Source organism: Brassica napus, chromosome A2 (genome assembly GCF_020379485.1).
Source record: "Brassica napus cultivar Da-Ae chromosome A2, Da-Ae, whole genome shotgun sequence".
Taxonomy (NCBI): Eukaryota; Viridiplantae; Streptophyta; class Magnoliopsida; order Brassicales; family Brassicaceae; genus Brassica; species Brassica napus.
Genome location: NC_063435.1, coordinates 14,749,191 through 14,893,369, shown reverse-complemented (window position 1 = coordinate 14,893,369; position 144,179 = coordinate 14,749,191). Strand labels below are relative to the sequence as shown.

The following is a 144,179-nucleotide window of genomic DNA, read 5'->3' as shown; positions in this document are numbered from 1 at the left end:
ATGCGTGAAAACAACAACAAAATTTTTTTTCCAACAAATGAAGTATATGATCGTTAACATCTACGTGGTGATTTCAAATCTAAGCAAGAATAGAGAAAGCCATGACATCTCTCAGCTCGCTAATTTACTAAACAGAGTAAACATTACTCTCTCTCTTTCGCAAAAAATGTTATCACGACATGTTTCATGCAGATTAAAAAAATTGTAAAATATATACTACTATGTTTTTATTTAATGTAAGATTAAATAAATGAAACTGATTTAAATAAAAGTCTAATGGTTATTCAAAAAGGTAAAAAGTGCATTTAATGCGTAAAATTGCATTGGAAACATAGAGTAACACTATCTTTGAAAAAAAAAAAAGTTATCCATACTTTATCTTCTTGGAACTGCTAAAACCACCAAAAGGCACTCAAACCTTAATTCCACTTACCGGATCAAGTCGATCCTTTAGGCTTTTCGATGTGAACATCTTCAATTTTTCTTTAAAATAAATTTCTTTATGATTTAGTTCTTTGACATCAGTTTCTTCCTATTCCAATCTTATTTGTTCCAGCAACTGCATTTGCTCCATTCACTTACATGTCCTCCAGTTTTGGTCATAATTTATGTTCACAAAACATCTTGTGGAACTACTGCCGCAAAACACCTTTTCTCTCAGCCGTTCTAGTCTATAAGTTTATTGGTTTATTTTGTTTATCTAAAAAGATTAAGAATGAAGCATTCGTTTAGCCATTTAGGCCCATATTAAATACTGTTTATTTTATAAACAAATTGGAATATCATATGTAAGCCAAAACATAGCAACACAAGTGATCAAATACTCCAACAAACAATGGAATGCGAAAATTATTCTCTTCTTCGCAGTTGATTCGTAGGACATGTCAGTCTTATTGAATGAAAAAGAGACTTTAGGGAAGTAGATCAAGGTGTCATGGGGATAACCAAAACACGGCCTAATTTGTTAACATTTGTATGATCTTCCTCTTCCTTTTCTTTTTCCACCGTATTTGTAGGTAACGTCACGATCTTACACTCATCTATATGTTTGCTCTTGCTCCATAAAAATATGTATAAACCGATCACAACTACTACAGATCCAATAACGCTGCAACAATAAAAACATAAATTTGAATAGGTGACATGTACGTACATGATATATAGAGATTTATAGATTCTGTATTAAAATCAGCTGAAAAAAAATATAGTGATCAATATAATCACATTAACTCTACTCTTTTTTAAATGTGAAATTGGTAATACTAATATTTAATTTGCTTATTTTATTTCACCTTCCAACATAAATCATACGATGAAGTATCACGAAATCGAACACGGTTGCGGACATAAGTGTGACAGGACTGAACGCTGCTGTAAAGACAGGTCCACGTTGTTTGATGCACCACGATATTCCCACCGTACACATTCCTTGTCCAATCACTCCCTATACACATATATACACAATAGATTAATGTTTGACTATCGTGAGTTCCATGGATTTATATTTGTATAATGAATGTATATATACCGCTATAATGACGGTGAAGATGGTGAGTTTGTCTCCGAGGATCCAATCTTCCACATGTCTAGTCTTGATAAAGCTAAGAAGAGCGCATTGAAGCGTCCCAAAGACCGATAAAATAACTGTACTCGAATATGGACACGGGTAACTCACGTTGATCTTGGCTTGTATAAGCATCCAAGAACTGAAAAGTATAACTCCTGTGAATAAAAGAAAACAGCCTTTGATCCAATTCTCATTTCCTTTATGGATGTTTGAAATCGTTGCTTGTTCATGAGAGTTCGATAATGGAATGCCTTGGTACATCGTAAGGGTTAAAGCTCCTGCTAAGCTTATCATAGCTCCAAGAATGACACCGTATCCTATTTTTGTCTTCATGTTTAATTTTTCGAATCTGAAAAAAAAAGTGTAAGATTACACATGAAATGATGATGACATGATGGAAATATTTAATGAGTGTACCCAAATATTAAGGCCATAATGAAAGTGAGGGCAGGCAATGTGCCCCAGAAGGCAGTTGCCAACGTGGCAGAAGTGTAACTGAGCCCAAGCAAGAAAAAAAATTGCATCAAACTCGCCCTGTCAAAGAATTTTTTTTGTTTAATAGGTTTACAAAATAAAAGAGATGCTGAATTGTAAATAATGAGTTAAGGGGTTAAAAGTTAAAACTGAAACTTACCCAAAAAGGGCACTGAAGAAATGCTGACACGAGATGCTTGTAGTTAGCTTTGGCCTTGTTTTCCTGACCAAATAATGAAAATCGAACACTTTTATTTGGACCGGTACAATTGGACATAAAATCGAATTTGTTTAGTTTAAAAAACAATACGAAATATAAAATCGGATAACTGAATAAATAATTAAGCATTTAAATAATTCTACAGTATTACAATTTGGATGTTAAAACATAATTAACGAGGCCAAACAGTAGACTTACCGTTCCCAAAAATAAGCGATGGGAAGAAGAAATAAGGTGGAAATACCCAAACGATAGGTAGCAATAACCATGTGATTAATGCCTCCATCAAGAACTTTCTTAATCAAAGCGTTAACCATCCCATTAATCGTGTTAATCACGGTAATCATGATCAACGGTGCCCATTTCCCGTCGAGATAGCCCATGATTATAGTAAGTTAAATAACTTAATAACTAAACGTTTCTTCTCTCAGTTATAATCTGCTCCCTCGCTTCTTTTTTACCTCTTACTTAATAGCTTGTCTGAGTGGTGATGAGGCATGGAGAAGAGGAGGATGTATTTATATACATCATATATGATATATCCTGAGTGGGAGGCAGTTTTTTTTTCTATTTGTATAAAATGACAATATTTAACGAATAAATCGTATTTGAATATTATGGTTTTTAATGTTTACAACCGACCTGCCCCGTACCACAGTTAACAGTAACAAAAATCTTTACATATACCATATATCTATACGTTTTTATAACTGTTAAAATCGTAGCGAAGTTAAGCCGCTTGTCTCGCACCGCTCAAACCGCAGTCATGAGCCTATATTATTTTGTGGTGAAAATAATATATTTTTGGGCGCAGGAGAGTACTTGATTCTTTTAGGACTTTGGGACAATACAAACTTAGCTAATTATGATCATAAAGCAGTTCTACCAACTTTAGCTTAATTAAAAATAGCTAAATCAAACGGGGCATTTCAAAATATTTCAAAGCAGGTGTTTACATTTTTTTTTTGATAAAGGGCTTAAAGCAGGTGTTTACATATTGTTATATATATATAAAACTTATTATACATAATTTATAATCACGCATAGAAAAGGAAAAGGAACTTTGTGAAATACAATTTAAAATAAACGTGGTTCAGAGTTTCATTTTTCCTTAGCGCGCTGTCATAGATGATATAGACTCTGCTTTTATTTGATGAAAGTTATTGAGATTTGTCTTCCAAAAAAAAAAGAGTTATTGAGATGGGTCAATTTGCTCAATATTCATATGAAGCCTGACAATAAAGAATATAGTCATGCCTCGAAAAATATGTTTTTTGAGATATAATCAGACGTTATAGTCCTTCACGGCGCGTGAACGTGTGTATTACCATACATTAGAAACATATACTATTCTATGTATAACACATTTATAGAATAGATTATTCCAAACATAAAATGTAATGTTAGACAATAATTTGAGTTCTATAGTACTATTTATTTACAGGATTTAATGCAGTTTAAACAGTGGACAATATTAAAGAACATATTTATTAGTAAGCCAAATATTTAGTGCAAAATACATTACGTAAAGAATCAATATAGCTATATATTATAAAGAATAAAAATAGATAATTCTATGTTTGATGACAATATAGTATAGTATATGAATGGATATATAAACAGCAAGAAAAAATGAAGAGTAAAAAGAAAAAAAACGCAAAGATGGAGATTATAGAGAAAAATTCGAGGAAGAGTTTATGGAAAACAATGAAAAGAGAGAGAGAAAGAGGGATGGAGGGGAAGGAGAGGGAGGATGTCAAATAGATAGTTGAGGTCACGCTCAATATTCATATGAAGCCTGACAATAAAAAATATAGTCATGCCTCGAAAAATATGTTTTTTTGAGATATAATCAGACGTTATAGTCCTTCACGGTGCGTGAACGTGTGTATTACCATAAATTAGAAACATATACTATTCTATGTATAACACATTTATAGAATAGATTATTCCAAACATAAAATGTAATGTTAGACAATAATTTGAGTTCTATAGTACTATTTATTTACAGGATTTAATGCAGTTTAAGCAGTGGACAATATTAAAGAACATATTTATTAGTAAGCCAAATATTTAGTGCAAAATACATTACGTAAAGAATCAATATAGCTATATATTATAAAGAATAAAAATATATAATTCTATGTTTGATGACTCTATAGTATAGTATATGAATGGATATATAAACAACAAGAAAAAAATGAAGAGAAAAAAGAAGAAAAAAAATGCAAAGATGGAGATTATAGAGAAAAATTCGAAGATGAGTTTATGGAAGACAATGAAAAGAGAGAGAGAAAGAGGGATGGAGGGGAAGGAAAGGGAGGATGTCAAACAGATAGATGAGGATGCCGAATAGATTGATGAGGATGGGGATGTGTGTGTGTGTGTGTGTGTGTGAGAGAGAGAGAGAGAGAGAGAGAGAGAGAGAGAGAGAGAGAGAGAGAGAGAGAGAGAGAGAGAGAGAGAGAGATGTATAAATTCTAATTCTATTTTACGCTTCGTAAATAGAATAGAATACAACAATATATTATCTGAACATTACATATTAGAGAGATAGAGAGAGTAGAGAGAGAGCGAGTAAAATAAGGAGGGCGAAATGGCGATTGAGGAAAAATACAGAGGGAGAGATGAAAGAAAGATAAATTTTATCACTAGTATTCCGTTTTGCCTTTCATAAATAGAATAGTACAAAGTCTTATTATAGCTGTATATATTCAATTTCTAAATATATGTCAGTTTTACAAAATTCAAAACATGTCATAAACAAAAAAAATCTATGTTTTTAATAAGTATATAAAAATTTCAAAATACAATTTTTAAAACTTAGAAAGTAGATTAAAAAAGAGAGGTGACAATAAAAAAGGGTTACATGAAAATTAATATATAAATATCATAGCTTAGTTGTTGTTATGGTTAGAGACTCCATTTAAATCCTACTATGTATATGCATCCAAATTTCTCTATTGAGATTTATACAACTTTGTTTTTATCGAATACACTGGACCCTATTTAAAAACAACATGACCATCAAGCATGGATCCATATGGCGGCTCAGGTGATGCAGTCTGTAATATTTCTCATAGTTGTAATAGCATAATTATCTGGCGTTAAAAAAAATCATTTTACTCAACCACTAATTTCGTTCTCTACAAAGACGTTAAATAACATTATCAAACAGATTATATTCAAAAAAAACAATCATGAGAACATATTTCAGATGTAGTATGCTCTTATTAACTACAAGCATAAAAACAATAATATTGTTAATTTTATCATTATAAAACAATAAGTTATAAAGTTTATTTACAAGCAATACGATAAATAAATACAAATGAATAAAGAAAAAACTTGAAATTTCATTATAAATTTGAAGAAAATACAAGTTTAGGGCATCTCCAACCTTCTTCTATTTTTTACTTCAAACTTCATTTTGGAGTAAAATCATCTCCAACCCTACTTTATATTCAATTCCAATCCTAGCCATTACTCCATTTTGGAGTTGAACTTTTTTTATTTATGAAATAGTCATTTTAATCTTGAATTTTTTATTATTTCATACTTAAATAATATTTAAAATAATACAATAACATGAAAATAAATATAATACTCCACAAAATACTATTTAATAGTTTTACATAAAAGATGCATAAACTAATAGAAATCAAAACTAAACATAAATAATTTATAATATATATAATATAATATAATACAAATAAATGATTTAATAATTATGTAAACTGTTTTTGGAATCGGTAAAGTATCGTTCAAACGGAATAGATGAGTTTGTTTATCTGGTGGGTTAACATTTCGATTGATAACATTTGTACTTGTTAAGGTTAATATATGCACAAACATTTGATCAAGTACATAATATAAATTACAAAACAAAACTTTTTTTACTTCTTTATGTTCTTTTAATGCATAATTATTTTTGAATTACGAAAATTGCATATGATGAAAATTACACCAATTGAAGTTGGAAGAAAAGCTCTAACTGTGTTTTTATTAATAAATATTCAATTTGAAAAAAACAATTTATGAAAGTTTTGTAAAAATAAAATAGTTGGGTTAATTGTTAAATTTTTATAAGTTGAATGTACCACTAACAATTATTAACTAAATAAAAAGGGAATCATTATTTTTTTGGATTAAAAAATAGAGTAGTACATTGGAGTAAAACCCAACTCCTTTTCTGAGTTACACTATTTTGGAGTAAAAATAGGAGTAATACATTGGAGATGTTCTTACTTGAACTAAAAAAAAAATGGTAAACCATTCCTTAGAGAAAGAATGTGAAAAGCGCCGGTGGCCACGTGTGTGAAACTCTGGTGTGGTGCGGATTTGAACTCTGATCCCTTGGGGATCTACGGAACACCATGACCACCCGACCGTAGACGCGTGGTTCTCTTACTTAAACTCACAAGAAAGACATCACCTAAAATCGTTTAAAATCTTATAGAGAATACTTCGCATGAATTTTGCTCGAGAACTCTTCACATAAATCTTGTATGAAGACTTCACATAAGTATTTTATGAAGTCTTCTTTTTAGATTATTTTGTGTAATTAAAAATTTACTGAAGAAGACTTCATAGGATTTAGATTTAGGGTTTATCCGAAATGTTCTCTAGTATGTATTTCGACGAAGTCTTCCTTCGTAAATTATTAAGTTATTTTTGTATTACCGAAGTCTACTATGTAGATACTTCACCTCAAATTTTTACATGTAACATGATGTCTTAGAAGTGTTACAAAAAGTCTATTTAAATTAGTTTTGCATCTGGCCCGTGAAGTTTGTTCCATTTTTAAATAATAGAAGACTTCAAATGAAGTCCTCTTTAACTAAAAACTAACGAGAGAGAGACTTTCGCTCCCTGTCCTATCTTCTCCTCTTGAGCATAGAAACCAAGTGAAGCTTTGGGTCCAATGTCCAAACGGTGCGTGAGCGCGTTCTGGAGTCGGAACCCCCTCCTTCTATTTGTCACTCTTTTTATCTTTCGTGGTTGTGTCGCCAGAAGCTCATCTTGGTTTCATCTTCGCTTGAGAGAAATTACGTCCTTGGTGCGGGTTAACCGGAAATGGAGTCACGCCACGGTGGGTGTAGGTTAGGTTTTGGTGGAATCGGTTTTAGGGGCTTCCCAATCGATCCCTTAAATCGAATGGAGATTCACCGGCACGGGAGGCGAAATATCTGTTTTGTTTCTTTTCCGATCAGTGGTTGAGGGCCAGTTGAAGCAGAGAGGCGTCGTCAGCAGTCTGTGCCTCTCGTTGGTGTCTTGGAGGGTTACTCTGTCTTGTTCACCGACAAGGGAGCTTTGGAGGTTCGTCTACTTGAAGATGGACTTTGCAATGGCGAGGGCATGTGTCATCTCTCGAGGTGGTGATCTACAGTTGCTCTATGTGTCGCGGTGTCGGAGGCGTCGTCGATGGCGTACTCCAAGGCGGTGTGGTGAAGTCCCTCCATTTGGCTATCCCTCTTCACGGAGTTTGTTATATTCTCTCCATTCAGTCTTTGTCGACATGAATTCATGGATTTTAACTCTCCATTGAGGTTGTGTTGGTGGTTATGTGGTCACCAGAATCATCGTTTGGCGTTCTAAGTAAACCGGCCTTTGGTTTTCAAAGGTGGCGATGAGCGTAGATTGTGTAGGTTTTGAGTTTGTCTTCTGGATCTCCGGGTCTCTGGTTTCTCGTATCGGCAATGTTGTGCTTCCCAGTGTCGTGGCTCTACTTTGTTTTTCATGGCAGTGCTATCTCGCTTTACTAATTGCTGATCCCAGAGCTATTTCTGGATCAAGTTCCTGCATTCGTTTCGGCTCCGTTTTTTGGGTTCCTCCGTTCGTGGTTGTGAGGTGTCTCTGGGCTCTCTATACTACATCAGCTATTAGCGGTGGAGGCTTGTGTGCAGTCAGGTTTTACAAGGCACTCTCTTAAGGTAAGTGTTTTGACCCTCTTACCTTCATTTTGCGCTTCAGTGTTGGTTACAAGTACAAGCATCAACGAGCTCATAGGGTACTAGCTACTACGGAGACGTCACGTGAGTTCCCATCATGCGAGGTAATAAGTTGTATCTCACATTCTCGTCGTTGCATTGAAGGTTGAGAACAGTAACTGATTTTCGGGGATAAGGACCCGAACTAGCGGAACGTGCCGGGGGTCTTGGGTTTAACGAAGCTAGTTAGGAAAATATGATATTGGGTTGTTTTGTGTAAATCGTGCTTGTAATCAGAAACTATTCCCGTTCCCGGGTCAATTTAATGATATATATATATATATATATATATATATAAATTCAACTTCCTGTAAACATTTGGTCAAATTCAAACTTAATTTCATTTTTATGGAGACTTCGTATGAAGTTTACTTGATTTTTTAAAAAAATATCAACTGAGGTCTCCTAAGAAAAACTTATAGAATAATCAATTGCAAAACAAATATATTCATTGACCAGAATACTTGTGAAGTCAGCTTGCTTGAAGTATATTTCGCAAACTAGATCTGAAAATTTTGTAAATCAAATATATAAATTATATAGATCCGCTGAGAGGTCATATCTACCTTTTCCATCACTCATAACTTATAACTTAAGTTGAATGCAAAATACCTATTATTTAACCAAAAATCAATAAACTCGAAGAAATCTAATGAAAAATGTGATTTTGAAGATAAAAATTGAGAGTTTTGGGATGAAAGTAGAGAGAAAATAGAAGATATTGGATCAGAGTTTTGTGTGCAGGGGCTTGAGACAAGATGTAGTAAAAATAAAAAATTTTAAACATTTCAAAATTCAATTTTTGGTTGTTCATAGTAGTTCATAAAATTGATTAAAATTAATTTTTGTAAATAAGATAAAATATTGTTGTTTGAGATTTGACTTGTGAATTTTATTTTTTAAATATTTTTTTACGGAATGACAGTTTCGTGGATAACTTGATTTGTTAGGATAAATATTATAAAATAAGAGAAAAGTAGGTATGTGCTTGACCAAAAGTTTATGTATTTTGAAAAAAAAAATTCTTTTATTTGGTTTAGAATTACAACATTTCCTTTAAGTGAATAAGCACAACATATATTAATTTTACTGGAAAAACCTTGACTTTCACTGTCTCCTCTAAGGCGTACTAATGTTTTGGATGATATATATATAAATTTTAAACAAAAACAATAAAATACTCAAACTTAGCTATGATGAAACAAACAGTGTATAAACTTTCATATAATCACGAAGATATGTAATATGAATAGATACATAGTCGATCTTTGGGTCAAGCCAATGAAATATAGGCTTCTGACTGATTATTTATGAAAACATTTGGCCACAAAATTCAATATTTTCCTCTGATCTAGTATTTTAAACTCAAAGCTATAAAATTTCCTTGTCTAACCTAGGTTCGAAAATTACCTAATGCATAATTTTTTCAGTAAGTGACCATTTTTTTTGCTTCTGGACTTAGAATTCCTAGAACCAGAACTCATAACTATGCCAAGGTTGACAAAAAAAAAGATAACTATGCGAAGTTTTCTTTTTGTATCAATTATGCTAAGTTTATTTTGTTCAATACCTGGTTTGTTCTTAAGAGACAGTGTATTTTTAACGATATGATATGTTTAATTAGTTGTTTACAAATATTACTATTTATGTTAGGAATTGATTTATAAACTTCATTGTTATTGATGATTTTATATCTCTAATTTTATATACTACTAGGTAAATATTCGCCTCTTGTGCGAGATGAAAGTATTGAACAAACTTATTGATGTAATATTATTTATATTACGTTGATATTTTTGTGGTAAAATTAAATATGCTGCAATATACAGCCAATTCTCAAGTTGAACCTATTTAAAATAAGATACAAATTGATAAGAGATTATTTTTTAGATTATCTCATGTAATATTATATATATATATATATAAAATCATAAATTAATAAAACAAATTTAATTATAAGTAAAAATAATTACATTAAATTGTTTATTTTAAATTCACAATGAAATTTATTTATATTCTTGAAAAATTTCTAATATTTGATGAAATTTTTTAAAATTAAATCTAAAACACATTTTCTGTATGATATATATCTTAAATACATCAAATAAAATGATAGAAAAGTTAAATTATAAAATGTAATCAATAAACTAATAAAATAGTATAGTTTCAACATTGCTAATTTATAGAATTTTAATAAAAATGGGATATATTGAAGATAACACTAAATTGTAGACTTCTTAAAAGAGTTTGTGAAAAATGTTTTTTAATGCACGTTTGTTAATAAGAAATACGCAAAAAAAAAAACATTTGAACTGTTGATTCAGCACCATAGATGACAGAAATAATTTCGAGTAATTGTGTTATGTGTTATGTAATATTTTATTTATATATAGAGAAATTTTTGAAAATATCATAAAAGGAAAAAGTGTTTTGAAAACTTCATCTCCTTCTTAAAAAATATTCAAATTTTAAATTAGTTAGATGAATTGTCCATATTGAGTATTCATAAGTATTTAATAATAAAATAATAAAACTTCTTTTAGAAAAGTTTGCCAAAAATTGGATTTAAGATAGTTTTATTTTAAATAATACTTAATTTCTTAATCACGTGGATGCGGTCGGATGTGAAGGTGGCTCAGAAAGTTCCTAAGGAATTCGGGTTCAAACCTCACACTTAGATTGTGGCTAGACGACAAAGATACTTAATTTACGTTCCGAGTAACCGGATCTTTCTAGCACCGGTGTACAGTTCCTCAAAGATTTACTTTTCTGTTGGGTTCGGCCCACATGATATCATTGATCAACAAAAAATATTTAGTTTTCTATGTGATATTATAGGGCAATTGTTAATAATAGCACCTTTTGAGTTTTTGTCTCAAAAATAGCACTAGAAGGATAAAGTCACAAAAATGTCTTGGTTTAAAATTAAACAAACAAACAAAAATAAATAAAAGCAAATAAAAATAAAAATAATGAAAAAAATAATTTTTTTTATAGTTTCAGATTATATGTTTTCAGATTCGAAGTTTTTTATAAATTTTTTTTTGAAATTATTTTTTGAAATTTTTTTAATTTTTTTCAAATTTCTTTTTATAATTCAAAAGTACTTTTTGAAACTGTTTTTTTAATTTTTAATTTATATTTTGTAAAATTTTAAACCCTAATTCCAAAACTCCACCCCTTAACTCTAAACGCAAGGTTTTGATTAATTCACGCAAGAGGTATAAGAGTATATTTATTTCCTTAATGAAACATATTTTTGTGACTTTGAGCCTTGAGTGCTAGTTTGAGAATAAAAACTTAGTTTGGTGATATCCTAGTCTTTTTCTCAATATTATATTAGAATATATTTAAAATAAGAACCGTTTGATATATAAACTATCTATAAAATAAGAACTGTTTGATTTATTTATTTAATGATAAACCATAAAACTTATAATAAATAGCTCAATTATCTCATTCTTACAATTATAATATCTAGATAGGGTATTATGAAGAAACAAATATTAGACAAATCATCAAATATCTCATTCTTCGAACAAACTCAAAATTAGGTGATTGAAATATTTTCATGATATTTTATTAAAAGATTTTTAGGAATAAAAATCAAAACAAAAATATTTTAATCTGAATGAAATAATATATATATATTTCTTTGATAAAATTACTTTGATTTGAAGAAGTGCATTTCTGAGATTGTGAGGATCAAATAACATATTAAAAACCGCATATTTAAAAAATAATTTGTATACATAAAAGTATATACATTAGAATAAGCACATAAATCAAAACAAATACCTTTTGTTTAGTTACAATCATGTTTTTGGTAAACAAATCATGCAATCATTTTATTTACTTTATATGGTATATAATTAAATTTTAGTGATATTGACGCAAATATATATATATATATATATATATAGTATACTTTAATATAAATAGTTATTGTTGACACTTGCTACTCATACGATTTTATTAACAATTGTATATTTATTGTAACAAAAATTTAAACCGTTAATTCCAAAACTTTTAATGTGAGATTTATCAAAAAAAAATTCAAAATTAAAATATTAAGATCTCAATAATATTTCAATGCAAATTTTGATATTAACATATTTATATATTTTATATAGTATATAATTTAATTTTTATGATATTCATATATACACACAATATGAATATCTATTAATGAAAATTTATATTCATACAATTTATGATCATTTGTATTTTGTTTGAACAAAAACAAGTTAAACCATTGATCAAAAATTTTCAGTGTAGGACTTTTACCTTTTTAGAAATTTATAGCCGCTTAAAAAAATATTAAATATAACATATGAAAAAACTAATTTTTTTATTATATGTTTAATGTGATTGTTTAATTTCTTTTAATAATATAAAATTAAACACAAAAAAAAGAAGATACAAAAATTGTTATTAAATATGTATTATTCATAGTTATTAATTGTCATATATATGTTAATCATATTTGGTAATTCTGTAGTTTTTTATTCAAGGAAATAATTGAGAATATTGTTTTGTATACAGCTAATCAATTTGATATTTGCTTAATAAAAATTATAATATATATTTATATGGACCAGTTTATTTTTCTAAAGATTTTAAGAATTATTCTAGTGATGATCATTGGCTACAAAAACATGTCGTAATACTCTAGAATTAACATATAAAGGATGTTGGGATTGTGAAATCACGTGTCCAACTCTATATTGTCCTATTAGTACGATATTGTCCACTTTGGACCTTAGAGGCTGGCCCGCATGGATTTACTTTTGGTTTCCTTTCAAAAAGGCCTCGTATTATTAGAGTTGGAGAGCTTTTTATATAATAGACTCCTTTGTCTAGTTTTCTAATGTGTGACTTAGTTTGTTATATCACATTCTTCCCTTCAAACTAAGGATCACATTCATCTCGTATCCCACAACTGACTTCTAGGATCTTTTGACTTGATCTCTACTACACACACCTCCCAATCCTAACTCGATGGGTCCCGATCCTACTCGAAGAGTATTTTGGTCTTCTTGCAGATTTTTCGTCAACCGCTCTGATACCAATTGTTGGGATTGTGAAATCCCGTATCCCACTCTATATTGTCCGATTAGTACGATATTGTTCACTTTGGACCTTAGAGACTAGCCCGCATGGATTTACTTTTGGTTTCTTTTTCAAATACCACGTATTATTAGAACTGGACAACTCTTTATATATTAGACTCTCTTTATCTAGTTTTCCAATGTGGTACTTAGTTTGTTAGAGGATATAAAGCCTGGAATACCGTAAACTTTAATGCCTAGAAGCGAAGACCATGCTTTATATAAAGCCTTTTGTCACTTGGTATAACAACCCCTTGAATAGTTTTATTTCATCGCATTAATCGATAATACTATTTGTGTTTTCTATATGAATATTTCACTTAGTTGGATCCAAAAATCTTTTCGGAGTGCTTCAGCTTTCGTTCGTGTGCTATCCCTCAGCAATATTATAAGAAAAAGCAATATCAACTTCTTTATTTGTTTTTTTTTTGTTAATCATCAACTTCTTTTCTTGGTTGTAGCAATTTATAAATAATCTGTTTTAATAAAGTGATAGCTAACTTACCCTCGCCTTTAAATAAAGAAATATTGCTAGATTTCTGTTTCAAAAAAAAAAGAAATTAGAAAAGCAATCAAGATGCAAATGATTGTTAATTAATGTTATAATGGATGTAAGCATTTCTTATATATTAAAAGAGAAACATTATAATAAATGTATTCAAATTATAATAAACACGTGGCAGTTTCACAATGATTTGATAATAAGTATGCTAACGCGTTAACACTATATTCATAAATGTGTTCGCAATATGTATTATGCGTTTTTTCTAATATAAAACTCACATACATGGTTCCAATAAAACTCTGAATTTTTCAGTTCGAATAAAAATAAATAAAGAATCGAAAGCCAAACTATATATATATTATTTTTATTGTTTACGGATAAAGTTGAGCAAAATATTCATAAATTTTGATTCGATTCGTTATCCGTTTTGATTTGAACCAAAAAATCTGGATATCCGTAATTCTACGAAACAAATCAAATACTAAAATACAATATCCAAAAAAGAAACAAATCACAAAAACAAATATTTTTAGGAACATATATCTAATCCGATCTATTATATGCATATATATACACATATATGTAAAGAATTATATATATACTTTATATATAGTATACTTTATATCACTTCTACAATATTTTTATGAATTAAATTTATTATATTAGGTACTAGAATTTAAAAAGTTAAATAATGTTTTATTTTTGTAATAAAATGTTATTATTAAAATTTTCAATTATTTTTAAAATTTTATTTTATTTACGGATCAAATCGGATATTCTTTAAAATTCTAAAACGTTTCGGATATCCGAGTCACCGAATATCTAGGTGGCTAAAGATCGAATCGACAAGAATGCTTCCAAATATCCAGATATTCGATATGTGTCCACTCATATTTACGGATACAATTTTAGTTTCTTTATATGAAAAAATGACTAATGTCAAGGCCTTTTTTATTTTAAATTAATTTTAACTAGGTATTTTGTCCGCGATGCGGACTTAAACATTTTCATAATTTTTTAAAAGTTTTTTATACACTATATTTATTATACTAAATTAAATCTTAAAATAAATTAATATTATATTTTTAATTATATAATTAAAAAATATTATTTGATTAGTATTTAATTATAAAATTTATGTTTTTAACTTTTTACTAAAATACATTTTTCAGATAACAATACAATATATATATATATATATAAATTATCTTTTTTTTTAATTATATTTTTAGATGTTGGGTAATTCAATATTCTATTTTTAATTATATAATTAAAATTTTTATTTGATTAGTATTTAGTTATATAATTCATGTTTTTAACTTTTTACTAAAAGACTTTTTCAGATAACAATACAATATATACATAAATTATCTCCTTTTAAAATTATATTTTGACATTTTGTATAATTCTTACTATTATTAATTTTAATCAATTATCTAATCAAATAAAGTAAATTAAATTTCATTTTTATTTTTGAATTTAGTTATACGTTATATTCATCAAGGGTATAAACGATATTAACCACTCTAACTTTTAACGTGAGAGTTCGATTCCAAAAAATTACTTCGCAAATAATAGTATAGATTTTATCTTTCATGCATTATTTTGAACAAAAATGTCATTTAATATTAATTAATAATATCTTTATATATTTTCAACTATTTTTATATATTTTTTACATACACATGCATGTGCACCTTGATGTAAGCACCTTGTAACTAAGTATTTACCACAATTGAAGTATCTAATTTTTTTTGAAAGTTGAATATTTTTGCTTAATGCTTCTTTCACTACCGACCAAATTGTAGTGAAATTATTTGTCTTAATAATTTATTTTTATTTTTCTTAAACTATTATCTATTTAGAAACTATAATATGAAACTATTGGTTCGACATGACGACTATCTAAAATTCATAACATGAAAATAAACAAATAATATTAATTTTGGTTTTTACTGAAAAACCAAAAAATCAAACATTTTAACCGAATAAACTAAAATGAATATTAATTTAAAATAATATTTATATTTTAGAAGGTTGAAAACCAAAAAAAAAAAAAATTTAAAACCGAATCAATATCCAGATTAAATAGATTTAATGTCTTTTTATTAAAAATAATAAAACTAATAATCTCATTCCGCGGAAGGCGCGGGTTATTACCTAGTACATAAAGATAAATGTAAAGAAAACGAGTGAATTTCCTTAGTTCATAAACGATGTAGTGCATAAAACAATAAAAATCTTATTCAATCGCAAATCTGACTAAGACCAAAACTTAAGGCCAGATATTTTCACGGTATACTAAAGAGCAAAACTAGGGTTATTCGACTGCTATACTCATTTTAAGAGATCCATCTAGGTGTTAAAAATATTATCCTTGGAAAACAACACAAATAGTATTAGATGTACCAGAATTTTCTTTCTGATGCTATTTAATACATCTACACTTTACGATATTCAATAAGCATAAGCAATGCTAGAATTACTACGATGAACCGGTTTAACGATGATATCAATAAGATGATAAGCATTCCTCCGGATACTGTCGCTATATCTTGTCAAGCTCTCAGATGAGAGTAAGAATTTATGCTTAATCCTGTCTGAAATATCTTGAGAAGGAAGGAAAACATATACATGCCCTAATCCAAACGACAGTATCCGGAGGAATGTGATAAGCATGGGACTCTCTATGTTTCCCCAAAAGGGAAGGTGGCTTAGGCTTATTGAGATTAGGATAAATATAAAGTTTCCTATATTCTTGGGATTTATACGATCTATGTATTTCCTTTTCCTAACTAGGTTATGCTAAGGATGTTGTATATAAACACCTCTTGGTGGATGAATAAGAGAGACACAATTCTACATTATATTCATTATATGGTATCAGAGCTAAGATCTTACCAAAATTTCTTTTAAAAATCAAACTCATCAACGTTTGATCTAATTCTTCTTTTACTTCTAAATTCATCGTTCTAGATGTCTATTACTACTACTCCTACTTCCGCAACTACAGGCGTTCCTCCGGAGCTATCACCTTATCACCTCCATCCGTCCTGTAACCCCGGGGTTCTTATCACATCCGTCCTTCTAACTCATGAAAATTACCAGGAGTGGTCGACGGAGCTTCGAAATTCTTTACAAGCTAAGAAGAAACTTGGCTTTATTGATGGAACAATATCAAAACCATTGAAGGATAGTCCTGATTTAGCACGGTGGCTGGCAGCAAGTTCAATGATCGTCGAATGGATTCGTGCGTCGATTGATTCAAAAGTTCGTTCGACGGTTGCACACGTACCGGATGCTCATAACCTATGGGAATATTTGAGATTGTGTTTCTCTGTCAAGAATGGGACTAGAGTTCATCAACTCCAGGATGCTATTACTAACTGCAAGCAGGATGGACAATCGGTTCTAGAATACTACGGCAGGCTCACGAAACTATGGGAGGAACTCCAGAATCTCAAAACTATACGTACGTGTACCTGTGCTGCGACTGCTGATATTGAAAAAGACGAAGAAGATGCTCAAGTTCACAAGTTCCTTTTTGGTCTTGATGACTCACGCTTTATGTCTATTAGGTCACGGATCACAGACGAGGATCCTTTACCTGATCTTAATCTAGTCTACTCCAGAGTAGTTCGTGAGGAGCAGAACATGATCACAACTCGATCTACAGAACAACGCACCGATGCTTTAGGTTTCTCTGCTAAAAACGAGACCTCAAAGGATCTGTCGTTTTCGGTCAACAACTCTACACCTTCACACTCCAGGGATCCAGCTCGTACGTGCACACATTGTGGCAGGACAGGGCATTGATACACCACAACAAAATGCCCGTTCGACACACCAGCATATACTAAATGTGGCTCGTGCTTGCCTCTTCCAAGCACATCTTCCTTCCACATTTTGGGGAGAAAGTTTTTTGGCCGCTGCTCATCTTATTAATCGTACTCCTACGAAGGTTTTAGATGGCAAAACGCCATATGAGGTGCTTCACGGTAAACCTCCAGTCTTTGATCAACTTCACGTTTTTGGATGTCTTGCATATGCACATAGGCGTGCGAGAGATAAAGATAAATTTGGTGCTAGGACTCGCAAGTGTTTGTTTGTCGGTTACCCCTTTGGCAAGAAAGCATGGCGACTATATGATCCAGAAACAAATGAATTCTTCATAAGCCGTGATGTTCTTTTCTTCGAAGACAAGTTTCCAGGGCTTCCTGATACAGAGTATGTTACACCACCAGTTATGCAAGAGGACGTAATGGACGATTGGCTACTCCCGACGTTGCCATCTAGGGGGAGCATGCCCGCATCGCAGCCTATTACTTCTGTTGAGCCCACAGACTCGTCCCTTCCACCGGTAACAACTCAAAATCCTACAAACTTTCTCCTACTACTGAGACTCTACCTCCATCGACGTTACCTACTACCTCTATAACTCCTGATTTACTGCCTCTGTCTCTAACTACATCTCCGACTCATGCCGTGTTATCTACGACATCAAATTCAGAATCAGAACAGACTGACCACACTAAATCTCCAGGTCTATTGGAAGTACTTGGTCGTGGTCATCGTGCTAAAAAGCCTTCCATTCTACTCAAAAATTTTGTTGCTCATACTACAGCGTCTACAAACCCCTCTCACGTTCTATCTTCGTCTGATCAGAGTTCTCTACCAACGGTCTCAGGTAAGACACTGTATCCTATCGCTGACTACTTGTCTTCCTCTGTTTTTTTCAGAGAAACATCAGGCCTTTCTTGCTCAGATCACCTCAGATTAAGTTCCTGCAACCTTTAATGAAGCAATACTCGATGAACGCTTCAAAGGCGCTATGAAAGCCGAGGTCAGTGCCTTAGAATACAACCATACTTGGGACGTCACTATCTTACCCCCGGGGAAGAAGGCCATTACCTGTCAATGGCTCTATTCCAACAAATATATAGCTGATGGTACAATAGAGCGACCAAAGCTCGACTGGTGGCGCATGGAAATAGACAAAAGGAAGGTCGAGACTACAAAGATACATTTGCTCCTGTAGCAAAGATGAATACTGTTCGGTTTCTACTTAAGCTAGCAGCAGCAAAGCATTGGGAGGTACATCAGATGGATGTTCACAATGCATTTTTACATGGGGACTTAGAGGAGGAAATCTACATGGAATTACCACCAGGCTTCCGATCTTCTGATCCATCCAAAATCTGCAGGCTTCGCAAATCACTCTATGGTTTGAAACAATCTCCTAGGTGTTGGTTCTCGAAGCTCAGTACTACACTTCTTGCCTTCGGTTTTACTCAGAGTTATGAAGACTATTCTCTTTTCTCACTTATCCAAGTAAATATATGTCCTCATATACTCGTATATGTCGATGACTTCATTATTGCAGGCAACGATATTTCTACGATTCAGCGGTTTAAAACCTACCTTAACAAGCACTTCAAAATGAAAGATTTGGAAAAAATCAAGTACTTCCTCGGTCTCGAAGTTGCTAGAGGACCTGAAGGTATCTTTGTGTCGCAGAGAAAATATGCTTTAGACATTGTGGCAGAAAATGGCCTCCTAGGTGCTAAACCATCTCCAGTCCCTACGGAGCTTAATCACAAGCTTCCACTGTCTAAAAGCCTGTGTTTTACTGATCCCGGCAAATACAGACGTCTAGTTGGTCGCCTCATCTATTTAACGTTTACTCGACCTGAACTAAGTTATATTGTTCATCTCCTTTCTCAGTTTATGCAAAGGCCTCGCGAAGATCATTGGCTGGCTGCCTTGAGGGTTGTATGTTACTTGAAAGGGACTCCGGACCAGGGTATTATGCTATCCTCTTCGTGTGATTTGCAACTTACTGCTTACTGCGATGCTGATTGGTCTGCCTGTCCTATTACACGCCGGTCATTGAGTACCTATGTTGTTCTCCTCGGTGATTCTATTGTCTCTTGGAAGACAAAGAAGCAGCGTACTGTTTCGCGTTCATCTGCTGAAGCAGAATACCGGTCTATGGCTGATACTACGTGTGAGCTAAAGTGGCTTAAACGCCTGCTGTCTCAATTCGGTTTCTCTCATCCTCAACCAATGCGTATGTTTTGTGACAGTCAATCGGCCATTTACATCGCCAAGAATCATGTCTTTCATGAGAGGACAAAACATGTTGAGAATGACTGTCATACAGTACGTGATGCTGTTCAATCCAAGCTTCTCACGACAGAACATATCTCTACTAAGCATCAACCTGCGGATCTCCTCACCAAGGCATTACCTACGCCTACATTTGATTACTTATTGTCCAAGTTAGGCATTCGGACACCATCATTGCCAACTTGAGGGGGGGTATTGGGATTAGGATAAATATAAAGTTTCCTATATTCTTGGGATTTATACGATCCATGTATTTCCTTTTCCTAACTAGGTTATGCTAAGGATGTTGTATATAACACCTCTTGGTGGATGAATAAGAGAGACACAATTCATTATATTCATTATAAGGCTTGAGAAGTTGTAATTCGTTGAACTTGGTCTTTGGCCTTAAGCTCATTTGGATCCTGTTTTTCCAGTTCTGGCTCTACTTGGGCGTTGGTACCGGCATAAATCGATGTCAAAGCTATCATTTTGGTCTCTAAATGCCAAAAATTATACCATCTCGTGGGTTTTCCGTAGGATTTTAAGCTAAGAGCCTAAGACCGTAGGCCGTTTCATTCCTTCGAATTGTTCTAGGAAGAGGACATGAGACATTTTTGTGATGGGATCCATGGACCTCTACAGGTCCTCTCATTCAGTTTTTGGGGCCTGCTGCTCCTGCTGAGCTAGGTATCCCTCTGTATACGTTGTTGGTGGAAACTGGTCTCTTCCTCCTGACCGTTCAGATCGTCGTCTATCTGTATTGATCAATATCTCTTCTATCATTCCTTCTTCACTTCCTGATTGTCATATCTGGCGTGTCAATGGTGTATCTCATAGATGGTTCAACTCCAAACCCGTATGGAACGCTCTCAGACCAGTCAAGCCCATCATTAACTGTTTTTCTTTAGTTTGGAACTCTATTTCTACATATCCAAAAACATTAAAATGACTTCAAAACAGAGCAAAATTTTAAAAATAATTTTTATGCTTAAATAATAAATAAAACATTCATATTAGGTTGAATCTATAAATTTTTCGAATCTAACATATAAAACGCACAAAAATACATATTGAAAAATTTATAAATCTACCTTTAGAGAAGTGGAATATAAGATTTATGAAATGAAAAACCTGAAAAATAAAATAAATTAATGAGAAAGACATGATAAAAAAACAATGAAAAATTGGCAAAAAGTTTCGTGTTTTCAAGTTCAAAGATATTAGAGAGAGGCTGAAGAGTTCTAGAGTAAAAAACATTACATTTTTGTTAGTTTAAATGTCTAAATATTCTTTATACAAGGACACAAAAATTTTAGTTAGGTTAAATGTTTTTGGTTCAGGAGTTTCTAACATAAAATGTATTAGAAAATTTCTTTAACCCTAAATTTACTGTTCAAATGTTAGTTATTTGATTTTAGTGTTTAGAAGATTAATAAGAAATCTTCTAAACACTAAAATCAAATAACAAATTAAATATTAACAAACACTTCATTAAACATAAGATCAAGTTAAGAACTGTTTAAACTAAACATATATATGTCAAATTAATTAATTTTCTTAAACAAAATTTAAGATTCTAAATTCTAACCCTAACATACTAACAATACTATAACATGTGTTACGAAACCCTACACCAATGACAATCATGACTTACAATATATAGGCCTAACTTACAACCTATATTCTCTCATATCTATATTGAAAATAATAGAATTTTAGTATATCTAAATTTAAATCATTTAGAATTGTTTATAATTTAACTATTTCAATTTATTTTCCATCAAGATTTTCTAAAATAAATTATTTTAAGATTAAATACATGAGAAGCCTTCTAAAAAAGTTTCTATGAGAAGATTTAACACACTTGAGAAGTCTTTGCAAAGTTAATGGTAAAAGTGATTACAGTTTTTTTTTGGACATAAAGAGATAGTTGTAATTTCACTATCTTTTTAGGTTTCTTTTGTATCTTATTAAATTTGAGAAGATTTCAAGAACCTTGGAAGATTTCGCAGATTAATTTTTTTCGTCATAAAGAGACGGTTTTAAATTCACTACCCTTTTATGTTACTTTTATATTTAATTGAATTTGAATATACTTTTGTATCTAAAATTAGGTTTTAGGTCATTTTTAGAAAATTTTCCTGAAACAATTGTGCCTATTTTATAAATAGTCACGAAAAAATTTGTGAATAGATTGTTGCAAAAAAAAAAAAATTTACCACGATTTTAGTTATGCTTTATTTTTTTGACTATTTTGTCATGACAATAAGAAAATACATTAAAATTTCACACATATTAAGAAAATACATTAAAACTTGATTGTAAATGCATTATTTTTTGTGAATAACATATTTCCATAACTTTAAGCCAATAGAAATCCAATAAACACCACTAATATTTTTGAAATTTACAATTTTTCATTAAATAATACATTGAAAAGGTCAAAAATGTATCCTTTTGAAACAATTTTTTTTCTAGAAAGTGGATCTTTCTGAAACGGAGGGAGTAATATATTACATACTTTAACATGAAACATAATTTGTTGTATAATAATACATTATAAATTAGATATTTTTAATTTAAAATATGTAAATCATACATATATGTCTAATAATGATTATTTTTAAGACTATGGTTTACTTAGACCTGGTACATATTAACTCTAGTCGTGTATTAATATAATCTTCTGGTTTTTCAATCTTATATTATAATCAACTTTTTAATTTATTATAATTATTTTAAACGACTTAACATATAATTTTGTTTAATTTTTTGTTTGGTAATATGTATGAGATTAGTTAATTCTTGGATCAGTTCTCTTTTCTAAAAATTTAATTAAATAAATAAAAATTCAAATATCAACAACTAATCAAATTAAGAAAATTAATTATAACTTCACCTATAAGTGACACATAAGCAAAATCCACTTAAGCGATTTCTTAATTAATAAAGTTAAGTGCTAAAGTTGCATAAAAATATATGTACTGGATATTTATAAAAGAGAAGTGAATTATGCGGTTCTCAAAACCAGAGCTCGCCCTTCAGTATCCCCTGCACCAACCAAAACTCCATAGAGATCTACACAATATATAAAAAACCTCAAAAAATAGTTAGATACACAATGATAATAGATCAAAAATCCTACTTAGAAATGTCTATCATGGATCTGGACCGCGGGCCTGGCTCGTAAAGGACTCTCGCAAAACGGTATTGGGACGAGGTTTTCTAGGCTTGTAAATTTGCGGGCCTCGCGGAACGGGTCTTTGCGGGACTGGGCCTTTTGCGGGATGGGCCGAAACGGGTCATGCAGGATTACATGGACCCGCTTTTTTTTCTTCATTTCTTATTTTACCTGAAAAAAATGAAAAAGAGAGTGAGAAGATAGCAATTCTTGTGAATTTTACCCCAGAAAACATAAGTAGTTCCGGCGATGATGATTCGAGCTCCGGTGATGATGATTTGAGCTCCGGTGACGACGACTCCAGCGATGACGATTCGAGCTCTGGTGGTGTTTTGATTTGGTTTTTTTTTCCTTTTTATTACACACAACTATGAATTGCTTTATTACAATGTGATATTTCTTGTTTAAGTTGATTGGTTTTGTTTTCAGTACTATGAAGTGTTTTTCTTAAATTAAATTTGGTTACAATGGTGTTGTTTAGGAAAAAAGTTAATTGTATATCACATCATTTGTATAATTCGGCAAAGTGATTCACGGATTTTTTTGCAATCCAAATAATTAAAAATAGAGATGGTTTGATGAAGACATACAACACTTGATCCAAATTATTACAAAGACAACTTAATCATATTCAAACTTAACAAAAGCTTATGCTGATAACAAAAAAAAAGGCTTTTAATTCAAGAACGCAAGCACAAACGGAGCTTTGAGGCATTGATTTTGATAAGGCTTTAGTGAAGCTTAATGAGCTCTCTTCAACTCTCTTACACAACTTTTTTACAAGAACATTAATGAAAGAAGCTGTAACAGGCAGTTTGATAAAGAGGTATTCCGCGGGACGGCCCGCGAAGGCCTATATATTCTGTGGTACGGGTTTGGGCCGGCATTTTGAAGACTGCAGCCTGCGTGAGACAGGCTTGCTGTGACCCGTTCGACGACTAACCCGCCGCGGTACGGGACAGAACGGGATGGGTAAACCTGTTTGACATCTCTAATACTACTGTTTATGTTTTTAGCATTACCATAATTAAAATGAGATAAAACTATACAACATATCAATAGAGAACATTGGATGAGATAGGCCAGGACATAGACTTGTTTATATAGTATAACCATAGACTTTTCGTAATTAATGAGTAACTAGGTGATTCTCCCGTGCTAATACACGGGTATAAATATGTATAAAGTTAATATATTATGATTGATTGATATTTACTTTTGGTTCTAACTTAATTTTTAATTTATATTTATAATTTATATTAATAATAATATATTATTTTAATTATACATATGATTTTGGATAAGTTATATTTCATCAGTTTGGTTGGTTTTTAGATCAACAATCGATTTGATTATCACTTGAGTATATTGGATTGAATATATTTCTGCGAATTCAACTATAATATTTTATTCTAGTATAGTTAATTATGATTAAATTCTTATTTTCATTTAGACTCGTTATTTTCTTAGATATGTAAATATATTACTCTAAGATTATGTATAAGGTAATATATACTGATATTATCAAATAATTGATTACAATTATTTGATCAAAATATGCTTATTAAAAAAAATAGGTTCCATTTTCAATATCTCTTAAAAATCAGAACTAAAATTGTATTACTTTTGTGAAATCATATTACATAAGTAAAATATAATTTATGGGTGTGTTTTTGCTGTAATTGTAAGATATTATAGTGAGCTAAATATTATGAAAAAAATATTTCAATAATAATAATTATAAACTATGTTTAGTCAATTAAACAAAAATTGGTTTATGTTATTAATTATTTTATGTAATCATATAAGAAAATATATATATAAAGAAAATATTTCTATTACTTTGAAAATATTTGTATTTTATATTTTATAAATATGTTTTAAAAAGTTATATTTATTTTTTACTATCAAGATTATCTTTGTGAACTTTGTTTTATGAAATCACATTATGTAAAAATATATTTTTGTTTTCATATAAAAAATATAGATATAAAGAAAGTATTTTTGTTACTTTGAAATATATTTTCTCTGTAGAAAATATGTTTTAAACACAATATTACTATTTTGTGAACTTTCTTTTTTAATGAAATCATATTATATATATATATATGTATATTTTCGTTTTTATATTAATTTTTTAAAATTTATAAATGTTTCATTTTTATTATATATGTTATTGGGAAAAATTAAAATGAAAACTTAAAAAAAGTTAATAATAATATTTAAATTTAATATTTTTAATTCATTATGGGCACCCCTGTAAATAACCATCGTACGAATTAATGTGAGTGAACTTCACAATAATATTATAGAGATATATCATAATTATTACTTGTATCTTTACTTTAAATGTATAAATAATTTCTTATATTTTGAATAGGGCTATCTTGATATATTTGCTAACTTTGAGTAAGTAAGATCTTGATATCATACTTATTGTTAATTGCCGTAAATTCAGTACTCTAGCGGGTTTTGATGTACTGATGGGGCGAGAAATGTTTAGGGCTAGTTTATCTCCTCTTCAAATGGAGATGAAAGCGCTACTATGAACAATGAAATGTATGAGAAATTTACAACAGTTTCAGGTTACGTTCAACGAATTATTCTTAACTGGAGATGATGGTTTTGAAACCAAAAGAATGGCCAGCTTTTGCAATTTATTTGGAAGATATCAAGACCTTGAAAAGAAGTTTCCTCAGATCAGAGATCATTTATGTACCAAGGATGCAAAATTCAAAGGCGGATGGCCTAGCACGCAGTGTCAAGAAGCAACTGTCTTTCGTCGTTCACATGGATGCAGATCTCCCGGTTTGGTTTACAGAGTCAGTATGAGTGTGTATAAGTTGATGATAAAAAAAAGAGTAAGTTAGTTTGTCAAATACAAAACAAAATTATGCTCTCTATTAATTTACTCAATTTTCTATTTCTAGACATATGCGTGCTTTACACAGCATTTCGAGATCACCAGAAGGTGAAAATATAGAAAGACACAGTAACTCTATGTTTGAATTTTGATATAATTTTGCGATCACCAGAAGGTGAATATATAGAAAGACACAATAACTCTATGTTTGAATTTTGATATAATTTTGGGATAACGGGAAGGTGAAAGTATAGAAAAAGTAAATAGTCGTTCTGGTTACCTAGACCACCTCAAGTTTGAATAATAGAATAGCCGTTCGTTGTAAAAAAAAATCACATTTATTCCTATATGAAAGCACTTTCTGATAAGCAAGTTACAATTTATTCTAAATCTTGGTTGTTTAAATTGATACATTGGAAATTCATCTTTCCCATGTTTCCAAATGAGGAAAATATCATCAAAATTAGATACTTTTATATGGAGTTGAAAAAAAAATTGGAATTCAGATACTATTAACTAAAAGCTAATTTAATAATTTTATGTGTAAACAAACTTTTTACATGGGGAGAGGAAATTTAAAATACATTACCAGACAATGCATTATCTATTTTCAGACAAAAACTATATTAATCCATTTTCGATTTTAATGTTGCTAGCTTGTGTAGGGGATAAACCATCGAAACGCTTGATAGGTTTGCTTTGTATTAAAAAAAAACTATTTTTATTCCATTTCGGATGTTTTTGTGAAATATAGGGACAACATGGCTTTACAAAAGGTCTCTAAAATGTTGTCTATTGATGATGGTTATGTTGGAGTAAGCTTGAAGAGCAAGCAATCTAACTATATCTAAATAAGGAAGTTATCCGTTTATGTGTTATACCTAATGAATTTAGTAAATTTAGTTTTATATATAAGAAGATGCAAGGATGTTGCATAACTTATGAGATTTGAGATTGTGAGGAACTTCAATTTTGAGTGATTTTCTCAAGTTAATAATAAGAGAGAGTCTTGTTATTTGAGTTTATATGCTCGACATTCTTCAGTTGGTATCAGAGCTTCTAGGAGATGATCGTGCTTGTGGAACCAAACGTAAGCTATGGGTGATATCACGACGACGACGACCTCGACAAGAGGAAAAGAGGGCGGACCTTTTTCTATTAGTTGCTCTATGCTCAACTCAACCAATTATACAGTTTGGGAAATAAGGATTAAAGTCTTGCTAAAGGTGAACAACGTATGAGAAGTTATTGAGCAAGAAACTACTGATGTAGAGGAGAATGATATGGCGACCACTTTGTTGTTTCAATCCATACCAGAGACATTGATATTGCAGGTTGGCGAACTGAAAACAGCAGAAGAAGTATGTGAGGCAATAAAATCGCGTAATATGGGAGCATACCAAGTTCGGGAAGCTCGACTCCAAACCCTAATGACTGAGTTCGAAAGATTGAAGATGAAGGATGCTGATAAGATTGATGACTTTGTGGGAAAACTATCCGAAATTTCATCCAAATCTGCTGCACTAGGAGAAACTAGTGAGGAATCTAAGCTGGTTAAGAAATTTCTATCCACCCTCCCTAGGAAGAAGTACATACACATTGTGGCTTCTCTAGAACAGGTTCTTGACTTAAGGACCACGAGCTTCGAAGATATCATTGGGCGCTTGAAAGCATATGAGGAACGTATTGTAGATGAAGAAGAAAAATCGCAAGACAACCAAAAACTAATGTATGCGAGCATGGAGAATCAATCTTCATCTTCGAACTCAAACCGGGATTATCATGGCTACTACAGAGGTCGGGGAAGAGGAGGAAGATATTACAACAGAGGCAGAGGGTGTGGACGCTACAATGATCGATATCAAGGTGATGTGGATCTCTCAAAGATTACTTGCTACCGCTGTGATAAAAACGGTCACTTCGCAGTTACATGTCCCGACCGGCTACTGAAGTTACAGGAAGTAACTGAGACTAAAGAGAATGACACGCAAGAGTTGATGGTCAATGAAGCATATACTTAAACGAAAGAAACGTCAATCCAAAAAAATTTGAGACGAGTCTAGACAACGTTTGGTACCTAGACAATGGCGCAAGTAACCACATGACAGGAAATCTAAACTACTTCAAAGCCATCGACGAGTCAATCACCGGGAAGGTGCGGTTTGGAGATGACTCTCGCATAGATATAAAATGGAAAGGCTCTGTTCTGTTTTGCACCAAGGACGGAGGGAACAAAATCTTGGCTAATGTGTATTACATACCAGATCATAAGAGTTATATAATTAGTCTTGGACAAGCTACAGAGGCTGGCTGTGATGTTAGAATGAAGGATGACTATCTTTATTCTTAAAGATAAAGATGGAAAGTTAATAACCAAAGCAAAGAGATCTAGGAATCGGTTGTACAAGGTGCTCATTGACATTGTGGAGACAAAGTGTCTGCACGCTACTGCCGTAATGAGTTATTCGGCTGTGGCACGCCCGGCTTGGACATGTAGGAAGAGATTCAATGAGCAGAATGATCAAAGAAAGCTTTGTTACCGGCATACCCAAAATTATGATCGAGAAAGATACATGTTCATCATGTTTTCTTGGTAAACAAGGTCGACATTCATTCCCACAAGCAACTACATATCGCGCCGATAAGATACTCGATCTAATCTATGGTGATCTTTGTGGACCAATCACGCCTGCTACACCATCAAAAAAGAGATATATTTTTGTGCTCATAGATGATCATTCGAGATACATGTGGTCGATTCTGCTTAAGGAGAAAGGGGAAGATTTTGGAAGTTTGGAAAATTCAGGTCTGTAGTTGAGCAAGAGACACAAACCAAGATCAAAACCTCCAGAACCGATCGAGGAGGCGAGTTCGTGTCAACGTAGTTTCAAAGTTTTTGTGAATCATCAGGCATAACAAGACATCTAACGGCACCATACTCTCCTCAACAAAACGGAGTGGTGGAGAGACGTAGTAGGACTCTGTTGGGAATGACAAGAAGCATCTTAAAGCATATTGAATGTCTAAACTATCTTTGGGAGAAGCTGTGAGACATGCCACATATCTTATCAACAGGATAGCAACACGCGTGCTCGTCTCGAGAACCCCATACGAAGCCTTCAAGAACAAGAAACCAAAACTCAAGGTAATAAACAGAGACATTATCTTCGACAAAACCAGGAAGTGGAAGTGGAACAGTACTGAAACTATTGAGACTATACGTGGAGGTTTTAGCATTACCTTCGGTGACTTAGGGAACAAAGGAGTCAATAGAGATGATAAGGCTATCGAACAAGAAGATAAAGTTAATAATACAGAGGAGCAAAGTCAAACGTACCTGATCTCAGTGAAGAAGAAGAAAACATGGAGGACAATGGTCACGACGATGAGACAATAAGAAGATCAACAAGGGAAAGAAAGAAACCAGCCTATTTGGACGATTACATTCTATTAGCCGAATTGGATGGTGAGCGACTTCTCTTGTCTATTAACGATGAGCCATGGGACAACAATGAAGCTAAAGACAATAAGGTTTGGAGAGATGCTTGTGAGGACGAGATTGAGTCTATAGTCAAGAACAAGACATGGGAGTTGGTCGAACTTCCTGCTGGTGCAAAGGCAATTGGTCTTAAGTGATTTTTTAAGGTTAAACGCAACGCTGATGGGAGTGTAAACAAATATAAGGCAAGGTTAGTAGCAAAGGGTTACATTCAACGTCACAGTGTCGATTTTGATGAGGTTCTTGTTGCACCTGTAGCTCGCATCGAGACGGTAAGGTTTCTGATTGCTTTGGCAGTTTCAAGAGGTTGGAAAATTCATCATTTGGATGTCAAAACAGCATTTCTCCATGGAGACTTGAAGGAAGAGGTATACGTCTCACAACCAGAAGGGTTCGTGATCAATGGAAATGTGGACAAGGTATATAAGTTAAGGAAAGCTCTTTATGGCTTAAGATAAGCTCCAAGAGCTTGGAATGAAAAATTAAACAAAGTTCTTGGAAGCTTGAACTTTGTAAAGTGCTCGAAAGAACCTGCCCTTTATTGTAAGCAAGAGCATGATGATCTCCTCTTAATAACAGGGACGAAGCATGATAGTATACTCGAGTTCAAGAAGAATATGGCGGCAAATTTTGAGATGAGTGACTTGGGAAAGTTAACTTATTATCTTGGCATTGAGGTGGTTCAACATGATAAAGGGATCACGCTGAGACATGAGAGATATGCTATGAGGATTTTATCTGAGACTGGGATGAAGGACTGCAATGCAACTCAGGTACCGATGGATCCAAGTACGCAGCTATCAAAGGCAGTCGGAGAAAAAAGGAGTGAATGAGAGAGAATATAGAAGAAACATTGGATGTCTTAGGTACCTGATTCATACACGGCCAGATCTTTCATTCACAGTTGGGGTTTTGAGTAGATATGTGCAGGCTCCAAAGCAGTCACATGATGCAGCGTTGAAACAGATCTTAAGATTTTTGCGGGGAACAATGACCTATGGTCTCGAGTTCAAGCGATCGATTGGAACAAATATTGATGGTTATAGTGATAGTAGTCATAATGTGGATGAAGATGATGGAAGAAGCACGACCAGACACATTTTTTATTTTGCGAGCAGCCCCATTACATGGTGTTCACAAAAACACGAAACAGTTGCACTTTCGTCTTGTGAAGCCGAATTTATGGCAGCACCTGAAGCGGCTAAGCAGGTCATTTTGTTGCATGAATTACTTGGTGAGGTAACTTGATTTGAGTGTGAAAGAGTTACGATTAAGATAGATAACAAATCTGCTATTGCCTTGACAAAGAATCATGTGTTTCACGGCCCCAACAAACACATTCATCGACGCTATCATTTTATACGTGAATGTGTTGACAATGAGTTAATTGAAGTGCAGCATATGCCAGGGATTGAACATAGAGCTGATATCTTGACTAAAACAATGAGTAGGATCAAGTTCAAAGAGATGTGAGATTTCATAGGAGTTCAAGATATGTTGAGAAATGACTTGAAGCTTAAAGAAGAGAACTTAGCCATGTTTCAAAACTGATTCCAGATGGTTATTTTTAGCATAATAATGTATATTACTAGATCTTGACCCATATATATTATTTTTAGCATAATAACGTAAGTTACAAAAACAATAATTTAATTTATATGTATGATATAGCTCTATAATGCCTTTATTTAAGTAGCTTATATTGTTATTACTATAATTTTTTGTAAAAAAAATTATGTTGAGAACATTATTATGTAACAATACTATTCTACATAATTTTTAATTTTATTTCTAAGTTTTAAATGTTTATGGAAGTTGAATTAAATTGGACCTACATAATAGAGAAGAAATATTTTGATATATTATTAAAAAAAACAAAAAAAATATTTTTAAAGAAAAACTATAATATATTGTACATGCAGAATTTTTTGTAGTTAAAAACTTATTTGATAAATTTCTTGAAATACACAAAGTTGGATAACATTTTTTATTTTATTTTATTTGAAATAGAAATGGATATTTCTTTCTAAAAAAATCATTTTAAGATATTTATAAAATGTATTTCTGAAAATTAATTAATTAAAATTTTTATTACCATTAAAATATAATAAAAATATTTTATATGATTAATTTTCGTTCATAAAACAAAATTTAATTTAATTTGAAATTCTAATTATGTTTTATGATAATTATGTCGTAAATTATTTAATTTTCCGAAATGAAATTTAAAATGATTCTAAAAATACTTTCTTAGATTTTTGTTAAACAATGTTTATTTTTATTTTAAATAAAATATATTAAAAGATATGATGATTAAATTATGTTAAATTTGATAAAAATTTTAGATGAAGGTCCATTTTAAATATCGCATATGAAAGAAGTCATGACTTATGTTTTAATAGTATAGATTTATATCAATAAACATTGTCGTAGTATGCTAATATTTTTTGCACTGAGTTATATACGTATATAAATTGTATATTACAACCAGTGCTTTATTATTTCTATAAGTTGCACCAAAAAACTAGTGCTTTATTATTTCTATAAAAGGTGGTGGCATAGTGGCACAGTAGAATGAAAATACAAGAATTTTGGAATATAATAGCATATAAAATTAGAATGATAATATCATACATATAGATATTCAAAAGTTAATCAGTGGGTATGAGAAAAACTAAACCAAAACATCAATGTATAAATACTTCAATACAAACTTAAACTAAAGTAGATACAGAAAAAAAGATACACTAAGCATCAACTTGTGAGCCCCAAAAGATAAAGAAGAAGCAACTGGTTGACTAGTCTATTGATGCACTGGCCATGTAATTCACCAATAGATGGGCTCAGTTTATATCTTTATGATGCAACTATTGAGATTAACATAGAATTCAAAAAGCTAATTTCTTGAACCAAATTGATAAGAGCCTTGGTTGGCTTTGATGTTTGAAATTGATACTTTCAAACATAAATGTACAAATTGAGGAACAAACGAGAAAATTCTGATTATATATATCAAGGAGTCATTGGAACAACCATAAGATGACCCTTTTTGTATTGTTCATCATCTTCCCTTTCTTCTTCGCCAAAATGAGAAGGTAACTTCTTTGCACCATCTCCCTTCATTTGCTTGACCTTTCCCAGCAAGAATATGTATAGTCCGAAGATCACAATCCCAGATCCAATAACACTACACATATAAAGAACTTTCACATTCAAATCCATGCGTAATATATAAGAGAAATTCTCTAGGATAATCTTTTTAATTATTTTTCGCCAAAAGAGCCCCCAAAGTGAAAAATGACAAAAGAGATTTCTTTAAATAGTAAATTTATACTTATATTAATAGGGTTAACTAATTTATATTTAGAGTTTAAAGTCTAGAGTTAAGAGGTGGAGTTTTGGGGATGGGGTTTAAATGTTTTAAAAATAAATAAATATTAAAATATTTTTTTAAATAGTTTCAAAAAGAATTTTTGAATTTTGAAACGAAAAATTTAAAAAAATACACTAAAAATAGTCGAAAGAATAAAATAAAAAGATTGAATTTGAAAACATATAACTCAAAAACTATAAAAAATATTATTTTTATTTTTGTTTTTTATTATTATTTAAATAATTATTTATATTTATATATCTATAAAACAATAGATTGAAGAGTTTTCTGTCTTTTTAATGAAACCTTTTCTCGTTATTTTTCTCTTTGTGGGTTCTTTTGCCGATGAAAATTTAAAAGACAATTTAACAGAATTTTTCAACATGAAAATATAAAATTAATAATGGCGGGACTCTGATATCTATTAATTTATAATATTTTTAACTTAGAAAAATTTTCCTTTCTGAAATTCATCTATTTTTTTAATATAAAATTATAATGTTTCATTAGTTTACAAAATAAACTTATATAGTTGTTTTTGTATATATATATATATATATACACACGTGTGTGTGCAAGTCGACGTACCTTCCCAAACAAATTTGAAGATGAAGGATCGAGAAATCAAATAGGGTTGCGAAGATAATCCCCACCGGAGTAAAAACAGAAGTAAATGTAGGTCCTCTCTTTCTGATGCACCATGATGTTCCCACCGTGCATATTCCTTGTGCTACCGCTCCCTACAGGACATTTTGAAGTTGTTATATATATATATATATATATATATATATAGGAGAACCTATATAAAATAATAATGTTGAGACTTTAAAATTTTTATTAATCTATGGATGTATTAATTTACAGAAATTTTCTTGTTTAGATTTCTTATTTAAAGATATATTTATTCTAAGTTAAGAAAAATATTTGATTTTAGTGTATAAACATTAATTGTTATTTTAAAAAAATTGAAATTTATATTAATTTTATTATATTATTTAGTGTATATAATATACATTGCATAGAACTTAAATGTGGTTGTAGATATAATATTACTAAATCTTATCAAAAATATACTAAGTATTAAGAAAATTTAAAGATAATTTCATTGTGAATATAAAACAAATAATATAATAATAGGTTCTTATTTATTTAAAATATGTATACATATATACATATAAATTATTAATTTATAATTTAATGGGACCATATAGTTACATAAAAGTTTCTAAAAACTTATTATCTTATTAATTTATCGATTTATATCAAATTTTGATTGGGACCGACGAAATTTATTGATTTAAAGAAATTATTAATTTATCGAGTATTAATTTATAGAGATTCTACTATATATATAATATAAGTTAGCAGTCATAAAACAATTATTTTACTAGTTTCTTACAACTATTCCTTATTACTAAGAAAATAACTGATGCAGATATATATATATATATATATATAATGCCATATTTTCCATTAAAAGAAACTTACTGCATAAATAATGGTCATGATATCTAGTTTATCTGTGAGAATCCAACCCTTGATATCTCTAGATTTGATGAGGCTTAAAAGGGCACATTGGATGGTACCGAAGAAAGATAATATAACAGTACTTGAGTATTGACAAGGGTATTTGTCGTTCACTTTGGATTGTATTACCATCCACGACCCGAAGCAGCTACTACCCGCGAAGAGAAGCACACATCCGGTGATCCATTTCTCGGGTTTCAATGCGGGTTTATTGTTCGTCAATAGATCTAGTTTGTGAAGTTTTGTCAAGGGTACACCTTTGTACGTTGTTAGTATAAAAGCTCCTCCAATGCATATCAAAGTGCCCATCACCATCCCTACACCTGCTTTGCTTTTTATGTTTAGCTTCTCTACCCTTCGCCCAAACAATTGGTTTTTTTTTTTGACAAAAAAAAAACAATTGGTTTATGTGCTATATATAATTTGTTAGGTTTATGATCGACATATTATGCATTTAATATTAATTGATGCCAAAAACAAAAAATCACCTGAATATTAAAGACATGACGAATGTAACCGCAGGTGACATGCTAATAAAGGCGCATGCTAACGTAGCCGATGTGTACGATAGCCCCATTAGGAAGAAATATTGAGTCAAACTTGCCCTAAAATACCAAAAAATACAACTACATTCAATCAATAAAATTATTAATTAGCTAGAATAGAATTCAAAAACGGTAAATTATGAAAGTAGAGTGGACTTTGTTATATTAAAAAAAAAACAGTTTTCTCTTTTGAAATTCAAAAAAGTCTAAATTTAAGTTCGATTGGTTTTATCAGGTAAACCATAAATTGTAAATCATAAATCCTAATTAATTTCTTGATAATCATAAATACAGAAATAGTTTATTTCGTTTTTTTTTGTTTTTCAAGAGAAAATCATATTGTTCTTAAAAAAAACATAATTATTTTTTAGTAAGTGATAAACCACTTACTTTGTAAAATAAAATAAAAAACAGAATAGCTTGGTATGAATTTAACATTTACACCAAAAATATAATTATTCCTACAACTATTAGAAGTTCTCAGCTCAATTTTAAAAAAAGAAAAAAAATAACAAACGAACCCAATAAGAGCACTGAAGAAAAGCTGAACCAAGATGTTGAGCGTCAGTTTCGGTCTTGTTTTCCTAAGAAAAATAATGAAAATAAAGAATTAGCTTTGGTAAGTTAATAATCAAAAAAACTATATTAATAACAAAGTTAATGAATATAATACTTTACCGTTCCCAGAAAAATGCGATGGGTGCCAAACATACGGTAGAAATAGCGAGCCGATATGTTGCGATAACCATATGATTAAAACCACCATCGAGAACCTTTTTCACCATAGCATTACCTAAACCGAGCGCCGAATTAATGGTAATCATAATAGTTACAGGCGTCCATTTACCATCGCAGTAACTCATTCTTAATTATTAGTACTTAACTCTCACCTCTCTCACTCTCTAAGCGGTTTTGTGTGTGAATGATTGATTGATGGAAGAAACTAGTATATATATACAAAGAGATTTTTTTTTCATCTAAAAGTTCTTTTTTTTTTTAATATTATCGTGTTGCTAAAAAAAAAAATCTATCAAAGACCGTAAGACCATGATTAATGCTGGTATTTTAGAGCATAAAAACTCGGTTTCTAATTTTGGGTTTTTAACTCATGTTTTGACATTTTTTTTGTTTTTTTCACTTTTCGGCTAAGAGAAGTTTTTTATATCTTTTATTTAAGAGACGGTTCTTAACTTTTCTTAGTTAAAAGCTAAAAACCGTCTTTTACCCGAAGCTAAAAATCATAGTTAAGAGACTGAAGTTAATCACGGCCTTATAAAAAGTCTATTAGCGAATATAAGAAACGTCTCCTAAATAAGAAATATAAGACGTCTCTTAGTTTCCTTTAATTAAAAGCTAAGGGACATCTATTATATTCGCTAAGAGACGTCCCTAAAAAAATGCATTAATCATGCCCTAACATAAAGTTAGTATGATATATTGTATCAAGAAAGCCACAACAAGAAAAACAATCTAACCCATTTAAAAATATTATTTCAATACGACTATAACTGAAATTAATGATAATTAATACGACTACAATTGAAATTAATAATAAAGTCCATACCGAAATTTGGTTAGATGTTACCAATATAGTGATATCACAATAATCGTATTCCACGTTTTTTTACAATCAAAGTGATTTTCCGCATCACCAAAGACCACAATCATTTTTAATGCCTACATGTTAAAAGTTCTCGACATAAAAATAGATAATTTTTTTGGTTAAAGTTATCCAAAAGAAATCTCTTCTAAGAAATTTGCTCTAGAACCCAAAAGATAATCTGCAATAACCACTGTTATAAATATCAGAGCAAAACAAATATATCCTCCTATACATTGAAAGAGAAGTCACTTTAGTGATTTCTGCTGAGGTGACACTCATATAGAGTTTCTCAGGAAAAACGTTATAATTCTATTGGCTGGTTTTTTTTGAATTTTTCTTTTTCATTTATTTTTTTCACTCCCCTCCACGTTTACTAAAACGCCGTCGTATGTCATGAATTTTTTTTTTCAATCGCGTATCAATGGAAGTTCTATATGGTTTCGATCCAATGAAGACAGTCCGACCAGATGAGTTTGGTTCTCCCTACTCTGCTACTTCAATCATATCCATCGCGAACATCGACGATAACCAGACAGGTATAGTTTGTCGATACTCTCGGAATTTACGGGTTTTTTTTGTTTCTCTGATTGAATTCGACTTTTAAGACAATTGGCGAAGATTTTTTTAGTTTCTCTGATTGGATTCGACTTTTAAGCTACGATACAAAGATTGTTTGATTTCTCTGATTGGATTCGACATATGTTAAGCTATAAACTATGATCTGCTTATTAACATTTAGAATCTTTGTATCTAATTGACTGATTAACCTTCTTGCTTTTGAGGTCATGATTCTCTTAAACAAGACAATTGCCACGGCCAGAGATGTGTTACGCGGACTGTCTACTGATGGAACAAGAAGAGACAACTGACATTTTCAAGAAACTTGCATTCGACTTCAGTCTCTGAACCAGGACTGTAAGATTATCTTCTCCTTAATAACTCAACAAGCATTTAGACAGTCCTCTCTTGAGATTTTCAAGTTTGGTTTTTTGTTTCTTTAGCACGATTTAGAGCTTCACATTACTAATTCCGATAGTCGGTTGCATCGCTAATTGCTATTCGATTTGGAGGTTCACATTACTAATTTAGTCAGTCAGTTTCATTCCATGCGGTTTCCGGTCTGTTGGTTTTCGGATTTTCAAGTTTGCTTTTAGTTTAATTATGGGAAAAAATGTGAATAGCTTATTTACAAAAGGCCTAATATATTGTTGATAGATGTTAAGCCCATATAATTAGATAATTTGTGCAAGATTGTAAACTAATTTGCATATTAATAACTTTCCTTATTATCAATCAATTACTTGCGCAAGTTGTTTTCGTATTTATTACATTACTTGCGCAAGTTAAAATCATATCATATGCAAATCAATTTATGACAATACACAGTTAAAATCTTTCTTTAAACGATTTCAATCTTTATTAGGGGTCATTAATATGATAAATAAATCGGCTTAATATATATAAGAAACCCGAATGGTTAAAATACAAACATTCAGCTCTAACAAGAACAATGGCAATGGTGCGAGCCAAAAAAAATATTGTTTCTTAAGTGAGAGAATTAAAACCCCGTAAAGATACGTCCATATTGAAGTTAGGATTGTTCGCTTGTGGAGAAACTATAACAAAGAATCAGGAAACACCATTGAAATGGTGGTTGTTGATAAAGAAGTAAGTATACATCACACAACATGGATTTATTTGGAAACATCGTTTATATACTTGTTCTGCGTGACTAAAACTCTTATCATTTTTGTGACCAGGGGACAAGAATTCATGCTTCAGTTGGTGAACAACTCATCAAAAAATTCGATGAGAAGCTACGCGAGGGAGATGCGATTGTCCTCCAGTTGTTCAAAGTGTACGATGCAACTGGTGAATACCGTACAACGCCACATCCTTACAAAATTGGCTTCTTTCCAACAACTTTTGTTGGAAAAGCTGATAATTTTCCAAGTGCAGTTCCCAAAAAGTATTTCGCGGACTTCTCTGATATTCTTGGTGGAAATCTGGATCATAGCTGTTTGGTTGGTGAGTTAGTTTCTTACGCAGTTAAAGACTCTTTCACTTTGTAGTTACTTGTTTATGATTTGACACTTATTTTTGTTATGTAGATGTGGTTGGCCAAATAGTTAACTTCGGGTCTCTGTAAAAACAAAATAATTAAAGGAAAAGACAACATGAGGCTCTTGGTTGAGCTGCGTGACGCAAAGTAAGACTTTGTTTTTAATCTTAGTTATACTTTGCTAGCTAAACGTCTATTAACTATATTTAACTTAAGTTTATATTATACAGTAATGTAAAGATGATGTGTACTCTGTGGGGTTGTTATGCTAAACAAGTATACGATTACAGTAGGAGTAACATGTCGACCATGATTATTTGTGTTATCAGATTTTGTTCTGTTAAAGAGTGGAAAGGTTTATAATATTGTTTCAATTTGTGTAAAATGATTGCGAGCATAACATATTAATAAGATCAATATACTTTGTAGGTGCTTACTCCATATCTAGCGGGTATAATTCAACCCATATTCTGCTCAACCCAACACTTGATTTTATTGAGGAGTTCAAATCAAGGTACGTGTCCTGCGTCTTACGTTCCAGACCTATGGAGGAGTTCAATACATATAGATGTTTATTTTAATTTGATCACCTCATTTTCACTGACGGGTTTTTAAATTATGTGTGATTATTTGTGATGGCAGTCTCCCTGATGATTCACTTGCTCTTACAAACAACGATAGTAACAAATGGTCTGTTGGTACTGCAACTTCTATTCGTGCCAGGTTTTTTGTTCTTAATGAGAGGCTAACCATCAGAGAGATCATTGACAGTACTCTGGTATATAGACTACACTCTTTGATCTCAATTTTTTTACACATTCGTATACTCCATGTGTTATCAATGCTTTTAACATATTGTTATTAACGAATAGGTTAGGCACTTTTGTCACTCTGGGGACTATATCAATAATTGATACTGAATGTGGCTGGCAATATTTAAGTTGCAAATACCACAACAAAAAAGTGATGCCTACAACCAATGTTGATGCTGATGGCCGGCCCTTGTTCTTCTGCAATACGTGTGACAAAGAACACAGTGATGTCATTTCCAGGATTGAGCGGGTTAGATATACAAATAGATGAGTTGGGTAAATCGTCATTGAAACAGTATGTGGCGTTTATTAATATTTTTGTACAGGTTCAAATTAATTGCCCATGTCAAGGACGATAACGGTGAGGCTAATTTTCTTTTGTTTGATGCTAATGCTCAACAAATTGTGCGTCATTCTGCTGCTGAACTCTATGACGAGGTACTTTTAATATAATTGTACATCAATTAACAGAATAAATTCGTTGATTGGACCTGAATGTTTATCGAGAAATGTTTGTTTATTATTAACAGAATAAATTCGTTGATAAAACCACAATTGTACATCAATTAAAACCACAATTGTACATCAATTAACAGAATAAATTCGTTGATAAAACCATAATTGTACATCAATTAATAGAATAAATTCGCCGACATCTACTTTATCGAGAAATATACTTCATAATTTATATTATTTATGGATAATATTTTGATTTTTATTATATTTTCTTTTAATATGTCTACATAAATGTTTGTTTATTATTTATGGAAAAATAATATTATTCACCTAAAATAAAAAATTACAATACATATACAATACAATTCTAATTAATGATAATATAAAATCTGTTACTTCTAAAACTATACACTGTTTATTCTATTTTTTGAATGAAAGTATCTTCGTAAACACACAAAATATTTTGTGACGTTGCAATTATACATACACATAATATCTGCCTCTTCATACTGATATTACTGTGTTCCCTCTCGTGAGGTGCGGACCGAGAGGAAACACAGGGTACGGACCAGTCATGTTCTTATGCCCGTACAGGGTGTGGACCAGTCACCTAGTCTATAATTACAAAAGCTGACGAAAAAAAATATCCTAGAACCGTAATACTGGAAAATGAAAAAAAAAATGATTATTGGAAAAGAAATCCTAGCTCCAGTGATTAGAAAGCCACTGGCGCGCAGCATCGAAAAAAGTCTGTAGCAGTTTATGTACAGAGAGTTTTTGTTCACTGTTTTAGAATAAAATAATATTCTGTAAAAGAAATGATTCTCTTCTTTGTTTCCTTATCGTACAGAACTTAAGTGAACCTTTAAATTTACTTCCACTCTTTAGAACTAATCAAAGCAATATATAAACTATTTATTAAAAAATATTAAATTAAATAAAAATAACTACAAAAAATAAAAACGCTAATTTTAACGACGCTAACTCTTCCAATTAAACCCTAAACCCTAAACCCTAAACCCAAGTCCTAGATCCTAAACCCAAACTGCCAACTTTAAACCCAAATAATATACCCTAAATCCAAAACCTTAACCATAAGTCCAAATGGTAAATTCTAAACCCAAACCGTAAATCGTAAACCCAAAACCTATAACCTAAAATCCAAACGGTAAATCCTAAACCCAAACGCTAAACTTAGATGCTATAGGGTTTAGGTTAAAGTTTACAGTTTGAGTTTAGGGTTTAAGACTTGGGTTTAGGGTATAAGGTATAGAATTTATGTTTATAGTCTATTTTGTAGGTTTAAGGTGTATAATTTGGGTTTAGGGTCTAGAATTAGGGTTTAGAGTATAAGATTTAGGTTTAGGTTTAGAATTTAGGGTATAAGATTTAGGATTTCGCTGGAAACGTTACTGTCGTTAAAATTAATATTTTTATTTTTTATAGCTATTTGTTATTCAATTTAATATTTTTAGTTAATAATTTATGTGTTAATTTGATTGGTCTTAAAGAGAGGTGAACCTAAGTTTTGTTCTTCCTTATCCTACAAAAATCTTTAACTCTCTTTAGTCTTTAGCACGCCGAATATCTTTCCTTGAATTAGTCAAGTGATATTGACGTAGGTGCTAGTCCTTCTATAGAAAGTATTGGAAAATCTCTTAAGTAATAAAATAATGGAACAATTCAATAACTATTAACAGAATAAACTGTATCAGATATCTTTTTAATAAATAACTATAAACGCTGAAATTTTAGTTTTTCAGATATTTTCCTAATAACTATAAAGATTTTATTAACAATAAGTATGAATATTATGTAGTTTTCGTACTTACAAGAACATGTATATCATTGACTATATATCTCATAATATATAATAAGTATTACTAATAAAAAGAAAATAAACAAGTTATTTTCTAATCTGTTATGTACATTTTAAATTTTAACTAGGTTGAACAAAAACACTCTATTTAATATAGTATTTTTTGCATTTTAAGTTTATTCATTTTTTGACATATCAAATATGTTTGTTAAAAATAAATTAAACATGTTTTCTTTTATAATTTTTATATACTAACTTGACTATGGAATTTTCAACTAACGGTTTTTTAAAACATGAAAACGTAATTAGTAAAAACTATATAAATCAAATAAAATTAGACGAGAAAGAAGAAGAAAAAAAAGAGAAAAAAAAAAACAAAACTGTTTAAAGATTTTGATCGATTAAAAATAAATAATGTAATATTAAATAAAATATGCTGTATATTCTAACCAGATTGTTTTTGTTTTTTTTTTTAACTTATTCTAGCCATATTGTTGCTATGGTCATATATTAAATTATATTTTTGATGGTTATAGAATACTAATTCTCAAATATTCTTTCTTCTTCTTTTTGAGCTGCTCTAATGAAACTATTCTCCATTCTACTTATATACAAACAAACTATAGTGGTATTTTTCTAACTTTGATTCCCCTTAATTGGACATATTCTGTTGTCGATGGTTTCTAGCTGTTATTAAAAATTAAAAATATAGTAGTAAAGGTTACTTTGTAACCATAAGAAACCGACAAAATTGACTCGGATTTATACCATTTAACCAGAAGGGTGTTAATAGCCCTTCGGAGTTCGAACCGAACAGGCCGAATAGAACCAGAATTTTTGGTTTTTAGTTCGCTTTTGGTTTTGAGTTTTGTTTGGTTCGGAAAGCTACAATTCGGTTTACGGTTTTGTTTGGTTTAACAATACGAAAAGTTAACCGAATTATTACTTTTTTAAGGAAAAAAATTATACCAAAACTATACCGGTTTATACCAAAATTATACCAATGTTAACCAATAATCAATTAAATTTACCAAGGTAATCGAATACCCAGTTTTAACCAATTTAAACCGAATTTTCAAAAAAATTAAAGAAAAGACAAAATTTGGTTGTTTTTCGTTTTGAGATTAAAAACCAAAATTTACCAGTAACCGAAACAAAATGTTATTCGGTTAATTTTGAAATGATTTATAAACATTTCGGTTAGCCAAAAACCAAAAATTCGGTTTCAAAAACCGAAATCGCTGGACTACTGTTAACACTGATTAGTTCTTTTATTAACAAACCATAGTTCTGTAGTGAATTCTAAAATTCACGCTATTGGTCATATATTGGTTGCGATCCAACATGTTTTCGTATTAGCTATTGCATGTTGTTCTAACTCAAAAGTATGAATTCACAAGATTATATGATCTCAATAAAGAACTCACTTTATTAATGCTTAAGAAACTAACTCAAAACTTAAGTTCACACACACAATCTCTAAAACTCATAAGTTATGCTATACATTCGCATCTCCTTATATAGAAATTATATTTCCTACTCATTAGGAAAGCACACTTTCCTTTTTCTAACTTAATTAGGTTTTTGTAACTTAGCCTCCAAGTTAACTTTAAGCTTATTGCCAACATTCGCCCCTTTAATCTTAAAGTTATCTTCTTCTATTTCTTGAACTCCAACCGACTCTTGCATTTCTTTAAACTTAATTCGACCAAGTGCCTTGGTTAGGATATATGCATATATGCCTTTTGCTCGGTTCCTGGAACATGATGAACTTCTATTTGTTCGTTCTCAACACACTCTCGTATGAAGTGATACCTTTTATGTATGTGTTTGCTGCGTCCGTGAAACACTGAATTCTTAGTAAGAGCTATCGCGGATTTGTTGTCGATGTAGATGATTGTCTTCTCAATAGGCTTCTCGATTATCTTTTCAAGTAGCTCTTGTAACCAGATTGCTTGTTTGGCTGCTTCCATAGCTGCGATAAACTCTGCTTCACATGATGATAGAGCTACTGTTTCTTTCTTCTGTGAACACAATGAGATAGGACATTCATTCAAGTAAAATATATGGCCAGTAGTGCTTCTTCTATCATCTTCATCAATATTGTGTCCACTGTTGCTATATCCTATGAGTTGCCTTCGGTCACTTCGCTTGTATATGAGTCCATACACAGTGGTACCCTTTAGATACCGAAGGACTTGTTTCAAGGCTGCAGCATGCGATGTCTTAGGTTCATGCATATACCGACTGAGTAAACCAACACAGAATGAAAGGTCTGGACGTGTATGGATCATGTATCGAAGGCAGCCAATCATGCACCTGTTTTCAGTTGCATCAACGCTCTGTTCCTCTGGTGCCTTGGATAGTTTCAAACCAAAATCCATTGGTGCATGTACTTGATTGCAGTCGTCCATTCCTCCTTCACTTAAGATCTTCTTTGTGTAGTTCTCTTGATTCAATGTGATACCCTCACTGCTCTGTCGTACTTCAATGCCTATATAGTACGTTAATAAACCTAAGTCACTCATCTCAAAGATCTCAGACATCTTCCACTTAAAATCACAAATTGACCTTAACTTCGATCCTGTGATGAGAAGGTCATCAACTACACTGCAACCCGTAACATGCTCTCTTTCTCTCGCTTGCGGTATAAGGAAGGCTCTTTTGAGCACTTCACAAATCCCAAATCTTCAAGAACTCGATTTAACTTCTCATTCCAGGCTTGGAGTTTCAAACCATATAACGCTTTGTGTAGTTTATATACCTTGTGTTTCGCTTCCATTCACTTTGAAACCCTCCGGTTGAGCCACATAGACATCTTTTTTTAGATCGCCGTGAAGGAACGCAGTTTTGTCATCCAAGTGATGGGCTTCCCAGTCGTGTGATGCTGCTAAAGCGATGATGAATCTGATGGTTTCAATACGAGCAACCGGAGCAAAAACTTCTTTAAAATCAATGCCATGTCTTTGAGTATATCCCTTTGCAACAAGTCTTGATTTGTATTTGTTTATGCTCCCATCTGAATATATTTTGATCTTGAATATCCACTTCAAACCTATAGCTTTGGGGCCTTTCGGTAAGTCGACTAGTGTCCACGTTTTATTTTTCTAAATGAATGCAATCTCATCTCTGCACGCGTCTCGCCATACCTTTTCTTCGACTGCATCCTTAAAGCTCCATGGTTCTTCGTCAATTATCAACAAGAGGCGTTCTCCCTCTATCTCTGCTAAATATATATAGTCATTGAGATAAGCCGGTGCTTTGCTGACCCTAGTTGATCTTCTCAGAGGTATGTCTTCTATTTCTTCTTCTTCACAGATCATTGTCGACTGATGATGTTTGATTGCTGTTCGATTCATCTTCAGTTTCATCTTCTATCTCTCTTATACCTTGGTCTCCATACTCTCCCAATGTAAGTTTGAACATCCATGGTTCCTGTTCGCGTTCATCAGGCATACAACCCCACATCCAGCTCTTGTTTTCATCGAATACTACGTCTCTGCTCACTACTATTTTTCTCATAGTTGGATCAAACATCATGTATGCCTTCGATACGGGCTTAGTTCCTAGATGCAAGAGTGTTCTTGTTCTATCATCAAGCTTCTTCAGATTAGGCATATGAGTTTTTCTAAAGCCAATGCATCCAAAAACTTGTAAGTGCTTTATATTAGGCTTTCTTCCTTTAAAGACCTCGTATGGCGTTTGATCACTAAGAGTTCTCGTCGCAACTCTGTTTATAATGTAGGTAGCATGTCTCGCAGCTTCTCCCCATAGGTAATTAGTATCTTCATGTGCTTTAATATGAACCTAGTCATCTCCATTAGAGTTTGGTTTCGTCTCTCTACCACCCCGTTTTGTTGAGGCATATATGGAGCTGTCATGTGTCTTTGTATTCCTGATATCTCGCAGAAATCTTTGAACTCGTTTGAAGTAAACTCACCTCCCCTATCGGTTCTTAGTCTTTTGATTGTCATATTTGTTTCATCCTCCACCATTGCTTTGAACCGCTTGAACTTTTCAAACGCCTGCCCTTTTCCTTTCAACAGAACCAACCACATGTAGCGTGAATGATCATCGATCAGTGCAAATATATAGCGATTCTTTGACGCATTGGGAGGTGTAATGCGTCCGCAAAGATCTCCGTGAATGAGTTTAAGTACTTGTGATGCTCCGTATTGAGTTGCTTTCGGAAACCCTTGCCTTACTTGTTTCCCAAGCAAACAAGACTCGCATGTTTCCTTCTCTACATTAATGTGTGGCATTCCCTCGACCAGTTATTTTCTTATCATAGCTTTCTTGGAATCCATTCCAATATGCCCAAGTCGTGCATGCCATCGTGTGAACTCGCTCTCTTGCTGCACTTGAAAGCACTTTGCATCGACAGTATTCATAGTTACCTTGTAGAGTCGGTTTCTAGCTCTGCTCGCTTTTGTGATGAGGTTCCCGTCTATGTCGTGTAGGGTGAGGTAGTTATCTTTCATTCTTGCTTCACATCCAGCTTCAGTGGCTTGTCCATGACTGATTATGTTATTCCTCAGCTCCGGAATGTAGTAGACAACGGTGAGAACACGTTTACTTCCGTTTTCACTCACAAAATCGATTGATCCCTTCCCTTTAATATCAATTCTCAAGTCGTCTCCAAAATGTACTTTTCCCTTTATGGTTTCATCGATCTTAGTGAAGTACTGTCGATATCCTGTCATATGATTACTCGCGCCATTGTTGAGATACCATATCTTATCACTATCCTTGCTTGACTCAAACTCTTGCGGTTTTATTTTATTCTCGTTCAGGGATATAACTTTATGCTTCTTGTGTGTCGTCCTTCTCCTCTCTGGTTTCATAAGCTTCTTGCAGTTTAAGTAACCTGTCCGGGCAATTTGCAGCAAAGTGGCCGTCCTTGTCACATCTAAAACAAGTGATTATCGAAAAATAAATGTGACTGTAATCTCGATACGAACGTCCTCGTCCCCGTCCTCTGTTCCAAGAACGTCCCCCTCGACCTCTGTTCCTATTGTCTCCATTGTAGTCCCAATACGGCTGAGCTTGAGAAGCTTCCATGTTTGCATACATAAGTTTGTTTTGATTGTCTTGGTTCTCTTCCTCATCCTCGCATACTCGTTCTTCATAAGCTTTCAAACGTCCAATGATGTCTTCGAAGCTTGTAGTTTTAAGATCTAGGACCTTTTCTAGAGACGCAACTATATGTATATATTTTTTTCGGGGAATACACTGAAGAAATTTCTTCACCAACTTGGTTCTTCAATATTTTCTCCTAACGCCGCAGATTTTGACGCAATCTCTGATAATCTTCCAACAAAATTTTTAATCGAGTTTGTATCTTTCATCTTAAGTCACTCAAACTCGGCCATTAGGATTTGTAATCGAGCTTCTTTTACTCGATCAGCTCCCATGTGTCTAGCTTTAATGACTTCCCATACCTTTTTCACATTACTCCTTAATGCTTAATAAAATAACTCAAAACTTAAGCTCACAAATACAATCTCTAAAACTCATAAGTTATGCTACATATTAGCATCTCTTTATATAGAGATTCTATTTTCTAAACTCATTAGGAAAACACACTTTCCTTTTTCTAATTTAATTAGGTTTCTTGTAACTTAGCCTCCAAGTTAAGTTTAAGCTTATTGCCAACACTGAGACGTTTGCACAGTCTAAAATTCACTACACGTATGTACAAGTTCTGTAGCTTAAGCCTTGAAATGGAGGATTCTACGTTACTTTCTTAAACAATTTTCATATGTTTTAGGGAATGTCTTTGGATCTGTTGTGTTCTGCTTTTAAAAGTAATTTCAATTAGAACTGTAACATTCACAAACACATGTGCAAATATTAGAACATAGGTATAATTACTCAAACTTTAGGTTTTAACTAGAAAAAAATAAATATCCTGGGATGGTCGGTCTGTATCAAGCAAAATATTATGTGCAGATAAAAAAAAATAACCTGTTGTTTATCTATATTTTCATTAATGTAATGTAGCCATGTCATACTTTATTAATTCTTGAAATATCATATGCATTAAATTTCTATAAAGTAATATTGTTAGGACTTTTGATAATTATTAATTTACAAAGTTATTAATTTGCATAAAATTTCAATTTTAGATTAATTTATATATTTTGAAGAATGTTTTATAGATGTAAAAATAAGAAAACACTGGATTTTCTGATATATATATATATATATATATATATATATATTGATTAGAGTTTACTTATAGAAAATGTATGTTATACTTATTCGATTATTTGGTGTATAGAAAATATATTTCATACATGCAAAAGAATTCTTAGGTTTAAAATGACAAAACAACACTAATTTATCTAGAACGTTTAGAAAAAATTAAAGATAGACTTCAATGTGAATAAAAAACAAACTATATATTATACGTTTTATATATATATAAACTTTATATACATTAATTATTAATATATAATTTTATTTATTATGTTATCAAATTGTGGTATGTTTACACTGTTTCAATTCAAAAATTGACAAATTTTATTAATTTAATTTATTTATTAATTTATACTTAAAGAGTATCTAACATACATAAAAGATTGCACCTAGCTTTTGTTTCTTATGATGTATGTATGAAAAATGATGTGTTTATCATGAACTTAAGAATTGTTGTGTCGGATTTTACTTTTATATAAAAATTATAACCAAAACAATATAAAGAAAATTGTGGCTATATCAGATGCATAAGGTAAAATCACAACAATTTTATGTTGATTTTTTACTTTACTCACTGCAACATTCAACCATCCATCTCACTTGCGGCTCGCACTGCTTAATGCATTGTGTGTCTGCTATAAGTCGAAGAACATTGCCATTTCTTATAACTCCGCCAGAAGATTGTTGGGAACTAACCCAAATCTAGCGAGCCAGGCCAAGTTGACCACACAAGTTGTGGAAGCAACTAAACTAACATGACCGATGAAAAACCAAGCTTACCTCTTCTGAAACCCCTTTGTGATATGCCAGATATGCGTAAGACAAAATAATGTGTACTGTCTTTACTGCACCACCCGATTTGTTCCAAGCCATGAAGGAAAATCTGCGCTTTCTGTGATATTGCAGGTTTGCTTGCTTACAAATGGGGATCAATTCCCATTTGTAACTAGGTGAGTTTTATGTGGTTTTCTACGTCAATGGATGAAGTTACTTTTAAGTACATGAAAATTATTAAAGAGGCAATTGCAAAAATTAAATGTTATCAGGTATACAGACGCGATAGTATAGAAAAGTTAACAGACAACTTTATAATTTACTTGGCTCTACACACGTAGAAGTTCCACGAAGGACCGCTGTTAAGGATTCTCTTTAAACATACGATTAAATATTAAACCAGTGTGTGTTTCTTTTTGCTTTTTATTTTAATTGTAACGTAGAAAATTTAAAATGTCCAAAACTGTTAAGTTCCGATCAATGACTCTAAAAGTCAGTGTATGAGAAATTACGTAAGAAATCATATAAATTCTTACTTGAACAGCACTCATATAAAAAGTTCATTCTAAACCAAGAAAACTTTGTAAGGTTACTACTCCTACGAAACTCATCCCTAACTTCAACCTTAAAACCAACCATTCAACACAAACAAAACATGTAGCATCAAAACAAAAGATCTATTAACCTGATGACTTCCATAATTTATCTCTTAAGCTCTAATATCATGGTCAGTCAATCATAACCCATTACCAACATCACCTTTCTACAGCCCAAAACTATTCACACAAATTTTATACAAAAAACCCACAACCAATCCTTTTGAATCCAAAATATACAAACCACAAATAATGCACAGAAAATGGGATGAAATTTATTTAAAAGGAGACAACATGAAGACCATTTGAAACTCTTAAAACATATCAATGCCCCAACTTTTTAATATAGAAAAAATTATCATAAACAAGTAAAATATATCTTAACACATATAACCCTCTTTATCTAAAACTTTCTAAATTACTGTCATACACATCAACTGCAAATGCAACCTTAAAACATAAACCACAAAATTATATAAAAAATAATAAATTAGATTTCAAATAAAATATATCCCGTCCTAGACCCTATTATATATATATATATATATATATATTCTTGTATGGTAAAAAAAATATATTGGCTATGACTGATAAAATATCAAAGGAAAGTGGTCGAGTAAAAAGTTTAAAAGAAAAAGGTTTTCGTGCCCACCATTCAAGAGTAAATATTTCTTTCTTATCATATGATTTTTTTGCCATTTTGCCATTTTGCCATTTTACTTACCAATCCAAACGATTGAGTAACGTTGTGCATGTAACATAATTTTTAACAATCACTATTTAACTAACATAAATAAATTAAATTATTTTTCAGAGTGGAACTAAACTTTTTTACTTGCATTTCATTTATCCACTAACGTTTTTCATATTTGTTCTTCCAATGAACGACATGTTTTTCTTTTATATATTAAATACAGAAACACAATCATCATAAGTGAAACAATTTGAATAGAGGTTTTTAGAGCATCTCCAAAAAGAAACTCTATTTTGAAGTTTTCAAAACTCCATATTTGAAGTTTAAAAGTGTTTTTCTCTAAAAGCAAAACTTCAAACTCGACTTCAAAACTATTTGTATTTTATAATATGGTCCTTATATATTTCATAACTAATTTGAATTCATCAAACTTTTATAAATAACTAGCACATATATAAACATATTACAATAATATTAATTAATAAAATTTTATATTATATCATATTAAAATATTCCTAAAATACTAACTTTTATCGATGATATTAATACTCATGAATATATTCGATATGAACAAAAAATATTGTATGAAAAATACATCAACAACAACAACCATCCTCAGTAACACAAAACAAATTGGACAATATTTGGAAATTTTGAAGGTTTCAGATCAAACTTACCTGACTATTAGTGTTGTTGTAATATTTAAATTTGTGTAATAGTTATGTCTTCATGAAATTTTTTAAAAGCTTTTTTCATTAGTTTCTTTTGTATATTTTTTTTGTTTAAATCTACATTTAAAATAGTTTAAATCTTATTTTAAAGTTTATTTAATTTATGTGTAAAACTTAAATTTTGCAAACAAAATTTAATATATTTATGATATATAATTTTTTAAGGATTAAAACAATAAACGATAAAATACTTATGAATTATAAATATGATGTATAATTGTAGGGACCAGAATGCAAATAAAAATATGAAACTTCAAATTTGAAGTTTTGAGTAGTGAAACTTCAAATATAGAGTTTCACTCCTCAAAACTTCAAATTTGAAGTTTTGAAGTTCTTTTTGGAGAGCAAAAAACTTCATATTTGAAGTTATAGAGTGTCTTTTGGAGATGTTCTTATATACTCGCTGTTTCAAATGTTGTTTCTTCCTTCATTCATAGTATTAGTTAGGATATATAAATTTGATGAGTGGAAAAATGGGAGAATGAGACACACATGGATATTACATTTTTTAACAAAATTAACTAAAGAAAAAAGAGTACACATGCCTGTTAATTTTTATTTCTTTTTTTGTAAAAGTTGAAAAATACTTAGCCTCTAATTATGATAAAATAAATGTTATATATACTTTTAATCTATAATACGGTTTTTAATTTTGAAACTTTTTCTTTCTTTTATATTTTATAAAATCGTTTTTGTAACATATGTAAACATGATTTTGTTATCATTTCAATTTTATTTCAATAAAATACAACATTTAATTTTTGTGCTTACACCATATTTATCATGTATATTTTTTTTTATTTACTCTATCGGTTGATTCGGTCGGTCCCGGTAGAAGCACACTTAGTGCTATAAAGTAGACTGGATACCACACTGTATAATCTAAGTTTGAAATGTCTTCCGACTAATGTTAGAGATAGCTAGATCGTCTCTTACTGAACTATCATGTAAACTGCATGAACCGAATCTCAAACTCAGACTAGCCAATTAGCAGTAACTTTGTTCCCAGCAGAAATCACATTTAAATTTTCAACTTAACATCATAGTTTATTTTTAACTATATCACATTTTATTTTTTTATGTATAATACTAAATATACCTTTGTAAATAGATAATATATTTGTTTATATATCAGATTTTAAAATTTTGAAACAAGTACATGATATTAGGTTTTTCTGTTTATAATTTTAAAACATATCTTTAAATAAGAAACTATTGGAATCTGAGTATGCGTCCATCAACTTAATTATCTCTTTATAAAAAAAAAAAGAAACTTATTGATCTGAAAGTAGTGGCGTCTGAGTCATAGCGAGAAGCAGATGATGAGACTTACATCTAATAATAAAGTTAATAGTTATGCTTAATATATTTTTCAAAGGTAAAAGATATTGTGTCCAACCATTAGATAGATGACTGAATCGATTAGAATGAAAAAAAGCAGAACTCGTGTTTTTTTTTCTTTTTCTTGCAGAACTGGTGTTGTGTTCGTTGAATATCTAGCTACCTTTATTTTTTATTTTATTTTAAAGAGCTGCCTTTATTTTATCCTATTTTGACTAAAATTTTTCGAATTAAAAAAACATAAACATTTATATGATAAGGCTTAGTAACCTTATAGTGAGATAAAATTTGCATGAAATACACTTCATGATAGGAAACAAAATGATAGGATAAATTTCAACCTAAAAAGTTTTGAGGCCAAAACTAGAAGAACTAACAAAGACAGAAAAGAAAGCAGCTAATGAAAAAAACCACGACCACGCCAGCCATGTTTACCTATCTCTTGTACACTCTTTTTTTTTCTTTTTTGGCTTCAAACTCGGTATAAATCAAAACTGCTAGTAGCATACCTACAGAATTGGTGACACACAGATAACAAACTGGAATGCATGAACTAGGTTTCCAACAAGGCCTCTTTCTTCTTCTGTTTCCGGTCAGTCCAAGTGGTTACTACTTAGTAACTTACAGTGAGTTATTATAACTGAATCAATCTATCACTTTAAGAACTCGAAAATACATAAGAAAACAAAAACCTTATAATAAAGAGCTGAAGACCAACAGTTATCGCGATTACGATAGCAAATATCTCTCTCAATCATATAATAATGTATCAAACAGGCAATTTAGTATTGTTATCATCTACTGTCATATTGTCTTCGTTTTCGATCATTTGACAAGACTTGGAAGTGGTCGAAATCTTCGGAACAGTCTGATCTGTCTCACTCCTCTTTCCCCAAAGAAACACGTTGAGGCCCGTTATAGTCACTACTGATCCAATTATACTGCATTTTTATTATACCATAAATAAATAAAAATATAAACATATCAGTGCATGTTATAAATAAACGTATATATTATATATGATGTGAAATTGATATGATTTTTGGATTCAAATGAAACCTGCCGAGGTATAAAGGAGAGCGCAAGATGAGGAAATCGAATAACGTAGCGGACACGAGGCTAACGGGGCTAAATGTTGACACGAAGACTGCTCCCGTCCTTTTTATTGACCATGACGTTACCACTGTCGACATCGCTTGTCCCACTATTCCCTGTTTTTCAACCATATATCGTAATAATCTTATATTTTTTTTTTTGAACTGAATAATAATCTTATGTTGAAAATAGATGAAAAGAAATATATCGCAAAAGTTATTCTATAAAGAAAATTATTAAAATTTTCAATTCTGTATTTGCGACGACAATCTTAAAAGATACTGTGAATGATTGGTTAGATTGTAATTGAAAAAATTTAACTGTAAAATTTATGGCAGAAGCATAGTTCTGCTATCGTTCAAAAGAAAAAGTAGTCTTGTTATAACTGAAAATTTATTGATGTAAATATTTTTGCAAAGATTTTTGTGTAGTTATTTGGGTTGTAACTGTAAGTTCTTAACTATACGTATTCTTAAACAAAACATGTGAGATACACGATATATAAACAAAAGAATTATTTATAACAATGAAAATACTTTATATTAATAATAAAATATAAATTATCAAAATCATACTATTACTCTGTGTAATATATAATGGTATTTAGATTAGTCAAAATTTTATTATTTTATATTATTCAAAAGTAAATAAAATTATTTATAAATCTTAAAATTATACTAAAATTTAATATCTAAATGTTAATAATTTTTACCTATAATTAGCTAATTTATTTTATATCATACATGATTTTATTACTTTATAGATACTACAGATGGAATAATAAAGATATATGAATTTACTCTAATCCACATAAAAAATCTTTATTTTTTGTTGCAGATAGAAGAATAAAGCTAAACTAGATTTTGACCCGCGCTTGGAAAGCGTGGGTTTTTTAGATTATATTATAATACAAAGTTTTATTATATCGAAAAACATTATTTTTAACAGTTATATAATCTATGAATTAGTTTATTTGTAATTTTATATGTATACTTTTACGTAAGTTTTTTTTAGGCATGAGAATTATATCCGGATCAAAAAAACAAACCGAACCGACCCGAAAATATATATTTAGTTCAGGTCCAGAGAAGATAATCTATTAGGGTTTTTTTGGATCTGCAGGTCTTTGTTTGAGTCCGGGTCCTACCTTAGATCCGATCATAAATATGTTGTGTTTATTAGGTATATTTGAATATTTTGAATATCTTTTCGGCATTATGGATATTTTTTAGGCTTTTGGTTTACGATTATAGTTTTTGATTTCAGGTAAATTTTCAAATAAAATTTTTTTTTTGGGTATTTAGATAAAATTTTGGGTATTTTCAATTCAGTGTGAGATTTTGAATTTTTAGATATTTGACTTTTTTTGAGTATTTGTTTGGAGTTTCAAGTACTTTTCGTGTTTCAGATATTTTTCAGATTTTTTAGATATTTCGAATCTTTTTAGGATCCTAAATACCTGAACAGATGTGGACCCATTACGTCCATATCAAGTCCAACAACCTTTTGATATAGATTTTTAACGTTATTGTACAAAAACATGGTTGATGAAATATTTTTAGAAAACTTATTTTTAAATATGAAAATATCTATCAAACTATAGACGGTTGAAAGTTTAGTATATAATATGAGATTTTAGTGGGAAATTTTATATATGATATGATTACGTTATTATAAAGGAAAGAGAAAGTTAGAATGTACACATATATGTCGTGTAACTTTTCTTGCTTTAAATTATATATTATATGATTAATGTGATAATAGAAAACATTAGTTTTTGTATTTTTACGATTAAAAGTCAAAATGGTAAATATAGTAATAGTAATGATTAAGATTTAGAAGTGTATTTGAATAAATAATGGAACTGAATAAGTTATTGTTAGAGAAATATATGGTAACATATTGTTAGTCTAAATTTAAGGGAAGACCAAAAAATAATGAATTAAATAAAAGGGTCCAAACAATTTTGATAGGTAGATTTTTTAAGACTTCTTCCCTTTTAATAGTATTGATCATGATTGGTAAAAATTGGAAGATTTTGATGTAGTATTTAACTTTAAAATCAAATCTTAATCATGATTATGATTGCTAAGATTTGATGATTTAAAACTAAACAAAGCTAAATAATTGAAATAAAACCTATACAATCACCCACATTATGTTTTAAGGTATTTTTCTGCCTAGAGTATATTATACGATTAATTAAAAAAAACGAATTCACCTATTTTATCATATATATGTAAGGATGTAAAAAATTACCTTCATATGCCTAATTTTTATTAGGAAAATGTAGAATTTCTCTGTTAATATATGGTATTGTATAATACAAAATCAATGAGAAAATAGAAAATAAAGCTTTGTAAAAAAATCACAGATTATTAATTACTAGGACATTTTAGGTTTAGACATTAGTCTTATTTTTAGGTTTCACAATCTATACTATAATAAAAGGGGGATATAAGCTCCTCTTAGAGTGTCCACGTAGGCACAAAAAATCGTCCAATCAGAGAGTTAGAAGTTGCCACGTCATCTCATTTATTTTTTCGTAAAAAATGAAAAAACAATGCAAAAGAAAGGATCGAACCCGGGTTAGTATGACATAAATATAGGACAAATACCACTAAGCCATTGAAACTTTCTTGGACATATATACAAGAATCACTAAATATGTAATCACAAACTCTTATGTACATTTAAAATAATATGGATTCAACTTTCCAGACTCCGATACTTTGTTTTGTAAAACAAAATAAGTAAGTGACTAAGCTAATATTCTTTGAAAGTGTGAGAACATTGACAAATATGAAAAAGCATAGATTTTTATTTTCGTGACAAAGTTAAGAATTTTGTAAAAATAAGTTTAACATATAAATTTTCGTAACAAATATGAAAAAGCATAGATTTTTGTACAATTTTGACAAAACAACTCAAAACATAGTTCTCTAATGTCTTAATAAAATATTATTTAAGGGTGCAATAATTAAATATATCAATTCAATAAATTTTGTAATTTATAGACAAAACAATAACACAATAAATTTTGAAAAATTTGTTTAACCTATCGATTTCTTTTCATGAGAATCCAACTAAACAAGATAAAAATAATAATTAGATTTATTTAATTACCATTTTATTCAATTTTGAATAATTTCAAATTGTAATAATGTATCTTTTTGAAGTTACAAAAAATAATGTTCTTTCTTTATTACACTAGCATTATATATAGATTTCATATACACAAATAAATATAATATAACAACATAGCTTGCTTTTCCTAATTCATATGAAATTTTTTAAGTTATCCACCAAAGCAAATTAATTAAATCAATCAAATTGTTAGAATACAACAAATTAATATATAATTTTATTTTAAATTAAATTATTTAAAAAGTCTATTTTCATTAGAAACAAAATAATAAATAAGTAAAACTGATTTGATGTTAATTTTTATGACATATATATATATATTATGTGAAAGAAATATAAGCTTAATATGGTTAAATATCTTAAATACAAAAAAAACTCTAAAATTAACAAAAAAAAACTAAAAAAATTAAACTATGATATCAATTGAAAGCTTCTTAGACAATATTAATAAAATATTTAAGCGATAATTAGATAAATTTGATTTTTTTTTGCCATTAAAGTTTATTATTAATTAGCATCAGCTATTTCAAGATGTTTAAAAAATGATGGACTTAAATGATATATGAACTATGAATAGTAGTACTTTGTAAAACTGACTTAGATAAAACATCTGCACATCATTTCCAGTCTTTTTTTATACCTAAATTCAATTTCTTCAGAGCAGTTATTCCACAAAGAGATCGTATGAGATATTTTTTTGATATTCAGATTTGTTTTTTGATTGTTAAGAAGATTGATAACAGTAAAAATGTCTCATTCGAATATTATATGTCTATAACCGAATCTCCAACATGAGACAACTTTATTTAAAAAATAAATAATTTCATTTTTCTTATATTATATAATAAATATATATTATTTACTGATAATAAAATATAGTTATTCATCTATCACAAATATCTATGTAAATATGTGAATCAAGTACAACAATAAAACAACATAATGATTGCCACAAAGAAAATTTAAAAATTATATTTATGCTAGGTAGTCTTATTTTATATTTTTTAAATAATGTAATACAATATTATACATTATATTTTTAGAATTGAGAAATACATATATATCAGTTAGACAAATTAAGCGGTAATTAGACAAATTTGATTTTTTTTTCCAGCCAAAAGTTTTTTATTAATTAGCATCAGTTATTTCAAGATGTTTAAGAAATGATGGACAAAAAAAAATAGGATGGATATAAATGATATATGAACTATGAATAGTATTTTGTAAAGCTGACTTAGATAACACATTTCCACATCCATTTCCAGTCCTTTTTTATGCTTAAATTCAATTTCTTCAAAGCAGTTATTCCACAAAGAGATCGTATGAGATATTGTTTTGATATTCAAATTTGTTTCTTGACTGTTAAGAAGATTGATAACTGTAAAAATGTCTCATTCGAATATGTTATGTTTATAACCGAGTCCCCAACATGAGACAAGTTTGTTTTAAAAGTAAATAATTTTATTTTTCTTATATTATATAATAAATATATATTATTTACTGATAATTAAAATATAGTTATTCATCTATCACAAATAACTATGCAAATATGTGAATTAAGTACAACAATCAAACAACATAATGATTTTCACAAAGAAAATTTAAAAAATATATTTATGTTATGTAGTCTTATTTTATATTCTTTAAATAATGTAATACAATATTATACATTATTATTTTAGAATTGAGAAATACATATAATATCTTATCCGCACGTAGCGCGGTTAAAAAATCTAGTATTTATAATAGAGAAAAAGAGATAGAAAATAATAAAAAAGATTGTTTCAAAGAAATTTTTTTTCTGAAATTTTGAGAAGCTTTGGTGGCATGTATTATTGTAATAATGGTTTATTGTTTTTAATAATTAACATTTACTTACGTAATTATGTTCTATTATTTTTGGTAGCTACAATTTAACTACATAAGTAATAATATCAGTAAAAATAAAATATTCTTAATTGGGGATCTACCTATTAATTAAAGATGCTCCAAGAAAAGGGTTTTGCAAAGGGTTTCGCAATTGATAATGCGACTTTTGAGATTACTAAGAGGATGTTTTAGAAAAAAGGTCACAATAGATAAAGGTGACTATATCAAAGTGAAGAAACTTAGTACTCTTCGTCTCTACTTAATGCCAATTTTATGTATTGCATATAGGACTGGGCAGTTTTATAATCTTTTTCTTAATGACAATTTTATGTATTATTGTTTTGCATATATTATGATATATGAAAAACTTACAGCGTAAAGGATAACGAAGATGACGAGTTTGTCTTTGATGATCCAATCTTCGACTTCTCTACTCTTATAAAGACTCAAAATGGCACATTGAAATGCTGCGAAGACCGACATGAGGCAAGTACTTGAGTACTTAGTACACGGATACTTAACGCTTAATTTCCCTTGAAACAACATCCATAGCGACAATAACACTATCCCAGTGAACAAGTAAACACAGCCTAGAAGCCATTTCTTTGCTTGGTCGTGACCATTGTTATGTAATGTAATGTTGTCAATAGCCTCTGGATGAGTATGAGGATTTGATACTTGAAGACCTTTGTAGAATGTTAAGAACATTGCTCCAAGTATGCAAATTAGGGTTCCTATTAACTTGAGCACGCCTGCTCTGCTCTTCAGTTTTTGTGCATTCTCTATTCTGCAATTTTCTTATAGTTAAAATTAGGAGATCTTTTTGTGATTTTGGAAGTTCTAAACAGTAATTAAATTAGTTTCATTACCTGAAAAAAAGAGCTAGCGCAAAGGTAATAGCGGGTAGCATGCTATTTAGAGCCATCGCAACAGTGGGTGACGTGTACGATAGTCCAAGCAGAAAGAAAAATTGCATCAAACTTGCCCTGCGTTATTTATTAGAAAGCAATGACAAATAAAGGAAACAAAGTATAGGGCTATTTTACCAAAAAAAAAAAAAAACAAAGTATAGGGCTTGTACTAAGAGATAGATAACGTGTTAGAAAACTCTGTTATCCTTTCTTCTTTTTCCCTGTTTTTTTTCTTTTTAGAAAGTAAGCAAAATCATTTTAGCAACCAAAAAAAGTTAAATAAAATCATGAAAGTAGTGGAAACAGGCAATAAAAAGAACAAATGAAAAGGGACAAACCCAAGTAATCCGCTGATGAAATGCTCGCACAAGAGCATGAACGTTAACATTGGTCTGGTTTTCCTATAACAAAAAGGCATTCAAAAATTAGGCAAACTTCATTACTTAAGTATAAACACAATAAAAAATTGTACTACCTCTATTTCAAAAAGATATATGTTATAGAATTTTTACATGTATTAAAAACATATTAAATTTTCATTATCAATGCATCATTTTTTGTAATTCACTATTTCCCCAAAAATTAACCAATGGAATTTTAATAAATAAAAAATTTTGTTTTTGAAGTTTACAATTTACCATTAAATAACACATTGAAATGTAAAAATATATCATTTTGAAACAATTATTTTCTAAAATGTGGCTCTTTTTAAAATGGAAGGAGTACTATACATACACATATAATATGATTAAGCATATCAGAAATCATAAAAATATCATATGGATAAGTTTCTGATAAACCATAAAATAATTTTCATTTGTTAATATCAGAAAAGTCAATTATAAGCTTTTAAATTTTTATTTAAAAATTTATTTTATACCATTGAAATATAATCAGTTAAAATAATTATATTAAAACCTGTGTTTTCAAATTTGCCTTAAGCACCCAAGAATCTAAGCAAGCCACTACTTACATGATATCTGAAACAGTAAATCATTATATTACATAAATATGTAAATAGTCTGAATTTTAAGATATAGTTCTGCAATATTTGGTTCATGCATGAAAAGCGAATAAATTTACATAACTTAATAATTTTTTCTGTTACTTTAAATTTTGTTATTAGCACAACTTAATAATGTTTTATTACTTTAACGCACGAAATCAAATCATACGAATAAATTTACTTAAAACAAAACGTAGTGAAGTAACGAAGATCGAGTTTGGTACACAAGTATCAAAATGTTCATACCTCTCCCAAATATAAGAAAACGGAACCAATATCAAAGCAGAAATAGACATTCTATATGCAGCAAAGATCATATGATTAACACCAACATCAAGCGCTTTCTTAACGAGAGCATTAACTGAACCCATTGCAACACTTGATATTAGCATTACTATTACTGGTGCCCATTGTTCTTCCTTCATTTTCTCTCTCTCTCTTGATTTTTTAAAAAGATTTATCTAGGTTTGTTTCTGTAAAATCGAATGTTTTCTTTGCGTTTAACAACCACCTCCTTCCTGTCTACTTATATTTATAATAAAGTTTGTGGGTGGTTGCCACATTGGATATCCTTTAATTTTCTTGTTCACCTTCATAGGTCATACTATAATTGTTTATATGCATAATAATTTATGACTCTATATAGTCTTTATAGAATAATATATATGGTCGTTATATTGTGTCGAAGATTTTTAAGTGTGGTAGTAGACTATCATTTTCGAAGACATCTTTAAGTCAAATCTCGTATTCACAGTCAGTTAATGTACATATGCATTAAGTTTATATAAGACCCCAGAAAACTGAATACTTCAAGTACTAGTTTCATCAGAATCTGAAACATCCAAAAGTTTCTTAAATTGGATATCTAATTAAGCACGTGTAACGGCCTGCTCCCCTGAAGTCTAAACCGGGGTTCGGAGTAGACGTTATAGACACGTGTCTACTCATTTTAGACCTCCTCTGTGTACCGTTACAGGTCCCGAAGATCATGGACGCACTGCCTTCTGTGAAATACCAATCCAACCATAATTCATATACTTTTGTTTACAGTCATGCTCACAGAGAAATTGAATGGAGGGAATGAATAAATATGTTACTCAGTAAAGTAGTTTTACCAGACTCCCCGCACGAAACTTTATGCTACTCAATGAGGAGAAAAGGACTGAATAGCCACTAACAATCAATCAAGCATTGCAATAACTCAGTCATTGCTACACATGGAGTCGACTGACTTGACAGACCTGACGCCAAACAACCTAGACTCTAAGGACCTATGGCATGCTCATGGACGTCCTTCCTCGTGTAAGCCCTTTGAGATCGTACGATAACAACTGTTTCGAGGATTCCTATGAAACTACCCGCTCGCAGCTATTTGGCCCCTTTTGGCACTATCTGCCACGAGGTACGTGCAGCCACATCTGCCACGACACGGCATGACTCGATCTTATAGCGTCCATTAACATTAAACCCGCCCTTTCGCAGCCCATTACATTAATTCCGCCCCCTTTTATGGTCACATTACATTAACTAATCATCATCTTTCTAAACGCCACCTATTCTCGGTGTCTTATATCATTAACATTCATTAACGTTCTCATTTCCATTATCCTTGACACATTCTCGGTGTCACATACAATACACAACACACTCATCATCATTCATCTTTCATTTCAATCATTCACTCAGTTCTGATACCAATTGCAACGATACCAATTGTAACTTCATCTAATTACTTTAGCATGTAGTTCTTTCTAGCAACTTAGCTTTCAAAGACAGTCATTACAAGAATCAAGGCAACCAATCACACAAGTACGTAACAATATCATTCGTTCACATCAACACAAGGCAGTCCATTAAGTCATTTAATCAAATATGAAAGTTTTTATGCAGCATAATTCATAGATCTATCAACATAGCATCCAATATTATATATCAACCTAACTTCAAACAAGGTCTAACCAACCAAAATTACAACATCAAAGAAGTATAAAGAACATGAGATAGAACTGGGTTCAAATCACCTCACCTTCAACTAGTTCTGGAGATAAATCTGAGAACTGGAACAAGAGAACAATAGATCGTGTAACAACAACGAACAGCGACCAACCACCACTCGGTCACCACCATACATGGTCGCCGGCAAGGAGAGAGAGAGAGAGATTGGCTGGGGAGAGATAGATTTTGAGAGAGAGAGAGAGAGATAGAGAGAGAGAGAGAGAGAGAGAGAGAGAGAGAGAGAGAGAGAGAGAGAGAGAGAGAGACAGGTGAAACCTTGATGGCTAGGTTTTTCTTTTATCTCTAGATCTTTGCAGAGCTACGCTTTTGTTTTTGAATGAGACAAATGGGAAAGTTGACATCTTTATTTATAGTAAAAAGAAGGGAAACCTTAGATTTACCCTAGTGGGCCACACTCCTAGCGGCTTCCTAAAGAAAATTTAAGGCCACAAGTTTTAGACCGTTACAATTATCTCCCTGTTAGTTGAAATTTGTTTATTAATTCCAATCTTCAAAATTCAAACATAACGGCTGAAACAGAAAAGAACACACACAATCACACATCAATCAAGGGATGCACATAAGGCGATGATAAAATTTACTCAAGATCTCTTTTAAAATAAACGAATGAATATAATAAATGAAATGAAGTACGACTACAATAGTTTTGAAAGCTCAAGTTATCTATACAATCAATAGAAAGCCTTTAGAAATGAAATACACCAAAGCCAACAAGTAAAACGGAAAGCATGTGTCCTACTCCTAAGAAATGATCCAAAATCACAGCTAGCCACTACGGCGTGGAGAAACATGGACAGCCTCAGATCCAGGACCAGACAAGTTGGGTAACTGCCAGCTCGCAGCCGTTTGGCCCCTTTTGGCACTATCTGCCATGCGGTACTTGCAGCCATATCTGCCACGAATCGGCACTACTCGAGTTTACGGCGCCCAGTAACATTAAACCTGCCCTTTCACGGTCACATTACATTAACTCATCATCATATTTCTAGACGCCACCCGTTTTTGGTGTCTTACATTATTTACAACGTTCTCATTTTCATTATCCTTAACATTAACCTTGACACATTCATTAGACATCACCCATTCTCGGTATGACATACAATAAACATCACACTCATTATCATTCATCTTTTATTTTAATCATTCATTATTATATGATACTAACTGCAACCATACGAGTTGTAACTTCATCTAATAACTTAAGCATGTAATTCTTTCTAGATACTTAACTTTCTCTGACAGTCATCACATGCATTAGGCAACCAATCATATGAGCATGAAACAATATAATTCATTCACATCAATACAAGGCAGTTCATTTAATCCTTTAATCAGTGTGAAGGTTTTTATACAACACGATTCATTGATCTATCAACCTAACTTCAAACAACGTCTAACCAACCCTAATTCCAACTTCAAGGAGTATAAAGAACATGAGAGGGAGATGGGTTTGGATCACCTCACTTTAAACTTGATCTTGAGATAGATTTGGAGAACTGGAACAAGAGAACAACAGATCGGGAAACAACAATGAACAGTGACCAACCACGCACGGCCGCCGGCGAAGAGAGAGAGAGATCGGCCAGGGATATAGAGAGAGGAGAGGGAGAGATACAGTGTGAGGCGAAGAGAGAGAAAAGAAAGGTGAAACCTTGATGGCTAGGGTTTTCTATTCTCTCTAGAACTCTGAAGAGCTATGCTTTAGATTCTGAATGAGACAAAAGTGAGAATGGGCAGCTTTATTTATAGTGAAAAGAAAGGAATTCCTAGGTTTTAGCTTAGTGGGCTGTAGTCCTCGCGGGATTCCTTAAGAAAATTTGGTGCCCAAGTTTCGGACTGTTATAGCACGAGTCTAACACACAAATATGATTTCAAAATGTATTTAATACTTTCCACTACATAACTATACAATAACAACTAATTTGTTCATATGATAACAATATTGTTAAATTTGGTTAAACCAATTTTCTACGTTAAATTTAAAATCCAATGTTATTGAACTTGACATTTTATAAAGTACTCTGAAATCCATTGTTATTAAAAATATTTTAAATTCTGGAGTTCTAAAATTCTCAAGTGATTTTAGAGTGATTGAATGGAGTTTCTTAGTCAAAAAATTGAAACTAAAATCTCATGGTTTTAGTGATATTGTAAAGTGGTTTAACATAAATCACCTTAAACTCTTTAATTTATTGAAGGGGGATTTGCCAAAAATAATTCAAAACTTGATTTTTAATACAAAAGTGTACCCCAAATTCAATCAAATACAAAAGTAACACAAAAGCCTAGTGAAATTACAACAGCCCCTTATGAACAAACAAAAAACATGTATTTCTCTACGATGAATTTTTTGTAAGTCTTCTCGTTCAGTAGATCTTAAAAATAATTTTATAATTTATAAAAAATATTTTGATGGGTAAAAAATTGAAATCATGTAATAATAAACATTTCTCAATGATTTAAATTTAGTTCATCTGAAATTGAATTATTTTTAAACATAGATGAGTGAATGTATATTGGCTCATGAGTCATTGGTTTAGGGTCTGGTAACATATGTTATAGTATTGTATGTATCTTTAGGGTTATATTCTGAAATCTTACCTTCATTTTTTTTTCTTTTTCAAATTGACCCATATATTTTAGTAACTATTTAATAACTTGATTTAAACACTTTCTAAGTTTATTTTTAAGTTTAAGAAAGTGTTTTTTGCATAGTTAATTTATTTTAGGGTCTGGAAGACTCACAAAAGACTTAAAAAGAAGTCTTCAGACACATCTCATCTAAATTTTAGTAGAATTTATGGTTTCCGCCTAAATTTTGGAATAATTTAGGTTTCCCGCCTAAATCAAAGTCTTCCATAAGTCTTCTAGGAATCTTTGATAGACCATGGATTTGATCCACATTCACCCATGGTTTATAAGTATTTTTACTACGAATTATTATATTATAGAATCTATTTATTATATTTATAAGATCATAAGTGATGATTTTGGAGTATTTTGTAGATATTTGGAGCAAGTACCCGAGATGACCATCAAGCTCGACCATCGGTCGATATTGAGGAACAAATATCAATTGATGTTCACATCAGAACATCAATCGACAGCAAAGTGCGCAGAAGGCATGTTTGGTCACAGCCGACTTGAAGCCCAAGTCTTCACCAATTTACAAGATTACTCTTGACGAATTTTAACCTAATTATATAAGCTTTGTCACCATGTTAGAGGCAAAGTGTGCTTTCTTGTGTTTCTAGGTTTATTACTATCAGCAAAAGGTTTTTGATTTTGATAGATTGTAGAGAAGATCCAAAGTTATAATTTGTGATTGGAACTCCATTAATATATATTTACTATTCTAATGAAGTTTTCTTACCTAATTGCTTTCATGAATTCTTTGGTCATGTCTGAGTAGTTCCATTGTTAGATTTTAGGGTTTAAATAGGTTATGAAGGGTTAGCCCCAACTATAGATTGCTGAGTTGTGATATTTATCATTAGGAGTGTCATTAATGCATGATTCTAGATAAGCTACCTAGAACTTGCGATAGGATTGTTAGATAAAAGCGATAGCTTCATTCTTATCCTGAAACCATTCTAACTGAGCTAAGTATCTTGCTAAGAGTAAGGCGAGAGCTGATCTAGTGAGCTTAGTAAGCATCATTCAATCCACACATAAAGCTTAACTAAAAGCGCGTCGATCGATATCAATACTGAATAATCGATCGACGAAGTGAAAGGTGTATCGATCGATATCCATATAGGATCATCGATCGACACTGTTATTAATCGAACACATTTGTTTGGGTAATTAGATCTAGTTAATAGATGAGTCTAGACATGCGAGAGCTGATTGACTTGTTGATTTAGTAGTTGAACTTTATATTATCATGCATGCAACTCATTAGACATTTGTAGGATTATAATCCCAAGTTTCCTGAATAAAAACCCTAAGTCTAGCAATTTCCTTTTAAGCACCAAAACCTCAACCAATCGGTCGAGCAATTACTTGCTCAACAAAACTGCAACTTTCCATTTAAATCATTAAAACCACCTTACTTAACAAATCATATTAGATTCATTAGGTTCCGTAGCTCCTTGTGGATTCGATCCCTAAGTACTCCAATTGAACATCTTATTTGAGAGAGTAAATTCACTCTTTAAGGTAATTTGAGTGATATCAGTCTTCCATAAGTCTTCTAAGAGTCTTCCATAAGTCTTCTAGGAGTCTTCCATAAGTCTTCCAGAAGTCTTCCAGAAGTCTTCCAGAGAAAGTCTTCTCATAGATTAGAACTTAAAAATAATTTAATTTTTTATAAAAAATATTTTCCCGGGTTAAAATTTGAAATCATGTAATAATAAACATTTTTCAATGATGTAAATTTAGTTTATCTGAAATTGAAGTATTTTCAACATAGATGAGTGAATGTAGATTGGTTCATGAGTCATTAGTTTAGGGTTTGGTAACATATGTTATAGTATTGTTGGTATCTTTAGGGTTAGATTTGAAATTTTATCTTCATTTTTTTTCCTTTTTCAAATTGACCTATATATGTTTAGTAACTATCTAACAATTTGATTTAAACACTTTCTAAGTTTTTTTAAGTTTAAAGAGGTTTTTTGCATAGTTATTTGATTTTAGGGTCTAGAAGAGTCACAGAAAACTTAAAAAGAAGTCTTCCGACGCATCCCGTCTAAATTTAAGTAAAATTTAAGGTTCCGTTTTCCACCTAAATCAAAGTCTTCCATAAGTCTTCCATGAGTCTTACATAAGTTTTCCATGAGTATTTCATAAGTCTTCCAGAAGTCTTCTTGGTCGAAAATATTTAACCTAATTAGAATTTTTGTCTTCACATATAAAGAAAATTTACACATTCTCTTTCTTCCTCTCAAATGACTGCAACAAAAATGTAATGTTTCTCACTATAAAACTCTCCAACCTCTCTCAAATCTCTTTGAACATCAAAACACCAAATTTTATATCTATTTTTCACTTTTTCTTATGTCTTCTCACTAATTTATCTTCTTTTTGTAGGTTTTTCAATACATGATTCTCATCTTTCACTCTTTCAAAAGTATATCTCTAAATTTTGGATATAAATTTATGTGTGTGTTTATATGTTAGATTCTAAAAAGCTATAGATTCAACATAGTGTGACTGTTTTGTTTATTTTGTAAGCACAAAATTCATTTTTGAAGTTTTTCTCTGTTTTGAAGTCATTTGAATGTTTTTGAATTGCATATTTTTTCAGATCTGAGAGACTTTGAAAGACTTCTTAGAAGACTCTCAGAAGACTTCTCAGAAGCCTTCTTAGAAGTCCTCTAATGCATTTTATGCTATAAGACTTCCCACAAAATCTTCTGGAAGTCTTCTGAAATCTTCTGCCTAAAGTGATAAATTTTAGATATGTATTTTATGTGTTTTATATATTAGATTCTAAAAGATTATAGATCCAACCTAATGTGACTGTTTTGTTTATCATCTGAAAATTTATTTTTAAAGTCTTCTCTATTTTGAAGCCATTTGAATGCTTTTGAATATGCAGATTTTTCAGATATGAGATAGATTTTGAAAGACTTATGGGATAATTCTTGGAAGACTCTCGGAAGACTCTCGAAAGACTCTCGGAAGACTTCTTGTAAAGTATTTTATGCTAGAAGACTTCCCACGAAGTCTTCAGAAAGTCTTCCAAAGTCTCTGCCCAAAGTGGTACAAAGAGATGATGTGAAGTGGAGTCCAAGCTTATCTATGTTGAGAAATAATATCTAGTTGTGTAATAATTTTTATGATTTGTAGGTGTAATATTTTCGTTGTGAATTATTTTGTAAACTTTAAGAGATGTTGATCAAAAGAATGGTAAATATGTTCATGTTTTGCCAAAAGTACTTGACTTCACTTAAGTTATTGATGCAACATACGAAAAATTATTTTAATCATTCTACCCACACATAACAAAACACAACAACACAAAATCTTAGTAAAATTTGCTAAAACTAAGAGAGAAGACGTCTCAAGAAACCTTAGTCAAATTCACAAAAGATCAAAATTGAATTTTAAGTGAAAGTTAAAATTTTAAATCTCATGGAAGTTAAAAATTGTATCTTATGAGAAAGACAACACAAACACAGAACATCAACTTAATAAAACAAAATCATCGGAGAAGACTTCTTATGAAGTCTTCTACAAGTCTTCTATGACTTTTCTCTATTTAACTAGAAACATTATTAAACATCAATGTTTGTAACTTCATAATTATCACCAATTAATTTATAAATTCGACTCAGTAGTCCCAATATTGACCAATAAACATGAATTAGCAAGAAGATGTTAAAAATTCATTTTAATTTTGGATAAATTTGAAGTTTAATAAAGATTTACGTAGAAGACTTCTTTTGAAGTCATCCACGAAAGACTTGAAAAGAGGTCTACTATGTGTAGACTTCAAAAGAAGTCTTCTTTTTAGGTCATTTTTGCAATTGCAAATTACGAAGGAAGACGTCTTAAGAAGTCTACTCTACAGAAGACATCTTCGGAAGTCTTCCTTTGTAAATTATTGGCTTACTTTTTCCAATTGAAATTTTTTTGAAATTCTCAGAGAAGACTTCTTCTCGGATAAACATGTTACTTTTGAATTTGACCGAAGTTAGTTAGAATTTGAATTTTTGTAGAAGACTTCTAGGGAAGTCTACTTGGAGAATACTTCAAAAGAAGTCTTCTCTAAGTTTTCCGGAAGTCTTCTCAATGTCGTAAGAAGTCGGCTGGGTTACTTTTGCAATTGACTATATTTTACTTTTCAAGAGAAGACTTCTTTAGAAGTCTTCTGTCGGATGACTTCTCTAGAAGTCTTCTCTCGTAGGCAAATGTTTGACCAAAACTCTGAATTAAACTTGAAGTCTTCTCATTGATATTAAATGTTTTACTATTATTTTTCAATTGCAAAAGTAACCCCACGCAGACATCTTCCGGCATTGAGAAGAATTAGAGAAGACTTCTGTAGAAGTTTTCTAAAGAAGTCTTCTATTAAAAACACACAAAAGGTCAATTGCAAAACTAATCTATGCATTGACCACAAGTCTTCTTCGTCGAACAGATCTGAAAAATAAAATGTAGTTCGCAATTTCATACCTTGAACTCGTGAGATGACTTGTGTGGTTTCTCCATTCACCCACAACTTCACCACAACAGCTACCTACTCGTTAATCACCAAGAGTCGTGAGCTTATGAACCTTACATAATTTGTAATCAAAATCTTCACTTTTTTTATGAATTTTGAGAGAAAATGTTAGATATGTGGTTTGTGTGGATAGGAAATGAGAAAGGATTAGAAAAAATCAAAACTTTAGGGCATCAACACTCTCAATTTGGTAATTCATGGTTGTTGAGGTATTGTTGTTGAGGTATTGATGTCAATGGCAAAGTCGTAAATATTTGGTGAAGATGAGGATGGTAAGGTAAAAGCCTTATTTTTGAAAAAAAAATAATGGTATTTTCGTGAATAACTAGAACTTCTAGGGTGAATATGACAAAATAAAATTTCAAAAAAAAAAAATAAGTTATTTTTATGTTTGACTTGAAATTTTGAGTCACTTTTGAAAGAACCCCTTCTTTAAAATCATCCAAAATCTCATTAAAAATGAATCATCTCAAGTTTAGATTGAATATCTCCCTTAAAGTAGAAAAAATCTAGTAATGAAAACAGCAATCTATACTATTAAAGCAAGATCCTATTGTCATAATTACCTTAGCCTGCCCTTTCCTTCACTAACATTGCATGTTTCATTAAGAGCAATTAAGTAATATTAATAACAAATCTGTATTGGATCATTATTTTTGGATCCAGCCCACATCAAATCTCTCTTGGGCCTGTTGGGCCTATTAAAAAATCAGATTCAATTCTCACTTTTTTTTTCTTTGGGCCATTGAGTCCAAGTTCAAATAATTTTTTTTCAACTATTCTTAATTATTATTTTTTTCTTTTCTTAATATAATTTAAGCATTCATAAAAATAATTGAATTTTTTATTGAAAATATAAATCTTTATTAAAAGTATATAATTTTTTAATTAAAATATTAACCCCATGATAAAATTAATTTATCAGAGTTATACCAACTTAATTCACTAAAAAAATAAAGTTTAATTTTTTAAACATAAATAGTTATTTAAAATGAAATACGATAAATAAAGATAAAATTTTTAAGTCTTTCATAAAATAAAACACAAATATATGAAAATGTGACATTTAATAAATATTTGTCAATTGAGAAAAAAAAACAAAAATAAATCTGCGCTTTGAAAGCGCTGGTCAAAATCTAGTTACTTAATTAATCCGGGAGTTGGACACTTTAATCCCCTTAAATAAACGATTATCTAATTGAAAAGAAAAATCAAATAAAATTTCCGCATTATACGTAAAGGCGAGACACGCACTTTGCTTCTCATAATTTGTTCGTGACATCTACTTTACATAACCTAACCTAACCTAATCCCGCTTTCTGTAATTATTTGTTTAAGTTATTTTCTACAGTTAACGAACACATCATTTTAGAGTTTTTCTTTTAATAAAAACACAGTTTAATATTTTGTATTACACTTATACACCATGTTCAAAAACTCGGCCACCCAGCTGATTAATCGACAGATTAAGCGTGAAACGGTAGGTGACCATGGCGAATATTAGAATAACTATGTTATTAAGATAATGATAACTTCTTGTATTAGAGATAAGTCCTACATTTGATAAAGATGACCTATGTATATCGTCTCCTATGATCTCTCCCTGTAAACTCTATATATAGAATACATATTATGATCAAGGAACCAAGTCCCATGTATGGTTGGTTATTGCTGCATTGAACTCTGTACATGCTGATTTGCGCCATTGATCATTGGCCAGTGCTTGTTGGATTGTGTTTGGTTCAATGTAGGGAGAAAGTTCAAAATGGAACGCTACGAGTCTCTCATGTGTCATCTAAGGATCAACTCTCAGATGGCTTAACCAAACCTCTATCAAAAACTCGGTTTGGAACACTGTTTACCAAGATTGGTATCACTAACCGTGCACCATCTTGAGGGAGGATATTAGAATAACTATGTTATTAAGATAATGATAACTTCGTGTATTAGAGATAAGTCCTATACTTAATAAGGATGACCTATGTATATCGTCTCCTATGATCTTTCCCTGTAAACTATATATATAAAGTACATATTATGATCAATAATACTCAAGCAATTACAATACTTCTTGTAGCGAATTAGACCAATCCGCTTGTATTCCTTGTTGGATCACATAATGGGCGTAGAATGTGTAGAATTGAAAAAATCGTCCAATCAATAATGCGTAGCGCCTAGCGGCTACTCCATTATTCCTTAGTGATATCTAATTTGGCTCAAACCCAAAACAATCATGATATCCAAATTTGCCCAAAACCCAAGCTAATAATTAATCTCAAACCCAAATCAAACCATTTTATGTACAATTATATTTTTGTTATATAATTTAGTATATATTTACAAATTTATGAATCTGAGTACCACTGATCTTTTGTAATAAACATATATTATACATACAAAGTTTGTATTAGATGTATATATGGAGTATTATACATAAAAGTACAAAACATTGGGGAAATTATGCTTTTACCCAATTTTTTGTTTCATTATTCATGTTTACGATGGGCTTTTTTACAAATACCTAAATTATGAGGTTTGATTAAAGGACCGAAAGACCTTTCTATCTTTGTTTTATAGATATATAAATATAAATAATTATTTAAATAAATAATAAAAGATAAAAAGTTATAGTTTTTGAATTATATATATGTTACCAAAGTCAAATTTTTTTATCACTTTTTCGAAATTTATTCAAATTTGTGTTTTTCAAAAAAAAAATTGAAATCCAAAAAAAAATTTAAACTATTTTAAAATTTTTATTTTAAATTTAAGTATTTGTTAAAAAAAATTTTTTAACCCTACCATTCAAAATCCCACCCCTCAAATTTAAATCACAAGTATAGATTACTTAACTTTATGGATATAAGTGTTTATTTATCTGTCAACACTAAAGGTAAATATGATTAAGGTAAACATGAAAAATAGTATTAAGAATGTCGTAGTTTAAGTAATTTTTCCAAAAATTCCTCTCTGCGTACTCCACAATTTTTTTCCGCTTTTCATAACTCGCTAGGTCGGGTGCACCGCACATGTAGTACCCAACGAATTTCTGAACAAAGGTTATATACTATAATCATAATAAAATATTATATACAGTAAAAATATGTTGTTAAAAATACAAAATAGCTTATCTTAATTATCAGTTAGTTTTATCCAGATAGTAGAACTGAATTTTTATTTAATTATAAAAATTTCAATTGTAGTCTGATTATTAAGTTACTTCTTTCTTAGCTATATGTCTTATCTTACAATACTAAAATGGCTTAATATTCAGCTCTCAGCGTGTCCAAGTCATCTTTAAAAATCGTCCAATCATATACTTATATTTTGCCATGTCACTACTGTTTCTGCCGAGTTAAGATCAAAACTAAACTTAGTTTGGGCTGCCATTACTTTTCTTTACAGTCCATAGCAATCCCAATCTCGCCCAACCCTAATTTTGTCTGGAGCGTACGAGTTGATCATCTCCTACTCTTCCACTTCGTCTTCACCTTCTCGGTTGCTCTGTAATCTCCGTTACCGCTTGCTCCTCTTGATCAATCAATGCCTCTTTATCTCTTAGTTATTGTTTCCTTCTACCTTCCTCGCTTTTTCCTCATATATAAATTGCTAAACAGCTTCATCGAGGCTTACTTCAAAGTAAACCCGAAAGTCTCCATTGTTTTGTCGTCAACTTCAGCCGGAGACATCGTCGGTTTGATATCCTGCGTCAAAGTCGCCGCCAGAACGTTATAGGAATCAGACGAAGTTGACCACCAAATTTCTGGAGAAGTGCGCCACAAGAACCATATATAAGCAGAAAGGCATTCGCTGCTCAGACGCTCCGGCGAAGTCCACCACCGGTTCCATCGATAAGGGACTAGCTACTCTGGCGCTCCTCCAAATTCACCGGCTGTTATATACTTCACCTATGTTACTTCCGATTTGGAACCTGTAATCCTGCTTAAGCAGGCATATTAATTTGTGTTTAGTTGCTGAATATTGACGAACATGTATTTTTTTTGTTATATTCGTCACTGCTACATTCAATTACAGGGAACTGTGATCCAAAGTTTTTTTGCCACCAAATCGTGTGAGATGCTACCAAAGTCTTCTCAAGCGTGGGAGATTTTTACAGTCTCTCCAATTACTTCGATACTAAGAACAAAGAAATCTTTCTGATGACTGATCACAATCTGACTATTTGTTTCACCCACAACTCTGTCCTCTCAAATATTGAAGGTTACTTACCTCACATAGACACACATCGGTTTCGCTTTCATTTCTTTGGAGCCAAAATTGGTCGTTGACGTTATCTATATGGTATGTGGCATACCAAACTTATCTGTAACTGAAACATGAGTCTGTTATATATTTTGTAACTTTTTAATATGTGTCAATTGTTTGTTTATGTCTTAGATTTTGTTGGCCACAGGAAATTAATCAATAGGCAGCACCCTAAGAGCATCCAATTCTCAAGGGTTTGAATGGATAGTTGTGACAGATCACCAACAGAAGTTCCTTCTCAGTCACTTGAAATCATGACTACCAAAGTTTAACTGTCCATTATGAGATTGTTGCCAATTATATTGACCTAAAGGTATGGTAATCGATTTGTTTCATATCCTTATGGCTATCTAGAAGATATGATAAATTACAAATTAAATATAATATAAATGCAGATAATGCCTTATTGGAAGGGTTATGACTGATGGTAGACTAAGTGCAAGAGTAAAAGCTTACTTAACTGAAAATTTTATCTTCAAGGCATGCTCAGGTAAGTGCTACCACCGTCTAACCTTATATCTCCACATCTCAGTGATGGGCATTGGTCCATTAAAATAGTTTAGTTCTGCAATTTTATATGTCATCAGATGTTTCTTACATGCTGAAAGGTTCCCATACAATTATTTTTTTGCTAATGCTCCCGTATTCAAGTCCATTCTAAATGATATATATATATATATATATATATATATCATGGCGAGTGCAAATTTTTTTACGATAAGGCACTCTGGGTAATCAAGAAGAGAAGGTACATATACGTTAGTTTCGATTTGAAGATGTTGTTGACTGTTTTGTTGATCGCATATTATGATTTTCTTCCTTTGCTAATGAAAGGGATGCTTTGATTTCATTGCAGAGATGGTTTCACCTATGGCTTAGACGAGAAGAGAGGAAAACCGCTTTCTCTGGTAATCGAACGTTGCCTTTATTTTTGTTTAGTCGCACACACGTTAACAGTGTGATAGTGGTGCATGAAAAGAAATACAGCTTGGAGGAGTTGCAGATAATGGTCGATGATATGGACTATGGATTACGACTTACCATCAGAACCGTTAGTCGGAGAGTTCTTTGATTATAACGTTGGGATGGGGTTGAAATCAGAGGATTTATGTAATGGAGAGAAGGGTTAGGCTGATAATTTTAATCCTTGGTGTGGCTCAACATTGTCGTTGATGTATACATGGGAAGAACCTCAGCAGATAGATTGTTGAGAGCCGTTGCAGTGTGCTTCGTGGTTTGAAAACAGCTGTTCCATATGATTATCTTGACTTGAGTTCTGGTAACGATTGGGATCAAGTTTTTAAGAAAGCGGAAGAGGAGTTTCAGAAAGAGAATTAGAGGTCGGATGAAGTTGTTTGAGCCTTTTTTTTTCTACTTCATCTTCCTCTTTAAAGTGTTATCCCCATGTTCTTAAAGTTGTAACCTTGATTGTCTTTGTTGTGCCTCTTTGTTACTTTTTGGCATTATTTATTTTCTAAGCAATGGACCAGTACGATCCAGTTTGGTTTAAGATGTTTGAATTATACCACAATTAAAAACAAGGTTTAAGAAAGAAGCTGTAGACAGTTGATGTAAGAACATTTGAGATTCTGAAGTTGTCTGTATATCACAAATCCCTCTCTTTTTAACATATTTCTGCACATGCCGAGGCAAAGAAAAAGATAAAAAAGGTTGTTCTTTTTTTTTAGATTTAAAAGAACTATAAAATATTAAAATAAGTTAGAAAGAAGATATCAGTTCTTATCAGTTCCATGAATCTAAGGATAACATTGTATCCTAGTATAATTTCTGATAATAAAAAGAACTAATTTCATGGCTCAACTATATCATTTATGAGTAGATTTGAGGATAGAATAATATGCTTTCAAATTTATAGTCAAAATTACATTTCTGACTCTACGATATAATCGAAATCAATAATTTTGACACACATCTGATAGATAAACCACATAAAACCACCTTTAAATCACCAGCTAAAAATATATATTTGATTCTTTACATTTTTTTATTAAATTTCCGTTAAACTCCTTTCAAATACCACTGCTATATATTCCATTTAATATTATACACCACATAATTCACTAAAATTTAAATGATTTTAGAAATATGGTTATAGATACTTTAATCCAATTACATAACATTTTAAGGAATTTTTAAAATACATAATTGAAATAACATTAGAATTTAATGTTTTCCCAAATTTAATTGGAACTTCTAGATCTAGTGCATTTGCCTAAAATCATATTCGATTTAATTCGATTTATTTAAACCCATAGAATTATATTATTTTTTTCAGAAATAGTGAGAATTTCTTATCTCTCTCAGTATTTCTCTCAATTCAAAATCCATGATTTGAATTGATGTCCTTTCATTTATTATTAAAATAAATTACAAAATTATTTATTATTTATTATTAAAATAAATTGCAAAATTAAATTAATCTGTATACTTTCTATCATTTTTGTTTAATTATTTTTGTTGTATTTTAAATTTTTCAAAACGAGTATAAATTACTAAAACTGATAAAAGTCTCACATAAACTTTTGTGATCAAAGTTTAAAATTTTTCTATAATAAGATACAAAGATTATAAAATCATATGAATAAATAATTTTATTTTAATAGGTGTTTATGTTAATATATATATATATATATATATATATATATATATATATATATATATATATATATATATTTCATATCGTTTAAATTAAACTATACATCATATGAAAATACATAATTATATTTTAAAATATGCGTTGAACATATATTGAAAAGTTAAAACAGTTTCAGATTACATTTGTGACGGATTGTTCTCAATTGCTGAAGGTTTCGGAACCAGAAGAATTGCCAGCATTTGAAAGTTATCTGAAAGACATCAAGTTTTTACAAAGAAGTTTTCTCAACTCAGACATTATTCATGTACCTCGGACGGAGAACCTACAGGCGGATAGTTTAGCACACAGTGAAAACAACCGTCTTTCGCCACTCACATGGATGTGGAGTTACCGATTTGGTTTACAGAGTCAATTTGAGTCTGTGAATGTCTTGTTGTCAAAAAAAAGTTAATATTTTAGTTTTGAAATCTTCATTGTTTTTTTAAATGATTATAAATTATTGAGACCACTAAACATTCCACATTAAAAAACAAATCGTTGGTGTAAACTTTTGTTACACAATATGCAAATAATCATAAAATCATATGAGTAGAAACCTTATTTAATAAATAAACATATTAAAAGTATATTGTATATATATATATATTTATGTCAATATCATTTAAATTTAATTATATATCATATATGATAGGTAAGATTGATTGTTTTGATTTATTTACCCTAAAATGATTGCGAATAAACAAGAGTAGTCGTTTGATTTATATGCACACACCAATTTATTACATAACAGTAACTGATTTCTTAGTTATTTAATATATAATTATTATTTTATTATTTCATAATACGCAGAAAAACATAAAATAAGTAATAAATATAAAATATTTATTATGCACAAGGCGCATATCTTAACCTAAGTATATATCTCTTTAATAATTTTAAATTTTAAACATTTTTTAAATCTGAGGCCAAAACAAAATAACGAAATGAGAATAAATTCAAAAATCAACATTTATATCAACAATAATCAAAATGAAAAAAACGACAAAAAATTGAGAAAAATATTGAAGATACATAAGATTGGCACGTGAACGTAAATTTTCATAACCATAATTAACTTTTAAATTGTTAAATCATGATATAAAACTGAGCTGGCATTGCTTCATTGTAACCAAATAGTAGACTTGAGATTCTTTGGCCTAAACATTAGGTTCTTATGCGATAAGTGATTTTTTGACTTAAAATATTTTTAAAATTGAGATCAGCTCATCAGTGAACAAATTATGTAATTAACAAAAAAGTTTTTGAAAAATTATTGAAGGGTCAAAAATATTAATTCTATCAAGAATATAAATTTATTTTTCCATATGATATTTCTTAAATAATTTTCATATAATTTCACCATGCGCAAGGCGTAAGTCTTATCCTAGTTATAGATTATAAGCTCATAACCTTTAGCCCATTCTGATATCCTCTTTCATGATGTTTTCTATAGGTAGAACTACTGAGAGTGGTCTAAACTTCAACCCTTCTTTCTTTCTTCATATTAGAAACTATAAACTAGCTACTAAAGGAATTCAAGCTACGATAAGAGCTCAAAGCGGATAAAAAATCGGAAGAGACAGACGCAAGGAAGATCAGAGGCGTTTATCGGTGTTATTGCCCTCTTGTTGCAGCCGATCACTCACTAAAAGCTACTACCAGGAGGAGACATTTTTGTTCAAACAGGATCATTTCCGGTGGATTTGAAATTTGACTCAGATTTTCTTAATCCCGAAGAAGCTCAACCCTCGGTTAATGACAAAGATGCGATTCATTAGTCTTTATTCTCGACTAGCCTATTCCGAATTCCTAAGTCGACCAAACCAGGGAAGCTAGGTCAAACAATTACGACCAGCTCTTTCAACTGCTAATCAATGTATGTCAGGGGCACCTCGTCTGCATATTCCAACAACATAACCCCACATAGCCTATTATATACACCCTAGAAATGGTATAGAATCTTAGATTGCTATATACTTTTCTTTTACATTTACACCAGGAAGAAACAGTATAAAGAAGCAAGCAAGACCTTCACCGCCAACACTGGTGAAAATTTAAGAAAATAAGGTCACCAGAGTTTTGTCTTTACTCCTGGAACAACAATATGGTTGACTGCTCGGTTTCTGCGATATTGTCGGTAGAAACGGTTCCCTCCCGGTGACATCTCCACTTCAAAAATACTCAGATTGATCTCGTCATTTGTCTATGACTTCTCCATTGCTATCTTACTTAACTTCCACGTGAATCGCACCAATAACCCATTTGATTGAACCTGCGATGCTCCCCCCCCCCCCCGGTGAACCCGCCAACACTGGTGAAAATTTAAAAAAATAAGGTCACCAGAGTTTTGTCTTTACTCCTGGAACAACAATATGGTTGACTGCTCGGTTTCTGAGACATTGTCGGTAGTAACTGTTCCCTCCCGGTGACATCTCCACTTCAAAAATACTCAGATTGATCTCGTCATTTGTCTATGACTTCTCCATTGCTATCCTACTTAACTTCCATCGCACCAATAACCCATTTTGATTGAACCTGCGATGCTCCCCCCCCCCCCCCCCCCAAATTTTCCTTGCCAACTTCGACTTTCTATGAACCCCAAGATTTTTTTCCCTTTTCTCTAGACAAATATGTTATTCTTCTCTCCAGATTTTGCTGGCTCTTTTAGAAACCGTTTTTGTTGTGTTGCCCACTCAAATGCGGCTGGACATTGAGATAAAGTAGAAGAATATTCTTGTCCAAATTCGGTGTAATATATATCAATACTTTTATCTACTTGCAAATAGTCTAGATTGGAGTATTACATTTATTTAATTCCTTACTATTTTTCATACAACTAACTTACTTATTATTAAATATATATCATATTTAACCAATTATTTTAATATTTTAAAATTAGATTTTTAAAAGATATTCATAAAAATATTTTTCTAAGATTACATTTTAATAATATATTGTATTAAAATGTAAATATGCATTTCTTTTTAATATTTAGTTTTAAATAATAAAAATCATAATTAATATCAACTAAAAATTTTAAAAAAGATTATTAATTATTTTTTTCATTTTTATAATAAAAATGACATTTCTATAATATTTATATATACATAATATATATTCATAATTAAATTAGTACACCAATTAATAAATATAAAGTAACTTAATCCATTTATTAACTATTTTTTAATTATAAAATAACAGAATAAAATATATTCAAGAATTATAAAACATACTTCAACATATTAAAACAAATAACATAAAATATATAAATAATTTCATATTTTAATATATATTTAAATTAGAATATTAAAAATAATATAGTATATTTATCAAGTATGAAACGGGTCGAATGAAAATAGTTAATTTATATAATATGCTGACAAAAATATAATAATAAAATAAATTTTGACTAAAAAAAAAAATACTCTTTTACTAAAATTTAAAGTTTTAAGATATAAGTAAAATTGATACGAGGCAGATTATATAAATGAATTATCTTATTTTCATAAAATTTTATTCATGTAAATTTTAATTTAATTATATGTACTTTAAAATATTTTTTTTATAAAAAAATACATATGTATAAACTTTCTAATTTTCAGTAAATCTGTATTTGAATAAAAATTAATCTCGTGCTTTAAAGCGCTGGTCAAAATTTAATAATAATTATAATAAAATATATAACAAAATTAAAATTAATAAATATCAAAATGTCTAATATGAATAATTAAATTTAATTTAAAATTAAAAATAAAGAAAAACATAGGAAAAAATTAATAACATGTGAAAAATAAAAGTAAACTAAATAAATAAACGATTATATTTATTTCAAAATGGTTATATTTATTTCAATCTTAAATTTCCGAATTGCAATAACCGTATATGAATCACTGATGTGCAAATCTATTTCTATTTTATTATGCATCCTCTGAAAAATTGATCCATCTACTCTATTAAAGTAGAGTCCTATTTTTTATCTACCATACACAAGTCTATGTTAGACCACATTCATTAGAAATTTAACTAAATATCATAAAATTACTCATATATGATATTCTCCTAACAAAAACAATATACATCTAAACAATAACGTTTCTAAGAAAACATAAATATATTGTCATTAATTATCATTTGATTGTTTATCATATTTAATATAGACCATATTTTATATATTCCAATAACTAATTTTGAAATTAAATAGTATAGCCCAATTCTTTTTAAATTATCAAATTAATTTTTTATGTAAAACAAAATAAATAATTTATTGGTTGTAACATTTTATATTGATATTTTTAGTAAAAATAAAAATATTAAACAGAAATATAATATATTAAATAAAATAAGATTTTAAAATATAACAAAAATAATTTAATTTATTCACATAAAAAAATTCAAGAATAAAAATTTCTAAACAAAGAAGCTAATATTTTTTTAGTAATTCATATAAAACTAATGTTTAAAATTAAACTATTAATATTGATGTTGCATTTTAAATAAATAAAATAAAATACTTCATTAATATATGATTTGTACAATATCATCAAACAAATTTCAACAAATATAAATTTTCAAAATAAAAGTTATATACATAAAATTGATATTAGATATATATCTTTATAACATATTTATATTTTAAATATTAATTTAAAAATATAAATATATCCGCACGGATGTACGGGTTAATATCTAGTTAACTTTTGTAAAACTGGAGCCTCACATCATAATATATCTACTATGCATCTAAACATTATTTAGTTTTATAATTATGTATCACAAAATTAAAGATTAAAATGTAATATATAAAATTTTAAAAAGTATTTGAGGTCAAGTATTTGTTATAAAAAGTATTTGTTCGCAATCCAATCCAATACAGAAGAATAGAATATCCAAAAAAAAAAAAAGTTTAATTAAAACAGCGTTGAAGAAAAATCATCATGATCGATGGTCAAGTGGACGCCAGGCTCATGATCGATGGAAGAAGAATCGAGCGAGAGTGATGTGTTGATCCCTTGAACATTGCTGTTGATGAACATCATCATCGTCGGTGTTTTCTTAACTTCCCCGGTGATCTCAGCCCTGAGTTCGGCGTCTGGTTTATCTAGATATTGGTTTCGATCCTTGCGATGATCTTTTGAAGTGTGAGATTCGATTGGGTTAGGTTTAGTTTGGGGCGATGGTGGTGGTGGTGGCATATTAGATTCAGGTAGTGGCAGCGAGGGAGGAAGCGGTTGGACATGGGATTCTTCTTTACTAGCGTTTAGCTTTGACGGTGGAGTTTTGGCTTCTCGTGGCTGTATAGATGATTGCCAAGGAGGTGATGATTGGGACCGAGTTTCATCAATGGATTTAGACGGTTGACGCGTGGATTCTTCATTAGTGTTTAGCTTCGACGGTGTAATTTTAGATTCTAGTGGTGGTTGAGGCGATGATTTGAACGGAGTCTCATCATTGAATGTAGAGGCAGGAAGCGGTTGAAACTGGGGTTTTACAGCAGCGTTTTGCGTTGATGGTGGCGGCAGTGGAATTTTAGCTTTTGGTGGTGGCAAGGGATGTTGAGGTTCACCAGTTTCTGATGATTGGGACAGAGTTTCATCTGTGGCTTTAACCGGTGGAGGCAGGGATTCTTCAGTAGCGTATAGCGTTAACGGTGGAGTTTTGGTTTCTGCTGGAGATTCTTGCAACTGATGAGTTTCATCAGCAGCGTTTAGCTTTGATGAAACTGGTGGAGACTGGAATTCTTCAGCAGCGTTTAGCTTTGACGGTTGAATTTTGGTTTCTGGTAGTGCTGGTAAAGGCAGCTGAGATTCACCGGATTCTAACAATGGCGGTGGCGGTGGTGGAATTTTATATTCTGCCGGTGGCAAAGGTGGTTGAAGTTCACCAGATTCTGATAATTGTGGCAATGGAGGCGATGATTGGGACAGAGTTACTTTAGACGGCAAAAGCAGTGTAGGCGGTTCGGGCAGTGATTCTTCTGCGGCCTTTAGCGTTGACTTTGGAGCTTTAATATCTGATGGTGCTAAAAGCGGCTGATTTTCGCCGGTTTCTAAAAACGGTGGCAATGGAGGGATTTTAGCTTCTGTTGCCAAAGGTGGTTGATGTTCACCAGACCTAGACGATGATGATAATGGTGGGGATGCTTGCGAAGAAAGCAACGACTTGAAATGAGTTTCAACAATGGATTTAGACAGTGGAAGCGGTGGTGACGGCTGCGGCTGAAATTCTTTATGAGCTTTAAGCGCTGAGGGTGGAGACAGCGGAGTTTTGGTTTCTGGTGGTGGTAAAGCCCTCTGAGATTCATCGGATTTTAACAATGATTGTGGTGAGGCTAGCGACGGAGATAGTGATCGGAACTGAGTGTCCTCAGTAGATTTTGACAGCTTAGATTCATGGGATTCTGATAATGAGGGTGGTGATACTTGCGACAGGGGCGGTGATTGGAACCGAGTTTCATCAGTTGATGGGGATTGATATTCTAAAGTAGCGTTTAGCGTTGACGGAAGGGACTGTAGTTTTTTTGCTTCTGGTGTTAGTGGTGACGTTGTCTGCGGGTGAAGCACTTCCTTTGGGTTTGGTGGTAAAAGTGGCGGTGGTGATGCTTTTGGTTCTGGTACTACACGTGGCGGAGTTCGGTGTTTTTCACTAGATTCTGTAAGAGACGGTGGAAATGCTGATGGTGAAGGGGGCAGTAATGAAGGTGACTGCGGTTGTGGCTGAAATGCTGGTGACTTTGGTTCCGGAGGTTGAGGAGGCACCGATCGTAGAGGTAACCGCTGAGATAGGCTCGGTTTTTGCGGCGAAGGAGACGTTGATGATGTTGTTGTCTGCTGTTGAGATTCGTCCTTTGATTTTGGTGATAAAAGTGACGGTGGTGATGCTTTCGGTTCAGGCCGCGGCGGAAGTGTTGATGGTGATGGCATGGGAGATGAAAACTGATTTGGAGGGGGCAGAAGTGAAGGTGACTGCGGTTGTGTCTGAAATGCTGGTGACCGTGGTGATGACTTTGGTTCCAGCCGTGGCGAAGACTGGTGATTTTCACCAGATTTTGAAATAGATGGTGGGAGTGTTGATGGTGACGGCATTGGCGATGGCAATTGATATGGAGGCCGCTGAAATGCTTGTGACTGCGGTTGTGTCTGAAATGCTGGTGACCGTGGTGATGACTTTGGTTCCAGCCGTGGCGAAGACTGGTGATTTTCACCAGGTTTTGAAATAGATGGTGGGAGTGTTGATGGTGACGGCATTGGCGATGGCAATTGATATGGAGGCGGCTGAAATGCTTGTGACTGTGGTGGCGATTGTAACAAAACTTCTTTAAGATCCTTTGGTGGCAATGGCGGTTGCTGCGGTGATGGTGGTTGGTTGCTTACGCTCTGCCGTAACTGAACAAGCCTAGCTAAGTTACCGAGCCGGAATCTCCGGCGAGATTGTCGATTATTAAACATTTTACTAATAGCTCGTGTTTGTATAGCAGGATACTAATAGTACATGTACGTTGTTTGATTAAGATAGGCATGAGTAAGCTTAAGCTATATAAGTAGAGGAACATGTCAGTTGCAGACAAGTTTAGCCTACACGATAGACCTTATTCACACAAAGTATATCCATAAACCGAAGACAAGTATTTGATTCTTTAGATCTTTTGCACAAATCACGTGTTAGGATAGATAAAGATTTACTTTCTATATTCCTTTTAATGTCAAGTGCTAGTACTGGACCATAGGTAACAAATATTAGGCCCACTAAGTGTTTTGGGTATATGGGCAGTAATAAAACAATAGTACTGATATTCCATATTTTTATTCAACAAAATGCATATTATGGAAAACAAATATATGATAATGTTTGAAACATTCATTTCTCGTTCAGGTGGATAATATTGAAACGTCTTCCATGGAGACTCTCTCAGCATCCATTTCATCCTTGAACCTCCCTCCACTACCTCGTAGATCCTTCTCCGGCCGCTTTAAACCCACCGTCACCTCAACCTCGACAAATCTTTCAAAACCACCAACATCGTCTTCTCCATCTTCCTTCTCCCACCACAAAAACGTTACCTTCCCTAGAGGAATCTCGTTACCGCTTCCGAACGCAAAACCCTCGAGAGCTCCACCGCCACCATCTCCTCCTCAGATTCACGAGAAAGCGGCGTCGGGATTTGCTGCGGCGCTCGTTAGCGTTTGTCAATCGAAGAACTGTCTTGGTCGGACTCAAGAAGATGTCAGAAGGCTGATGGCGTTTCTTGTGGGAGAAGACAAGAAGAGGAACAATAACAAGGAGGGCTTAGTCAATGAAGTTGTTGAGAGAGGTAAGTTTGGTAAACACTTGAAGGGCTTGGTCAAGATGTTGGTTACAAGAGGCAAATCTGGGATTTTGTTTGATGTCTTATTGGAATTTGAGAGAATCTGTAATGAACTTGTTGTTACAAAACTTGTCTGGGTTACTTAACGAAACAACCAAAGATTGTAACTAAGATTACATCAACAAAGTCAAAGTTTACTTTTGTGTGTTTTATCTATAATCGCATTCTTGTTTTCTATGGTGACATTTGTTTTTGTTTCATTGTGGATGGACTCTTAAACGTTGTAATTGTTTAGTTCCATAACTTTCTTTTTTGGCCTTAAAAACCATGCCGAATAAACCTTCGGTTACAGAACAAAGCAAAGTCATATACTAATAGGTTTTTATATATACATGAAAACTCCGGTTTCAATGTGTAATATGAAAGTAATTTAGGAACTTAGTGGTGTTTGTTTAGCGTTGTTGCCTCCTGTTTTCTTCTTTGAATCTTGTTTGAAATCTGCAAGATTTGCCAGTTCATCCACTGCTTCGACGGTTGTTTGAATCCTAGCTGCGTTTTCGATCAACAGCGAAACCAAAGTGGCAACTGGAAGGATTTCATGTAGGCTCATCGCCATGGTTCTGTCTCCTTCCTCGTCCTTTTCAGATTTAACATCTTCTTCAGGTCTGTTGGTTTCTATGGGAACAGTTTTTAAGGTTTCATGAAGCTCTTGAACTGCTGAGTTCATATCAAACACCAGGTAATCCATCTTCGAAGATTTTCTCGTGTTCTTGATCATATCCGCTAACTCTCTCAAGATTTTTGAAGAAGCTGAGCTCAGACTCATACAAGCTTCTCCGAAATGATTCTTGACCTGGTCTGGTGCCTGTTGAAATCAAAACACATATAGGAGTATTAGTTTCACCACCTCTTAAACTTGATTCTTCAAAACAATGATAACTTACCTCTGTTTCATAGTTCGTGCAGATACTAAGATTCTCGAGGCAATAAGCACATCTCCTCATAGCAGCGCCTATCTTTACATATTGTTGCCATGGATGCCGGAAGTTAAAGCTTCCATGTGCAGGTTCCCATCTAGCTAGATTTGCCTGAGAGATTAAAAATATAAGAGCGCTATAAGAGGCTACAAAAATCAAAAAGCTAATTAATTTTACATCATCCCCAAAGATAAAATGTGTTAAAAGTAAAAAAAAAAGAAAAAAAAAGGGTCAAGTTACCATGGCTTCCTCTGTTCCCTTAGAGTTAAGTACACATTTGAATCCTTGCAACTTCTTGTTAGTTTCTTCATCTTCATTCTCATTCGTTGAGACGTCCTTCTTCTTGAAGTACTCTGCTACACAGCCTGCAGTTTCTATGATAATTAGCTCAGATAGCTAATGCGCTTTCTTGTGTAACAAGTTTCTTTTTTTTCTTCTTTCCTTACCGTCTAATGAGTCAGCAAGTTTGACAAAATTACATTGAACAAGGCGGTTAAGCTGAGATCCTGCCCATATGGGACATAAGAAGACAGTAATGACAATGCAGATAGATGTTCCAATTGCAATAGTTGATGCTCTTTGCTGAGCCATATCAAACAGCTTATCTACTCGGTAACCTCCGACTGAGACTAGGCTAAATGTGAGGATAAAGATTATCGCTCCGTAGTCGAATCTGGATTTGAATGATGGAACAAACCGCGAGTAAGTAGCTGTGAAGGCTGCAAGAATCAAACCCATAAAAAGGAATTTAATAAAGATTATTTTACAAGGGAATAAAAGACTTAAATATTTTTTAGGGTTTCGATCATTACTTACCAAATAGGAAAACAGAGCATGCAGTCACAAAAATCTCAGCTTTTCCTGATCGAGTTGCAACCCAATGAACAGCAATGCCTAGTGTTCCAGCTAATATAGTTGCCACCACTCTGTTCACACATTTGGAGAATGTTGCTCCTGTTGTGCATGAAGGAGATACATATTCATATAGGTCAATATAATTTCACTCACCAAAAGAAAGTTGAAAACGTTTGATTTTGAGTTTTGTTTACTAACCAACAGTGGACTCAAAGACGACTACTACAGTCATGATAGCCCACATAGCATTTCCTCCAACTCCATCATACAAAGGTCTCATGTAATAGAATATTGAGACCAATGAAAGTGCTAGTCCTACTTTCAAACAGTGAACAACTTTTGCAGGATCATCTGCCCCAATCCTCCAAATGTTCCTCATAGACTTTGCGATTCGCTCCAGGATAACCTTCATTACAAAACCCTTTAGCCAAAGAAAGATCCTTTTACTAGGTCCATATGTTGGAACCAATCTCTCGGTTGTCCCATTGTCAACACTTATCCTCCACTCTAGCTTCCCTGCTTCTACCTTTGGCGCCATGTTACTAACCCCAACGACGAGATCAAAATAATGTTTTGGTCAAGAAATGTTTTGGTTTTGTTTGCTGAGCAATGCAGTTTATGGTGTTACATATATAGAGATCATAGGGGTACTCTTATATGTTATATGTATTACTATTTAACTTGTCAAAGCTTTTTAAATCATTTTAAGTGGTGAATTAATATATAATATATGTATTCTGCTAATATGTATTATACTCTCCCACTTGGAAATGCACAAAGATGGAGTGGCCTAACTGTAAAGTTATATGATCTCTTTATTTGTTCGAAAAAAAAAAGTTATATGATATCAGTATCTAATTTTGTGCTACTAAGTCGTCATCGCACAAGTACGTACAGTTGTTCACACCTTCGTACATCCATCCATTTCATTGCAACGTCTGCTCATGTTAGTTTCTAGATTTTGTTCATATTTGGTAGTACCGAAGTCCGTAGAAAATTTACTGTCACAAGTTATAGAAGTTTCAACTCACATACATCAATTGCGCACAGTCGAAGGTTTTACGTTATTTTTGTGATAAAATAATACATTAATGAAAATGAAAAGTTTATTTTATTATAGTTTCTCTTTTTTTTAAGATACAAAATAATAAAAAGTCTTAAAATAAGAGATTTAAGCATCAAACTTATCTATATTATTAAAACTGAAATACATTTTGTACTTTTGAAAACATAGATAGAATTATAGATGAGAATTGTTTGCAAACTTTGATAACATGATAAAAAAGAGTATATTGTCTTTTGAGAAATTGCCACAAATATCACATTAATAGTATCATTTTTCATGTTTACACTAACCACTTTTACCCCCACTTTTAATGAATGGTAAAAGACACTTATACTCCTAGGGTTAACTAATCTAGATTTAGAGTTTAGATCAGAGATGGGGTTTTTGAAATGTGATATTTAAGATTATAATAAATATATAAATAAATACTTAAATTTTTTTAATAAAAAAATGAAAAAATAGTTTCAAACATAATTTTTGATTTTCAAAAAGAAATTTCAAAAAAAAAATTTCAAAAAAAAAGTTCAAAAGAAAATTATAAAAAAGTTTGAATTTGAAAAAGTATAATTCGAAAACATAAAAAAATATATTTTTTTGAATTTTATTTTTTATTTAAATAATAATTTATTATATATATAGAGAACAAGGGTATTCGAATCTTTTGCCACTTAATGAAGACAATATTTTTGAAAATGTCACTTTAGTAGTGGTAAAGATAAAAAGTGGTACAATAAAATTAAAAATGTAAAATAAATGGATTTTGCATATGGTTAGACGTTCGGTTTAGTTTGTTTTACTAATTATTTTTTTAATTTTAGTTTTAATCGGTGGAACATTATGTAGCCAAATACATAATTCAAAGACATGTTTTGTGAGTAAAATAATAACTTAAATCAAAATAATAAAAATATATTACATTTATTGTCACTTTTTCCACTCCATATAATTAGCCAAGCACATAGAAAGAGTCATTTTTATTAATTTATAAAATCAGTTAGGCATGAACATTGGCTATCCATTAGGTGCAGATTGTTCTTTTCGGATATCGTTTTTTTTAGTTTTGAAATAAGACCCCGTTTGAATATTATAAATTTATGTGTCAGTTTTGAGTTAGATCTTTAATTATGGGTCTGGATGAGTTTAGTTTGATGTATAGAAACCTAAAAATATATAAATAACAAATATATCTGAAACGGATTGGGATAGTTATACCAAAAATAATCATATTATCCGATTCGGTCTAGGTTTTTTAAATACAATTAGTTATATTATGACTCATCTAAAATATATAATATTAATTATAAAAAAATAAATATCAATGTATAAAAATATAAAAACCAATATCCGTGCATGTGTGTGGATCAATCTCTAGTAACAGTTGCAACCGTAAACCAAAACATCGAAATTCCATGAAGAAGGAAAAAAAAACTAGACGACATAAAAAGCAGAAGCCCTAGTCTTCCGATGACACTTTACAACACTAACCCTAATCTCTAGATGACATTTTTGAACTCGAATCCTAGTAAACGACCGACAATGGTTTTATCATAATTCCATGCATACACAAAAGTGTTAGATAAATAAAAAGCAGTTAAATCAAACAAATTAAATTACTATTACATGCTCTAGCCCTAGGCTACTAGCCACTAAACGGATATCAAAAATACATGCGTGCGTAAGCATATGCGTGTGTGTGTGCATTTACATGAACTGAATTACACATTTAATGTTGTTTTACACGAAAAGTGTATTGTCGTAAGCAAATAAAAGCCCTTCGCATATTCCGTTTGGTTGATTAAAGAATTCACCGTACCACGAGATTTTAATTCTTTGTTATTTGTTTTTTTCATGAATTACGTTTGTATTGATTTTATTAGTCCTTCCGTTTCATTTTAGTTGTGTTTTAGGTTTATGCATACAGATTAATAAAATATTTAATTTTGTATATTTCCAACATAAAAACATCATTCATACATCTAATCATATTTCAAACGATAGAAAAATAAATTAGAAAATATTATTAATAAATTTTGTATTGAAATTATAAAACTACATTTATATTGAAATGAATATTTTCTTTTGCAATGACAATTAAATTGAAAAGGAGGAAGTACTACATATCCACTAAGTAGTGGTCACAAAAGATACATGAAGTGGTGTGTTTGACTTATACTCCCTTTCAATAATTTTTTTTGTAACTGTACTGCCTTTCAGTATTGTACATATAAAAGTGCAATTCTTGGGAGGTACAATTAAATCAAACTAATTAAAAGAAAGGATTAGATAACCTAACTTTATTTTAGGTCTCTAAGTGAGCTCCAGATTATTAGAAACCTAATTTAAGTTCCCTATCAAAACATTATCTTCCCTAAGTGGACGTACTTATATATATTATCACTAGGCTAGATTTTTGTGTATATTTTTAAAAAATATTATATGTGTGGTCTATAAGTAATTAGAGGATAAAAAAATATTGTACATGCACTTAGCTACTCCGGGCTGCCCTATTGGTCTTGTGAAACACAACTATTCATGAAGTGCCCCTCAGCTTATCATATCACATTTTGTTGGTGATGTGATAAGAAGAGCGGTTTAACATTTTTGTCGTATTAAATTAATTTGTTTATAAATATATTATGTTGAGATTAGGTCACGATTGAAATAGAGTTGTTTGTTAAGATCTTATTGGTATATTCCGCTAAAAACAATCTAAAATCATCATCAAAGTTTCAAAAAAAAAAAAAATTCTAAAATCATTGGCATGCAAATCCTAATTGAAGAATAGACAGAATGCACTTCGTTCTGCATTCACAATATCAATGAACATACATACAGTGATACTACTGTAATTTAGTTCGTCGTACATGTAATAATAATATATAAATGACTCAAATATTTCTATGAACATACATACAGTATATATCTGAAATTCGTCGACAAACTATAAACACTAAACCTATTAAGCACCGGCCGGAGATAGTTCTGCATGGGAGACGTAGAAATATATATACTGAATGTGATTAATCGACTAACTAAGCTCTTGCTTGTGTACTTGCGGTTTATTTCGGAATTCGCTGACACAGCATTTATAGTGGAACAAAGTAGCATATAATAAAGTCCTTTGTCATATCTATCTCGTTACCGCTATCTCTCATCTTAATTTAAGAATTTATGTTACTTTTAAAAAATCGATGATTTAAAACGGAATGTAAAGACGAGAGTAAAAATATGCATGTTTTCTTCTTCATTTATTGGTTTTCACTATTTTACTTGAATAAATCGTTTCTCCTTTAATTCCTTCACTAGTCTCATTTATTCTACCTAAGCTAGCTTATTTTTGGTAAATATTTACAATTAACAATTTTCAAATTTTGTAGAAATTTTTATAAGCATCCACATATATATATATATCGATTAATTCAATCGATCTCATGAAAATGCATATAGTACTACTGAATGGATTGAATACCACACTGTCTGATTCGAATTTGAGATGTTTTCAGAATAATGTCAACAGTAGCTAGACGGTCTGTTACTAAACTACCATATAAACAGTATTGGCCGAAACCCAAACCCAAACTAGCTGAATAGCAACAATTTTGTTTCCATCATAAACCCAGATGGATTTACGTCTCTATATCTACACCGCAGTAAAAGTATATCAATCAGTTTATGTCTCACATTTGAAATATATTAACCATGTACTTGCTTGTTTTCGATATATTTTGACTCGCATCTGCTATGCACAGCAGCGGCCCTGAGTACAAGCTATAGATTCATGTGCTTCCGGCCATTTTTAAATATGCAATATTTCGGCTTTCAAATTGTAAAAATCTTTGGTATCATAGTTGGTTTATTGTTGGTTTAAATGTATTATGTGTGGTATGTTCGGCTCTCATTCATGCATTTCTATTTTTATTATTTCAGTTACTAAATGATAGACCTAGAATTTTTTTCGCTTACATCCTTTATTTTTACGGGCCGAGCCTCGCTATGCAGCGGGTGTAATGGGGTTAGTTCTTTTCTATTTCGTGGTTAATGGTGATTCAATTTCTCTGCACTAGCCAGACTAGGATCAATGAGAAATTATCACGTCAGGTCGGATGCATATCATTTTGATAAATTGTATAGACGGACACGTAATTGGTATGAATCTTTATTGGGCATATCAAACAAAATGGGCCTATAAAGTATCATTGATAGTACAGAAAGCTCTCAAGGCAGTTAGGCTTTTAGATCATTTCCAAAGAGATTTTTTATTTTTTAAGTTTGCAAAACTGTATATTTGAAGTGTCAAAGTGTTTTTTTTTTTCAAAATCAAAAATTAAAACTAAACTTCAAAATTATTTGTAATTTACACTATAGTCTTTATATTTTTTCATAATTAATGTAAATCCATTAAAATTATAAAGAATTAGCACAAATATAAAATACTACTGCAATATTAATTAATAATATTTTACAGTAAAATATGAAATCATAAATAAAAATACATAATTAAATATTATAATACAAGCAAAATAACACATTATTCCATAAAATAATTTCTGTAATATTTTATGAAATAATATGGTATTTTACTTGTAGTTTAATAATTAATTTATGTAATATTTCCAGCTACACAAAATTTGTTAGGAAAATATGTTGGAGGTTCCAGAGCAAATTTACCAGACTATCATTGTTGTTGTAATATTTAACATGTGTAATAATTGTGTCTTCATGTACCTTTTTAAAAGATTTTATGAAGTTTCTTTTCTGATATTTTTGTTGTCTAGTTCTAGTTTTTAAATATTATAAATCTTATTTTAAAATATTATGTAAGTTTAGGTGTAAAACTTGAATTTAAGAAAAAAAATATGAAAATTTATGAGATATAAAATTATAAGGATTAAAAAATAAACTGAAAAGTACTTACGCATTATAAATGTGATGTGCAATTAATGATAAAGACCAAAATACAAATAAATAGATGAAATTTCAAATTTAAAGTTTTGATATTCTAATTTGGAGAGAAAAATGTCTATATTTAAAATTATAGAGTTTCTTTTGGAGATGTTCTTAGCTGGGGTGTTTATTAAAACGACATCGTATGGCTTCACTTGGATGAATCCGCTTATATTCTTTTATTTGTTTTTTTTTTTTTTGAAAAAGACTTGATATTCTTGAGTCAATTCGGCTAAAAACCATAAAGAAATTGTATATTAGCAAAATGCATACAACAATATAAGTTAATAGAGTATTGTAACTACATGTCTGCATGACATGAGACATTATCTTTGTAGCCTCGAATAACTTTGTTTGGCATAAGAAAAGATAAGTTGTTTCGAGGAATATATGTGACAATAGATCTTGTGATCTTGTGGGAATTGTTTAAAATTTCACTTAAACCATAAGAGTAGCAACTAATGACTTCTCTCCTGGGAACCAGCTTGGAGAAGGTGGCTTTGGTGCAGTTTATAAGGTAACTAGATTAATTTGTTTCTTATGCTATGATCATGAACGCACTTTCTTGATCATTCATCATTCTCTTAAAATGATCATTAATTAGAGTGTTATTGATTCTGGAGAAGAGAAGCTGTGAAAAAATTGTCACTGGAATCCAGACAAGGAGACCATGAGTTCATAAACGAAGTATCATTAGTTGCGAAACTTCAACATCGGAATCTTGTTAGGCTTTTAGGTTTCTGCTTGGATGGACAAGAGCGACTACTCATCTATGAGTTCTTCAAGAACACAAGCCTTGACAATTACATATTTGGTATCTTTAGATCTACTAAATATATAGCATCTCTCGATCTCTAGGTGGTTGATCCAAATCTTTTTTATTTTCTAAAATTCAAATAGGAGAACAATCTTAGAGTGGGAAACACGTTATCAGATAATCGTAGCTGTTTCTCGAGGTCTTCTTTATCTCCATGAAGATTCACGTTTCAAAATTATTTATAGAGACGTTAAAGCAAACAATGTTCTATTGGATGATGCAATGTATCCAAAGATTGCAGATTTTGGAATGGCTAAATTGTTTGATACAGAATAACCAAGTCTGACTAGGTTTACAAACGGAGTTGCAGGAACCTAGTAATCTGCCCCAAAAATAATCATTTAACCTCTATCAGTTCTGCGAAAGAAACCAAAATGTTATTTGGTCGTTGCAGCGGTTACATGGCTCCAGAGTATGCGATGAAGGGGCAGTTCTCAGTGAAAACTGATGTATATAGCTTCTGCGTACTAGTCCTTGAGATCATTTCAGGCAAGAAAAACAATTGGTCTCCAGGATAAGCAAGCTCATTGTTCCTCCCTAGCTATGTAAGTAAATGAAAAAAGAACTTTGGGATTCTAGTTCTGGAATCTTGATTTAATTTCAACTTTTATTTTGGTTGATAGGTATGGAAGAGCTGGAGAGAAGGGGAAGTGTTAAACATCGTGGACTCACGTTGGTTTGTTATGCGTTCAGGAGAAAGCAGAGAGTAGACCAACGGTGGCTTCTGTTCTTGTCATGTTCAATGCAGCTTCTTTCACTTTACCGAGACCCTTGCAACCTGCTTTTTACTTAGAAGATAGAGAATCAAGAGAAGACCACATACTTGTTGCACCAACAATGACTTGGAATGAAGTTACAATTACTGAGTTAGATCCTCGTTAATTCGTATGCAAAGAGTTTAAAAGTTAACTTGAATGTATCTTTATGATCACTTGGGTGTTCTTGATTCTGAAGAAGAGATAGCTGGGAAAACATTATCAATAAATCAGGACAGTGAGAAAGGGATTTCATCATTACGATCTTGTTAGGCATTTAGGTTTCTGCATGTATAATGGACCAAGAACGACGACTCTTTTATGAGTTCTTCAAGAACACAAGCCTTGACTAACATAGTAACATATGATCCATATACATATCATTTCTATGTCTACTTATTTGATTACTGAAGAAGAAACATCCTTATTTCGAGCCAGCTGGTTAAAGAAAGTGTATATTAAGGTTCGGACTTATATTGATCTGATATGTTATTTGTATACGAAACTTTTCGTAGTCAATGGTGGTGAGGAGGCTGCCAATGATGTAAGTAGGAGAAACGTCAAAGCAAGTGAAAGACAAAGAGAAAAGGATTCGTAAGAAGTGGCTGCTAAGAAGGGTTGTAACCCAACGTATGTATTACGTTCATTGTCTACAATATCATATCTATTCAACGTAAGGACAACGTTCAAATTTTACAATATCAATGTATGGATAACGTTCGGTTTCTAGTCCGTTTTATCAAATCTTTGCTTTAAACTTAAAGACATGTCACATCATATCAAATGTAATTTTCATATAGACCCCTAGATTGGTCTTGCATGAAACTGACAGTTGGAGAAACTTATTTTTTTTTGTTACATTTTCCTTTTTAGGAAGAACCGGGAAGAAACTAAACATTTGGAATCAGAACGTCTAGTTTTGCCATGACAGGTTCTTGTTCTTCGTCTCCACCACAACATTTCTTCTTCTTCTTCTTCTTCTTCTTGTTCGTCCCTTTTCTAAGCTTAGCACAACAAACTGTGGATATAAACAGTTCTAACTGGGATATTCCTCCGAAGTCACTATGTCTATCCCAACAAGGCAACTTCTTACATTCCGAATTCTTCCACAACCTTAAACGTCTTGTCTCTTCAATCCAATCTCTCCGTTCCAACACCTACAACTTCTACAACCTCTCCATCGGAACAAACTCAGATAAAGATAAAGTCCAAGCCATGGGGCTATGCAACAGAGTACTCAGTCGAGTAGATTGTCTCAACTGTATCTCCCATGCTGCACAGATTCTAACCACAAGCCACTGTCCACGTAGCAGAGAAGCTCACATACGTACCTCAAAATGTATGTTTCGTTACTCGGACAAGCCCATTTTTGGGAAACTCAAAACGTTCCCTACCATGGAGGCTGTGAACCCAAACAACGCTACTGCAAACCGAACCGATTTTATTCGAATGCAGAGCAAGTTACTTAACCATCTCATACTCCAAGCTGCAAGAGGTGACTCTAAGAGGAAGTATGCTCAAGGAGATGGTCCTGCTCCTCCACCTTACACCAGATTCTACGCCACCACGCAGTGCACGCCTGATTTGTCTCATAAAGATTGCAACCGATGTCTCCTTTATGGTCTTCAGAACGCGACGGAAGGGAGAATTGGGATCAGATGGTTTTGTCCGAGTTGTAATTTTCAGATTGAGAGTGACCTGAGATTCTTCCTTTTAGATTTTGAGTATGAGCCTGATGGCCCTGATCGATCAACAATAACAGGTAAAACATATTTAACAGATTATTATTTTAATTATATAAAAAAGCAAAGAACAGAGTACTATGCATCAGTTACTCTGTTACACCTGTGCATTCGCTACTAAGAGTTTGTTGGTTCTAACAGTTTTTTTTTCTCTGGGCAGGAATAAGCAAAACCAAAAGTATTATTGCGACAGTGGGCTCAGTTGTTGGTTTAGTCATAATCATAATATGTATTTACTTCTTATTGACAAGGGATAGAAGAAAAGAAAAACAAAGTCTTGAAGGTGGGGTTCTGGTCAAAATGAAATACTTAGGTGCAATTATTTTCTATGAGAGTTTTATATAACTTTAACACCCTTCGGGTTTTATTGTTTGTTGATCAGGAAAAGATGTCAAAGACAGTAAGATTAAAGATGCACAATTATTTCAAATGGACATTGATACCATAAGACTAGCAACTAATGACTTCTCTCCTAACAATCACCTTGGAGAAGGTGGCTTTGGTGCAGTTTATAAGGTGATTCATTGATTGATTTTATAACTTAATGTTATGATCATAATTACACAGTTTTGATGATTAAATCTCTCTTACATGTTCTTCAAAAACCAACCAGGGTGTTCTTGTTTCTGGGGAAGCGGTGGCTGTGAAAAGATTGTCAATGAAATCAGGACAAGGAGACAATGAGTTCATAAACGAAGTCTCATTGGTCGCAAAACTTCAACATAGGAACCTTGTTACGCTTTTAGGTTTCTGCTTAGATGGAGAAGAACGACTTCTCATCTATGAGTTCTTCAAGAACACAAGCCTCGAGCATTATATATTTGGTAGGTACCTTAAAAATTAAACACAAGCATCTCTATCTTTAACTAAATATTATAATGAATGAATCAAATTTTTATTTCTCAGATTCTAATAGGAGAATAATCCTGGAGTGGGAAACGCGTAAGAGAATAATCTTAGGTGTTGCTCGAGGTCTTCTTTACCTCCACGAAGATTCTCGTATCAAAATTATTCATAGAGATCTTAAAGCAAGCAATGTTCTATTGGACGATGAAATGTATCCGAAAATCGCGGATTTTGGAACGGCTAAGTTGTTTGATACAGATCAAACAAATCAGATCAAGTTTACAAGCAAAGTTTCAGGAACCTAGTAAGCTGCCGAAAACAAAAGTGCCCTTCTAGTTCTATCAATTCCGTGAAAGAACATAAAACCTAAGGTTATTTGGTTGTTGCAGCGGTTACATGGCTCCAGAGTATGCGATGAACGGGCAGTTCTCAGTGAAAACTGATGTATTTAGCTTCGGTGTACTAGTTCTTGAGATCATTACAGGAAAGAAACACAACTGGTCTCCAGAAGAAGAAACCTCACTGTTCCTCCTTAGCTATGTAAGTAAAACCCTAAAGTTATTTTTTTATTTTTGGATTCAACTTCAACCCTTAATTTATGTTATATGTGTAGGTATGGAAATGCTGGAGAGAAGGGAAAGTGTTAAACATTGTGGATCCAACTCTGATTGAAACAAAAGGTCTAAGTGATGAGATCATGAAATGCATTCACATTGGTCTGTTGTGTGTTCAGGAGAATGCAGAGAGTAGACCAACAATGGCTTATGTTGTTGTAATGCTGAGTGCGAGCTCTTTCGCGTTACCGAGACCCTCACAACCTGGTTTTTGCCCACTTGATGGAGAATCATCATCATCAAGAGGCAATCACACAAGTAGTATTCCGTCTTTCAATAGTGTTTCAATCACTCAGTTAGTTCCTCGTTAATCCGTGTGTAATTGTATTGCTTTAAAATCTACTTCAGCATGATCATTGCTGAATCCAGTTGATGAACAAAACTTGTTGATAGTGTTGTAAACGAAGAAAATTTCAATGGCTTAGTGGTAACTGCCCTATATTTATGTCATACTAACCCGGGATTCGATCTTTTCCTTCGCATTGTTTTAACCGAGGCTTCTAGCTCTAGTGGTAAAAGGCTTACAACTGTGAGTATTAAGCGGAATGTTTCTCTGCCTGATTGGAGCAGCTTGTTCCTGCTGTTCCTGCTGATGTTGTGCAGCGAGTATATCAGCTTGTTGAGAAGCTTCATGCTGAGCTTGGATGGTCTGTTGCATCTGAAGCATCTGTTGCAAATCAGAAGCAAGTTTCTCTGGATTTCCGTAGTCGCCCATTGTGGCATTAGTCAGCTTTGGTTGTTGACGGTTTATTCTTTCTAACCTTGTTAGCTCCTGGTTACTAAGTGTAACTAATTCTCTTTGTGCGTTTCTCCGAGTATGTCTACTGGTCATGCACATGGATCATTAGCTGCAGGAAAAAAAGTAAAGCAAGTTAGAGGTTTTAGACTGAATATATAACCGAAAAATAAAGGTAAAAAGCTGGTCTCTGTCGCAATGGCGCAAAAACTTGATACACTAAAATTGTGTCTTTTCTACTGCAAGGTAATAATGTAAATGTAGTATTTTGAGATTCAATTTCAGAGGACCAATTTACACTTTATCTTATTGGATCAATACTTAGCTAAAAAAATGATGGGGTTTTGAGTTTAATGTAACGTGAGAAACAAGTAAAAAATTTAGATGTTGAATTCAGATTTAAAAAAAAAACAGCTTAGGGTTACTTCATTGGGTGTTAATACTTGTGAACCAAACAATTATTCAAGCATAGTTAAGCGCAAGTCTAGAAATCGGATCAGTCAAGGTAGAACGGCTCACTGTCGTGGAACTCTCCCCTTTGCAAGTCGATCTTAATGTCTAAACTCCCGCTTGGATCAAGATGCGACAACAAGCAGTAGATTTAAAGCCGATAGGTTCACCAAATACCCTAATATCTACTTTTGCTGATTAGAGATGCAAAGCTCGTTCACATCATGTCAAATTATATATTACACAGATAATGAACAGATGACTACTAGATTCATACATTAAATAATCAGATTAATGCAAGCAGTAAGAATGAATATGAATGAAGACAAATGATTGATTCACTTCTCTATATTCAGCTCAAGAAATCAACACCCTAGAACCCTAGACAAGCTAGCATACTACTCATCTATATCACAAGAGACCAAAGACATGATTTCTAAATAATACTTTATATAAAATAAAATACAAACAAGAGGGTTCAGGATAATCTTCTCTAGGCGAGAGAGATGGAGTCTTCTCCCTAACAAGTAGAAAATCGCCAAGTACAAAACTCTAGGGTCTGGTTTCTTGTGTAAAAATAGCGTAGAAAAACAAAGAGAAAAAAAGAAAAAGAAGATCTGTGGAAGCCACAAGCGGCTAGGAGAAAAATATGGGATGATTAGGGAAAATCCCAAAATATTATAAGTTTCAATAAAAATCTCTGCCTCGGGAACAAACACTCATGTTGCTCTGCACGCTCGGGAACAGCCTGCAAGGTTTCTCCACTCGTGAAAATCTTCAATTCGAGTTTTTTTTACTCTTTTGCTCTAGATGATCGTAGTTCCCTCATATGCAATTCCAGACACGTAATGACTCGAAAAAGACTAGAAAGACTCAATAACGATATGAAAACCAATTAGAAAACATATATACAAGATGTCAAAAACACCATATATCACTAGCATCTCGCCGAACCTTGGAATCTCCTCTCCCCCTTTTTCTTTCTTTCCTCTCGGCATCTAAGCTCATCTGATGGCTCTTACGGTTCTGCGTGGTTCAACGGAGGAGCATGTCTCCTTCGTCGTCGTTTCAGCTAGATCCATGGTCTGGTGGATTTGTAGGAAATCCCGAGGTTCTGGTGGTTTGTCAGAGTTAATGGCTTTCCTCGCTCGCTACTTGAGGACGGTGTAGAGGTGGCCGGAGACTTCACTAGTTATCCATCGCGCGTGAGGGTTTTTACCGGAAGTTGAGAGGGAGTTTGTCTATGGTTAATCCGACGTGAGCTCTTATTTTGGCCATCCATTGTGGGGATGTGTGCGACTCCAGAACTTGTGCGACAAATAGGTACTAATTAGGTTACGACGGTTAGGGTTTTTGGTTTCTTTGGGGTTTCGGCGTATGTGGCTGCGGGATGCTTCCGAAGGCGGTGAACATTGAAGATACATCGTCGACGGAACCTACGGGCTGCGGCTGGACTTGGACACCCCATTCTCGGTAAAGTTTCAGATAATCGGATTAAGTAGCTGCAAGTGTTCAGTCGGGGTTGGGAGGTTTCGACTTCCTATATATATATCTTCTTCCCATGCCTCATTTTCTTCTTTGCTTTAGATCTAGTTATGTCTTGCTTAACTTAGAAAAGTTGTTTTCCGGTGTATCCTAATTTGGTGGTTTAAGATTCTCATTTTCACAGGGCTGATATATATATATTACTAGGTGAATTTTCCGTGTTTATGCATAGAGAAAAATATTTTTAAAATAAATATATTATTACCTATTAATATATTATTTTTAATTTAAATAATGAGAAATACTCTAGGATAACACTAAAAAGTTTCTATCACAAATATAGACTCTAAGAATCAAAATGACTAAAATGTTTCATTAAATAGGTAAATATACACTTATATCCCTATGGTTAACTAATCCAAACCTTAGGGTTTAGAGTTAAGGGGTGGAGATTTGGGTTTGAGGTTTAAAATTATATAAAATAGAAAATAAATATTAAAAATTTGAAAATAAATATTAAAAATTGAAAATAAAAATTTTAAAAATAGTTTCAAAAAGTATTTTCAAATTACAAAAAGAAAATTTGAAGAAAAAAATAAAAAAAAAATTCAAAAAAAAAATTTATAAAAAAGTTCGAATTTGAAAACATATAATCTAAAACTATAAAAAATTTTTTTTTTTAATTTCTTTTATTTTTTATATATCTAGGGTATTTGTGTCATTTTAGCTATTAAATGAAATATTTTGGTCATTTTCTTTCTTGTAGTCTATTTTTTTTACCAAAACTTGAAAATAGTCTATTTATGAGAATTGCCCTTAAATAATTTAATAATTTAATGTATAATTTATATTGGGCAATTCTCATAAATAGACTATTTTCAAGTTTGGTCACAAAAGTAGACCACAAGGAGGAAAATGACCAAAATGTTTCATTTAATAGGTAAAAAGACCCGAGTACCCTAGATATATAAAAAATAGAAAAAATTAAAAAAAAACAAAAGAAATTAAAAAAATTTATAGTTTTAGATTATATGTTTTCAAATTCGAACTTTTTATAATTTTTTTTTTCAAATTTTTATTTTTAATTTTTTTCAAATTTTTTTTGTAATTCGAAAATACTTTTGAAACTATTTTTAAATTTTTTTAATATTTATTTTTTATTTTATAAAATTTTAAACCTCAATTCCAAATCCCCACCTCTTAACTCTAAACTCTAAAGTTTGGATTAGTTAACACTAGGAGTATAAATGTATATTTACCTTTTTAATGAAATATTTTAGTCATTTTGATTCTTAGAGTCTATATTTGTGACCAAAGCTTTTTTAATACTATCTTTGGGTATTTCCCATTTATATTAATAACATTATTATTTTGAATTAGACATGTGATTTTGTATATATAATATCTAGTCAGTTGTTACTTGGGTATATTAGATTTGTATATACTTATATGAATCAACCTTAACATGTGTGGTTTATATACACAAATAATTGCATAATTTGCAGAAATTGAAAGGTAAATTACTGAAGATTTTACTACTAAAACCGAAACTAATTTTTAATTGACTAAGAATACACATAAGAAATAATAATATTATAGAGTATTAAAAAAATAAAACAAAAGGTTTTTAAGGCCTCACTGTTGGGCCTTCCGAAGGTCATTTTGTATTATAAAGGTAATGGCGTGCAAAAACACCGTGCCGTTTTACTACATCAGCCGACGCTGTCTTGCTGTTCGCAGGTAGCTAGTTGGAATCCTTCGTCGTCAGTCCTTCGTCACGAATGACATACGGCATACGACAAACATTCGGTTCTTTAGAATCTTTTGGCAGATATCTGAACAAATAATGCACAATTTTATAACTATTATCGTTTTAATCGGTTTCAAGTAGTATTGATTAAAGATTTATTTGGCTCTCACGGTAGCTACAAAACATCTGTATGATTCCAAATTATCATATGACTCGCTGAAATAGACATATAAATTATGATATTATATTTTGACAAAAAAAAAATTATGATATTATATTTACGTCTGATATTAAACATATCAGCTTCAAAGCTGTATTGATGTGGCAGCTTTAGAAAATTGTTTTTCCAAGTTAGTGCTACCTCTATACTCCTTCAAAACCTAAGCTACATTAAACAGTCAACGGATATTCAGAAGCAAAAATATTTAGAAGCTTTGAAACATCTTTTATAAATAAAATAATGTTTGAAAACATAAAATTTTAGTTTGGCAAAAAGCTTTAAATTTGTTTTATCAGAAATTGTGATTTTTAGTATTTTCTTACATTCTCAATAAAATTATAATTTTTGAATGATCTATTCTATTAATTTAAAGTCAGATTTTTATCTATTGCTAGTTGGTTATCATTTAAATTTTGAATAGTCCAACAAAACAATATAATGATATTTGGAGCAATATAAAGACATTTATTGATGTAAAAAATACATTTATTATAAGTTAGTTACTAAAATTCGGTCACCCATATATATTGATTTTAGTTAACAATTACCTAACTGAAGTTTACCATTCACAATATATCTAAGTTACATGCATAAATCCTTAATATATAAAATTTACATATTATCATGTGAAATAGTTTTACTTCAAACACTATACATTCTTATAATAAGTGTATAGGAAATAATATAGTTTTTTATAGCGTTTGTTTTTATATGGTATTTCATTTGGTGAAGTTGGTGTGTGTATATATATATATATTAATTTGTACAGTTTTCATATAGTATTATGTTTCGTAATTACTTTTATAATAAAGTGTTTTATTTGGTAAAACTGATATATTTTTAATATATATATATACATCTATACTATTAAAGCAGGATCCTATTGTCATAATTACCTTAGGGGCATGTTTCCTTCACTAACATTGCATGTTTCATTAAGGACAATTAAGTAATATTAATAACAAATCTATATTGGGTCATTATTTTTGGATCCAGTCCAAATCAAATATCTCTTGGGCCATTTGGACATATTAAAAAATCAGATTCAATTCTCACTTTTTTTTTTCTTTTGGGCCATTGAGTCCAAGTTAAAATAATTTTTTTTCAACTATTCTTAATTATTATTTTTTTCTTTTCTTAATATAATTTAAGCATTCATAAAAATAATTGAATTTTTTTATTGAAAAGTATAAATCTTTATTAAAAGTATATAATTTTTTTATTAAAATATTAACCCCATAATAAAATTAATTTATCAGAGTTATACCAACTTAATTCATTAAAAAAATAAAGTTTAATTTTTTTAACATAAATAGTCATTTAAAATGAAATACGATAAATAAAGATAAAAAATTTAAGTCTTTTATAAAATAAAGCACAAATATATGAAAATGTGACATTTACTAAATATTTGTCAATTGAAAAAAAAAACAAAAATAAACCCGCGCTTTGAAAGCGCATGTCAAAATCTAGTTTTATATTATAATTTCAGAAATTCAGATATATTGAGATTTTAATCTAAAAATATTTCCAAAGATTCAAAAAATGTTTATAGGTTATATTTGGTAACTAATATCTATAGAAATTTGAAATTTGGAAATATTAGATCCACTACAAAAGAATATGCTCAAATTCAAGTCAAAATATTGATATATTTTCTTATAAAGTAGTTAGGATCTATGCCGATTTTTTATATATCGTACAACCTACCTAAATTAATGCAAAGTGTATACAATTATTTCTAAGAATATTAACCATTAAACTAAACTGTTTGTTGACAAAAAAAACTAAACTGTCTAAATAAATATTTGTTTCAAAGTCCTCCATAACGGGTTGAGATAACCTGCCTAAATTTTTTTGGTATAAGTAAACCGAAGTTTTGAATAATCTTAACAATTTTAGCAAATGGTTCAGATTTTCCGTGGGTACAGTCTACCTAAATTAATGTGAATACAAATTAACATATTAAACAAACTAAAATACCAAAAATACAAATAAAAAAAGGTCTTATGTATCAGCTATGGTTCAAGAGTCATGTAAATAATTTAATACCACTATGTAAAAACAACAATGTTTTACACCAAATTTGAATTTTACAATAAATCAATAATCATTTAATTGTAAACATAATTAATAGATATAAATGAAAATTATCATGTGCAACCGCACATATCAGAATCATGTTCTTAACTATAAAATAATTTCAACGGATTTTCAATCAAAATAAATTCAATTTATATTAAAATTTTATTGAGATATAAATATTATTAAACAACATAAAGTATTTATAAAGTTAAAAAACAGAGTAAATAAATCTCAAAAAAAACTTCATTTTTTTGGCAATTTATACCAGTTTTAATTTTTGACAAACGTGATAAAGATGACAAGAGAGAGAACAAATTGTTTTGTGGTGATCAAAAGATGAAACTTCGGATATAAACTTTGATTATTTGAGCAAAAATAAAAAAAGAATGTGCAGATGTTTTCCAAAATTTTGCTCTTTCCAAGCACTATAGGTAACAACCTGAAGAGATAATCAACATTTATTTTAAGAAATTTAGAGGAATAAATTGTTTAATTCAAAGTTTTCAACCATTTTTCACTTTTTTCCGAATGCTTTTAATTTTAGCTTGGCAAATAGCAATGATGCTTACTCATTGTAACTCGGTGAGCACACATATTAAAGAAACACTAGAGCATGGTCCGCACACCCGCACAAATTTTATTTTTATTTTTTTACTATTTGTATAACGGATAATATATATTTTAAAATTTACCCATTTAAATAATTATTTAAAATTACATTTTAAACACAATAATCTTATAGTTTATATTGATTTATTTTATCCTGTTAATCATCAGTTGTATCATTTATATTTTTAGAATATGACCCGTATATCCGCAAAAATGTATTTTTATTTTTTTATGGATCAAAATTTTATGATAATATATAATAAAATTGTTGTATATACTATTTTTTATGGATCAAAATTTTAAGATAGTGTATAAAAATTGTTTATATACTATTTATTATGTATATATATGGAATTAGTAAAATAATTATCATATAATGTATGTATTTAATTACGAAATGTATATATGGAATTCATTATTTCCAAACACACATATATATATAATAAAATAAGAAAAGACAATGAATACTAAAAGCTAGGTTTATTAATTATTTCTGTCATAATGCTTATTAGAATTTGATTTTGGAAATACATTAATTAAAGAGAAAAAACAAAGAATAAAAAAAGATATGTTAATTAATAACTTCAGTGGTATATCATTATAAATAAATTAATAAAATAAGGGATATTTTATAATTTTATTTCTCTTTTAATAATATAGATTTAATTTATAATTTTAATATAAAGTATCATTAGTTATCTAACTAATTACAATTCAACTAATAAAAACTGCATAATTTAAAAAGTTATAGAACACCAAATTAATAAGTTCTACAGTAAGAAGTGAAATCATGTAATTTGAAACATTTTTTTCCTACAACATCATCTGTTATAAAATTTAGAGAGTATATAAATATATAAATCATCATCGTCCACAATAAATGATTTCGTAGTTTCTTTATTGATTATGACTTTTTCGGAATATATTCAAATTAGTAAATCATTAGAACAATTATGGACTTTTAGATAATTCCTACTTTCACCTTTTTCACTCAAAATCACGCTAAAGTCTAATCTATCGATGAATGATGATATGCCTTTTAAACCACGATGTCCCAAAATATTTGAAGAAGTATAGAATAAATGTTTGGCAAAGAGGAGAACACAATTGCAGAAGATATTAAAAGCAAAACAATAGCGAAAAATAGGAGCGAAAGAAAAATAAAATAAATCATACTCGTGGGAAAAAAAAAGATAGAAAAGGAAAAAAATCATTGCAGAAGCATTACGTGTGCATGTCATCACATCTCACACGAGCTCCCAAGACATATCACACGCACATTTATTTTGACCCACAATTACAAAGGGCTTGTCCTCACTGATTTTCGACAAATTTCCAAGCCTCCTCCCATAATTGAACATATAATGTTTTTTTTTGGTCAAAGAACATATAATGTTTTTGATATAATATCACTGATCTTTGAACTGTTTGATACTTGCAATGATTATGAGAATTTCCATAACTAAAAATGTATTCTCTATATTTTCGTGGAAACTAATATATTAAATCGGATTTTTTTTACAACAAAACAGAAATTTAATCTAGAGTAAATCAGTACAAATAAAGTTAGAAATTGAAATCTAAACAAACAAAAAAAGTATAAATATAAAATAGACACTAGTAGCTTTTTTTCAAGACATGTCATTTATAAACTAACTTATAAATCTACTATATATATATATATATATTCAAAAACCCTACATACATGAAAATTCACAATTTTTGAATTCACTTTTTTTTTCCTTCTAATCATAGTAGACATGGCCGCAACTACGAACATTATACAAACGCTAGAAAAGAAATAAATAGAAGATAATCTATTTTTCTCCGGTTGATGATACACACACGAACTCTCTATATAAAGCCATTACTCAATACCTAATCAATTACAGATAGAGAGAAAAGTTTAAAACAATTACAAACTACTGCAAAAGTAAAGAAGCAAAGAAAATAAAAATATATTCTTGAATCAATGGAGGAATCAAAAGTGCCTCACGTTGCGATCATTCCGAGTCCTGGAATGGGTCACCTCATCCCACTCGTGCAGTTTGCTAAACGACTCGTTCACCGCCACGGCGTAACCATAACCTTTGTCGTCGTCGGCGATGGTCCACCGACAAAAGCTCAGAGAACTGTCCTTGACTCTCTTCCTCCTTCTATATCCTCCGTCTTCCTCGCTCCCGCCGACCTCACCGACCTCCCTCCGACAACTCGCATCGAAACTCGGATCTCCCTCACCGTGACTCGTTCGAACCCGGAGCTCCGGCGAGTCTTTGACTCGTTCGCGGCGGAAGGTCGTTTGCCGACAGCGCTATTTGTCGACCTTTTCGGCACGGACGCTTTCGACGTCGCCGCCGAGTTCAACGTGTTGCCGTATATTTTCTTCCCGACAACGGCAAACGTCTTGTCGTTTTTTCTTCATTTCCCTAAACTTAATGAAACGATGTCGTGTCCTTTCAGCGAATTAACCGAACTGGTTAATCTCCCCGGATGTGTACCGGTCTCCGGGAAAGATGTTCTTGATCCGGCTCAAGACCGGAATGATGACGCGTACAAATGGCTTCTCCATAACACCAAGAGGTACAAAGAAGCCGAAGGAATTCTTGTGAATACTTTTCTCGAGCTGGAGCCAAATGCTATAAAGGCCTTGCAAGAACCGGGTCTTGATAAACCACCGGTTTATCCAATTGGACCATTGGTTAACGTTGGTAAGCAAGAGAGTAGTAACGGGATCGAAGAAGAGTCCGAATGTTTAAAGTGGTTAGATAACCAACCGCTCGGTTCGGTTTTGTATGTGTCGTTTGGTAGTGGTGGTGCACTCACATGCGAGCAGTTCGATGAGCTTGCTCATGGTCTTGCAGACAGCGAGCAACGGTTTCTTTGGGTCATACGGAGTCCAAGTCAAATAGCTGATGCTTCGTTTTTCAATCCGCATAGCCAAAACGATCCGTTAACATTTTTACCACCAGGATTTTTAGAACGGACTAAAGGTAGAGGTTTTGTGATCCCTTCATGGGCTCCACAAGCCCAAATTCTAGCACATCCATCTACCGGAGGGTTTTTAACCCATTGTGGATGGAACTCAACTCTAGAAAGTATAGTAAGTGGTGTTCCACTCATAGCATGGCCATTATACGCCGAACAGAGGATGAATGCGGTTTTGTTGGCAGAAGATATCCATGTTGCACTTAGGGCGCATGCAGGGGAGGATGGGATGGTGAGAAGAGAAGAGGTGGCTAGAGTGGTTAAGGGATTAATGGAAGGTGAAGAAGGCAAAGGTGTGAGGAACAAGATGAAGGAAATGAAGGAAGGAGCTAGTAGGGTGCTGAATGATACTGGGACTTCTACAAAGGCACTTAATCTTGTGACATTTAAGTGGAAAGCCCACCAAAGAGAGCTAAAGCAAAATGGCAACCACTGAATATATATGTATGCGTCTAATATATGATGATGATTTGTATAATCAAACGGTGTGATATGTGCAAAATGTGTTTTGTGTATGAATGTTACTTTTTTTTGCTGCTTTTATGTGATCAACTTTTATTTGTACATGATTTTGGTTTTTGATTTATTGGCGACTAAAGTTGTAGATGCATGGTGCAATCAAGATCCGCTTAGAAGAAATTGTTTGTTTCAGTTACAAACACTTGTTTTAATTTCTTCACTTATCAATAATAATCTCTCTTTGATTTTTTTTTTTTTTTTGAAACACAATCTCTCTTTTGATCAAAAACGAAAAATCAATAAAAATCTCTCTAAGGTTTTTAAACAAAAAAATATTAGTATTTTAATATAACTTTTTTTTTGTTTTTCTCTAAAGAATTGATATCTCTCTACGGTTTTTAAAATTTCTCATTTGAGAATTCTCTTGGCTTCTCTCTCTTCTTTTTCTATTATTTTTACTTTTATAATCTTGAAACTCTTGTTAGAACTCTTCTAGAGTTGCCGCAGGATATTACAGGAAAACTATGTAATGTAGGAAGAGGAATAAGTGCGTGTCTATGGACTGTGGAGTAGGTGAAATAGCATTAAATAAAACAAGTGGGTCCTGAAGACAGCATGTCGTTTATGACTTGTAAAACGACGTCCACTTTTGTTTGGGAGTAGGTTGTTTGCCACTTTCCAAATCCACCGTGTCAAGCAGTGTTGGAGATACATATTTCTACAACTTTCCTTCTAGAATGGTAATGCAATTACTTTCTATTACCAGCACACCTCTTTTCACCTATCCGTATTTGTAAATTTTGTATCATCAAATTTTATCTTCGGAAAAATTAAAAAAAAATAGCAAATGTTCCATCTTGTCCTACGCACAACACTCGGCCTTATTTGTTAGAAGAAGTTTTGTTTCTTTCATCTCTTATAGAGGCCCAAATTTTCTTAATCCATGATAAAATTCCGTTTGAGATTCATAATTTAGATTAAGAACCTTTTCTTATTACAAAGTTGGTATAATTATTAAAATTAATCAGTGAAACTTCATAGATAATTCAGTTATTCTTCATGACCCAAAACCTCTCAATTTCTTGTGCAGTTCTTCCTGGGATCCTCCCAGCTATCAATTCCCACCTTTCACCAAATATAGGAAAAATAAACACAAATAAAGATTTAATTAGTGTTAAATAAACTAAAACTGTTTCTTCTTCTACGAAATAATGTCGATATCGCAGCAGGTAATAAGTAATTAACAGTTTTAAAGGATCAAACCTGTCACCGACAAGCTTATGCATTCGACAGACCAAATCTTCTTCTTCTTGATTCATATTCAGAGCTTCCCACTCAATACTACTCACTTCTGTTCCACGTCACCAGTATTAAATGAATATCAGTTCTACGGTGCAAGTTAGCAGTACATTTCTACAAACTAACTTGATAGAGAGTAAGGCTTAGTTTAGCGTTAGTTTGGTAGTATATATACCAAATCATTGTGTACAGATTTAACTAATGAGAAAGTCTTTGTCCATAACAAATTTGATCTCTTTCTATGATCTTCGTCGTTGATCTTCTACAAGCTTTATAACCAATTTCTCACAATATAAAAAAATTCTTTTTAACGTGGAAAAGTTAAAACGATGTTTCGAGCTTATTACCTTGAGATGCAGAAGAAGCAACAATGGGACTAGTCTTGGTCTGCTTCGTCCTGAGATGCTTATCCATTTAGGGATGTGAGAAGTATAATAAATATGAGAGAGATGGGGTTTGGAGAGAGAATGGTTGTTTTTGTTGTTCAGAGGAAGAACACCAACACTCCTTTCTATTTATAGCACCCGAGTTAGGGGGGGATTGGTCGGTTTCCATGTTAAGGAATCTTAGTTTGCCTTTGTTTCATTGATTAAATCATCATTGTTAGTACTTGGTAGTATCTTGCAACCAGTAAAATCACATGTACCCGTGACTCTATAAACTCCGTTGTGATACTTCGGAACATCAGCTGAATAAATAAACTGATTCCTACTGTTAGTTAGTTAGTTAGTTAAGATCACTATCAACTATTTTAAACTCCTCTATTTTTTTTTCTGAATGAATGTTAAATTATATTCAGATAAAAAAAAACATTTGTACAATAGCTGTGGCATTGTTGTTTTTAAATAGAAAGTGTAGAACACCGATTATAAAAACTCAAATATACTCATTTTGAGTCACACCAAATAGCAAAAGCATCCCCATGCCAGCCTCGCCCATCTTCCTCCATTTTGTAGTAAATGTTTTTAAAACTAACTGCAATCGTTTTGTATTTTAAAACATTACTAGATTGTAACCCGCCCGCCCTAAACGCGGGATTTGTTCTTTTGTTTTAAAATAATAATAAATTATAATTTCAATAATTTTATAAATTTAGAGTTTATTATCTATTTAATAGTTATTTGGACATAGAGTACAATTTTGTTTTGGTAGAAACTTCTTGTGTTGTGTTTGGTATGAGTGAAAATTATGAGTTTGTGAATACTATATATATATACAGTAGAGATTTCATAGCACGTTGAGATCTTAATAATTCTGTAATTACTATTACTACTTGTTATAATAACTAAGGTGATTTAGTAGAATTTTCACCTAAATTGTTGAGCTGAATAGTTAGATTGTGACAAAAAAGAATAGTTAGTTTTTGACAAAAAAAAAGAATTGTTAGATTGTTAGGTAAATCAAGATTATGTGAATATAATTTTACTTAGAGTATATTCTAAAACCATTATACCCTATGAACAAATATATTAAATAAAAAATAGTATTTATCTGAGAGAGAATCTAACTATTGTTAAATTGATTACTGTATTATCCGATGATATTGATATAACCCATATGATCAAATCTTTAGTAACTGAATTATAATAAATGTATTTATAATATTTTAGATATATAACATTATCTTGTTAGACCATTTCAAATTTAAGTGACAACTTTCCAACGGTAGATAAAAAATAGGACTCTATTTTAATAGATTAGATACGAGAATTAAACTTTTATTTTCATCAGTTATGCTTATCAGATTTTTTTGAAAAAAAAGTTATTCGGATCTATTAAAAACACAGACCTAACCCCCGGATGGAAGGTGCAGCCCACGGATAAACCATCTCTCGGACATTCAAATGGACCAAAAACCAATAGTCCATATCCGTTATGCTTATCAAATAAAGAGACCAGAGCACAATTTTATGTGTTTTAATTATTAATTCACGTATTTCTGTATGGACAAATCAAACAGGTGGGAATATGGTCCTCTATTTCTGTATGGAGTGATCCATGGCTCCCAACCACTCGTCCGAGACCAGCAAACAAAAATCAACATGACACTTATCCGGACCTCACAGTGGATTTCATCATTGATCCTGTTTCACGAACTTGGAATTCACATGCAATTCAGACGTTGGTGGACCCCCATGATACTAAAAATATTGAGAGTATACTTCTGAGTAGAAACCAGATGGTTGATATGGATGGATGGCATTTCACAAAGAATGGAAATACTCGGTTAAATCAAGATATCAGTTAGAACGGGTCTATCCGGATAAGGAAAACCCACCAGAGTTCTATGGTCCCACAGTAGACTTTCTAAAAGCGTTCTGCTGGAAAGTGAGATGTTCATCGAAGATAAAGCATTTCTTATGGCAAATGGTATCTGGATGCATAGCTGTTAAGAAAAATTTGCAAGGAAGAAGAATACGAGGAGATATATGTTGTGCTAGATGTGGAGCTGAAGAGGAAACAATAAAACATGTATTTTTTGAGAGTTCTTCTGCGCGTCAAGTTTGGGCTTTGTCAAAGATACCGTCAAATCCAGATTTCTTCCCTACTAGTTCTCTCTTCACAAATATGGACCATCTTTTCTGGAGAGTACGCCCGAAATTAGAAGATCATCACTTTGCGTGGATATTATGGTACATTTGGAAAGGAAGGAATAACAAGGTTTTTAGTAATTTGGATATCGACCCACGAGATACACTTAATCTTGCGGAAACTGAATCAACACTTTGGGCTGAAGCCCAGGTGATGAACATTCAGCAGGTTTTACACCAGGCTGAGGTTACGCATCGCCAGAGGAGAGTAGGACGCTGGTGCTTTATAGATGGTTCCTGGAAAGATAAGAAGGTTTTTTCAGGACAAGGTTGATTTAGTACTCTCGAGGGTTTCAAAGGTTTGATGGGAGCAATAAATATTCGGGCAAGTCTCTCACCTCTACATTCGGAGGTGGAAGCTTTGATATGGGCGATGGAGTGTATGAGAAATTTATGTCAATTTCAGGTTACTTTTACTACAGATTGTTCTCAATTTGTGAAGATGGTTTCGGAACCAGAAGAATGGGCAGCGTTTGAGAGTTATTTGAAAGACATAAAGATGTTGAAGACAAGTTTTCTGAGCTCAGAAATCATTCATGTACCCCGGACGGAGAATACAAAGGCGGATAGTCTAGCACAGAATGCCAAAAAATAATCGTCTCTCGTCGTTCACATGGATGCAGATATTCATAAAATGACTATATATATTAAGAATTTTAAATAATATTTAATGTTATTTTTCAACTGAAAAATATGAACAAATGGTGAAAACTTTTAAAGTGAAAAATCCAGAAGACCTAAAAATATATTGATTGACCTTACTCCAAACCAACAACAGAAAACTCTTTTAATTTATACTTAATTTGAAGCACAACGCGACTATACGATTACATATATTATTATTTTTTGAAAAAAGACTTATATACGGAGACGCCCATGTCCAAACTGCGTATAGCTACTGGTAGATTAACATGGGGTGATCACCAGCTTCTCTGGATGCTTTCGGCGGGTTCTCCGGCGGGCTATGCCCAGATTTCGGTGGACGGTCATTACGCGGTAGTCGGATCTTTTTCGGAGGCATCCAGATATCAGGATCATAAAAAAATAAATAAATGTTTTTGTAAAATTGATAGAATAAACTATTTTGTATCATTCTATTTAATAAAACTTGTAATCCAGTTGCAGATCTACTGTATAATTAACACAAAAGCTGCTTTTATTTTCATCCTCCTACATTTAAATACTAAACTTGTGAAGTATATTTTGTTAGCACTGGAAAAAGCTATGTTGAAAGTTTGGTAGGGAGAAGTTAAATATGGGGATATTCCATTTTATTCCCTTTGTATACTCGTAAAGAATTATGTATGCTAGAGTTATATATATAGCCTCTACAAGTCATTTTTATAAGAAAAAGTGGTTAGGTTTTATTTATTTTATTGAGGTAAATAGTTTTGAAAATTCTGAACCAATAAAGCAGTTGTAATAAAACGTGGTTTGCTGTTGTAAGGCCCGCTTTTTTTCGGCTTCAAGCCTATTGGGGACCATTTTTGGATGATTGAGGATCAACTATCCAAATTCCAAAACACTTTCATGTTTTGTACCGATGACATTCCTTATCTCCTTTTTGTGCACTGATTACATTATTAAAAAGGTGTGCTTACAACCGGAGCGATGCGCATCACTAAAAGAAAAATGTGATAACAGGAGAAGCATGTTCAAAGTAAAGAAAACCAAAGATGGTCTTTACTTGTATTTCTGCAGCCGGAGCTCCGAAGAGCTTGTCAAGTCGAAATCAACGATGATGTCCCTATCTCATTCGAGAAGATACATGACCGGGAAGGGAGAATAATCAAATAATTTCAAATAATAAATAATACTTATAAGAAAGTAAATTCTTTTAAAAGCAAAAATTTTCTTATCACAAATAGTATTATCTCCGGTCAAATTTTCTATTTTTTTTCTTATTTCACAAAGATAATTTTTTTTTATATATTTAAAGTACTTTTGTATACTTTTGAAAAATATTAATTAAGAATATTTGAATTGAATAAATTTCATTAGTGAATAATTATTGGAAAGTGTATAGAAAATACATATTATATTTTTAATAAGCGTAAATACTCAAAAAAATTTTACTTTTAAGAACAAATGAAGTACCAAAAATTAAATAGCATTCATTAAAGAATAAAAAACTAAGGTAACCTTAATGAATAAGAAATTTAATATAATAATTATTTTTAAATTATTTATTTTAAATTTTATATCTTAAATTTAAAATTCTAGATCCTAAATCCTAAATCTCAAACCTTAAACCCAAAAAAAATAACTATTCTTGACCAACTAACCCTAAAACTATATGTTTTTAATTTTTTAATAAACATTATTTTTGTTATTTTTATGATAGTTTTTAATAATATCCAATTGTATTTCTCTTCTAAAAATGTTTTACTGGAAGGCTATCTACTCTGATTTTTTTTTTTTGTAGAGAAATAGCTTTCTACTTATCCTAAGCGAATGATGAAAAAATCACATCAAGTAACAATGTTGACAAATAACTAGTCTAATTAAACTTAAGATAAGTTAATTGGGTTGATTGATTATCTAAGCGAACTATCGAAGTAATCACTCAAATAATGTATTTGAGGCTGACTTTCAGTTATATAAAAATCTAGATAATATGCTCTACGTCAATCTCAACTAGCTTGACATCAATTTGTTAATCAGTGAAGCTCAACACCTATTAGAGGCCGAATAACTAAGGTCTACGCATATTTATAAAGAAAACATTGATTCCAGATGGGTTTATGCTAAGTATATATCATAACTTTTCACTAAGAGCATCTCTAATCCCCCTCTATTTAGTATTTAGAGATAAAATCACTACAAACATCTCTACTTTTTGCCTCTAAAATAGAGATTGCTATTTCTCTTCTCTATTTATATAGGAATAAATAGCATTTTTCTGTATTTGAAAATTTCTATTTTAGAAAAATACATTGAAGCAAAATTCATCTCTATTATAGAATTTCTTTATTTTAGAAGTAAAAAAAGGGAAATATATTGAAAATGGTCTAAGCATGTAGAGAATCTGTCCGGCTTAACAGAAAAATCCACCTCCATATCCGAAGCAGAAGGGATAGTCGGCTCATCCTCAAATGTAGGAGGAACGACGCCCTTGATGTTAGCCTCTGCCAAAACTACGGTCTTGTACTGATCCATCTCCTTGGCCAAATTCCACTTGCCGGTTTAACGCCTGAGCCACTCTCTCGTTAGCTCCCAGCGAGCGGTAATCCTCGCCCCATTCACGGCCATCACCATCTCGTACTTAAAAGTCTCCGCTGACTTTCTAAGGTCGCTCATGATTTTCTCTAGTTCTTGTTTTTCCTTGCCTAGGGTAAGCGCCTCAGCCGAAGACGCCTCCACCATGGACTCTTGGGCCTTGACCTTCGCCTGAAGATCGCAAATCTCCATTTCCCTGGCCGTGCATTTGCCTTTCTTTTCAAACAGCTGGCAAATTAGCTTTTCCAGTTCTTCCCGATTAGAGGACACACCCTCTTCCGACAATCCCTCTCCTAAATGGTGAAGTTGAGACAAATTCTATGCCAATGCAAAATTATCATCAGACGAGAGTATATCAAAAGACTAAAAATAACGACCAATTAAACATTTTGCTTACCCGAAGGAGTTCGCCATGGAAAACTTGAATCACCTCCGAAGGTTCTCCCTCCGAAAGATGAGTCTGATCCTGAAGAAATACTTTCAAGTTCAAGTTGGAGAGAACAGTGGATAGCCCACCAGACGAGTGCCCAATTTCGGCTTATTGATGAGCTGACCTCGTAAGTACACCATCCTTTGACTTCTTCCCCTGAGATGAAGAAGTTGGTTCTACTTTCACCACTGTCTTGCGCCTGCTCTCGGTGATCGTCATATCATCATCCGAGGTATCCTTGCTGACGAATCCTTTTTTGCTGACACCGCCTTTGTCGCCTCCTTGAAAGCGACCATCGGATATTGCGCAGCGTCTCCTGACATGTTCTCTGAAAACAGGGGCAAATCTAGAGTATTTATTTCTTGGGTGCACTATTGATAATAAAAGCTAAAAATGTACAAATGAGCTTCGAACCTGGGTTATTATGGGTGCACAAAACTGACTTTTACCATCTAATCCACCAAAATCTACATGCTTTTACCTATAAAAATTTGAGTCTTAAGATATCTATGGGTGCATGTGCCACCACACCACATAAGGTGGCTTCGCCACTGTCTGAAAATAAACATCAAAGCGGGAGTCGTTAAATATTCGAGTCAAAATTTTCATGCAACACCGTTGAGCTAAGCAAGTACACCACCTGACGGTGTTCGAGGGGAAGCGTTCGCGCGCGAAGAACGTTACTTTCTCCCTCCGAAAGAGCATGATGAGTTCCAGCTGCACACAAAAATTCAGATATGTCAATCAGCAGATCGAGATAAGCCACCTATCGTATCATAAACCTATCTACGAAATTTCATCGATAAAAGGATCCTGGAAGGATCATAAAAGCATATCTCTCCTGCCATTTCTTCCTGAAGACATGAGCGTTACGGTCATTCTTCAAAAGTTCCTCTAGGATCGGCAAACGGCTGCAAGGGCCGAGATGAAAATGACCCTCGCCACTGTTGATGGGGGCTAAATGATAAGCGTAGAACACCTTGTTAACACCCAAGGGGATGCACTTTATGTCCTCCAAGTTCTGAATAGCAATGAGAATCCTCCAAGCGAGAGGATTGAGTTGAGAAGGTGAGATCCGGAAGTAATCACATAACCATGCGATAATCGATGGCACTTCTCCTCTGAATCCCGAATCAAAGAAGGCTTCGGAAACGGCAATCTCTTCCGGCATGCAGTTATAAGCCTGCTCAGAAGAGCTAGATGCACGGAGAACAACATAAGGAGGGAGTAGATATTTCTTCCGCCATTCTGCAAAATCGTCATCCCCCACTAACAACGCGGGACCCACCAGAGGTGGAATCAGAGGGGCGTAAGACAATGGAGCTGGAGCCAAGAGGTTATGCTCAGTTTCGTCGTGCGGATCTGATGAACTATCGGATTTGGAGATGGGAGAATCTAGTCTCTTCTTTGATTTGACCTTCTCGGCCGTTAGAGGAATGGAAGAACCAGAGCGCTTTGACATATGTGAATCGTCTCCTGGCCAATAAACTAGAGGATGAGAGAGGATAGAATCGACCTACGCACCTAAACGACTGGAAAATCACGATCTACCTAATCCTAGAGAGAGAGTGAGAAATGGTACCTAAAGGTGAAGAAGCCAAGACCGAGCTGCGCGATTATGGAGTGAAAAAAGAAAGGGTGGCATTTAGAGTAAGAGTCGTTGATATCTTCTCGAGAAAGCTGATAATCTTGATCCCCTTACAAAAATAAAATAAGAAAGGGGAGATTTCAAAATTCAAATCAAAACCCCCTTTTTTTAGAAAAATTGAATGAAGAAATAGATTCGGCCGGTTCGCAAATAAAGAAGGAAAATCAGAGACATTAAAGCTGAGTTGATCGACCAAACCCCCGACTCCATAGAGGTAAAGCTCCGACGGAGCACATCCCTCCAACATCAAGACCAAGGGCCTGGCCGCTGAACATAGTGACTATCTTATGCTCACTAAAGCGAAGAACATCCCTTCGAGTAGTCCTGTGTCAACCTACGAGGGCCATTCCAGGTCATGAACCCTGCATACTAGTCCTATCATCAACAAACATGAGGAGCCAGGGCTTCGAGCCCTGCAAGATCATCTCCAAACAGGTATAGCACCTACGGATATCAACTATGGACTCCGGTTTATTCATGGGGATGCCGGCTTTCCTCCTGGTTCAAACACGATTCAGGCCTAAGAAGAACGTGGGAAACGGAATAACTGAAGCAATATCATGCCTAATGGAGGCCTACCGAAACAGAGCAACTCCGATTGACTCAAGTGCATAGGTTATCTCCCGAATTCGATGACGAAATCAAGAAATAAGGGGCAAGCTGTTGGGAAAAAATAATCTGGTATAAGAATCCCCCAGGCCTCGAGCAGGATACTGGCCTCCAGGTTCCTACTAAGAGAAAGACCCGGTTCCTACCGTTGCTTCCATCTCCGGGTAAAATTGAAATTTTCTACATAAGGGATCCTTCCATATTTCAAAATATGGAAGAGTTTAACCTACCTAACCGACATCTCCACAGTTATATAAGGGAGCCCATACCCAAGAGCAAAAGAATCGACATTCATAGACTAAGAGATTAGAGCTAGGCAGCTAGAACTAGGGTTTATACATCAAACGTTGTAGTTCCTGCACATTCAATCAATAAAACATCTCTTTGCTCTCTATTCTTGCTCGTTTTCCAGCTCTTCTATTGTTTCGTAGTACTCACAAAGATCCTACACAAAAATACCCTAACACGTCACACACGCTTTCTTTGTGTGTTACACTCAGCATTCCTACGACCATCTCATTCTTTACTATGTTTTCATCACTTTATAGCTTACATGTCCTAGTTAAGCATGTCACATCCATGTAGCATCTTCATTTCTGACATGTAAACACTCCGGATAGCTAATCTCCATCAGAGTTTTGTAGAGACGGTTTAGGGATCTAGTAACACATACAAGCAATCTTCCACATGAATTTGTGAGTGTTAAATATACGACTTTCATGTTAGCCTCACATCTGTTTTCTGTTGCTTATCCAAGACTCAATATGTTATGGTTCACATCAGACATATAATATATGTCTTTGAGTGCCTTCTTCGCACCAGCCTTGCACACAAAGGTAACCACAAATTTTCCTAAAATGTCAACACACGATCCATCACCAAACTTCACCTTACCTTTGATGTTTTGATCCAAACTCGAAAAGAATTCCTTGTTTCATGTCACGTGATTACTCGCTCCATTATCCAATTACCAAACACTTGCATTGCCTTTGTCGATATCAAGATTCTTCGGAATCAGTTTGTCTTTATTCAAGAACACTACCTCGTGTACGTAAAGGGTGCCCGTCTCTAGTGTCTCGTTTATGTTGGTTTCTTGATTCTTTATTGGTTTCCCGGGACAGACAGTTGATAGTGGCATGGATTTTCACATCTCCAACATATCACTTTCGAACGATCCTTCTTAGAGTTTTTATCTATGGTGTGTGACATGGTTTTGGTTGTTTAACCGACCTCGTCCTCTACCTATTTCATTCCGTCCTCTACATCTACCACAAAAACTCTCATAGTTCCTCTGACTATACTGGCCCTTGGTATTCTTTCTGAGTTTTTCCCCTACACGCTTCTCACACGCCTTTAGCCTTCCAACTATATCCTTAAAGCCCGTAGAATTTAGGTCTAGGACTTGCTAAAGGGACTCTATGATCTGGATGTAATTTTGTCTCAGAAGTCCCTTCAAGAATTTCTTCACCATCTTGGACTCTTCTATGTTTTCTCCTAACGAGGCTGCTTTGGAGGGTAGGCCCGATATATTTACCGCAAAGTCATCGACCATATCATTATCATCCATCCTCAACCTATAAAACTCTGTCATCAACGTATGAAGTCTCACATGCCTTAGATAATCAGCTCCAAGGTGTCATGACTTGATAGGTTCCAGATTTCTTTTGATGTGGTTTGTTCTCCCACCTGGAGAATCAAAGTGTTGGGAACAGATTGAAACAAAAGAGCACTCACAACATTGTTCTTCTTTTGATCATACGAACCAGGTTCGGTTGTGTCTCATACTTCATGAAACCGCAACAAAACCTTCATCCTCATCGACAAAACCGTATAGTTGATGATGACAACATCAGACATTGGATGGATACGGACCCGAAGTCCTTTGTGCCTGGTGCAGCTCTAGTCACGTTCGCCATCTTGCGTTTGTGATCTCCTTACAGTCACCAGATCGAAGCTTCAACTTAGGCTTAGATCAAGTATTCAATCGAAAGCTATGTTACCAATTCAAATCTCTAGAAACATAAAGATTTATAAGAATAATTTTTTTACTTGCTTTAGAAACTTTTCAAAACTAAATATCTCAATGTGTCTCATAGATATTATGGAACAACTCTCCATTCTCCATGAAATCTATATTTATAGTGAAAAGCAATTTTCTTTTACATATGGAATATGAAAACAAACCTAATATCCAAATAGTAAACGTTTTTTTTAATTCTAGATTTTTTTTTTATGTTATCTCGTAACATATTAAACATTTATTAATATGCTAACTTTCAACAAACTAAATATCACAATGTGTCTCTTACATAGAACACCTCTCCATAAAATCTATATTTATATTGAAAAACAATTTTTTTTTTACAGATGAAATATGGAAACACAAACCTAATATCCAAATAGTAAACTTTTTGTTTAAAATTCTAGCATATTAAACACTTATTATTTTTGTTCAGAACCTGAGACAGAACAAAGGGAACAGAAAATGCAGAAATAACCGGAGGGTTGTCCGTGAAGAAACTTGATATCCCATAGATCAAACCGTCTAAATCAAAAGATGAAGAAGTGGTCAATAGATAGTTGCAAGGTTTCCTCGTACGTCAGAGACTTTGCAGGAGCTATTGCACTGCTTAGAACAGAAGTTAGTAGAGCCAACCCGCCATTGAAGCTCTTGAAGAAGCTTTCCATGGAGATTGGGTTGGGGTCTTCTTTGGTGGAAATATGCTAGGGAGTGAGAAGGGTCTCCCTGGTTCTGATCTCTTTTCGGATAAAACTGACATAGGAGTAAAGCTAGCGACTTTCAAAGCTTCCATGGCTCTCTCTTTCTCTCTACACTACACCAAGAAGTGTCTTCTCCGTATCATCAAACGTTCAGGAAAGATTAAAGAAGAAGTGGCAAAAGTGTGAAGACAAGCATGATCCTGTTTCTAGTAAGCTGACGTGGACTGTGTAGTCAATCTCAGCCACAGCTTCATTGACGCGTGGCATTTTCGGATGAGATGTCTCTTGAATGTTTTTGGTATCAGAGCATCATTATTGCTGGGACAAAATTTTGAGTTCTTAGCTTTTTTTATTACTATTTTTAGAGTAAGATACATTGTTAAGAGACATTAGGAAATATGCACATTATTACTAGGACTTTGTAGTTACACTAACTTTATCTCCACTTCCACTCATCTTCCTTTCTTCTTCTGAGCTATGATCCTTTACACAATTGCACACACAAATTCCGAGATCTTAAATCAAACTGGATCACTCTCAATTTTCCCACAAAAAACACAAAACCAACAAACCTTTCATATCATCCATGATGCGAAGAGTCTCGGCAGTTGCAGGAGTTTTAAGTTTGCGACCACTCACCAGCTCAACTCCAAGCATCAGTCCTCTTCCCCGTACATCCCCAATGACTACATTACATACGCATATGCATAAACACAAAGTTCAAGACCAAACTATATGAAGAGACGTGTGAGAGAGTTTTACTTTCGTGTTTCTCTTTCAGCTGATTGAGTCTTCCTTTGAGATAAGATCCGACCATCGACGCATCTTTCTTAATCTGAACCTGAACCTCAAGCCTACATTTAACAACATGGAATAACACATCAGATTCATGACTAACATCGGCGTCGCAGTTGATATGATATGTGGTCTTATAAACAACTAAAACATTACAAAGATTCTTCCTTGGAGACAAAACAAGATCATCACCGCTTGGATCATCAGCTAACACTGGAACTGGAGAAGATTTGTCCACTGTTTCGTAATCACAGCAACAGTCCTCAACCAAAGCTTTGTATTTTACCATTTTCCTCTGTATGTATATATCAACAATTTCATCAAAAAGATTCAGTTTTTATATTATCTTCAATCTAAAAACCAAAGCTTTGACCTTTTAACTCTTGTCAACACAAATCAAAGTTCATCAAATTCAGACACGAACATGTAACTGAGATCCTTTTTGTCCACATTCCGTTATATCAGATTGAAGCAAAAAGATGGAAAGTAAATAATCACGAACCTGAAGTGAGAAACAGAGGAGTCACCACAGAGAGAGATGTGGAGAGAAGAAGGGGAAACTCCCTCAATGAGAGACACGTGTCTCAAGAAACGTTTGTTCTTGTCCTTAATTAAATAATGTTTTTCTGATAATAACTAATTTTGATTTATTTTTAATCTTAATTATACTAAAAACTTTAGCTAAGAAACGGCGATAATGTTGGTCTCATATTTTAAGTGATGCCAGCATGAGATCACAGGCTAAAGACGCTTAAACTGGAAATCAAACCGAATTTCTTTTCGGATCACACGAGTCAAATCAATTAAACCGCTTATAAACCAGCCAACCAATTTATAAACCAATGCCGGAGCCGGAGGGGTCTCTTCTCCTCTATCCACATTCTCTCTCGACCTTTCATCTCATCTGCGACTGAATCTTACTCTCCGGCGTACGGACGTCGCGTCAGAGCGCGTGCCGGAGCCGGAGGGGTCTCTTCTCCTCTGTCTCGTCTTCCTCTTTGCTCTAGGTCGTCTCTGCTCTCCCTCTCCCGATATGCTTGCTCTTCTAGGTTCGAGCTTGCGTCGCCGGTGGAAGCTTCAGTCGCGAGGAGCCGATTCAAGGTAGGGGTAGCTCTTTCTCCGGAATTGCGGTGAGGGTCCGGCGAAGTAGAGCGATCTAGAGTCGGCTTTTGAGTTTATGGAGAGATTCACTTTCCCTTTTATGGATCTCTCGGGTTCTCTGTCGTCGAGGAGTGGTAGCAAAGGGTCTTGTCACGGTGGCTTCGGCGGTGGTCTGCAGCTGCGGGTCTGTTGCTGGTGCTCGTGCTTGTTCGGTTATGGTGGTGTTTGCTTAGGATTTCTTCGGGTCGGAGAGATTCCGATGCTTGGCTTGCCGTAACCAAGAGTTCTCTCAGGTTCTTTGAGGGCTTAGGAGACGAGGGTTGAAGGCGGATGTGATCGTGGTGAAAGTGTCCGGTCTGATTTCTTCGTGCGTGTGTTTTCCGGTTCACCTCGAGTGGTCGTCTATGGCCATGAGAGGTCTTCTTGTTGCCTCGCAACTCTTTCGGAGCTCCTGCTCCTGGCTTCCTGTTTTGTTCTTCTCCGAGAGTAGGTGACGGCTTCACTCGACGAGTTCAAGTCTCTCGCTCATCATCGTCATATCACACCCGTGGCTCAGGGGTTGATAGTTCTTGATCAAGAAATGGTCCTTTGGTTCTCAAAGGCCTTGGTTGCTTAGGCGGTTCTCGGGGGTCATTCGCCGCCTCAGAGTCAGCATCCAGTCGAAGCTCACATCCCGGCGCCGTGGTGATTGGTCTTGTTCCTTCTACGGTGGTGAGGCTGGCGTTTCTTGCACAGGTTTAGAGACTGCATTTCAGGAAGTGGCGGTGGAGGCACTCATCTTTGTACAGGTTTCGTAGATGGCAGAAGCGAGTGCTTGCTCGTTTTGGGATGCGGTCATAGTGTCGGTGGCGCTTTATACGAGCTGGCCTTGGTGGCATTCGCAAGGCATTGGTAAGTATATGATCTCTCCCCTTCGGTCGTCTTGCGCTTCATAGACAGAGAAAGTTATGAGCTTGTGGAGATCATCGGGAACTAGCTACTCCGGAAATGTCAAGGGATCTCCCGGCATCCGCGGAAACGCGGAGAACCTCACTTTCCCGAGAGTCACGTTGATGGTTGAGAACGGCTACCGATATCGAAGGATTTCAAAAAACATCTTAGCGGAATGCGCCGGGTTTAGTGGGTGGGCGAAGCTAGGTTTGTAATAGTCAGATTTCGATAATTTTGTTCAAAGCGAGCTTGTAACCGTATCTGATTCCCGATCTTTCGGGCAGATTTTATATATTAATATTATTAAAAAAAAAAAAAAAAAAAAAAAAAAAAAAAAAAATTCGAATAAAAAAAAAAAAAAAAAATTTATAAACCAATGAATCAAACGATCTGCCTAGCAAAAAAACTCTGATTAGTAGTGGAACTGAACCGAAGCGCGTCTACCGGTTTACACGTTCCACTTGACTTTCCTCATCACCCCCAACGCCTTGGCCATCTCTCTCTTTGCCGTCTCCGTTGTATCATTCGCTTCTTTCACCATCTCCGCCGCCTTCTCCGCCATCTCCTTGGCCTTCGCCTCTACCACCTCCATGCTTTCCACCAGATCCACAATCTCATCCCACGAAGTTGGATCTTCCGCCGACGTTTCCCCGTGGGCATCCACTATACCCATCACTGTTTCAACATCTTCCACCATTCCCGCCGACTGTGCCGCCATGGCATCCGCGTCCTTCCTTATAACCAAAGCCTTTGCCAAGATTGTTGACACCTCCTTCACCATTGCTACAGAGACCTCATTGTAAGAGCTTGGCTTTAGATTTGAGAAAACAGAGAGGTTTAGATTTGTACAAACCTCTGGCTTTCTGACGTACGTTGACTATCTTTTTCTTGATATCCACGGCTGTGTTGAAAACTCCAAGGGTTGGCTGGTTACACACAAAACAATTGGTGTTCTTCTCGTGGTGCTGCATCATGAAACCCAAAGAAGCCATGAGAAGCTCTGTTTTCACAAGTTAACAAATGAGTAGCTCTGTTTTCACAATTTACATACCATTAGGGCACAGAGATTGCAGAAGTAATGGTTGCAGTTTGTTACAACTGGATTCAAGAATGGGTTTCTGCAAATGGAACATTCTAGAGGCAATGCATCCTCCTCCTCCTCCTCCTCCTCTGTTGTCTTAAACTCAATCTTCCTGGCTGTTGGTTTGGCCATCTTCTTGAGGGTTTCTAAACCGGAGGTTTCGTTTTTGGAGGCTTCATCAAGCGTTCTTTTGTTTGAGTTTTGAGTCGTTTGGCCTTCCTGAGACTTAAAGTCTTGCTCAACAGCAGGGTGAGACTTTTTAGCTTCACCAGAATCTGACATTCTTGCACCCGATGAGATTAAACGAATCCACCTACGCATCATGAATCATGATTGGGTTAGTTTTGAAAAAAAAAAAAACCCCTAAGTTTATACGAACAGAGATTCCAACAAAAGAGACCAACAACATAATGCAGAATTTGTTTTTTTTTTATATCAACTTAGAAAAAAAAAAAAAAAAAAAAAAAAAATTCTGTTTATAATGAGCTATGGAAATGCAGAATGAACCTTTTACTGTAAATGGCGGGAAAATCCCATACTTCGAAAGTAGTACACAGAAGAACGAGGAAAATCACCGGCGAATTACGCCGGAAATAAGAAAGCCGACGGTGGCGAAAGTCTTCCGATTTGGAGAGCCACGCAGAGAAAAGAAGAAGAGTTGTGACAGATTAGTTAGTATGATCAAAAAAAAGAGTTAGTTAATCTACTTAGATCTAATGGGCGTTTAATTAAGACTAATCCCAATTATTTATTCGGCCCATTGTCATTATCTCATGACTCACAGGACAAGTTAATTTTTCCACGGGATGAATTTAGATACAAATAACATATTGTTTAGAGTAATTAACACAACTTAAATATATTCTTCCCATTATATTTTAGTAATTTTGTGAAATGCAGAATGATAGAAATGTAAATAAAATTTAAAAATTAATTATAAATTTACATATTGTTTTCTGCTATGTATTAAATCCTTTGAAAAATGTGAAGTCTATTTACTTGTTAATAGAATTCGGTCATTGCCATCTGATCTATGTTAGGATGCCAGAAACCAAATTGAAATTATGAAAGAAAATGTGATGATAACGATAATATAAAGCGGAAAAACGTTTAAAAAATCGATATAAAAAGACAAATATGTGGAGTCGTAATTTAATCGCTTTCCTTAACTCAATAAGTTTTTCGTAGGTGAGACGGTTTATGTACGGTTTTGAGTCTCAAGACAAAACCACGTGAGACTATTTTGCATCATCCAAAGCAGAATTTAATTACAAACTTAACATCCATGTTATACTCTGGAGACTATAAAAAATATCTAAATAAATTTGTTGGAAGAGTGAGAGTATATGATGTATTAAAAGCTTATGGAAGCTTATCTTCGTACATTTTTTTTTTGATGTGAATGTTTTACTTGTGATTTTTCAAATGTATGAAATGTATTTCTAATGGAGAAATAACATGTCTATTTATAGGAAAGATTCACAAAGTTTAGTCATAAAGCAACTTTGACATGTGTCATTTAATTTGCTTAAGCTTTTGACATCTGTTACTAAGTCACCATGGTTAGACACCAAGTGAACTTTAGTATTAACCATTTGTCACTAAGTTGCATAGATTGGTCACTAAGTTAAATTAGTCATCAAACTTACTTAGGTTAAGTCATTTGTCACCAAATAGATTTAGTTTAGTCATCAACTTAGTAAAACGTTTTTCTAACATTTTATTCAATCCATAGACTCACAGATGTGATGGACTTTCTCTATATAAAATACAATATTTACTTCACATTATATTATATTTTTCACTCAGCCCAATTGGCTTGTGAAAAATAGTTCCAACAATTTATACGTTAACATTTATATTCGATATCATTATGCCTAAAATGGTAGGTGATTCAGACTTTAACTCTCTTCACCATTGTTTCTTTATACACATACATTTATCATTATAAAGGTTATACAAATCTCTAACTTAGGCGTAGATGTTTTTTTTTTTTTTTTTTTTTTTTTTTTTGAAAGAATGTTAAATTTATTCAAATCAAAAAAGACTTTTTTTACAAACTAATGCAACTTGAGTGTAAACTTGTATGATAGTTTTGAAACTAATTTGGTGGAATGGAACCCATTTAATCTCTAGACGAAAACCAAACCACCATAGTGTTGTTGAAGGATGTTCCAGCTCGTCCCCGGAGAGAACTGATTCGATTTCGTATTTGCTTGTCGATGAACTTGATAAGAATGCTCGGAGGTCTCTGAACCTTGCCGTGCCTCCTACCATTTCTCTCCAGCCAAATACTGTGCACTGAAACTTGAAAAGCATATCTTAGGAGGAACCTTGTCTCCCCTGAGACAGTGTGTGTCGATATAAGATCAAGAACTTCACTCCATATGTGTGAGTAGTTCTGTCCAAGTAGCTTCCTTGTGAGGTTCCTCCAAATAGTCTCTGTGAAGGTGCAGCTAAAGAAAAGATGATTTCTGGATTCAACTGCAGAGTTACAGAGGATACACTGAGCGTTTGCCTGAGAGTTCCACTGCAGCAGCCTATCTCCTGTTGCCAGGCGGTTATGGACAGCAAGCCAAGACATAACAGAGTACTTTGGAGTTGATCCAGCGAACCAGAGACCCCTATACCACTGAACTTTTGACGTCGCCACTCGAATAGAGTTCCAAGTTTGGTGTGTGTCAAAACAAGGTCGAAACACATTGCCTTTCCCTTTCCACTTAACCACATCGTCCTCTTCCGTAAGCCCCTGGGCTCTCAACTTCAGGATCTCCTCATCAATGGTAATCAAGTGCTCTGCTCTGTAGCGGCGGCTCCGGTAGTTTTGGATAACAAACTCGACGGTGGCATTGAGATTGATCCCAAGCGCGATGCAACCTTGCATATCTGTGAGGTCTATTATCCTCCCCAAGGGGGACCACTCATCAAACCAGAAAGAAGTAGTAGTTCCACTTCTTATTTCTACTTGTACAAAAGATCTGGCCAGAGCTCTATACTTCAGTAGCTTCTTCCAAATCCAAGAACCAAGAGAGCTTGTGTCGCTGATGCTCCAGAAGGAGCCCTTTCTTATCAGATACCGTTTAATCCATTTAACCCACAGAGTAGACTGCGATAAGATACGCCAGATGAGCTTGAGACTACATACCTTGTTGGTTTCAGACAATGACCGTAACCCTAATCCTCCCTCCTATTTTGGTCTGCACACATTGTCCCAAGATATCTTGGCCTTTGTGGTACTCATTGTCGGACCAGACCATAAGAACGATGAACAAAGCTGATCAATCTCTTTAATGCACTGTTTCGGGAGCCTATAAACCGACATCCAGAAGTTTGTTATACTGTGGATCACAGAGCCTATAAGTTGCAGGCGGCCTGCAAAGGAGAGCTGACGTGCCGTCCAAGTTGTTATACGTTTCTTGACTCTATTTACCAGAGGGGAATAGTCACTCGATGTCATACGCTTTGTTAAGAGAGGAACCCCAAGATAACGAACCGGAAGGGTCCCAATCTCAAAAGGAAACTGCTCCAATATGGCCTCTCTGTCCTCACATACTCCAGCCAAGAACAAAGTAGACTTTTCCAGACTTATATGTAAGCCTGACATACCAGCGAAATCCTTAAATACTTGGAGAATACCTTCCACCGAACTCTTCTTGCCATCTGAGAATACCAATAAATCATCAGCGAAACAAAGATGAGTCAACTGAACCTCTTGACAGTAAGGGTGATATCCTATTTTCTTCTCCAAAGCTGCTTTATTTAGCAACTTAGACAGCACCTCCATACAGATAACAAACAGATATGGGGAGAGAGAACATCCTTGACGAAGCCCTCTGGAACTATTAAAGTAACCGGCCAGTTCTCCATTGATCTGGACTGAAAAGGAGGCCAATTCAATGCACTTCTTCACCCAAAGAACAAATTTTTCCGGGAGATTTATTGCAGAGAGTATAGACAGCAGAAAAGGCCACTGAACTGAATCGAAAGCCTTTGAGATATCGATCTTTACCGCACATCTAGATGATATTGTTGGCTTGTGGTAGCTCTTGACAAGCTCAGAAGCTAGCAAAACATTCTCCATGATCAAACGGTCTTTGACAAACGCTGACTGATTCGTTGAGATGAACTTGGGGAGTATCTTTTTCAACCTGTTCGCCAAAATCTTTGAAAGTACCTTGTATAAGACGTTACAACATGAGATGGGTCTGTAATCTCCCATTTTTGTTGCTTCATCTTTCTTTGGTACAAGGGCTAAGATAGTTGAGTTTATTCCTTTGGGTAGAAAGCCTCTTGTGAAGAAAGACTGAACTGCTACAACGAAGTCTTTTCCAATAACCGGCCAGGCTGATTTATAGAATTCGCAAGTAAACCCATCAGGTCCTGGGGACTTGTTGGCTGCCATTGCAAATAAAACTTTTGTAATCTCCTCCTCTGATACTTCCCTGTCTAAAAACCGCATATCTGTTTCTTCACATTCAAACCCCAAAAGTTGTTTAAGTTCTGCTTCTGGTATGCCTATGAAATCCTCCGGCTTGTGCGATAGGAACAGAGAAAAATGCCTCACTGCCTCCACCTTAATTTCTTCTTGATGTTTTGCTATTGTACCATCTTCTTTATGGATCTCTCTGATCGCGTTACGAACCTCTCTAACCCTGGCTGCTCTATGAAATTGCGTATTGTTGCCGTCTCCAATGCCCAACCAATGAACTTTTGCCTTTTGACTAAGAACTTTCTCTTCAAGAGTAGAAAGAAAGTTCCACCGATCGTAGGCTAGTGACTCCTCTTTCATATTCTCTTGTGTTGGGTTGAGCATAGTAGTATTTTGGCGATCACATAGGATACCCCAAGCCACCTTTGTTTTCTTTTCTATTTCCCCAATATGATCTTTGCTCAGCTGCCGCAGAAGAGGTTTCATCAGCTTCAGCTTCTTTGACAGGCGGTGCAAAGCAGAAGTAGAGTTAAAGAGAGGATCCGTAGTAGCCCAAAATTCTTTAACCAAAGGAAGGAACTCCGGGAACTCAGCAATAGCATTAATAAATTTAAAAGGTTTTCGAACTTTAGCCACCCCCTCCTGGATCACAATCCTACAGCGCATATGATCAGAGCAACCTCCCGCCTCAAAGACACAATAAGCTTGAGGGAACTTATGCAACCATGAATCATTCATCAAGGTACGATCCAGTTTCTTGCAAATCAAGTCATTGTCCCTTTTATTGCTCCAAGTGAGCTTGAGACCTTGATAAGACATGTCAATAAGCGAGCAATAGTTGGCCATGCTTTGAAATTCTCTCATCCCATTTGACACCAACGACATGTCCTCATTCCATGAGTGCTCTTCTTCATCCAATATCTCATTAAAATCTCCAAAAACCAACCATGGCTTGTTCCTTATCATAGGCGAGTCCTGATGTGATTTCAGATCCTGCCATAGCTCCCTTCTCTCTTCCATTGTGTTAGCAGCATAAACAAAAGAACAAAATATTTCTTCAGCCATACCATCCAGTAAGATGGCACAAGTGATTACTTGGCCACTCTTAAAACAAGGAGTCACTCTAACCTTCGGACTCCAGACAATCCAAATCCTTCCCAATCTATTATTTTCATAATTAGACAGGAAAGACCAGTCTCCAAAAATTGATTCAGCAAGACGATTTGCTTTTGCTTCCTTTACTTTCGTCTCCAGTAGACAGCCAAACTGGAACGATCCCTTTCTGATCCATTCTCGAACTACAGAGTGTTTAGTTTTTTTATTGAGTCCTCTGATGTTCCAGAAGAAACCAGACATTAATTATTTTTGCGAGTGGACTTTTTGCTCGAAGCCAGAGGTGCGCCCTCCTTGGCTTTCTGAGCACTCGGGTCAGATAGAAACCTGTGCTTATCTTTAGAGTCTCTTGGTAGAGACTGCCGCATGATAATCGCAGTTTGGTCCTTCTCTCTTGTTTGATTAGTCTTCCTCAGCGTATCTACTGTCATAGGGTTGTCAGCATTCTCAGAACCTTCCTGAACGGAATCTGCAGTCCCCTCCTGGACGGTATCTGCATCAACCTCCTCTTCCTCCTCTGTTGAAGCAAGAACCGAGAATCTTGAAGTAGTCAAGACCTGTTCAGGCTCTGTCATCTTCTTAGGTGATCTACTAGCTTTCCTGGGGACACATCAGACCACTCCAACTCCTTTGGGGTAATCTCTTCTGCTGATTGGTTCCTCACTATTACTTCTGTGAAACCCATATTTTCCTCTACTTCCACATCCAACACCCGAGTCCTATCATTCTCCCCACCAGACTCCATACTCTGCTCTGCTTCCTTATCCTTTGACTGATCTGCAACAGGAACCTCCGTACCCTGCGGATCAGCTTGTTTCACCAAGTGATCAATCTCATTAATTGATGAACCCACAATTTCACCATCTTCCACCTCTACATTTGTTTGTTCTTCCACCTCTGGATTTGTTTTTTCTTCCAAAACCTTCTTTGGAGCCAAACATGCTTGCTCCAGATGGCCCCACTTCATACAGTTAGAGCACCTCGAGGGGAGCCAAGGGTATACATATTCGACAAGAGTCTCTTTACCGTTGAGGTTGAAACTCATCGATTTAGGAAGTTCTTTTGTGAGATCAGCATTCACAAATATTCTTGGCAACTTCAAATTAATACATTGTGCGGTTTCCGGATGGAGCCTAACAGGAACTCCCACTGGACTTGTTATCAAACTCAAACCCTTCCAGGATACCATATTCATTGGGACATGTTTGAGATGTACCCATAACGGGATGGATTTCTCTTCTGGTTGATCCTCCTCAATGAAAGGAGACCAGTTAGACATAACCACTGGAATACCAGCCAAATTCCACATACCCCGCCGAAGGATGTGTTTCCTCGTTGAAGAGTTTGGAACCCTAAACTTCATAGTGTTCGAGTTGATAATATACACCTCCACCATCTGTGTTTTATCTCCCAAACCCCAAATCTTATTCACTATAGCATGGACTTTAGCGATGTGAGGCGCTTTGTCCAGAAACTTTCCCATAAGAAATTCATCCCATAAGGGAGATGCATCCTTCACTTCGTCAGGAACCATGATCGATCCCACTCCATCCTTCATCACCACGTTAACCTCGTACTTCTTCAGACCTTTCTGTTCACCTTGGACCGCTCGAACCCAATTGCCTTTAGAAGGAACCGGAGTTGAACTAGGCGGAGAGCCTATCTCAGACGAGACGGAATTAGCCGGAGCCTCCATCGGAGCACCTTTGGCGGCGCCGGCAAGATGCCTTGGAGAAGAAACCACCTTGAAACCCTAATCGCCAAAATATCGCCTCAGAGCTATGCCACGTCACCTTAAACTTGTGGTTTTTTTCGTAGATGTTATCCAACCGGGTTCATATCAAATATTTTAGATTTTATGGTATTTTGGTTTAGAATTTTAATACCCATTTGGACAATTTTTCAAATTGGTTGGGTTTGAATATTTAAATTAAAAGTACGAGTATTTCAGGTATACCCAAATTAGCTGATATAATTGGAGTTAGGACTATCTTCATAAAGTCTTGTTCGATTTGTCATTGGCGATGGAGGATTAAATGCGTGGATGGTAAATTTGAGAAAACAGATGTACATACCAATGTATCAAATCGAGCTAGATTATTTTCTTTCCTTTTTCTCTTTTTTTTCTCCAAACTGTTTATTGTCTGCTACGTATAAGTGATATATTGAAGTGTCAAAATGAATTATAGCTTTTGAACTGGCTGAGCTCAGCTCGATTTTTCATGAGCATGCTCTATATTTTTAAGAGTATAGTCCTAACTCCAATTATATCAGCTAATGTGGCTTCTGCCTCCGAGGGATGTGCTCTTTGTCCACTTCTTCCTCATATTCTTTTTGTTTTGCAATCCTCCAATTTTCCACTTCTAGAGATGCTAATTGAAGGGTATTAAATGGGGATATTTCTTTTCTAATTGAAAATTTTATCATTCATCGGTTTTCAAATGCATCATAAAATCCAAGGGAAGTTATTATTCTACTATGGATCTGGGATGCCCAACCATTTTGTCTTCTAATATAAAAAGTTCATGCTTTGATATAAAAAAAGTACTAGGAAAAAATCCGAAAGGGATGAGAAGTCAAAAAGAGCCCAAATTTGAAGGACAAAGCACTTAAAATGAGATGACTAATCGTTTGTTTCTACTGCGCATGCATCTCGGGCAACTCTTATCAGTGTCCAAATGACGATAGGTTAAGGCTTGGCAAGTGGCCGCCACACACTCTTATCGTGCAAATATAGTCTACAAGCTTAAGAAACGGTGTATAAAGATTTACAAGTAAATTATTTACCAAACGCCTTAAAGATTATACTGAAATAAATGTTATAGAATATGACAAGTCATAGTTGTGACAAAATAATATATTTTTTTCGTAATCATACTATTTCATTACATACCTCTTTTTTCCAATCAATTATATTTTGGTTACATAGTAGAATAATATCGACATAAAATCGAATCAACTACTACAGATATTGTAATACTGATAAAGTTACAAACCAGTTTGGTCTGCTTTGAAACGTAAAAGAGTATATATATATTGCGGTAAGAGAACATACAATAATATTTACAAACTGTACACTTATCATATACCCAGCCGGTAATGGTACCGCCGAGCAACTCATCCTGGGTTCTGATATTACAAGTGGTTTAAAGATAGGGTCTATGTCAACTAACAAGACCACCGCAAAAAAAACACACACACTGACACACACATACATTCATAAAAACAATCAAGACTGAAACTAGAGGCAAATCACTTGCATATTTTAATAAAAGTATAAATATAAGATTATTTGAATGCTTACCGTTTTGCTCTAGCTCTCTTTTCATTTACAAGACTAACTGACTAAGAGCCTTTGTAAATGACCCATCATCCTTCATCACTCTACAAGCTCCTTCCTTCAGTTTTGTCATCTTATTCCTCACTCTTTTACCTTCATCACCTTCCATCATTCCTTTACCTTCTTCACCTTCCATTAATCCCTTCACCACTCTAGCCACCTCTTCTCTCATCACCAGCCCATCAACCCCTGCACGGGCTCTAAGCGCCACATGGATATCTTCCGTCAACAAAATCGCATTCATTTTTTGCTCAGCGTATAATGGCCATGCAATAAGTGGAACACCATTTACTATACTTTCCATAGTTGAATTCCATCCACAATGAGTAAGAAATCCTCCTGTGGATGAATGGGCTAAAATTTGGGCTTGTGGAGCCCAAGAGGCGATCACGAAACCTCTGTCTTTGGTGCGAGCTAAATATCCGGATGGTAAAAATGTTAATGGATCAGTATGGCTATGTGAATCAAAATACGAAGAATTAGCAACCCCACTCGGACTTCGTATGACCCAAAGAAACCGTTGCTTACTATCTGCAAGACCAAGAGCAAGCTCATTAAGCTGCTCACATGAGAGTGTACCGCCACTACCGAAGGACACATACAAAACCGAACCGAATGGTTGGTTGTCCAACCACTTTAAGCATTCAGACTCTTCACTCTGGTCACCCTCACGCTTACCAATGTTAACCAACGGTCCAACCGGATAAACAGGTGGTTTATCAAGACCAGGTTCTTGCAAGGCCTTTATAGCATTTGGCTCTAGCTCGTCGAAGGTATTCACAAGAATCCCTTTGGCTTCTTTATACCTCTTGGTGTTGTGTAATAGCCATTTGTATCCGTCGTTTTTCCGGTCTTGAGCTGTCTCGAGGAAATCTTTACCAAAGACCGGTACACATCCAGGAAGCTTAACCGGTTCGGTTAATTCCCTAAACTCACACGACACCGTTTCGTCAAGTTTAGGCAAATTTAGGAAAAACGACAAGACGTTGGCCGTTGATGGGTAGAAAAGATACGGTGACACTTGAAACTCTGAGGCGACGTCGAAAGCATCCGTTCCAAACAAATCGACGATGAGCGCCGTCGGCAAACGACCATCCGCCGTGAAAGAGTTGAAGACTTTACGGAGCTCCGGGTTCGAACGGGTCACGGTGAGAGAAATGCGAGTTGCAATGCGAGCCGTTGACGGGATATCGGTAAGATCGGTGGGAGGGAGAAAGACGGAGGAGATTGAAGAAGGGAGAGAGTCGAGGACGGTTCTCTGAGCTTTTGACGGTGGACCTTCGCCAACCACGACGAAGGTTACGGTGAAGCCATGGTTGTGGACGAGTCGTTTAGCTAACTCGACGAATGGGATGAGGTGGCCCATTCCAGGACTCGGTATCATCACAACGTGAGGCGCTTTTGATTCCTCCATTGATTCAAAGTTTCAAGAACTGTTTTTATTTTTTTAAATATTTTTTATTCTTTGTGGTTGTAACTTGTGTGATTAACGTTTATATCTTGTATCATTTGAACTGATAAGGTGCTAAGTAAAGGCTTTATATTGAGGGTTCTTGTGTGTATTATTACGATCTCACAACCCCTATATATTACTAAACCTTTAATTTGTGTTTAAAACTAAAAATACTATGGTTAAAATGGGGTTAGCTAAAAAAAAAAAAGGGGTTAGCTAAAAATGTATCATTTGAACGATATCAATTAACTTTAGAAGATTTTAAAGTATCTATTATCTAAAATATGGCTTCTTCTGTTTATGGTGTTTGAGACTTGAGATATCTTATATATTAAAACAGAAGTCACAACCTTGATTCATGTGTGATTATTTTAAAAATGGACCTAATGGACCTATTCATAGAAATTCATACTACATTTTAATTTAAACTAATAATAAATAGAATTTTTAAAATATTTTAATCATAATATCTTTTGATATCTTTTCATTTTAAATATAAATATATTTATTTTAAGAGTCTAACAAATCTGTTTGAAAAGATTTTTACAAGATCTTCATTTTCAAAATTATATTTAAATATTTTCACTAATTTTGAAATTAGTTTAAAATATTATTATACATTAATATATTCAGTTATATAAAATGAAAAATAAAAAAATCTATAGTATTTTATTTATTATATAATCATAATCAATCATATTAAAATAAAATTATTATATTGAGCTAAATAAAATTATTATATTGAGCTAAATATAATAAAATTGTATTAAATTTATATATTTATATATTTTATTTTCGTAATTATAAAATATTTATGTTCAAAAATAAAATTTAATATGTTGGTAAGATGGGTTAACATTATCAAACTATATAATACATGTATAAAAATTAACATGTATTTCTATAAAGTTAATAATATAAAATCTTTGTAACTACTTTAATCATAATATATTTTCATTTTAAATATAATATATATTTATATATTATATTTTAAATTTTTTAATAAATCTGTGTAAAAATATTTAAACAATAACTTGATGTATTTTAAGTTATCGTTTAGAAATGAAAATAAATAAATTATATCATATTTTATCTACTTTTATAGTCATGATCATGTTAAAATATAATTATTATACTAAAATAAATATGATAAATTATATTCAATTGATAAATTTATAAATTTTATCTTCATAAATATAAACTATTTATTTAAAATATAATATGATGATAGAACGGCTAAAAATTAACAAACTATATAACATGTCTAAAAATTAACATATCTTACAATTTTATATATACAATAATAAATGATCTAAAATGAATAAGCATAAAAATATTGGTAAAAAGAAAACCAGTTTTGAAATACGGGTCAGAATTTATCCTAAATTATATACAAAATATTTTTTAAATATATTTTTTCATGAATATATTAATTTGCTTAATAACTAAATGCAAATACAATAAGATAAATATATAATAAGAAGTGGCAAATACATAAGGTTTAAACAATTAATTAATTATAACATGTAAATTATAAAATTATTGTATTTGAAATAGTTATATAAATATTTAAGTATATGATTAACATTAAAAATATATACCACTTATGTTCTAAAACAATAATTTATTTATAAAAAAGTGAAAACAAACACCCGTGCAGTTGCACGGGTCAAAATCTAGTTGTAATTAAAACAATTGATTATTGCTTTTTTCAAAAAAAAAACAATTGATTATGGATCTGGCGAAAAAACTTAACAAAAACTCACAGTAAGTCAAAAATCTAAATTTGCTATGTTTTGCTAGTGTTTCTATCGACCATAGCAGAAAAATCTCTGAATTCTCAAGAGTGTCGTTTGTACTTGCTCTTGTTAACGTCATAGTGTTGAAGTTTGATAATCCTACAATATTAGGTGGTTACAATGTTTTACTAAAAACTAGTTACAATCATGAATTCATTGGTGATATTATATGATCCTACTAGATCACACACTTAAGCTGATAGAATTAATAATATATCTTATCTATTAAAAAAAAAGTACCATTTTTATCTACTACAAAATAGTCATACTAGAAATCTAGATCCATAAATTCAAATAATTTTTTATTGTTTACATTAGTTTATTTAATGTATAATATTTCTAAATAATTATAAGGATATTAATAATAAATCTATTTTTAACTATAAATTTAAATTTTATTTTTAGGAACAACAAAATATGTTGAGAAAAAATCTAACAAAATCTTTTTAAAATTCTTTTAATTAATGCACTGATTAATTTCGCAATTAGTAGTATAATATTATTATAAATTAATTTTAATTAAATTTTTATCATAAACCAAATAATTAAATTATATGCTAATTTTATAAATTGTATAGGTATATTCTACATTATATTAAAATAGAAGTAATTTATGAATTACATATTAAAATTATGTTTTTTTTGTGCAAACATATTAAAATTATGTTGAATTGGTAAACCAATATACTTTGAAAAATAATTTAATTAAGATAAATAAATAAAATATCATTCACCGTTTAAAGTGACTAAATATCATTCACCTTTTAAAATGATTAATATTCATAAATTATGTAATAATTTTTACAAAAAATAAAGTTGTTAACATATGTTAAATTTTAATATTTAGAACTATATATCATCTATTAAGTTATTTTAAAAATGACAGTAATATATTATCATAAATTATTCTATACAAAATAATATAAAATTTTATATCTATAAATGAAATGTTATCCGCACGGGTGTGCGGATTAAAATCTAGTTAAGTTTTATAAGAGCTCTAATGTGTACATTATATGTAATATAAATATATTAATACTATTAAAACAAAAACAAAGTTGGAGCAACTTGCTTCTAGGTGAAATATTTAAAAAAAAACTATCTCTATAATATTATTTGAGAAGTCAGTTTCCTATGTGTCGCTTTTACGTTAACTCTCACGATGGTTGATTACACTGACACCTTTAATGAATTAACTTACATTTATAATTAGTAATATTGACATTTGTGACATATGAGATGGTGAAAGACGTTTTAGGAGTTGAGTTTAGGATATCAGACTGAGTCAGTTTGATGATATCTTCAAGAAGAGAGCACACTTTCTACTTTTGTAGCCTAGGAGACAGAAGAGAAGCTCGAAACTTAGGTGCTTTTATTTGAATCTCCTGCCAGCATCCGTTGAAGGGATGAAAGGCTATAGGGTTCTATTTCATCTTTTTTTTTCGTTCTTTCTTTCTATTTATAGATAGAGTGTTCTTCTGAATCAAATAAGTGAGAGGCCAACTATAGATAGCAAAACCTATTTGCTACTACTGAGTTTGTGTTTACAGGTTTTGGTTGCGTCTTAAATTTCCATTATTTTTATGACTCTTAGTAACTTGTGGATTAGTTGAATAATTCGTGTGTTTTTGAAGAGTGCATGCCGTTTTAGTAACCTATCGAGGAAATGTGTACCGTCTTTTCTTGATAAAACGGCATATGGTGTCATAGAATTGTAAAGCACGAAACAGGACGTACCTTTATTTTGCTAAGCATGTGGCAGGGTTAGTTATGTCTGAATAACTCTGAACACGAACACACGTACACGAATGTGTGAATACATTTATATTCCTCCTGAGATACATATTTATAATCAATCGAAATTAAAATGATAACGAATGGTTTAATATTGGATCACAAATCATTTATATGCAATCTTTCAGTAAAAAACAATAAGGACAACAAAAATCAGATACTGTGACACTTTCGTGAAGCCTGAACACTTCGAGTCGTATAACGTTCTGATGAATCTTTGATGAAAAATGATATCCATCATCATGATCATTGCTTATGAGTGCAACTTAATCCTGCGATTTAAATAATTTATTTATTTATGTACACTAATCATTAATCAAGGTAGTAGTAGTTGTACGTACCATTTAAGCATTTTGATGGTGCATTTAGCCATCTGTTTATCCAGGTTCTGTAACGTCACGCCACCGCATCTGAGAGTAATCCCCACCGTAAGAATCTTACGCCTTCCCACAGCCAATCCCAGCTTCGTTTTAGCTGTCACCTTCACCACCAACTTCTTACTCTTCATCTCCGCTCGAAGCAGTTTAACCGTCGGATCATCCACCTCTTCTCTCTTCACTTTAACCGGAACGATCACAACCGTCCGATTCCCCGGCTTTTGCACAAACCCTTTGACTTTCGTTGACCCTAGACTCGTCTCGTAATCGCCATCTCCTACGATCACCGCCACGTCAGCGTCGCCGTAATAGTACCGTAGCTTCCCATTGGGGTTTCTGAAATCGAGCCTCGCCGAAGCGTCCGCCGTCAAGTGCGACAAACCGTCGCGGGGTTTCCCGTTGGAAAAGTTGAAGTTGCTGACGCGGAAGGAGGCGAGTCGTACGACGGGGAGTCTCGGGCTGTACCATAGGAAGAAGACGGAGACGGCGATGATAAGGAGGAGGATGAATATTGCGACGGTGATGCAGAAGCAGCAGCAAAAGACGCGGCAACGACTCCACTTTTTCTTCTTATCCGGATAAAAGGACGGCGGGATCATATACTTAGGTGGCCGGCGACGAAGCGTGGATGAAGATGATAATGCGTTTGGAGTTTCAGGAGGCGCGTGAAGCTCATGGTAGCCGGGTGGTTTCTGAAGCACCGGTTTAAGAAACATCTCTGCCGCGGCCATGGAATGCGTAGGACTTGTGTGATCTCTGTTCTTCTCCGTGTATATCAACTATAGTCACAAAATGACTCTTTCATCATTTGATTATTTAAAATTTTTATATGATCGTTCGTCTATAAAATACAAATAAATGATTGTACGTAATCCTACCAACAACCAACATAAAGAACAACAAATATTTTCCGACACTTTGGCCACTTACTGAAATTATTAACCTGACGTGCCCTTTGGCTCTCTGGAACTTGAACTGCTCAATGTTTTCACAAGTAACTTGCAGTGTAACACAAACAGGCTCACGTTACCGGTTGAGGGAAGCACGTTGATATATATATATATATATATATATTAAATGATATACATAATAAAACTAACATCTCGTATCACTCAATTTTTCTTCAAAATAAAATAACGTCTTATATAAATAATTAATACGCTTTAGATAAGTCTAATGTATTTTTTTTAATAAAATAACTTCTTAACTAAAATGAATTATACGTTAAAACTTTATTCTATTTTGAAATAAAAATAAAGAAATGAATAAAAATAGATTTGCTATCCATCCCCTTATAGAATGGTAAACAGAATAAGTTTGGAAAAATTTACACAAATCACATGAAAAGTACTCTAATTAAAGCCACCATAAACTACTACGTCCCCTTGTCTCTAGTCCATTCGCTTAGAAAATATAACTAAACCTATCTATCATCACCAGTCAAGTGGTTACAGATCAGATCGCACTCAGGAATCTTTTCTGCTCAAGGATGATATTAGATCAATTTCTGCTCGGAATATAGAGAGCTACAAATCTAAGCAAGCGGCTAGCTGACTTTCCACTACAAGTAGATTACTTGCAGTACGTATATAAGTGATATGTTTGCGTAAACTGTTACCAATAAAGCTTCGTTCCCCAGCCGTAGTTTCTCAGACTCATCGTTCAGTTGGCGTAGTTTTGACCTCAGAGTCATGGTCTCAGCAACTAGTGCGTCAACCTTAACAAAATTTAATGCTGCAGTTTGTTGCTTCTTTGTACTTTTTTAGATTCGTTCTAGTTAGCCAAGCTTTGAATTATATTTGATGCTATGGGGTTTTCCAAAAAAAAAAAAAAACTTTTTGAAGCTCTTAATTAGGATCGTATTAGCTATATAGCAAATGGGATTTCAAATTCATTTGTAACCAAACCTTCGTTGCCATGTTAATTATATTTACATAATTACATTTCTATCCAAAAAGGATAAAATTGAGTATTGGTTAGTCGTTGAAAGCACTAGGGAAGCATGAGGTGAGGAAGAGCTGTACCATCGCTCGGTTTTAGTGGGGGTTTTTTTTTTTTAAGTGGGGTTTGTTTTAGCACATTTCTTTTTGAATGTGGATGCAGTCAAGAGGAAAATAAAATACTCTAAAATCGAGCGATGGTAAACATAATATATATATATATATATGAATATATAAATACTCCAAAAATGTGCTAAAAATTTTTTGTTTTAGAAAAAAAATATAGAAATGAATATAGATGTGGATTATAGACTTCAATCCGTGTTGTCAAAGAAAAAAAAAAGATGACTTCAATCCGTTTTTGCCAACTTAAATTGATAAGATTAATGTGGTTAAATTTTTTTTGATAAGATTAGTATTTTAAGGTTCCTTGTTCGAATTCCTCCTTTATATTCATATATGGGTTGATTGACAAGTGCTTTACAAGTGATTATAAGATCTTTTTACAGCCTAAATTATTTTTACAGTTCACATTTTTGTCAATCATGCTTTGTAAAGATTTTTGAAAAGAAAAAATTACATCTATAGACACATTTTGACTTTCTAATATCATTCAAAGACATATTCCACTTATCACACACTTTTGAGTTGTTCATTGTCCAATATACCCTTGAAACACTACTCTATCCTCTCTTGTTTTTTGTGTTGCTCTCCTCTCTCCTCTCTCGTTACTTTCTTTTTTGTCAAAATCTCTCATTAATTATTATTCTAACTAATCATGCTTTTAATTAATGTTTTAAATTTTAAAAATTAAATTGAGAAAGCCTACTTTCCCAATTGTGTTCCCAAATCACTAACCCTAATTCCATTATCTTTTGTTTCTATTCTACCAGATGAAGAACAAGAACCCTTATCACTAACCTTAATCCTATGCTAAAATATCTTCTGTCTCCTCTCTCGATCGATTTTTCGTGTCAACTCCACTCTCTCTTAAATATCCACCAACAAGAGCTTGTTTGACGGCGGCGGCAGCGGATTAATCGACGAGTTCTTGATCTTTCATGAAATCGTGAAGCATGTGATTTCATCGGGAAGTAAGCTTTAATCTTTGCCAAAGTTTTAATCTTTTTGTGTTACTAAGTTTTGGTGGACACTAACTTCATCGGCTTTTCAATTTTACATGTCTATTGTCTTCGTGGGCATGATTCTAATTGATATCCTTTTGTTGTGTCCACAAAACCTCATCCACAAGACTTTGTCCATAGTATGTCGAATCTTCATCCACAAAACCACTTTTAAGATTAAAGTCATTGTTTATACTTCTTTTTGGTTTAAATAAAAAAAAGCAGAGAAATACATGATTGTAAAAAAGTTGTATACACAAGTTTGATTGCATATAATCAAATATGTTTAGCCATCCACATTGCTCTGTCCACAGTTTGTTTGTTAAAGCTTATCCACAAGTGCTAATAAAATACATATCCACAATTCATATATTATGTTATTCATGTTGATGTGGTCATAAACTAAAAAAATTAAATTATCAAAATATATTAATATGGATTTCAAAATAAAAAGAAACACACATATATTTAATTTTATATACATACATATATATGTATTTATTTATATATTAGATATATGAAATAAAGAAGAATAAAAGATGTTGAAAATAGAATGAAATAAAAAAACTCACTTTTCTATAATAACTCGTACAAACTAAATTGTCTACTAACTAAACATTATTTCAACCAGAACACAAAGTACCCATCAACAAAGAAGAAAAGTATTTTTGTCCAGAATGCACCTCGGTTTGTGAAAAAAAATTTCTTTCTTTTTTATTTATTATTAGCCGTGAAAAACCATAAATCTACAACACTTATTTTTGCTTAAAAAAATTTATATGTTAATCTTTTTAAACCTACGGCTGATATTCTACACCAAAATTATCTACAACTACAAAAAACAAAAATCTACAGTTTTATTTTTACAGCTCCTTCCAGTCATCCCCATAGTTTTCGTATCATCCGCATAAGTCGTAATTATCGTAAGACAAGATCAACGGTTTGAATGATCCTTTTTCCATGTATGCATGTTCTTCATATGTTCCCTCACCTAGACTAGACATAGAGAGGATACGACAAAAGAGTTGGATTATACAATGGTTTGTATAATGGATCCATATTATAAATGGGCCTTAAACCTTGCATTCTATAAACACCACTCAGTTGGATTTTCTAAAGATAAGAGCAGCAACCAATAAGACCACAAGGAACGTCCACGTGTTGCTATACGAAACCTTGTCTAGTCAAAAAAGCGCAGCTGAAAAGAAAATCGAGTGTGAAGAAGAAGAAGAATAGATTATCTGGTGTGTTTCGATGGCGATGACAGTAGCAGCTTCGTCCTCTGTGGCAGTGATGATTCCACGTGTCACCTCCGTCTCCGACCGCTTCTCCGCCGTTCCTTACCTTCCTCCGCTGCCTCCTCGCTCTTTTGGCCGATCCTCTTTCACTGTTCCGCCGAAGCTAGTTTCAGGTTCGGTATAGTGGTTTAAATTCAAAATTAAGCTCGGTTTTATAATATAATCTTGGTTTAATAGATCTTGTACGGTTTAAATCGCAGGTAATGGTTCGCAGAAGGGTGAATTGATGAAGATGAGAGCTTCTTCATCAGATGAGACCTCAACGTCCATTGACACCAACGAACTCTTCACAGACTTGAAGGAAAAGGTAAGAAGCCATTGCTTGAACTGAGTTGGATTGGCTTTGTGTTTTGTTTTGATTATCGGTTTTGGTGCAGTGGGATGGTCTTGAGAACAAGTCGACTGTAATAATATATGGAGGAGGAGCCATTGTTGCTGTTTGGTTATCTTCCATTGTTGTTGGTGCCATCAACTCTGTTCCTCTGGTAACAATACAATCCTTTTTAAAAAAAAAAACTTTTAGTTGTAGATATCAGAAAGTGTAATGGGTTTGACCCGACTGATGTTTGTTTGTTTCGAGTGTAGCTTCCCAAAGTTATGGAACTTGTTGGTCTCGGCTACACAGGATGGTTCGTCTACAGATACCTCCTCTTCAAGGTAACATAGCTGCGACTAAGGTTATAAAATCTATAAAAGCATCAATGATCTGACATTAATCAAATTATATCTGTTCATCTTTGTTTCAGTCAAGTAGAAAGGAACTGGCTGAGGATATTGATTCCTTGAAGAAGAAGATCGCTGGGACCGAATAGATTCTTTTTTAAATAATAAAATAAACCATCTTTATATCTGGAATTTTCTTGTAATGTGATTATTGTACAATCTCCCTGTTTCAACAATGTATCTTGTGTAGTCTGAAACTATTATCTTAGATCCACTGGCAATGAAATCTATTTAAAAGTTGACCCCAGTTCAGCTGGTGAAGATGATAAAAACATGCATGAAAGAACGATACACCATAGGCAAGTAAAGATATCATGATTGCTTCAACCTAAGTACTTGTTTCGGAAAAAGGCTGCAGTTAACAAATTCAAAAATATATGGGGTTTTTTTTTGCTTAAAAAATATATGGTTTGTTCTTAAGACGAATAAATAGAGAGTCATGATATATGATATCTCTTCTCACTCATACTGAAACA

General features: G+C 32.7%; 13 protein-coding genes and 1 long non-coding RNA gene across 19 annotated transcripts; 4 read left to right on the top strand and 10 right to left on the bottom strand.

The window, feature by feature from the left end:
* Window positions 1-488: 488 nt before the first annotated feature.
* On the bottom strand, window positions 489-4,641 carry LOC125586357 (WAT1-related protein At4g01450-like). Its single transcript, XM_048756386.1, has 6 exons — window positions 2,460-4,641; window positions 2,202-2,264; window positions 1,985-2,101; window positions 1,529-1,916; window positions 1,293-1,444; window positions 489-1,108 (listed from the first exon to the last, which is right to left on the bottom strand). Exons 1-6 carry the CDS (start codon window positions 2,642-2,644, stop codon window positions 925-927), a joined length of 1,089 nt encoding a protein of 362 aa, XP_048612343.1. The 5' UTR covers window positions 2,645-4,641; the 3' UTR covers window positions 489-924.
* A 27,764-nt stretch (window positions 4,642-32,405) lies between these two features.
* On the bottom strand, window positions 32,406-35,913 carry LOC106423162 (WAT1-related protein At4g01440). Of its 3 annotated transcripts, none has more exons than XM_022719186.2 (6): window positions 35,645-35,913; window positions 35,488-35,550; window positions 34,910-35,026; window positions 34,551-34,776; window positions 33,483-33,634; window positions 32,406-32,708 (listed from the first exon to the last, which is right to left on the bottom strand). In XM_022719186.2, exons 1-6 carry the CDS (start codon window positions 35,827-35,829, stop codon window positions 32,534-32,536), a joined length of 918 nt encoding a protein of 305 aa, XP_022574907.2. In that variant the 5' UTR covers window positions 35,830-35,913; the 3' UTR covers window positions 32,406-32,533. The 3 variants fall into 3 exon arrangements, with proteins under 3 accessions (XP_022574907.2, XP_013719397.2, XP_022574908.2); XM_013863943.3 differs by having other exon boundaries at window positions 34,383-34,776; window positions 35,645-35,902; XM_022719187.2 differs by having other exon boundaries at window positions 34,383-34,776; window positions 35,517-35,550; window positions 35,645-35,683.
* A 16,773-nt stretch (window positions 35,914-52,686) lies between these two features.
* Window positions 52,687-60,594, bottom strand: LOC106398936 (WAT1-related protein At4g01430). The gene is made up of 6 exons (XM_013839436.3): window positions 60,330-60,594; window positions 59,416-59,478; window positions 59,036-59,152; window positions 58,539-58,953; window positions 53,115-53,266; window positions 52,687-52,996 (listed from the first exon to the last, which is right to left on the bottom strand). The coding sequence occupies exons 1-6, from the start codon at window positions 60,506-60,508 to the stop codon at window positions 52,825-52,827; spliced, it is 1,098 nt and encodes a 365-aa protein (XP_013694890.2). The 5' UTR covers window positions 60,509-60,594; the 3' UTR covers window positions 52,687-52,824.
* Window positions 60,595-80,970: 20,376 nt separating this feature from the next.
* On the bottom strand, window positions 80,971-83,637 carry LOC106398904 (extensin-like). The gene has a single exon (XM_013839405.3). The coding sequence runs from the start codon at window positions 83,635-83,637 to the stop codon at window positions 81,100-81,102; it is 2,538 nt and encodes an 845-aa protein (XP_013694859.2). The 3' UTR covers window positions 80,971-81,099.
* Window positions 83,638-83,806: 169 nt separating this feature from the next.
* On the top strand, window positions 83,807-84,706 carry LOC125586348. The gene has a single exon (XM_048756373.1). It carries the CDS (start codon window positions 84,086-84,088, stop codon window positions 84,638-84,640), a length of 555 nt encoding a protein of 184 aa, XP_048612330.1. The 5' UTR covers window positions 83,807-84,085; the 3' UTR covers window positions 84,641-84,706.
* LOC125586347 (aluminum-activated malate transporter 10-like) lies at window positions 84,542-87,851 on the bottom strand. Its single transcript, XM_048756367.1, has 6 exons — window positions 86,525-87,851; window positions 86,288-86,425; window positions 85,918-86,190; window positions 85,712-85,836; window positions 85,439-85,582; window positions 84,542-85,359 (listed from the first exon to the last, which is right to left on the bottom strand). Exons 1-6 carry the CDS (start codon window positions 86,862-86,864, stop codon window positions 84,925-84,927), a joined length of 1,455 nt encoding a protein of 484 aa, XP_048612324.1. The 5' UTR covers window positions 86,865-87,851; the 3' UTR covers window positions 84,542-84,924.
* Window positions 87,852-92,800: 4,949 nt separating this feature from the next.
* Window positions 92,801-97,560, top strand: LOC106398888 (cysteine-rich receptor-like protein kinase 44). Of its 2 annotated transcripts, XM_013839391.3 has the most exons (7): window positions 94,701-95,670; window positions 95,811-95,933; window positions 96,033-96,166; window positions 96,264-96,474; window positions 96,557-96,800; window positions 96,886-97,036; window positions 97,110-97,560. In XM_013839391.3, exons 1-7 carry the CDS (start codon window positions 94,833-94,835, stop codon window positions 97,419-97,421), a joined length of 2,013 nt encoding a protein of 670 aa, XP_013694845.2. In that variant the 5' UTR covers window positions 94,701-94,832; the 3' UTR covers window positions 97,422-97,560. The 2 variants fall into 2 exon arrangements, with proteins under 2 accessions (XP_022574906.2, XP_013694845.2); XM_022719185.2 differs by lacking the exons at window positions 94,701-95,670; window positions 95,811-95,933; window positions 96,033-96,166 and adding an exon at window positions 92,801-92,853.
* Window positions 97,561-105,930: 8,370 nt separating this feature from the next.
* On the top strand, window positions 105,931-107,949 carry LOC125586335 (UDP-glycosyltransferase 72B1-like). The gene has a single exon (XM_048756347.1). The coding sequence runs from the start codon at window positions 106,418-106,420 to the stop codon at window positions 107,864-107,866; it is 1,449 nt and encodes a 482-aa protein (XP_048612304.1). The 5' UTR covers window positions 105,931-106,417; the 3' UTR covers window positions 107,867-107,949.
* Window positions 107,950-108,833: 884 nt separating this feature from the next.
* Window positions 108,834-110,946, bottom strand: LOC106423148 (MYB-like transcription factor ETC3). 2 transcript variants are annotated; one of them, XM_013863935.3, is made up of 3 exons: window positions 109,536-110,946; window positions 109,153-109,237; window positions 108,834-109,014 (listed from the first exon to the last, which is right to left on the bottom strand). In XM_013863935.3, the coding sequence occupies exons 1-3, from the start codon at window positions 109,600-109,602 to the stop codon at window positions 108,936-108,938; spliced, it is 231 nt and encodes a 76-aa protein (XP_013719389.1). In that variant the 5' UTR covers window positions 109,603-110,946; the 3' UTR covers window positions 108,834-108,935. The 2 variants fall into 2 exon arrangements, with proteins under 2 accessions (XP_013719389.1, XP_013719386.1); XM_013863932.3 differs by having other exon boundaries at window positions 109,153-109,240; window positions 109,536-110,410.
* Window positions 110,947-114,630: 3,684 nt separating this feature from the next.
* LOC125586331 lies at window positions 114,631-122,864 on the bottom strand. The gene is made up of 4 exons (XR_007322828.1): window positions 121,704-122,864; window positions 121,358-121,496; window positions 121,169-121,260; window positions 114,631-121,092 (listed from the first exon to the last, which is right to left on the bottom strand). It is a non-coding gene; the product is annotated as an uncharacterized LOC125586331 (long non-coding RNA).
* Window positions 122,865-123,680: 816 nt separating this feature from the next.
* LOC106412740 (postreplication repair E3 ubiquitin-protein ligase RAD18-like) lies at window positions 123,681-124,595 on the bottom strand. The gene is made up of 3 exons (XM_048752595.1): window positions 124,284-124,595; window positions 124,105-124,197; window positions 123,681-124,043 (listed from the first exon to the last, which is right to left on the bottom strand). The coding sequence occupies exons 1-3, from the start codon at window positions 124,593-124,595 to the stop codon at window positions 123,681-123,683; spliced, it is 768 nt and encodes a 255-aa protein (XP_048608552.1).
* Window positions 124,596-132,866: 8,271 nt separating this feature from the next.
* On the bottom strand, window positions 132,867-134,793 carry LOC106423130 (UDP-glycosyltransferase 72B1-like). The gene has a single exon (XM_013863916.3). The coding sequence runs from the start codon at window positions 134,607-134,609 to the stop codon at window positions 133,185-133,187; it is 1,425 nt and encodes a 474-aa protein (XP_013719370.1). The 5' UTR covers window positions 134,610-134,793; the 3' UTR covers window positions 132,867-133,184.
* Window positions 134,794-137,099: 2,306 nt separating this feature from the next.
* Window positions 137,100-140,419, bottom strand: LOC106423122 (NDR1/HIN1-like protein 6). Of its 2 annotated transcripts, XM_013863910.3 has the most exons (3): window positions 139,549-140,416; window positions 138,583-139,397; window positions 137,100-138,513 (listed from the first exon to the last, which is right to left on the bottom strand). In XM_013863910.3, the coding sequence occupies exons 2-3, from the start codon at window positions 139,347-139,349 to the stop codon at window positions 138,495-138,497; spliced, it is 786 nt and encodes a 261-aa protein (XP_013719364.2). In that variant the 5' UTR covers window positions 139,350-139,397; window positions 139,549-140,416; the 3' UTR covers window positions 137,100-138,494. The 2 variants fall into 2 exon arrangements, with proteins under 2 accessions (XP_013719364.2, XP_048612288.1); XM_048756331.1 differs by lacking the exon at window positions 137,100-138,513 and having other exon boundaries at window positions 138,558-139,397; window positions 139,549-140,419.
* A 2,325-nt stretch (window positions 140,420-142,744) lies between these two features.
* On the top strand, window positions 142,745-143,911 carry LOC125586324 (protein CURVATURE THYLAKOID 1A, chloroplastic-like). The gene is made up of 5 exons (XM_048756325.1): window positions 142,745-143,093; window positions 143,181-143,287; window positions 143,358-143,465; window positions 143,566-143,637; window positions 143,727-143,911. The coding sequence occupies exons 1-5, from the start codon at window positions 142,937-142,939 to the stop codon at window positions 143,790-143,792; spliced, it is 510 nt and encodes a 169-aa protein (XP_048612282.1). The 5' UTR covers window positions 142,745-142,936; the 3' UTR covers window positions 143,793-143,911.
* The last annotated feature ends 268 nt before the right edge of the window (window positions 143,912-144,179 follow it).

Coding starts and splice junctions, on each gene's coding strand:
- LOC106423130 (XM_013863916.3), bottom strand. CDS start 134,609: ATGGAGGAATCAAAAGCGCCTCACGTTGTGATGATACCGAGTCCTGGA.
- LOC106423162 (XM_013863943.3), bottom strand. CDS start 35,829: ATGAGTTACTGCGATGGTAAATGGACGCCTGTAACTATTATGATTACC. Junction 34,777..34,909: donor GTCATGTCTTTAATATTCAG/GTGATTTTTTGT, acceptor GTTTGGGCGAAG/GGTAGAGAAGCTAAACATAA. Junction 32,709..33,482: donor CTTCAAATTTGTTTGGGAAG/GTACGTCGACTT, acceptor TTATATGTGTAG/TGTTATTGGATCTGGGATTG.
- LOC125586347 (XM_048756367.1), bottom strand. CDS start 86,864: ATGGCGCCAAAGGTAGAAGCAGGGAAGCTAGAGTGGAGGATAAGTGTT. Junction 86,426..86,524: donor CGTCTTTGAGTCCACTGTTG/GTTAGTAAACAA, acceptor CATGCACAACAG/GAGCAACATTCTCCAAATGT. Junction 86,191..86,287: donor ATGCTCTGTTTTCCTATTTG/GTAAGTAATGAT, acceptor TGATTCTTGCAG/CCTTCACAGCTACTTACTCG.
- LOC106423122 (XM_048756331.1), bottom strand. CDS start 139,349: ATGGCCGCGGCAGAGATGTTTCTTAAACCGGTGCTTCAGAAACCACCC.
- LOC125586335 (XM_048756347.1), top strand. CDS start 106,418: ATGGAGGAATCAAAAGTGCCTCACGTTGCGATCATTCCGAGTCCTGGA.
- LOC106423148 (XM_013863932.3), bottom strand. CDS start 109,602: ATGGATAAGCATCTCAGGACGAAGCAGACCAAGACTAGTCCCATTGTT. Junction 109,241..109,535: donor TGCTTCTTCTGCATCTCAAG/GTAATAAGCTCG, acceptor GACGTGGAACAG/AAGTGAGTAGTATTGAGTGG. Junction 109,015..109,152: donor CATAAGCTTGTCGGTGACAG/GTTTGATCCTTT, acceptor ATTTGGTGAAAG/GTGGGAATTGATAGCTGGGA.
- LOC106398888 (XM_013839391.3), top strand. CDS start 94,833: ATGACAGGTTCTTGTTCTTCGTCTCCACCACAACATTTCTTCTTCTTC. Junction 95,671..95,810: donor TGATCGATCAACAATAACAG/GTAAAACATATT, acceptor TTCTCTGGGCAG/GAATAAGCAAAACCAAAAGT. Junction 96,167..96,263: donor GCTTTGGTGCAGTTTATAAG/GTGATTCATTGA, acceptor AAAACCAACCAG/GGTGTTCTTGTTTCTGGGGA.
- LOC106398936 (XM_013839436.3), bottom strand. CDS start 60,508: ATGAAGGAAGAACAATGGGCACCAGTAATAGTAATGCTAATATCAAGT. Junction 59,479..60,329: donor TTTTCTTATATTTGGGAGAG/GTATGAACATTT, acceptor TTTTTGTTATAG/GAAAACCAGACCAATGTTAA. Junction 59,153..59,415: donor TTCATCAGCGGATTACTTGG/GTTTGTCCCTTT, acceptor TAAATAACGCAG/GGCAAGTTTGATGCAATTTT.
- LOC125586348 (XM_048756373.1), top strand. CDS start 84,086: ATGGAGACTCTCTCAGCATCCATTTCATCCTTGAACCTCCCTCCACTA.
- LOC125586357 (XM_048756386.1), bottom strand. CDS start 2,644: ATGGGCTATCTCGACGGGAAATGGGCACCGTTGATCATGATTACCGTG. Junction 2,102..2,201: donor TTCTTCAGTGCCCTTTTTGG/GTAAGTTTCAGT, acceptor ATTCTTTGACAG/GGCGAGTTTGATGCAATTTT. Junction 1,109..1,292: donor CGTATGATTTATGTTGGAAG/GTGAAATAAAAT, acceptor TTATTGTTGCAG/CGTTATTGGATCTGTAGTAG.
- LOC125586324 (XM_048756325.1), top strand. CDS start 142,937: ATGGCGATGACAGTAGCAGCTTCGTCCTCTGTGGCAGTGATGATTCCA. Junction 143,288..143,357: donor TCACAGACTTGAAGGAAAAG/GTAAGAAGCCAT, acceptor GTTTTGGTGCAG/TGGGATGGTCTTGAGAACAA. Junction 143,466..143,565: donor CCATCAACTCTGTTCCTCTG/GTAACAATACAA, acceptor TTTCGAGTGTAG/CTTCCCAAAGTTATGGAACT.
- LOC106412740 (XM_048752595.1), bottom strand. CDS start 124,595: ATGTCAGATTCTGGTGAAGCTAAAAAGTCTCACCCTGCTGTTGAGCAA. Junction 124,198..124,283: donor GCAATCTCTGTGCCCTAATG/GTATGTAAATTG, acceptor TTCATGATGCAG/CACCACGAGAAGAACACCAA. Junction 124,044..124,104: donor TCAAGAAAAAGATAGTCAAC/GTACGTCAGAAA, acceptor TCAAATCTAAAG/CCAAGCTCTTACAATGAGGT.
- LOC106398904 (XM_013839405.3), bottom strand. CDS start 83,637: ATGTTTAATAATCGACAATCTCGCCGGAGATTCCGGCTCGGTAACTTA.